The sequence below is a fragment of the Lithobates pipiens genome, unplaced genomic scaffold, assembly GCF_037356315.1.
Source record: "Lithobates pipiens isolate NorthernLeopardFrog02 unplaced genomic scaffold, aLitPip1_a1.2 Scaffold_27, whole genome shotgun sequence".
Taxonomy (NCBI): Eukaryota; Metazoa; Chordata; class Amphibia; order Anura; family Ranidae; genus Lithobates; species Lithobates pipiens.
This window is the reverse complement of record NW_027507788.1, coordinates 161389651-161533829: the sequence shown is the minus strand read 5'-3', so window position 1 is coordinate 161533829 and position 144179 is coordinate 161389651. Positions and strand designations below refer to the sequence as shown.

At 43.1% G+C, this 144179-nt stretch overlaps 2 protein-coding genes across 3 annotated transcripts in view; both read right to left on the bottom strand.

Annotated features, from left to right (window-relative positions):
* Nucleotides 1-17400, bottom strand: part of LOC143934313 (surfactant protein C-like) — a 33399-nt gene extending 15999 nt beyond the window's left edge. Inside the window, exon 1 of the mRNA XM_077457788.1 lies at nt 17312-17400. Within this exon, the coding sequence (XP_077313914.1) occupies nt 17312-17323 (12 nt within the window). The 5' untranslated portion in view covers nt 17324-17400. The remainder of the gene's footprint in view (nt 1-17311) is intronic.
* A 13088-nt stretch (nt 17401-30488) lies between these two features.
* Nucleotides 30489-114571, bottom strand: SLC37A2 (solute carrier family 37 member 2). Of its 2 annotated transcripts, XM_077457786.1 has the most exons (19): nt 114342-114571; nt 78043-78124; nt 67920-68010; nt 62694-62772; nt 59376-59511; nt 57165-57241; nt 54691-54857; nt 54303-54346; nt 53824-53985; nt 48910-49000; nt 47901-47963; nt 45348-45433; nt 41340-41388; nt 40623-40696; nt 38155-38233; nt 36740-36837; nt 34939-35003; nt 32853-32910; nt 30489-30911 (listed from the first exon to the last, which is right to left on the bottom strand). In XM_077457786.1, the coding sequence occupies exons 1-18, from the start codon at nt 114398-114400 to the stop codon at nt 32862-32864; spliced, it is 1551 nt and encodes a 516-aa protein (XP_077313912.1). In that variant the 5' UTR covers nt 114401-114571; the 3' UTR covers nt 30489-30911; nt 32853-32861. The 2 variants fall into 2 exon arrangements, with proteins under 2 accessions (XP_077313912.1, XP_077313913.1); XM_077457787.1 differs by lacking the exon at nt 32853-32910.
* Between the last annotated feature and the right edge of the window lie 29608 nt (nt 114572-144179).

Genomic DNA, 144179 nt, shown 5'->3' with positions numbered 1-144179 from the left:
GTATGCAATCAGGCAGGTCCTTGCACTACATGGTTTGGTAAATCTAAAGGAAATCAGACCACAAATGTTGTATAGTGTATATGGGGTCTTAAGGCCCGTACACACAATACAAAAATTGGATGGAAAATTTTGTACGACGAGCTGTCTGCTGATTTTCGGATCGTTAGAACGGCGCTTTCCACAACCGATTTTGTCTTTTCATCAGACAAAAGCTGGATGTGCAGACTATAAATTTTTTGTCTGATGTGAACTCAACGTCCGATTTTCATTTTTATTAGTATGGTTTTCGTACGAAAAAAAAAAAGGAAGAGCGAGACAAGGCATGCTCAGAAACAAAAGAATTCATACAAATCTATTCAACACATTACGTCACTTCTGACATTGTATTCTGTCGTACAAAAATGTTCGTATTGTGAGTAAACTCTTCACTTTCGACATGAGAATAGCATGCCACAAAAAATGGACGTTTGGTCGTTCGAAAATCTAAGCGTGTATATGAGGCTTTAGCACCCATACACACTAGACAACTTTTGTTGTCATATTTCCTTTCCTAGATTTAGCAAAACCATGTAGTGCAAGGGCCTGCCTGATTGCATACACATTGAAGCTCTTATGCCGCATACACACGATCGGACTTTCCACCAACAAAACCTTGGATTTTTGTCTGAAAGTTGTTGGTTCAAACTTGTCTTGCATACACACAATCACACAAATGTTGGCCAACAATTATGAACGTGGGAATGTGGTGGCGTACGACAAGCCCAGAAAGAGGAAGTTTAATAGCCAGTGCAGCTCCTTTTGTTTTATTCTGAGCATGCATGGACTCTTTGAGAAGCGATATCATATATTTGTTTGGAGGAAAGTCCGACAGCAAATGTTCGATAGAGCATACACACGGTCGGACTTTTCGACAACGAGCTCACATCCAACAATTCCCAATTGGAAAATCCGACAGTGTGTATGCGGCATTAAGGTTTGACCTCATATTATAGAGTTTTGGAAAATCTAAAGGAAAAAAATCTACAGAAAATTGTATAGTGTGTATCCAGCTTTACTCTACCTCTACTGCTAACACTAACCATAAACAACCCAGGGAACCCTTTACATTCAAAAAGTTAATTTTGGTGCCTAAATCTACCGTTGTAATTTAGCTGTTATATAGCTATTATTTAGTTACCTTACTTAAATTCCAAAGTATATTTTAATATCTCAACCTTTCGCCTTGTAGTAATTATCCACAAGGCGCAGTCCATGTGGCAAGAAAAAAGCATTTACAAAAAAAGCAGAGAGGATTCTCCAAGAAGGCCACTACTGCAGGACACTTATGGTTAATTTCAATAAATTTCATTTGTACAAAAAAACACACCATGATATTAGCAAAAAAAAATCAAAGTATATACCCTTTAGAACAATTATTAAAAAGAAAACGTTTTCATTAAAAGAGGAATCGCAGCTGCGCATACAACCATTCAACCAGTCACACTGACATGCTAACAGCTCCATGGATTGGGGATTAATTTAAGTATTGGTTACTAAGAACTTCACAGGATACTCGCATGTTCCCAGTATAGTCCCATTTGGCTATTAGCCCAAAGTATTTATCAGGTGGTTGGTTTAGGTATTGATGCAACTGAGCAGGCAGCATTCAGAGACTCCCTATAGTCCTGTACTGGGTATTTCAGTCCAAAAATTGATTGAAAATCCTTATAATTAGGGGCTTGGCTCACATCTACCTATATGAGGCCTTAGTAATCAACTTATACAAAAAATATAATAATAGTAATAATAAACCCAAATATCAATATGTCACACAATACAATATCCAATAATCCTAAAAATTGCATTCCAAAGAATATAAAATGATCGTGCTTCCTCCGCTAGAAACAAATCCATAATTTGCACACAATATATTGCATAAACTAAAACTAGAAAAATGTGTATCTATAAAAAGTCCCAGAAAAGATAAATTACCACCTGAAAGGGAATGATCCAAAACACCTTCAAATAATAAATAAAACAAAACAAAACCTGAGTCACAGTAATACTCTCCAGAGCATATAGCCCCGCTCCCATGAGCTTGTGGATTCCCGTGGTTCAGAGGCTCTGTTTTTCTCCCAGCTGGTGATTTCTAAAAAGTTGCTTGCAGAAACATTTAATTGCGCAAGATTGCTTGTATAATTAATGCACCCCCAATTAATGTGGACTGTTCACTCACATTTAGCAGTGTAAAACACACTATTTGAATGATGAGAAATGCTTGCGAGCTTCCTCCTCATTACACGCCCGGTGTAGTGAAACACTGAGGATGACATCACTGGCTCCTCCCGATGCGTTGTGTCACTCGTCACGTGACTTTCTCAAGGGAAATAAAACCCTAAGTAATTCATTTTGCATAGGCTTATAATGTCCAAGAGTGAACTGCAGGGAATCACCTTGTTAAATTAGTGTTATCTGAGAAGGTCACTCATCCATATAGTGGAGAATGGGGAGGGAGGTTTAAGGCAGAATGTGAAAAAACTGAACTTGCCTGTCCACAGCTGATCAGTTAATTCTGTGCAATAAAGCAGGTAGAGACACTCTCACCATTTCTTCTGCTTCAGCTGCTTCCTCGTACCTCCACCCATCCCTTCGGTTCAAGCTACGCCCTCTGGATCACCAGAAGATTTACACCATGGATCCGTCCGTTCCCTGAATAAGGTGCCGTATCTGCCTCAAACGAACTTTCAATCGTCACTTTACCGCCGGCTCAGTATGCTGCTCATGCTGTGGGCTGCGATCCCACGACCATCACGTTGACGCGTTTCGTTAGCCAATAATAGCAAAAGCTAACTTCTTCAGGGCAAGGAGGAGTTAGGCATGCTGGCTTAAATATCCACGTAATTAACTGTTAGATCTTCTTTCAGCCACTAGATGTCATCCATACATTCTCCTCCATTCAAACTTCAGCACATAGAAACAAATCACTGAGTACTTTAGGTTAATTTTGAAGACCGGAATAGGAAATGGGATTCATTATTTATTAAAAATAAAGACAAATTGAAAATTAAAAATTGAAGGAAAATAGAACGGAAAATAAATATGAAAAATAGAAATAATAAAAATAAAAATTACAAATAAAATAAAATAAAATGAAGAAATGAAGGGAAGGAAAAAATCCCGGAAAGGAAGGAGGAGTGAACAAGTGAATATGCCCAGCCAGAAAGATGTTTTTATCCTCCCACTTATTATTTTTTCAAAAATGGTTGCAAATTGCACTCATTATTGAGCCTTGCGGAAAGAGAGAATACAAATATATCCACATCTTTTCTTTTTGCTCAGTCGCATCAATACCTAAACCAGCCACCTGATAAAAACTTTGGGCTAGCAGCCAAATGGGACTATACTGGGAACATGTGAGTGTCCTGTGAAGTTCTTAGTAACCAATACTTAAATGAATCCCTAATCCCTGGAGCTGTTAGCGTGTCAGTGTGACTGGTTGAATGGTGGTATGCGCAGCTGCGATTCCTCTTTTAATGACAACGTTGTCTTTTTAATAATTGTTCTGAAGGGTACCGTATATACTTAGATTTTTTTGCTAATATCATGGTGTGTTTTTTCTACAAATAAAATTTATTGAAATTAACCGTAAGTGTCCTGCCGTAGTGGCCTTCTCGGAGAACCCTTTACATTCAGCCAAGGTTCACATTGCTGCAGGTCAGAAATCGTGCAAGTTCAGCTGAACTCACAAGATTTCAACCAGGCAAAGCCGTTCCAACTTTGGGGGCGATTTGAGAGACATCTATGTGGGTTCCTGCACAGAGGTCTATTGAAATCGCACCCGAGGTCACCAAAAGTAGTACAGGAACTACTTTTGGGAATCAGTGCGGCTCTGCAAAGTCGGCTTCGCACTGATTCGGATGGTGCTATTGCTGGCAATGTGATTTGCATGCCAATGCAATCAAAACTCCATCAAACTCAAAAGTAAATCAAGTAAATCAACTCCAAATTATATCTCTCTATACAGTGTATATTTCTTAGTTCTGAATAGAGTAAGTGAAGATCATAAACCATGTCAGTGTTTTTTGTGATCTGTGTGATTTTCCTTTATTTCACATCCCAATTTAATTTAATGATCCCATGTGACTTATCATTGGAGGTGTCAGCCACCCGCATGTGTTTCTGGGTGCGTCCGTCTAACACCCTTTTACCATCAATATCGTTTTTGCAATTTTTGTTGCTCAATAAACTGTTACAAATCATACGCTGTAATATAATTTGTGTTATACAGGAATCCTTTTAGGACCTTTCTTTATTATCTCCTAATGTTATGTACAGGGACTTTTCTAGGAAGCAAATCCAGTTTATTTCACATGGGAGGTTGGGGCGAGGTGCTGTACAGATTATGATAATAACAGAGATTATGTAAATGAGAATATACTTTGTAGAGCTGCCAATCCAATTATCTCAACCTCGTTGTCCTCTGCTGTCCTGTGCTCATTTGCTTCTTAGATTCACTTGAAAGCAAGCTCCACTGATAGCATAGATTTCAGTTATGAGTGGTCATTGGTAAATTATGTGATGTCCTTGATTATTATGAAATCCCCCACTGGATTTTCCAGAATGTTTACTTACAGTGAGTGAACGCATAAAAAGTTGCATTCTGCATCACTTGATTTTCAGAGATTTAGGAAAAGATTAAAGGAAACCTGCACTAATGGATGTAGGCTGCCTTTGATGATCTCTTCTTCTGACTAAACTAGGCGCCTGCCGGTCATGCTGATCCGAGGCCTTAAGTACTTTAGAAGTTACTGACCCAAAACAGGTATGCACATTAGTAGATCTGACTTTGCTATGACTTTGTAATCTCTTTGTTCTGGTAAAGTGATTAAGGAAGTTTTGAACCCAGAAAATGCCAGGCAACATACTGATAAGAGAAGCATGGGGATTTGTGAAAAAAATAAAAATAAATTATACTCACCTAGGTGGATTGGTGCAATGCTGCATCTGTCCCCCTTTCGGCTCCAGACCGAGAACTGAGCAATCAAACACCGCTAATCTCTCAACACTAATGCCGCAAACATACGACTGGACTTTTCAACAGCAAAGGTCTGACGGAACAAATCCGTCAGACAATTTGATTGTCTGTTGGCTCCAACGGACCTTTGCTATCCAAAAATCTGACGGACTTTAGAAATAGAATATGTTTCAAATTTGTTCGCCGGAACTCCACCGGACCCAGTTCCTATAGAGAAATCCGCTCATGTGTATGCTAGTCCGACGGACAAAAACCGACGCTAGGGCAGCTATTGGCTACTGGCTATGAACTTCCTTATTCTAGTCTGCTCGTACGTCATCACGTTAGAATCCATCGGGCTTTGGTGTGATTGTGTGTGGCCAAGTCCATTCATTGGGAAAGTCAGTTGGAACTCCGCTGAAAGTCAGTCGGGAAGACCGTCGAACCTAGTCCGTCTAAAAGTCCGGTCGTGTGGACGTGGCATAAGTCTTCAGGATGCAGAGAACTGGTGACTGTCAATCACCAACTGTCTGCTCTACCCCTCCAGTGCTCACTGGAGTGTTGGGCTGTGAAGGGGGCGGGAGTGGCTGGCTCAGGCTCTCGGCAGATCGCTGAGATGCTGCACCAGCTGCTGGGCCATATGGTCGGGTGATGTCAGCCGACAGCAGGCTTTAGCTCGCTGTCGGTTCACAGGAGTGCAAAACAAACTGCTCTCCTGTGGTCCATAAGAGAACTACAGCCAAAAAAGCTTTAAAGCTCCTTCAATCAAATAGACTTTAAAAAAATATACCTCTCAGAAGGAAACTGCCAACTGTTACTTACATAGTTAGGTAAAGTGGAATATAGACATCAGTCCATTCAGTGTGTGTGGTGAGTGTATATATTAATCCCTACCATTTCCCATATTTCTGTATGCTCCATTTACTAAGATGCCCATCTACTGCCCTGTACACACGGTTGGACATTCTTAAGACAAAATCCGTCAGATTTTTTTCAGACGGATTTTGGCCCAAACTTGTCTTGCATACACACGGTCGCACAAAGTTGTCAGAAAATCCAATTGTTTAGAACGAGGTGACGTACAACACATATGACGGGACTATAAAGAGGCCAGTAGCCAATAGCTTTCATCTTGTAATTTATTCTGAGCATGCGTGGCACTTTGTCCGTCGGAACTGTCTACACACGATCGTAATTTAAACAAAAAGATTTTGTTGTTGTAAAATTTTGGATCCACCTCTCAAACTTTGTGTGTCGGAAATTCCGATTGAAAAGGTACAATGGAGCCCACACACGATCGGATTTTCCGACAACACGATCCGATCGCACATTTTCTGTCAAAGTCCGACCCTGTGTACAGGGCATAAGAGTTTTTTTCTTTTTTTTTTAATTGTCAACACTTCCCGCTGACACCACCAATTGTGGACATCCTTAATGTTCAATAGTAAAAAACTTCCTACGCAGTTTGCAATTAAACCTCTTCTTGTCCAAGTTCATCGACTGACGATGTGTCTTCTTTATTAACTTGACACTGAATAGTTTTTTTCCCCTATGCTAGGATCACCATTTAGATTTATGTATATTGCAATCATATCTCCTCTTAAACATCTCTTCTCCAGGGAGAATAGGTTTAATGTATGTAGTCATTCCTCATAACTGAGGTCCTCCAGTCCCTTTTTCAGTTTTGTTCTGAACTGAATGGCATACTCAAGATTACTGCTGAACCAAAGAGTTGAAAAGTGGTAGAATTATATTTTTATCTCTTGAGTAGATCCCCTTTTGATGCATGCTAATAGTCTACTCGCTTTGTTTGCTGCTGCTTGGCATTGCGTGATTTTGCCGAGCCTGTGCTTTACTAGATCATTTTCCATAATGGATTCCCCCAGGGGTTCTGCCCCTATAGTGTAAATTGCATTCATATTTTTAGTCCCCAAGTGCATTACTTTACATTTATCAATATTAAAACTCATTTGCCATGCAGTTGCCCACCCCTCTATTTAATCAAGGTTTTCCTGCAAGGTTATTGCCCTGCTTGGCTTTGTATCATCAGAAAATACTGACATTGAACTATTTATTCCAACTTCATGTATGTACAAGTTGTACAAGGTGTACAACAGAATTGGTCCCAGAACAGAGCCTTAAGTTACCCCACTTACCACTCCAGACCATTCAGAACATACGCTATTTATCACAACCCTCTAGACATATTCCTGTATCCAGGTACATACACTATTGTTAATGCCAACAGAACTCAAATTGTAAATCAAGCTTTTATGGGGCACTGTATCAAATGCTTTGGCAGAGTCCAGATACAGCATGTCCATGGGCATTGCACTATCCAGATTACAGCTTACTTCCTTATAGAATGTTAAAAGGTTGGTCTGGCAAGAATGATCCTTCATAAATCCATACTGGTTACTACTAATGATACTATGTTCATCAGCAAATTATTGCATATAGTCCCTTATCATCCCCTTCAATAGTTTACATACTATTTATGTTAGACTGACAGGTCTGTAGTTTCCAGATATATGTCTGCGGGCCTTTCTTTTTTTTTTTATCGGAAGAGGGCCTTTTTTGAATATTGGTACCACATTAGCTTTTTGCCATTCAGCTAGTACCATTTGGTCAGTAACTATCCTTAAAGATCAGGAATAACGGTCTAGCAAAAACCTGGCTATGTTTTTTGAGTACTCTGGGGTGTAAGGCATCTGGTCCTGGTGATTTTTCTCATTATGTTTTTCCACTCTTTATATAACCTCTGAGGGTTAGTCTGATCATACATTATACAATTTTCCTTTAGATTTATTTACCACATGAGGTCAAACGTAAACACTTTTAATTTGTATGCAATCAGGCAGGCCCCTGCACTACATAGTTGAAGGTAAGTCTAAAGGAAATTGAATATGAAAATTGTATAATTTATGGCCAGCCTTACAGAAGCTCCTTCCAACTATCCTGGACCTTTTCTTGTGCCTAAAAGACCCTCTAATTAGCTGGGAACATAATGTTAGGGATGGGGTTGAGGAGCAATAATGCTATTAGAAAACTCTACCTCTATCTCTAATGCTAACACTAACTAGTTGAATCCCTAAAGCTACCTCTATTCCTAAAGTTAACAAACACTAACTCTAACCCATAAATAACACTAACCCTAAGAGAAAAACAGAAATGGAAGTTGCACACACCTAGTGCATTACCAAAGATAATTTAATAATGAAAATGTTTTATATAAAAGTGGGTACTCACAAAATGCAACAAAAATAATGCATGGACATTCACAGAACACTGGGTACAGCTAACACGTTTCGGGAGCGCACCCCCTTCCTCAGAGCTAGGCCAAGCATTGTTTTTATGGCCTTTTGTCAGTTGCATTTTGTGAGTACCCACTTTTGTATAAAACATTATATAAACATAGTATAAACATTATATAAAATATTTTTATTATTAAAATTATTTTTGGTAATGCACTAGGTGGGTACGCCTTCCATTTCTGTTTTTCTTGTAGTTCCTTTGGGACTGAGGAAGGCAGCATCCACCCATGTTTTGGATACCATATATACCTTTCACACCACCATTTTATTTGACATCTGTTAGATCTGTTGGAAGACCTATTAGTACTGGAAGTAACTGTGTTTTTTGTAACACTAACCCATCCCTAACTATAACCCATAGCTACCACTAACTCTAAACTTACTCATTAACCCTAACCCTAAAGCTAACTCCAACCATAGCACTAACTCTAAATCTATGCCTAATACTCATTTTAAAGCTGAACTCCAGAAATTCAGCCACTTTGTAATATGCACAAGCATACTAGAGGTTAAGTCCAAGAAGGTGCATGCAACCTCCTGGACATATCTTTCATTTACATCAAACTCTCCTACGAAAATAAATAGGACTGTGCCGCAACCACAAGCCACACACTTGGCTCGCAGTTTTGGTGCAGTCCCATACAATTGGCAGCTGGTAATAAAAAAACACAATTAGGAGGGATCAGATGTGCCTACTGAACGCATTCATATAGTGTTTTTTAGCAAACCAATTTTATGAGATATATCTTTAGTGATTCACATGCAATGTCTACCCTAATGATCCATGGTGAATATTCTGAAAAGAGATCCACTGCAAATTGCTTTCCAGGATGGGGGGCAGTAAACACTGTTGCTAGTGTGAAAGGTGCCTTACATACATTATGTGCATTGTAAAATATCCAATACAAGCCTTATTAATGAATGTTTTGAGATTTATCTTTAGCCATTTAAGTGTTAACTATTAGGGTAGACGTTGCACATATATTTATCTAAAGATAAATCTCATAAAACGGTTTGCTAAGATAAATTATATGATGCCTATATTAGGTGTTTTCTAAGAAGATGATTCTCACCATTTGAACTGCATGCTTGAAAAAGTGAACATTGTTCCAAGAAATACGTTGGATGAAAGTCTGCATATGCTAATTATTTGCGATGTATAATGTATAACAATAAAGCTGCAATGGATTTCCTCATAGTTTTAAGAAAGTGAAATTGTGACTGTCAAATAACCTTCTTTTATCTGGAATAATCAAAAATGTAAATGCTTACAGTAAATTTCTCCTCTCTTCTTTTTCTATTCACCCAGATTCTCAATATGTCTAGGGGGATATAGGTATGCAAAAATGAATTATCCCATCTGATCTGCCACTATTCTTTACTATTTTTTTCCTAAATTTAATAATTCTTATTCTTTATTATGTGCTGTTTGGACATGTTCTGTTTCCTGTTTGTAGTCCCCTGTTTACACCTGAGTAATTTTAAGCACAAATCAAAGCATCACTAGAAGCACTTTAACACTCAACACTAGAATTTCCGTTCTATTCAATGGTGCCTGTTCACACCTGAGTGTAGGGTTGCTTGAAGCTTGTTGTTTGTTGCTCATAAAAAGACATTACTATTAGGCCTGATTCACACCTATGCAGGTTGCAGTTTGCATATTGCAGGTGAATTTTGCGCTTTTCAATACATACTTTTCATCCATTGAAGTCTATGGAACCAAAAAAACTGAAAAAAGTGCCTGGCCTTTTCCATAAAATGCACTGATGTGAACTACATACAAAGGAAACCACATTAAAATGGACTATAGTCTGTTTCTGCAAAACTGAAAACACGCTAAAAAATGCATAGGTGTGAACTAGGCCTTAGGGCAGAGTTGTGTGTTTTGGCCCCAGTAGACATTAATGGGGCGCCTAAAAAAAAATGCCTAAAAACTAGCACATCATGCATTTTTTGCACATTTTCTTGCCTAGTAGCTAAATTTTCATTGACTAAAAATAAGGTTGTGAACACACCATGCATGAGGACCTAAAGAGGATCTGTTAGTACAACACACACCTGGGTACAGTGCTAAATGCTATCACTCCCTGGGCCCCCCCAGAGTCCTCTGCATGGTAACATGCACTCCAGGAACTAGCACTGCTCACAGGAGTCAGGTGCCCCCTACCCACCTCTGACCACCGTCCCTTGATTTCACCCCCTACCCACCTACCAGTACTGCCCCGTTTAGAGCATACAGAACCAAGTATCATTTTCTGGTGCTAAATCATTTGTATGGGACATGTTGATAAAAAGAAAAGCAGTAAAATAGATCCCCTGCAGCCAGCAACAATAGAATCCCAGCAATAGGTCCCCACACAACAATAGACTCCCCCAGCAACAATGGACTCCACCCCAACAACAACATATTCCCAGTGAAGCAACAGTGAACTACCCACAACAAAATAGCACACCCAGTAATAAAATATCCACCTAAGCAACATTAGACCCCCCCACACCCGCAGCAACAACAGATCTCCCTGCAGCCAGCATCAATAGATCCTCCAGCAGCCAGTAAAAGAAGAACCCCCCAGCAACAATAGATTCCACATCAGCAACAATAGACCCTCACACAAAATGAGATCCCCACCAGTGACAAAAGATCCCCCAGCAGCCAACATCAATAGACCCTCCAGCACACCCCACACTATTACATACATTCAGTGCTGGAGGTGCCGGAACTGCGTTCCCCCCGCGTTCTCGCTGAAAAAAAGCCCTGCTTGTAGCTATATATTGCAGTTTCTGGTACAGTGGGGACAGAATGTATTCAGACCCCCTTAAATTTTTTACTCTTTGTTATATAGCAGCCATTTGCTAAAATCATTTAGGTTAATTTTTTTTCCTCATTAACCACTTAAGGACCGCCACATGCCAATGTACGTCAACAGAATGGCATGTACAGGCCCAAGCACGTACATGTACGTGCTTGCCGTCCAGCGGGTGGGGGGTCCGATCGGACCCCCTCCCGCTGGATGTGGCGGTCCGTTTCACTTCAGGAGCGATACGGGATGAGGGGATGGCCGTTGGTTTCTGGCCATCCCCTCTCGACCGCTCCTGGCGAATGAGAAGCTTCCCCCGCTGTGTATAGTAAACACAGGCAGGGAGGAAGTGATGTCATTCTCCTCGGGCGGTCTTTTTGACTGGACTGCGAGGAGAAGAGAGAAAGTAAGTGTGCACCAACACTACACTGACATGTAGGCACACATAGACACACAAACCCCCCCCCCCCATCGCCCCCCCGACCCCCCCCCCTCCCAGTCACAGTGTCACTGATTGCAGTGATCATTTATTTTCTGATCACTGCATTTAGTGTCAGTTGTAAAAGTAAAAACTGTCAGGGCAGTTAGTGTTAGGTCCAGGGTAGCCCCCTACCACCCCCCAATAAAGGTTTAACCCCCTGATTGCCCTAGAGTTAACCCTTTCACCCCCTTTTGCCAGTGTCACTACGCAATCGTTTTTCTGATCGCTGCATTAGTGTCACTGGTACCGCTAAGTAGCTAGTTATTTTTTTAGGTTCACCGCCAGGTTTTTATAGCGCTAGGTACCCCGATATACTACCCAATAATGGTTTTAACCTCCTGATTGCCCCTAGTTAACCCTTTGACCCCCTTTTGCCAGTGTCACTAAGCGATAATTTTTCTGATCGCTGCATTAGTGTCACTGGTGCTGCTAAGTAGCTAGTTATTTTTTTAGGTTCACCGCCAGTTTTTTATAGTGCTAGGTACCCCGATATACTACCCAATAATGGTTTTAACCCCCTGATTGCCCCTAGTTAACCCTTTCATCCCCTTTTGCCAGTGTCACTAAGCGATCATTTTTCTGATCGCTGCATTAGTGTCACTAGTGCCGCTACGTAGCTAGTTATTTTTTTAGGTTCACCGCCAGGTTTTTATAGCGCTAGGTACCCCCATATACTACCCAATAATGGTTTTAACTCCCCAATTGCCCCTAGTTAACCCTTTCACCAGCGATCACAGTATAAGTGCCACTGGTGACGCTGGTTAGCCAGTTAGTTATTTAGGTTCCCCGTCAGGTTTTTATATAGCGCCAGGGACCCCCATATACTACCTAATAAAGATTTTAACCCCCTGATTGCCCCTAGTTAACCCTTTCACCAGAGATCACCGTATAAGTGTTACAGGTGACTCTGGTTAGTTAGTTTGCTTTTTATAGCATCAGGGCACCCACCATTTATTACCCAATAAAGGTTTAACCCCCTGATCACCCGGCGGGTGATATCAATTAGGTTTTAGGGTCAGGGTCTGCGTCGCCCCAGGCAGCGCTAGGTTAGTGCCAGTACCGCTAACACCCATGCGCAAAGCATACACCTCCCGTAGTGGTATAGAATCTGAACAGATCAATGTCTGATCTGATCAGATCTATACTAGCGTCCCCAGCAGTTTAGGGTTCCAAAAAAACGCATTGTTAGCGGGATCAGCCCAGATACCTGCTGGCACCTGCATTTTGCCCCTCCGCCCAGCCTACCCAAGTGCGGTATCGATCGATCACTGTCACTTACTAAACACATAACTGCAGCGTTCGCAGAGTCAGGCCTGATCCCTGCGATCGCTAACAGTTTTTTTTTGTAGCGTTTTATATTTAAATCCTGAAGGCGGTGCTTGGTTTTCGGGGTCCCGTACGTGGCTAGACTCCCAAAAAGTCCCCCACATGTAGTATCTCCGTACTCGGGAGAAGCAGCAGAATTTATTTTGGGGTGTAATTTCACTTATGCCCATAGCATGTGTGAGCAATATATCATATAGTGACAACTTTTTGCAAAAAAAAAAAAATTTTTTTAATATTCCTGCAACTTGTGGCAAAATATAAAATATTTCATGGACTCAACATGCCTCTCAGTAAATAGCTTGGTGTGTCTACTTTCCAAAATGGGGTCATTTGGGGGGGGTTTGTGCTATTTTGGCATTTTATGGCCTTCGAAAGTGTGATAGGTAGTGAGGAGTGAAATCAAAAATTTGCACCCTTAGGCCGCGTACACACGAGAGGATTGTCCGTCCAACTAAGTCCGTCAGACAATCCGACAGACAGTCCGTCCTACTTTTGAATGAACGGACTTGACCACACATGATGAACAGACAGTCCGCTGAAAGCTTGCGCGATGACGTGTACAGCACGTACGACGGGACTAGAAATACGACGTCCAATACACTGCAATGCAACCTTCGGCCGTGTAAATCCTTTCTGAGCATGCGCCATACTTAGTCCGTCCAACTTGCCTACTCACGAGCGGACTGTCCGCTGAAACCAAAGTTGGACGGACAATATTACGGAAATTCCGAAAGACTTAGTCCGCCAGACTGACCGCTGAAAAAGTCCGCTGAAGCCCACACACGAGCGGACTGTCCGCTGAAAGTCCGTCAGACAGTCCGCCCGTGTGTACGCGGCCTTAGAAATCCTGAAGGCAGTGATTGGTTTTCGGGGTGCCGTACGCGGCTAGACTCCCAAAAAGTCCCACATATGTGGTATCCCCGTACTCAGGAAAAGCAGCAGAATATATTTTGGGGTGCAATTCCACATATAACTATGGCATGTGTGAGCAATATATCATTTAGTGACAACTTTTTGTAAACTTTTTTTTTTTGTGTGTCATTATTCAATCACTTGGGACAAAAATAAAAAATTCAATGGGCTCAACATGCCCCTCAGCAATTTCCTTGGGGTGTCTACTTTCCAAAATGGGGTCATTTGGGGGGGGGGGGGTTGTACTGCCCTGCCATTTTAGCACCTCAAGAAATTAGATAGGCAGTCATAAATTAAAAGCTGTGTAAATTCCAGAAAATGTACTCTAGTTTGTAGACGCTATAACTTTTGCGCAAACCAATAAATATACGCTTGACATTTTTTTTACTAAGGACATGTGGCTGATAAAATTTTGCCCTAAATGTATGACTAAAATTGAGTTTATTCGATTTTTCTTATAACAAAAAGTAGAAAATATATTTTTTTCTCAAAATTTTCGGTCTTTTTCCATTTATATCGCAAAAAGTAAAAATCGCAGAGGCAATCAAATACCATAAAAAGAAAGCTCTATTTGTGGGAAGAAAAGGACACAAATTTCGTTGGAATACAACATTGCATGACCACACAATTACCAGTTAAAACAGTGCAGTGCGAAATTGTAAAAAAAAAAATGGTCCGGGGCTGAAGTGGTTAATGTACACACAGCACCCCATATTGGCAGAAAAACACAGAATTGTGGACATTTTTGCAGATTTATTAAAAAAGAAAAACTGAAATATCACATGGTCCTAAGTACTCATACCCTTTGCTGTGACACTCATATATTTAACTCAGGTGCTGTCCATTTTTGCTGATCATCCTTGAGATGGTTCTATGCCTTCATTTTAGTCCAGCTGTGTTTGATTATACTGATTGGACTTGATTAGGAAAGCCACACACCTGTCTATATAAGACCTTACAGCTCACAGTGCATGTCAGAGCAAATGAGAATTAGGAGGTCAAAGGAACTGCCTGAAGTGCTCAGAGACAGAATTGTGGCAAGGCACAGATCTGCCCAAGGTTACAAAATAATTTCTGCTGCACTAAAAGCAGACCTCCACCCTGAAGTGGAAGTTCCGCTCATCTGATCCCCCCCCCCCCCTCCTGTGCCACAATTGGCACCTTTCAGGGGGGAGGGGGGTGCAGATACCTGGATAATCCAGGTATCTGCACCCACTTCCGGGACAAGCTAGCCGCAGCTAGCCGCAGATGCCCCCCCCCTCCCGTTGTGTTCTGGGAAACACACAGTTCCCAGGACACAGCGGGGACCAGTGGAGACGCGCAGCGCGAATCGTGCATGCGCAGTAGGGAACCGGGCAGTGAAGCCACAATGCTTCACTTCCCGATTCCCTGACAGAGGATGGCGGTGGGGGCAGCAGAGAGACGAGCGATTGCTCGTCATCTGCCGTCGACATCACTAGACCCTGGGACAGGTAAGTGTCAATTTATTAAAAGTCAGCAGCTGCAATATTTGTACCTGCTGGCTTTTAATATTTTTTTTAAAAGTGCAGCTCCTCTTTAAGGTTCCTAAGAGCACAGTGGCCTCAATAATCCTTAAACGGAAGATGTTTGGGACAACCAGAACCTTTCCTAGAGCTGGCCGTCTGGCCAAACTGAGCTATCGGGGGAGAAGAGCCTTGGTGAGAGAGGTAAAGAAGAACCCAAAGATCACTGTGGCTGAGCTCCAGAGATGCAGTTGGGAGATGTGAGAAAGTTGTAGAGAGTAAACCATCACTGCTGCCCTCCACCAGTCGGGGCTTTATGGCAGAGTGGCCCGATGGAAGCCTCTCCTCAGTGCAAGACACATGAAAGCCTGCATGGAGTTTTCTAAAAAAACACCTGAAGGACTCCAAGATGGTGAAAAATAAGATTCTTTGGTCTGATGAGACCAAGATAGAACTTTTTGGCCTTAATTGTAAACGGTATGTGTGGAGAAAACCAGGCACTGCTCATTACCTGTCCAATATAGTTCCGACAGTGAAGCATGGTGGTGGCAGCATCATGCTGTGGGGGTGTTTTTCAGCTGCAGGGATGGGACAACTGGTTGCAATCAAGGGAAAGATGAATGCGGCCAAGTACAGGGAAGTCCTGGACAAAAACCTTCTCCAGAGTGCTCAGGACCTCAGACTGGGTCGAAGGTTTACCTTCCAACAAGACAATGACCCTAAGCACACAGCTAAAATAACGAAGGAGTGGCTTCATAACAACTCCGTGACTGTTCTTGAATGGCCCAGCCAGAACCCTGACTTAAACCCAATTGAGCATCTCTGGAGTGACTTAAAAATGGCTGTCCACCAAGGTTTACCATCCAACCTGACAGAACTGGAGAGGATCTGCAAGGTGGAATGGCAGAGGATCCCCAAATCCAGGTGTGAAAAACTTGTTGCATCTTTCCCAGAAAGACTCGTGGCTGTATTAGATCAAAAGGGTGCTTCTACTGAATACTTAGGACCATGCGATATTTCAGTTTTTCTTTTTTAATAAATCTACAAAAATGCAATAATTCTGTGTTTTTCTGTCAATATGGGGTGCTGTGTGTACATTAATGAGGAAAAAAAGATGAATTTAAATGATTTTAGCAAATGGCTGCAATATAACAAAAAGTGAAAAATGTAAGGGGGTCTGAATACTTTCCGTCCCCACTGTATATTTAAATTTACAACTACACATAATAGTACCTGGCACAGTCCTGTTGGTATACATATATGCAACAGTCAATGGTATAGTTCTGCCTAAATATGCATAGAACAGTTACAGGTATAGTCCTGCCTGTAAATTAACAGAACAGTCCTTGTTATAGCAACATCGGAATTTGTATGGAAAAAAATGCTGATTATAGTCCAACCTTTGGGGTCCTTGCAGGAGAAAAAAAATGCCAATACCGATGGCAAAAAAAGAGGCAAAAAAATGTTCATAGTGGTTTGTATTGCACAAGAGTTTAGGAGAATTTATAGGCATTTGCTTTTATAAGTGTTTTTTCCATAAAATTCCCCTTTGCTCATTTTTCATTATCAATGTGCACTTGAAAATACCGTGTTTATTAGCATTTTTTTCCTGCCTGAAAACTTCTCTCCTCATGAAATACACCTCTAAACGCCGTAATGTGCATGGACACATCGGATAACATTGAGCAGTTTCTATGGGCAGCACAAAAAAAAATGCAAAACTCCTGTAAAAGCAGCGTTTTTAAGCCCAGTGCGCTTGGACCCTTATGTGTACACAACAGTCCCTGGTACAGTCCAGCCTCTCTGTGTATGAAAAAATTATTGATGTATTTAGAACAGTCCCTGAATTAGTCTAGCATATACAGAGATAAAGATATATATATATAAAACACAGTCCAGCTTTTGGTGTCTGATATAGATTACCTGTTCCTGCAAAGAACAGTTCTTAGCACAATCAGAGCTATATTCATGTAACACTCAATCAGTACCTAGCGTAGTCCTACCTTGATCTCCATGTGTCGGTTTGTTGTAGGTCTGTGTGGCTCTGTCTCTCTCTTGTATGGTTTTACGCGTTGGTGTGCTCCTGACACACTCTGGGTGGAGAAGTGCTACACCTATGTGATGGAAGCTATAAATATTATGCCAGGTGACATCGCCCACCTGAACAGGCCCAAGCCTGCCAAAGATAATTATGGATGTTATTAGGACTGTAATGACAAAGGTTCATCACACCATTGCAAGCGGGATTGCCACGTGTGCCTCATATCTGTCCATCAGTGTAGACCCAGTCTGGAGAATTTGAAGTCTGATCATGTATGATTCTCTTGCATATCTGTATGTAGATCTGTCAAATCTGCCGAGAACCGCACAATTCATAAAGCAAGACAATGAGTGTTTCTTGAATTGTGTTGTTCGTTGGCTTAGGAATTCTCATGTCAATCCATCCATCTATACGTCCATCTAACCATCTATACATCCACCCACCCATCCATCCTTACGTCCATCCCTGCATACATCCATATATCCAACCTTCCATCAATCCATATGTCCATACACACAAAACTATAAGATTTTAGCCCAAAATATGTAGCTACCACTGGAACCAATGGTACTTCTGTCTGACAAAAAACTTGTATGCGTTACCTGAGCTCAGGGCACACCAAAGCTGGTTAATCCATAAAATACTTACCTGTAAAAATATACTAAAATCTCAAGGTATTGACCAAATTATGCAGGCAGCACAGTGGCTAAGTAGTTAGCACTACAGGCAGTACTCCTGTAAGGGGCCCGAGCGTCCCAAAGGGCCCGCCTGACTGAGCCCCCCTTCCCCCCTCCGGCGACCGCTATAGAAAAGAAGAAGGGAGCATACACAAGTCTGATGAGCTGCTCTTTCTTTCACTAGCGCACACACGCGCACACACACATCCCCGCGGCGGGCGCTATAAAAGAGAAGAGAGGGAGCTTACATGTCTGAGCCACCACGCCACCTTCCACTAGCAGGCCCCTCCCCCCTGCAGGTGATTGAGGCCAGAATTTGCTCCACAGCACTCTTTCCCTGCTGAGGCCGAGCCTGCTGGCTGTTGCTGCTAGGTTAGCTCTGATTGGCCGGGACTCTGGCAGGGGGTGTAGTTTGTCAGTGGTGAACAACGCAGCCCTGTTAGGTGCATGCAGATAGGAAGATAGAGAGTTGCGCGGGAGGGTAAATCACAAAAAGTTGATGTGCTGCTGTACTCCCTGTGCTGTATATTTGAACTTTATGTTTAATTTTCTTCGCCTTAGATGGGAATGGGATACCTGAGCCTGACAAGCTGGCATGATTAAGTCAGCAGATGATCCAGAGCCTAGCCTCGGGAGGGGCACTGCCAGAAAATACGTTTTTTGCAGGCAATTTATCGGGGAAATGGCTGGTGTTGGCGCTTCAATCATCCCTGCACCATGGTTGTTACGGTGTCAGGATGATTGAAGATAATTATTTCTATTAATAGATTGTAATATAAAATTAAATGGTTCAACTCACCATAATGCAGAATCAGTGGGAGCCCTGAGCATGTCACTTGCCACCGTCGCCTGCCACAAATTGCGGATTGTCACTTGCCTGCCAACAGATGCAGATTGTCACCTGCCACGTGTTGCGGATTGTCACTTGCCATGTCACCTGCCACCAGATGTGGATTGTCACTTGCCACGTCACCTGCCACACCTTTGCGGATTATCACTTCCCACATCACCTGCCACACATTGCGGATTGTTTCGGGAGCACTGATTTTAATGACAATTAAAGTGAAAAAAAAGTGAAATATTCCTTTAAATATCGTGCCTGGGGGATGTCTCTAGTATGCCTGTAAAGTGCCACATGTTTCCCATGTTTAGAACAGTCCCTGCATAAAATGACATCTAATGGAAAAAAAGTCATTTAAAACTGCTTGCGGTTTTAATGTAATATCTGGTTACGGCAATATGTATGAAAATCATTGAGAAAAATGGCATGGGTAGCCCCCCCTGACCATTACCAGCCCCTTTGGGTCTTGTACGGATATTAAGGGGAACCCCATACCCATATTAAAAAAAGGAATGGCGTGGTGCCTCCAGGCCCTATATACTCAGAACAGCAGTATACAGGCGGTACAAACAAGACAGGGACTGTGTAGGTTTGTTGTGTTAAGTAGAATCTGTTTGTAATTTTGAACTGGTACATTTTTAAAGTGTAGCTCCAGTCAAAAAATCAATTTTTAAGCTTTTTGGAAAACAGGGAAGGGTTATCACCCCTGTATAATTTGTTTTGCCACCTGTCTTTTTTCATCTCACTTCCTGTTGTCTCCTTCCTCTGCAAGTAGGAGACGTTTGTAAGTTGGATGTTTGAAAGTAGGGGTCTGCCCTATATGCCCTGCAGAAAATGGCAGAACAAGCTGTTGGTGTTGCCACAACATTGTAAGCCTTCAAAGTGACTCTTGGTGGGCGCTGGAGCGCCCTGCTGTGAACGATTATATCAAGAATTGTAATTACATGCCATTGTTGAACAGTGGTAGAAAAATTGGGCCTTTGGTGGTTGTGGTGCTGGTGCCACAACACTATAAGTCCTCACAGTTACTCTCGGTGGGCACAGGAATGGGCCCTGCTGTGAAATATTATATCAAGAATTGTAATTACATGCCCCTGTTAAACAGGGGCTGAAAAATTGGGCCTTAGGCACTGTGCTGGTGCCATGACACTGTAACTTCTCCCATATACTCTAGTTGTAATGCAGGAAAGAGCCCTGCTGCAAAGCATTGCATCAAAAATTGTAATTAAACGCCCCTGTTAAACAGGGGCAGAAAAATTGGTCTGGTGGCATCACCCAGAACCAAAAATGATCTTCCAAGATATCAGTGGAGGAGGAAGAGGATAGACAATCAACATAACAGGACAGTCACTCAGCATCAGCATAGGCAGTCTTGAAGGGATGTGATATTTCAAAAAAAAAATTATTCGGTTACATCAGTTTCGGGTGCTTGGTAGCTGTGGGTGATCCAAGACTGATTCATCTTTATGAAGGTCAGTCGATCAACCGAGTCGGTGGACAGGCGCACCCTGTGATCGGTAACAATGCCTCCAGCAGTACTGAAGGTGCGTTCCGAAAGAATGCTGGATGCAGGACAGGCCAGTAGCTCAATTGCATACTGTGCAAGCTCTGGCCAGTGATCCATCCTCAAGACCCAGTAAGCCAGAGGATTTTCGGTGGGAAAGGTGTTAAAGTCTGACCTTGTCCCTAGGTATTCCTGCACCATGTAAATCAGACGCTGGCGATGGTTGCTGGAACCGATCATACCTTGGGGCTGCGGACTAAAAAATTGTCTCAACGCATCGGTCAGACGGCCACCTTCTCCACCGCTCCTTCTGACCGATGCCTCATCAACACTTTGTCCAGGACCAGGAGTTTGTAACCTCCCAGTCTCTGGGAACGCGTTGCACAGACCTTTCTGCAAGGCCTCCCGGAGATGTCTCATCCTCTGCTCCCTCTGCGACGGCAAGATAAGGTGGGCAACCTTACCCTTGTACCGTGGATCAAGGAGAGTGGCCAGCCAGTAATGGTCCCTCTCCTCGATCCGAAGAAGACGAGGATCCTTCCGCAGGCTTTGCAGGATCAGGGAGGCCATGCAGCATAGGTTAGCCGAGGCATTCGCTCCGAAGTCCTCTGGGTCACTAAGGACAACATGATCCGTAGCTACCTCCTCCCAGCCACATACAAGTCCACGGGTTTCTTGGGACTGTAAATCATCCCTACAAGACTGCTGCTGCTGAGTGCCAGCCTCCACCTCCATGCTGACACAATCATCCTCCTCCTCCTCCTCGTCCTCTTCCTGTGTGATGGGTGGGACAGCAGGAACACTGTCTGGATAAAGGGGGCCTTGAGAGGCAAGGAAGTCCTCCTCTTCCTGCTTCTGTTCTGCCTCAAGTGCCCTGTCCATTATTCCACGCAGCGTGGACAAGAGGTACAGTGTCACTGATGCATGCACTGTCACTGCTCACCATCCTTGTGGCCTCCTCAAACGGTGACAGAACAGTGCATGCATCCCTGATCATGCCCCACTGGCGTGGTGAGAAAAAAACAAGCTCCCCTGACCCTGTCCTGGTGCCGTAGTCGCACAGGTACTCATTGATGGCCCTCTGCTGCGTGTGAAGCCGCTGCAGCATAGCCAACGTTGAGTTCCACCTGGTGGGCATGCCACATATAAGGCGGTTCTTGGGCAGGTTCAACTCCTTTTGGAGCTCAGCCAGCCGAGCATTAAATGATCGGGGGAAATGCACACAGACTTTCCTGGCCTGCTTCAGGACATCCTGTAAGCCCAGGTACCTGCCCAAGAACCGCTGCACCACCAGGTTAAGGACGTGAGCCACACAGGGCACATGGGTCAGTTGTCCCTGTCGGAGGGCGGAGATGAGGTTGGTGCCATTGTCGCAAAACCACCAATCCTGGCTTAAGCTGGCGTGGCGTCAACCACCTCTCAGTCTGCCCCTGCAGAGCTGACAAAATGTCTGCCCCAGTGTGGCTCCTGTCTCCCTCCCCAAACAAACCAGCGCAAGCACAGCATGGCATTGTTTTGCCTGCATACTTGCGTAGTCCCTTGAACGCCTACGGAGCACCGCTGGTTCCGAGGACAGAGCACCGGAAGAGGCCATGGAGGAAGAAGAAGAGGAGGAGGAGGTGGAGGAGAGAGGTGTGTCACAACCAGTAGTAGCATTTTGGAGGCGTGGTGGCGGAACAACCTCCAACACTACTGCACCTTGTCCTGCATCCTTCCCAGCTGCCAGAAGAGTGACCCAATGGCAGTGAAAGACCGGTAACGTCCCTGTCCATGCCTGCTGGGCCATGAGTCAGCGGTAATATGCACCTTACCGCTGACCGCCCTGTCCAGCGAGGCAAGGACATTGCCTTTCACATGCCGGTAGAGAGCCGGAATCGCCTTCTGTGAGAAAAAGTGGCGTTTGGGGACCTGCCACTGAGGAACCACACATTGTACAAACTCATGGAAGGGGGCCGAGTCTACCAACTGAAAAGGCAGCAGTTGAAGTGCTAGCAATTTAGCCAAGCTAGCATTCAACCGCTGGGCATGTGGATGGCTGGGAGTGAACTTCTTTCAACGGTCCAGCAGCTGGGGCAGGGAAATTTGCCTGCTATAATCGGACGTGGGTGTACTGCTAGCAGAGTGCCTGCAAGCGCTTGGCTGTGACACACCTAATTCTACACCTTCATTCCTCTCGGCGCAGGTTTCAGAGAGGACTGAAAGTCTAGTGGGGTTGGAGATCCCAGCTGATGAGTAGCAAGGAGAGGTCCGCTTTGTTCTTTGGTGTGGGTCTTTGGGGTACGCTTGCCAACGAGCTGCATGGCAGGTCAACATATGTCTGGTCAAGCATGTGTTGCCCATGCGGCTGATGTTTTGGCCACGCGAGATACGCTTGAGACATATGTTGCAAATAGCAGCGGCGCACGCTACCCGGTCAGGGTAGCGTGCTAGGATAAGGGTCTGATATGGACCTGGGGGGGACCCCCATGCCGTTTTTTCCCCTTTGAGTCCATACCAGGTGACGGAGCCAGCAACGCTTTCTTCGATAGTCCCGGCCACCTGGAGCCATGCTCAAAATGAACAGACTTTTCTCCGTGCGCGGGAAAGTCCGTTCATTTCAAAAGTATGGCGGACTAGCACACATACGGCCGTATCGCAGTCCGGCGGAAAATTTTTGGTGCAAAACTACTAAATCCGCCAGACTTTTGGGTAAAAAAAGTCAGCCGGAGCCCACACACCGGACTTTTCCACCGGATTGTTTAATCGTGTGGAAGCATTAGATGTATTAGAAGCTCTCCAATCTTGGAAAAACTTTACGCTGAAGATCAGATATGTGGTGAGGGTGAAGGTTTCAGTCAAAGTTGAAATACCATTAAACCCTTTGTACACACACCTTTTTGTCCAAAATCTGTTATTTTATTCCCACCATGTAAAAAGTGAATACATTAAAACATTTTATTCCATAGTGTATGCGGATTTTACAAAATTATGTTAGAATCCCCAGACTGTGGACTATAGTAACCTCACAAGTCTTCAAAAAGAAGCATTAAAGGAATCTTAAAAAAAAAAAAAAATATATATATATATATATATATATATATATATATATATATATTATAATTAAATCAGCAGATAAAGGGGGGGGGGAGTTGTGATTCAAAATAGAGAATATTATTTGAGAGAGGCATTTAGACTACTATCCAAATCAGATATTCAGATACATATCAGAAGCTCCTTGGAGATCCTTTAGCTAATTTTAGATCTGAGCTTCATAAAATGATAAGGGTAGCATATGCCAATGGGACTAGTAACGAAACAGAGAAAATGTTCCTTGCGAAAGAAATCTATAAAACACCAGATTTCTATCACATTACAAATGGTCCACCTGGTAGATCAATCATAGCAGGGATGGATGGTCTTACTAGACAGACTTCCCAATATGCGGGCCATTTTGTCCAGCCTGTGGTGACTTACCGCCCTGCCTATATTAGGGTTTTACTCTCACATATTGGAACATCTTCAAAAATATAGGTAGTAACCAGGGTATCTTTGGCTATCATTGGATGTGTGTTCATTATACATGTAAATTTGTCATGGAGGTGGGATTGGAGGCCCTCGATCATTTTCTTTTCGCTACCTACTATATGCACCCACACCAGTTTCAGTTTATTAGTGCATGTACAAAATTTGCATAAGAGCATAATCATTTCAGTTTCTTGATTCGTATGATCTCCAAAATTCTGGCACAGCAGGGGGGTGAGGGGGGCAATGGGAGCTATTTGGAAAGATAATGCCTTTGGTAGACCTATTATGTACTATGGACAGTACATAGATTACATTATTTAGGACAGTCCCCAAGAAGATATTTACAGTACTGTGAAAAAGCATTCACACCAATTTAAATTTTCCACATTTTCTCATGTTACAACCAAAAACATAAATATATTTTATTGGGATTTTATGTGATAGAACAACACAATGTGGCACTTAATTGTGAAGTGGTAGAAACATGATAAAAGGTTTTTAAATTTTTTTTTACAAATAAATATCTGAAAAGTGGTGTGCATTTGTATTCAGCCTGCCTGAGTCAATACTTTGTAGAACCACTGTGAGCTGCAATTACAGCTACAAGTCTTTTTGGGTATATCTCTACCAGCTTTGCACATCTAGAGTGATATTTTTGCCCATTCTTCTTCTGCAAAATAACTCAAGCTCTGTCAGACTGCACGGAGAGCGTCTGTGAACAGCAATTTTCAAGCCTTGCCACAGATTCTCAATTGGATTTAGATCTGGACTTTGACTGGACCATTCTAACACACAAATATGCTTTGATCTAAACCATTCCATTATAGCTCTGGCTGTATGTTTAGGGTTTTTGTCCCGCTGGGGGGTGAACCTCCACCCTCAAGTCTTTTGCAGTCTCTAACAGGTTTTCTTCTAAGATTGCCCTGTATTTGTCACCATCCATCTTGCCATCAACTCTGACCAGCTTCCCTGTCCCTGCTGAAGAAAAGCATCCCCACAACATGATGCTGCCACCACCATGTTTCACAGTGGGGATGGTGTGTTTAGGTTGATGTGCCGTGTTAGTTTCCTGCCGCACATAGCGTTCTGCTTTTAAGCCAAAAAGTTTTATTTTGGTGTCATCTGACTAGAGCACATTCTTCCACATGTTTGCGGTGTCCCCCACATGGCTTCCTGTGAATGGGACTTCTTATGGCTTTCTTCTTGCCCCTCTTCCATATAGGCCAGTGTTGTGGAGTGCACAACTAATAGTTGTCCTGTGGACAGATTCTTCCACCTGAACTGTGGATCTCTGCAGCTCCTCCAGTTACCAAGGGCCTCTTGGCTGCTTCTTTGATTAATGCTCTCCTTGCCTGGCCTGTCAGTTGGTCTTGGTAGTTTTGCGATTGTGCCATACTCTTTCCATTTTCAGATGATGGATTAAACAGTGCTCCGTGAGATGTTCAAAGCTTGTGATATATATTTTTTATAACCCAACCCTGCTTTAAACTTCTCCACAACTTTATCTCTGACATGTCTGGTGTGTTCCTTGGCATTCGTGATGCTGCTTGTTCACTAAGGTCCTCTAACAAATCTCTGAGGGCTTCACAGAAGTCAGTATTTATACTGGGATTAAATTATACACAGGTGGACTCTATTTACAAATTAGGTGACTTCTGAAAGCAATTTTTTTGATATTTATTTGGAAAACCATTTATCATTTTCCTTCCACTTCACAATTATGTGCCACTTTGTGTTGGTCTATCACATAAAATCCCAATAAAATAAATTTACGGTTTTGTTTGTAACATGACAAAATGTGGAAAATGTCAAGGGGTATGAATACTTCTTCAAGGCATTGTACCGGTAAATTACTGTAACTGTAATCAATATAATAGCAAGTTTACACATTTTGTAGAACGAAAGAGTATTTTTTTTCTGAATCTGGTTTTATCATGGGACGAGGAAAAGACTATTTTTTCTGAAATACATTTCAAGGACACTGCAGGTATTTCATACCTTCACCATAATTGTTGTCACCTAGCAAGCTGGAAAAATAATATACCTTATAGCCAATTGAATAGATTAAGAAGAATTTGCATGAAGACATCTGATGATTTAGAACAGGGCCAAATATTGTGCAGAAAATTTTGGGAGAAAGGGTATACTAAAGAGTACATTCAGGATGCTTTGTGCAAATTTTAAAGAGAAGAAGAGAAGGGGAATAACTGTAGGAATGTATCTAGAAAATATATCACTGATACATTAATCAGCATTGAGCAATTAACCACTTAAGGACCGCCTCACGCCGATATACGTCGGCAGAATGGCACGTACAGGTACGTTGCCCTTTAAGTGCCCAGCCGTGGGTCGCACTCGCGACCCAGTCCTGAGCACTGTGACCGGGGCCGCGGGACCCGCAGACCTGATTGCCGTCAGTGTCCCACGATCAGGTCACAGAGCTGAAGAACGGGGAAGAGGTAAGTGTAAACAAACCTCTCCTCGTGCTTCCTAGTGAGCCTGTCACTGATTGTCTGTTCCCAGTCATAGGGAAAGACGATCAGTGACGTCACACGCCAAGCCACGACCCCTACACTAAAAAACAAACACACAAACACATACACTGTAGATGCTATAACTTTTGCCCAAACCAAACGCTTATTACGATTTTTTTTTAACAAAAATATGTAGAAGAATAAGTATCGGCCTAAACTGAGGAAAAAAAAATTTTTTTATACATTTTTTTGGGGGATATTTATTATAGCGAAAAGTAAAAAATATTGCATATTTTTCAAAATTGTCACTCTATTTTTGTTTATAGCGCAAAAAATAAAAAACGAAGAAAGCTCTATTTGTGGGAAAAAAAGGACACCAATTTTGTTTGGGAACCACGTTGCATGACCGTGCAATTGTCAGTTAAAGCGATGCAGTTGTGAATCGCAAAAAGGGGCCTGGTCCTTTAGCTGCATATTGGTCCGGGGCTTAAGTGGTTAAAAACACTGGACTATATTATTAAAGGATTCAACATGAAAGGGTTTGTTAACCACCAAAGCAGCTGTCCGCTCTGCTATCCTCTCTCTCCCCCTCACCCCCTCCTCTTTGCCTGTCCGCCCCCTCTCTGTGTCTGTCTCCACCCTGCCTGCTGCTATTAAAAAAAAAAAAAAAAAAAAAACAACACTATGTAAGTCATTTCTAAAAATGAGCATTGTAAATATATATTTTGAGCCATCTTCAGGCCGGTCACGATTCACAGCCGGTTTATAGGCCAGAGACAGGGATTCTGTGGGAGGCCACATGATCTCCCTGACTGATGTCAGAGGGAGATCTTGGCCCCTCCTGCAGAAGCCATGTATTGGAGCTGTAAAACGGCCACGAGTCATGTGACCAGCCTGAAGATAGCTCTAAATAGGTATTTACAATGCTCGTTTTTAGAAATGACTTGCATAGTGCGGTATGCCAGGCTCTAATAGAGGGGCTGGCATGGATTTGAAATTTAGACTTAAACACTAAGTAACTTTCTTCTAGAGAAACTAAATACACCATTTAGACAAGCTTCAAATGTAAAGACGCATAGCGCCTAGTAAAATCAAGACTATTCTGCCTAAGATGTGATATGCCTTCCTTTTTAGACATTTGTGGCTCTCTTCAATGTAAGAAGAGGAAGTGCAAAGTTTGTCAGATCATCAGACATGGCAAAAAAACTTGTACTCTCGGGAATGGTAAGGTAAACAATATAAACCAATTTATTACCTGCAGCACACAATTTGTGGTGTGTGGTTCGAAGTGCTCTTGTGGCCTACTTTATATAGACCAGCCCATTCACACAATGCACATGTGGTTCAATAAACACTGTAAAGTCATTGAGCTTGGTTGCGTTAAACATTGTCTCCCACAACATTTTAGTACTTACAGTGAAGGAAAAAAGTATTTAATCCCCTGCTGCGTTTGTACCTTTGCCACTGACAAAGAAATGATCAGTCTATAATTTTAATGGTAGGTTTATTAACAGTGAAAGACAGAATAGCAACAAAAGAAAATCCAGAAAAACACATTTCAAAAAAGGTATAAATTGATTTGCATTTTAATGAGTGAAATAAGTATTTGAGAACTGGGTGAAAGTGTTGTGGTCAGAGACAAAATCAAGCTCTTTGGCATCAACTCAACTTGCCGTGTTTTGAGATGGAGGAATGCTGCCTATGACCTCAAAAACACCATCCACCATCAAACATGGAGGTGGAAACAATATGCTTTGGGGGTGTTTTTCTGCTAAGAGTACAGGACAACTTCACTGCATCAAAGGGACGATGGGGCCATGTACCGTCAAATCTTGGGTGGGAACCTCCCTCCCTCAGCCAGGGCATTGAAAATGGGTCGGGGATGGATATTCCAGCATGACAATGATCCAAAAGACATGGCCAAAGCAACAAGGAGTGGCTTAAGAAGAAGCACATTAAAGTCCTGGAGTGGTCTAGCCAGTCTCCAGACCTTAATCCCATAGATATGTGGAGAGAGGTGAAGGTTCGAGTTACCAAATACCAGCCTCAAAACCTTAATGTCTTACAAAGGATCTGCAGCGTGGAGTGGGCAAAATCCCTCCTGAGATGTGTGCAAACCTGGTGGCCAACTACAAGAAACGTCTGACCTTTGTGATTGCCAACAAGGGTTTTGCCACCAAGCACCAAGTCATGTTTTGTGAAGGGTCACATACTTATAAACTGATTTCCATTTTAATGAGCAAAAGTAAATAACTTTTTTGAAATGCGTTTTCCTGGATTTTTTTTGTTAGTTATTCTGTCTCTCACTGTTAAAATAAACCTACCATTAAAATTATAGACTGATCCTTTGTCAGTGGGCAAATGTACAAAATCAACAGAGGATTAAATACTTTCTTCCCTTACTGTGCCATGGCAAAGGCACATCTACATGGGATTTTTTTTTAGAATTGAGTTCATCTCCATGCAGTTACCTGAGGCTGAAATGTGCTCTCGGCTTTGCCAGAGAGAAACCTTTTGGACGTTTACATTGGAATCAATGCCACTTAGTGGTCTAAATGAGGAGTTGGAGATCAATACTATTATTTGACCTATCCTTTCTCTCCCAGTATCCATTTTCACCCAGATATATATTTCTTGTGGGGTTTAGCATCATGTATTTTAGACATGGTCAACATGATGGTCCTGTTGGGAAGGGTACATTTTTCCTCAGCATTTTTTCACTTTAGATGCATTTTTTTCACATATGCATTGTTTGCACACATACATTTAAGTTGTATTTTTTTCTTATAGGCATTTAGAATGCAGTGGACAGTTGTGTTTATAGGTCTTATCATGCATTTTCTTTTTACTCCCGCTTGATTATTATTTTTTTGAATATTTTTATACATGAATTATGACTTCTGAAACATGGATTTTAAATTATTATTTTTGTTACCACCTTTACAGTGCCTTGAAAAAATATTCATACTCCTTGACATTTTCCACATTTTGTCATGTAAAATGGAATGTTTTTGCCTAAAAGCAGAAAACACTGCACATCACCCTGAACACACACTCCCCTCCGTGAAACATGGTGGTGGTAGCATCTTGTTGTTGGGATGCTTTTCTTCAGCAGGGACATTGAAGCTGGTCAGAGTTGATGGGAAGGTGGATGGAGCCAAATATCTAAATCTTCCAGCAAGACAATGACCCTAAACATTCAGCCAGAACTACAGTGGAATGGTTTAGATCAAAGCAAAATTGCTGTTCAGACGCTCTCCATCCAATCTGACAGAATGTGAGCTATTTAGCAAAGAATTGGCAAAAATTTCACTCTCTAAATGTGCAAAGCTGGTAGACATCCCCAAAAATACTTGCAGCTATAATTGCTGTGAAAGGTGGTTCTACAAAGTACTGACTCAGGGAGCATTTATCATTTTCCTACCACTTCACAAGTATGTGCCACTTTGTGTTGGTCTATGACATAAAATCCCAATAAAATCCATTTATGTTTTTGATTGTAACATGACAAAATGTCTAAAATGTCAAGGGTATGAATACTTTTTCAACTGTATATATGTATTTTATACAGAGCTATAGATTTTAGTATTGCCTCTTAAAGAGACCACAGCAAGTTATGAGAGAATGGCAGGTTGTGAGAGGTTATAAGCCAGGACAAGTTGCAAGAGATGATCAGAGGCCACTAAGGATAAACTCAATGTTTGGTCCAAACGCATTCAGACTGAACTGTCTGTTCGGCATTTGTTCAAACAATTAATGTTTAGCCCATTTTGTGGGAACTAAAACATTATATAGTAGTATTATTTTTACTGCTGCTATATATGACAGCTTCCTATCGGTCATTTATTGTTATGTCACCTTGCCCCATTCATTTGCTAGAAATCTTGCAGCCATGTAAACAAAGAGGCTGGGAAATCCCCTCTGCCAGAATACAAATATACAGCAGGAAAGATCCTTGCATCAACATCGTGTTGATGTGGGTATCTGTCAGTTGATTTTTTTTGTTCGACCTGCTTGTTGAACAAAGAAAAGAAAAATAATTGTATAATGTATAGCCTGGTTTAGTCTAACACAAATATTGTACCAGCCCGAGTATCCACTTCTGCTTCTTCAGACAGTAACAGTTTGCACGCAGAAAGTATGGAGGAGATTTTTTTTATTTTTTATGTACATCCCATTAAATATCACCACCTTGACAATTATACAGTCGATTTTTTTTATCCTGCAAATGATCCTTGGTCTATATACAAGCTATGAATAAGTCCCTATAAACATCAGACAACATAAAAAGTTCGGAATTTTAACAGGAACAAATGCAGCATAATAGAAACCAAATCCCATTTTACACAGAGATAGGAATGATATGACAGGTCTTTGGATTATTTAACCCTTTCTCCTCTTCTGATCTTTAGCAGAGACAGGTCAAAATCCTTTAAAGAAAAATCAATTAAAAACTTCCCACATTCAATAATATTTAATAGCAGCAACTAGCTGGACCGGCCAGCCATAAAACGAATGAAAACGTCGAACAGCCACAGAGGATTCATCACATATCTCGATACCTATAAACAGATAATAAGATTTTCAATGAAAGCAAAAAGTTCGAACTTCAAATTAAATATAATATATATATATATATATATATATATATTATATAAAAATTATGATCTCATGCAAAGCTTTACATTGATTTAGAAACATAAATAAATATAAATAAAAAAACACAAATCATTGACTGAAAATAATGAATACCCATCACCAAGTCGTAAGCACAGAATCTTTAAACACTGGTCATTGATTGGAAAAATTTGTGACATTTTTTTTGCATGCATTAAGGAACTGATTCAATATTGGGTATAAACTGTGTAAAGCCAACATTTTAAATTTTTGTCTAAAATCAGCTAAATGCATTCAATTTGAATGAAAATAAAAAAAAGGTGAAAAAAGTCCTACAGTTGGTTCTCTTTAGAAAGCAGTCCCAATATGGGTAGAAAAGCCTCTCTCCTGTCAGCATCCTGTAAAGAAAGAGCCTTGCTCTTTGGGTGGAAGAAGTGGCCTCTGCAGTGGCCCCACACCCCTGATAAATCAGAGGTCTTCAAGTCAGTAGGGAGGATAAGCTTTTATGATTGGAGAACTGCTTCCACACAGGGAACAAGAGTTAGTCTCTGCAGCATGTTGGCAGGGGACATGCTTTTCTACTCAAGCCGTGGCTGCTTTTTAAAAAAAAACTAAAAATTGTTAGGCTTGGAGCACCTGTAAGCCATTTAGCTGACATTGAAATCTCTAATTTTGACCCCAGGCACTTCTGGGTGGTAGAACACCACTGTCTTCATGGTGACCTGATCTGACCCATTGCGGACTACAACTAGAAGTAGTAACACAGACCCCAACCCCCATTGAACCCTTTTTCCTCCACCACAACAGTCAGCATGAAAAAGGTGTGTGCGCTGATACAAGTAAAAAGGACTGAGCAGCACGGCTTGCATGACGCTCTAATGAAAAACATTTTTTTTAAAAACCTATAAAAAAAAAAAAACACACACACTACTAAAAATTTTGTTAACCAAAAGTATGATCGAATCTAACCTAAATGCAAGAAATTATTCATGCTTTTAATAATGTGCAGCTGTGTGTGGTTGTCGTTATATGATTATGCAACCTAATTATCAAAACCTAAAACCCAAATCTGAAAAATCCCCACCCCTGATGGCCTCGGAATCATTAGTAGCTAATTAAGAGTGAAATTCAAAGATTATTATAGGCGATATGAGTCTTAACAGATGCAATACTTAGGTTTTGTTAAATCGGTTAGTTGTTAAACTGAATTAGATCAGTTAATATATTCATGCCCCTATTCTAACCATGTCCAAGACAATGAGGCTTACTTATAATATAAATGGAAGGACTGGAGGAAATATGTACAGAAACCAGGTAATTTGGCTTTAGTTGTCCTAGGAAGGTGAACAGAAATTTATATATATTTGAGAGATATTTGGTGACTGCTAGATTGGCAGACACTCCAGCGAACCCCAGCGTCACTGTATTAAAACGAATTACTGCAGAAACTACATTATTATGTATTCAGCTTCTTTAGCTCAACTCTGCTGCCTCCTCCTGGTAGAATAAAAGAACACAGAGGTACGTTCTCTGGAGCTATCTACAGCATACAGGAGGGAATAGTTCACATGGATAGAATAGAACCTGGCTACAATAGGGGCATCATTTGTTTTCCCAGGGTGGTTAGTCATAGTTGTGTTACATGTATAAGGTTGTTAAAGGGTTAAAACTTGTGTTTTTGTTCACAAAAGAATGGTGATTATTACTTTGAACACATTTTTTAGCTTTGCATTTTAAACTTTAAACTTTAGAACTGCAGTATGGTGTAATGATGTGACATTCATGTGGAGGGGAGAAAGTTTTGCATCTGAGTTCAGACTCGGCAGGAAATTGCAACAACATTGCGGATTGCAGCACAAAGGGCCCTGGACACAGCTCATACTTACGATGTACATTTAACTACTCATATGATCCGGAATATTGTTCTTTAATGTCAGACTATCACTATAAAAACACAGTAACAACTTGTTTGATAATATTTTAGGATTATGACCAATAAAAGGATAATTCAGATTTAAAGCTGAACTCCAGGCAAACAGCTAAATACACAGATTTGGTGTATTTGCACCAATAGTAGTTTATTACCGGTGAGCACGGAGTATAAATACTTTCGGTCAAGTACTTGCTGATACTAAGTACAGATCCCTTTGCAATGCGATTTCAGCCCAAACAAAATGAATGGGCTCAATTTGCACTGCAAAGAATCGCATGCGATTTTAACAGGAATGCGGTGGGATTCCTGCCTGAGTCGCATGCGCTTTCCCGCACTGCTCCTGTGTGAACCAAGGCTGAAGACTGACAAGCCTGGGTTCATCATGAGCAGTGTGTTCCTGTTCAAAATCACATGCAATTCTTTCCAGTGTAATTTAAGCCCATTCTTTCCAGTGCAATTTAAGCCCATTCTTTTTGTATGACCTCAAAAATGCACTGCAAAAGGTATTGGTTTCAGGTATCATAGCATTTGCATGAGTATGAGTACTCTTGCAAATGCCTATTAGTTGGCTCAACCCTAATATATGTGCATATATAGACAGTTGATGATTTGTATTTGTATCCATCTAGTGGACTAGAGACCTGATCGCTTACAGTCTTGTGCCTCCCCAGCCTGTGTGACTGGACATTCTGTCATTCTGCTCGCTCCTCCTATCAGCATGTTTTGTGTATTGCAGTACGCCAGATTGGCTCCTTGTGCTGCCTCTCCTTGCCTCTTTCTGAGTTCTATTGTACAGAAACTGCAAGAGGTTGACAATTCAAATGTGGGTACTTAGCTGCACAAGTCTGCCTGAAGTTCAGCTTCCAGAACACAAAATGTTTTAAAATGAATAGGACTTACGACCAAACATTGATAACACCTAAAATTATTAGCAAAGGTATACACGCACATACTGTAAGTTACACAGGATATGTGTAGCCATTTGCAATTTATGCATCCTCCCGAACTGACCAAATACAATATTTGTTTCTCAGAACTGTATATGGGCCTCCATACTACCTTGTACCCAATATCACAATACAGACATAAAAAACAAAGAACCTTAAAGGGTCACCCTTCCTAAAAGACTCAGTGTCTGGTTGATGTTAGAGCGTTAAACCAGCTAACAATTTTTGATTTTAAAGAGGAGGTCCAGGCCAATTTAATAAAAAAATAAAAGTCAGCAGCTACAAATACTATAGCTGCTAACTTTTAATATTAGGACACTTGCCTGTCCTGGAATCCAGTGACATTGGCACCCCAGCCGATTTTTCCATCGGCTCTTGGGCGCTGCCAATGCCTGTGAGGGAAACCGGCAGTGAAGCTTTGAGGCTTTACAGCCAGTTCCCTACTGCGCACGCTTCCCTTTGTAAATGTACCAGTGGCTGGGGACGGAAGAGCCCAAACTTCTGGGTGGTCTCGCTTCGCCGAGATCACCCGGAAGTGGAAGCTGGTACCTGTCAAAACCAGATACCCGTTTCCCACCCCTAAAAGATGGCAAATGTGGCACTGGGGGGCTCGGTGGAGGCAGATAAGCGGAGCTTTTCCTTTTGGGTGGAGCTCCATTTTAAATACTATACACTCACTCTTCCTGCTGGATATAAAATTGGTCGTATGCTATGGATTAAGCTACAAAAACAAGGACACCAGAGTAAATGGGAATGGAGCCAGATGAGAGTTAGCACTACTGGAGACATTAGATATCAGCTGATCCCACCTAACCTAACCTATGATTGGACCAACATCTAGGAAAGCAAACCTATAGGTCTCTACTAGGTTTGTAGCTTTGTATACATTTTAAATGGACTACACATGAACAGTTGTTCTAGACCAATTATTTTTCTTTCCATTATCCTTGGATGGACTCCTGTGCTTGTCCTGTGCTCTATGCACAGCAGCTTTTTGTTAAATCCCAGGCCGAAGGATATAAACATTTCTGCTGGAAGTTAGAAAGGACATGACTGGAAAGCATAAAATGCAAATAAAAAATGTCATCTTACCCCCTGGCTTTGCTGAAACATTGGCAGAGCTGTTTAACCTCTTTGTACACCAGACGGGCCAGAAACTTGAGGATACAAGAAGTTGGTATTTGTTAACATTTATTAACACTATTTGTTGCCAAGTAATAATGACAAAACTGATTGACATTTCAATGCGGCAAAGGCAGAGTTGTCAGCTCAGTACAGGAGGTTAGGAGCTGACTGGATTTGTGGCAGATCTACAGGTAATCTTCTTTACTTGCATCATTTGTAATTTGACATACCACGGGGAAATGTGGCCTATTAGAGAGAAGAATTGACTATGTTGTTTTTTTCTTTTGCCCAGACATACTGTAGGCTTCGATTACAAATTTTGTAGTCTCTTTGCATTAGATCTTCTTTACTGTCGGGACTGAGGGCAGGGAATGTACATATAATTCATTGGTAGATATAATATGCAGATTGACTCTAGATCGCTAAGAAAATCAATCATTACAACAGTTTCTGAAGATGGTTTGGAATCTCTAGTATCATACAAGATATTTCCAAAATCCTACCCTCATTTTTATATAGATTCAACAAACCAGATTTTACCCAAATATGTGCTGAAAAGTGATGAATTGTGTATTTTCTCCTATTCCAATGCATGCACCACCATGTGGCCTTAAAAATCCACCATATCTAAATGGCCAGTAATGGTCTAGCAAGCATATATGTGAATCCACCAAGCAATGGAAAAGATCAGAGACTTCCAAAGACACTGAGACCTCAGCTATGCTTCTCTCTCGATGGGTTTGACACAACACATTTTGGAATCCAGCATCCTCAGTAAGCTCGGGAGCTTCCTAAAGGACGCTGGATTGTGAAAACACGTTGAGGGGAGACTACTGCCTTCACATATGGTTCCGGTGACATTACTTCCAGTGTTAGATTTCTGGTCCTTGGAACACACCGGCTCCATGGCTAGGAGCGGCAGTGCACCCCCCTTCTGTGGTAAAGGCTGTTTATATTGGTGCCTCTATGGCACATTAACATGTGAGTGCATCAATTTTAAATGTAATATATGTGATGTTGAATAACTTTCATGCAATATGAGACCCTTTCTCCTTGTCCATAAAGGAGAAACATAGCTGAGGTCGTCATTGGAAGTAGTTGAATTTTTTCCCTGCCCTGGTGGATTCACATATACGCTTGGTAGGCCATTACTGGCCATTTAGGTGTGGTGAGTTTGCATTTTTACCCCACGTGGTTGCGTAAATATTGGAATAGAAGATGCACAATTCATCACTATTTAGCACAGCGTTGGGATGTTATAACTTTATTTTCATTTATGGATGCTATATGGACTTTAATTTTGATCATTTGATTGATTTATATTATACATATTTGGTTATTTATGCTTATTGCGGATGTTTACCATATATTTACCACTTTACTTTTCACAATTATTGCATTTTCAAGTGTTATTTTACACTTAAAGGGGCAGCCACACGGCTTTAGCTATTTTTTAAGTGATTAGGAGTAGGTGCTCCTTCTTCCCTCTAATGTACTCAAATATGTACCACAGACACCATCTACCACTTAACATATATTTTTTTATTGTATACAAGCCATATAACATTTACATTTTACCATGGTTATTATATGGTTTGTGTACACTAAAAAAAGGATCTGTTAAGTGGGAGATGGCTTATTTGTGGTATATATTGGGTAGGGCCTAGTTTGTTGAATATAAGGCGGGGGTAGAATTTTGGGAACATGCAGTGAAATGCTGATCCCACCTACATTGACAGCTATACCCGAAGAAAGCAACAATTCTCACCAAACAAGCCAGGAGATCGGCAGCAATCAGCATGTAGAAGACATAGTTCCAACCTTTGGAAGAAAGTACAGAGGCCAACGTGGGTCCCAGAGCAGCACCTGAATGACAAGCAAAAATAATCAAACTCATATATACTGAACAGGGAAACAATTAGGGAACTTTCACACCGGGGCATTGGCGGTAAAGTGCTGCTATTTTTAGAGGCTCTTTTCACCAATATAATAATTCACAGAACATTTTAAAATCTATTCATTTGCATGAATCTGGTTCACATATGTGCGTTGCATTGTCCAAAAAATGTGTGCGTTTTCTAGGCATTGTGGTGCGAATCGCAGGCACATAATCTTCTTCTCTGGGAACGCATTTGATTCGCAGATGCATTCAGTTATGAACACAAATTCTCTCCCCCTCCTCACTAAACCACCCCCCCCCTCCCAGGTCAGCTGATCCGCAGCTACAACCAATGAACAGCTGCCTTTTCTCTTCGCAGAGAAACCAGAACATGAATTCACACCCCGGACTAGTGTGGACCCAGCCTAAAGGGAATTCCAATTTCTTCTGTATAAAGTCTCAAAATATCCCTAAATGCAAAGGGGGAGGGCACATCTGAGCCCCAATGTATGAGATCTACACTAGCTCCTAAACGTTCAGTCACATACTCATTGCTCCAGTGTCCACATCCCCTAACCTTACAATTAACATGTCCTCTGCATTATCCCTTGTATCCAAATCCCTTAGAACCCTCCTATGCAACCACAACACAGACTCGTTAACCTCCTCAACTCTTAATTCATCCTACCTTTCATAGAATGTTCTCCTCCATTGCTCAAGGTGATGGGGAGGGACAGGTCAGATGAAAAAAATTCAAGAGGCTCTACGTAGAAGCAGCTTGTTGGCAGGCCACAAATGTGCGCCACCTATTGCATTACGGTGTGCCCCCAAAGCTCAAAACACCTTTCTCTGCAGCCTCAGCTGCACAGGACAGTGAATGAACGGGATAGTGCTCTGTGCTGAGTGGCTTCCTGTTCATTCACAAAACAAAGCATAGTAAACAGTTTAATATGCTTTAATTCTAAATGTACAAAGTGAGTGAGTGTGTTCATTTAGAAAAGTTAGGGGTCAGTAAATTACATATTTACTAGCCCCTTCCTCAACTATCAATTCTGAAACATCCCCCGCAGCAGCCAGAGGAGAGAACAGGAGTGGAGGGAAGCCAGCAGCACTACAAGGGAAGCACAACACGGGGGGGGTTGCCCAAACAATAGGTGAAGAGGCACTGCCCGTAGTGTGCCCTTTCCTAACTGCCCAAAGAGTCCAGCATTGTAAAAATCTCCCTTTTACATTTCTGTTAAGCCTGCACAAGAAGCTTTAGTCTTTAGTCTTCCTATAAAGATGAATGTGACCATCCCACTAACCTATAGATCCAGAACCATCAATGATAGCGGTGACCGTGGACAGGGCCTTAGCATTTCCATGTAGAGACTCATGTGTTCCCTGCAATATAAAAGAGGTAAATAAAGCCTTTAAAGCAGAATTTCATTTTTGAGTTGAATTAATTTTTGCTTTAGACAGAATCCTGGCCTCTATTCTTTGCATTTCAGCTCCATGTTCAGCATCTTTGCAGAACTTTGTGTACTCTCCTTCGCCAATAGTTTTGTGGGATTTTCTGGCTGCATGATATTGCGGCTCAGCACTTTCTGTTGGGTCCAGCTGTCCTTTTAAGGCCTCCTGTAGTTGTCAGTACTACAGGGGTGACATGCAGGCACCACAGCCAGCAGTCTTTAATATGGATCCAAACTACACAGTGGCTAAGCCCGTAGCAGCTGTAACCACACAGACTTCAAATCCATGTAGTCCCGGTGTCACAGCAGCTCCATAACATGGCCACAGCTATGCCACAGAAAGGAGAAGAATGGTACAGTGCTACAGTGGTCCCTTCACCATTACATTACATTCCTAAAAAAAAAAAAAAATAATAATAAAAAAATAATAATAATAATAATAATAATATTTTGCTAGAAATTTAAGTTGAGTGTATATTGTCTAGGAGACGAAGAGGGGACTGAAGAAAATTACTACTTTAACACCTGGAGTTCTGCTTTAATCAGATTATGAACACGCAAAACTGCTCAACATTTATTGTTATACTTAGCATTACATTTTCATAAATTCTTCTCCTAAACAAGAAACAGTATTTCCATTAAAAAGATTTACATAAAATAGTACAATACATGTGGCAATAATGATAAAGTGACAATGGCATTTAAACCACATTCAGATATCTACAGCTTCACGGTGCTCTGCAGGCCCAGTTCCCAGACACAGTTCCTAGCCACCAGTCCCTACTTTTGATAGATATTGTCACAGGTACGGAACCCACCAAGTTGCTTTCCACCCTATACAATGCTTTGTGCACCCCCACAGCTACCCACATGGCTAATACAGCTAAATCTCAGTGGGAGCCGGATGCTGGGACTCTGGATGAGGTACTAGAAGGCAACAAACTATCTGATAAAGTGTACCTTACTACACTCCAGGTCTTTAGATATTGCCCAGACCATAGCCCATTATGTCCCTGATGCTACAGGCACCCTTTTCCATCTGTTGTGGACCTGCCCCGCAATACAGGCCTATTTGACGCAAATCATTATGTTTCTGCATGACCAGATGGGTTCTCCACTTCAATAAGACCCCCAACATCATGTTTCCTTGGCCTTCTTCCAGTAACGGACGCAGAAAAGAACTTTAATGCTTTCCTACATGAAACGCTTTTCAATGGCTGTAAGCTTGTAGCATGTCACTGGATGCAGGCTGTTCCCCTACTTTTCAAGCCTGGTTGACAGGTCAACTCTACACACAAAATGTTTTATCTTCATAGAGGTTGCCCCTTGAAATATAATAAAATAGGGGATAGGTGGCTCCAGCCGCCAGACACCTGTGCTGTTTGAAACTGCCCTAGGGGGCTTTGTTATTTTTTTTTTTTTTTCAATGTTTAGCAGATTCCCATTTATGAACATACCCTTACCATATTCTGTTCGCAGGGGCATCAGATCCCAAACGGAAACGCTGTTATACGTAGGCCTCCTGTGGTCTTTTATGCTCATCTGACCACGATTTGATATTGCCCTTTTCCCCTCCTCTCCCTGCCCTCAACTCCTTGGCTCTTCTACCTTCACTCTCTTCCTGACATTTTTGAGCTTGCTGATATAAACAATATATACACATTTTAAAGAATAACACCAGCCAAGTACAGTATATAAAAAACACAGTTTGGGTATTCATCCAAAGGCTCTGAAAAAGATATTGGATTAACTGGTGTAGATGCTTAAGTGTATCTTTTCTTAATTTCACATACCAGATTGAAATTAGGCTTGTAGTGGGTGAGGCTTCTCAGTAAATTGATGTGTGGAAGTGCCAATGAGGGTGAAATAAAAGGCAGAGGGATCCTGGGGGCCTCTATTGGTGTCGGAGATTCCCCAGCATTCCAAAGAAGTTGTGCTTTAAATCAAGTCCCTATTCACATCTAGCAAAAAATATTGCTGCGGATAATGTTTTTGTTTTGCTTTTTTGTTTTTGTGGGAACTTCCCTCCTGTGTACACTTTTTCTGCAATCAGCACTAGGAAATAAATGACTGCTCTTCCTGCAGACACATTTAACACCAGGAGCAAAAGAGGAAATCTTGAGAAGTGGATTGTGTTATTGCTGCCAACATTTAACACCAAGAGCAATAGCAGGAGTTTCAGTAAAAAGGATGGGGAACCATGGCATTGGCATGCTGTTATTAACAAAACGCAAACTCAAAAGATTGGGGACAACCGTACAAATGTCTCCATTATAAACCCTCTTTAGACAACTGGTTAGTGAATCAGTGGGACGTCTTACCAGATCAGCAGATACGGCGGTTGTGATGAGAGAATATGGCCCGTTCACCAACATCCCGCAGATAATCAACATGGCTGCAGAGAGGAGATACAACCAATGTAACAAGCAACATATAGGAGATATGACCAATGACAGAACAAGGAAGAGCTAAAACCAGTGAAACAATGTAACAAAGAACATAGAGGAGATACGACCCAGCATATGAAGTAAAAAGGAACAGAGAAAAGATGAGAACAAATGATACAATGTAACAAGGAACAGAGGAGAACTGCGACCAATGATACATAGTAACAAAGTAACAAAAGAGGAGATATGACCAATCATATAATGCAACAAGGAACAGAAAGGAGATATGACCAATGACATAACAAAGTAGACATACAGAGAAACTATGTAACTAGTGCGCTTTTTGCTTTTGTTTTTATCCTACCTGAAACACACCGATACTGACATTAACTGGCACTGATACTAATTTTAAAAAATGCTTTTTTTTTTTTTTTTTTTTTTTAAATCATACCCAAAATATACTGACCCTGACCCCAACACTAACCTAGAACAAACCTTGACCCTCTATCCTAGCACCCTATGGTGGCTGCCAAAGAGGTTTTATGCTGGCGCTGGTAACAAGGAACAAAGAGAAGATATGACCAATGATACAATGTACCAAGGAACAGAGAAGAGGACATTGTAGGACCAAAAAAGGAGATGGCGACTCACCGATTGTGGTGGAAAGGTCAGTCTGGCCAAAATGATTATAAATAAACAGCTGGAAGAGCAGAAGAGGAGAGCGGGATTAACAGACAATATGCTGAACATCCTAAATCCAAGATTTATTCAAAGCTCAATTATCTTTGTAAATGGAAGGAATTGGTTATTTTGATACACAAATCACTTAAGATTACTGGTTCTGAATTTTTCAGGTCTTTGCCACTTTGGTGGTAGATCTAAAGAAGAGATTGTACATGTACATGTTATTACTATCTGACTGTACCTTTGGTATGTTAAATATATGATTAAAAGTGTTTTATTATATCTGTTCAATGAGTGCAAAAAAAATTACCTGATGATCCTGCCAGAAATACAGACAGTTGATAATTTCCTGTACACTACCTGTACTAGCTGTGCTGCACACCAGTTACATTTTCACAGCTCTCTGGAGGACTACAGAACACCTCTCCCCTATGCTATTGAAATGAGAAGAGAAGGAGGTTTTCTGTAATCTTGTTCTAAGGTTTCAATGCTGCTTCTCCATAGATAGGATACAGTGAGCAGACATTGGGGGTTATTTACGAAAGGCAAATCCACTTTGCACTACAAGTGCAAAATACAAGTGCAAAGTGCACTTTAAATTGCACTTGGCAGTGCAGTTGCTGTATATTCCGAGGGGGACATGCAAGGAAAATAAAAAACAGCATTTTAGTTTGCACATGATTGGATAATAAAATCAGCAGAGCTTGCCCTCATTTCAGAGCTAGCCCTCAGGTTTACAGCGACTGCACTTCGCACTTGTAGTGCAAAGTGGTCTTGCCTTTCATAAATAACCCCCATTGTCACCCTAGGACAGGTTGTGTGTTACTGTCAGGATGATTAGGTAAAAATAAAAAGGGGGGGAAACTGCATTAAATTATGATTTTTTCAACAGCTTACCTGTAAAATACTTTTCTTGGAGTACATCAAGGGACAAAGAGCAATCATTACTATATGGGTTAGAACGCCACCTACTGGTGAATGTACACTGGTAAAGCAAACAAAAAGTCCTCCTCTATGTAACCCCTCCTGCACAGGAAGTAAGTATCTCAGTTTTGTAGCAAGCAATACACTTCCCAGACAAGAGGAGAGGGATCTTTGTGTCCTGTGATGTACTCATATAGAATATATAGAAAAAAAATCCTAATTTCTTTATTGTACATAACAGGACACAGAGCAGTCTTATTAATATATGGGACGTCCCCAAGCCCCTAAGGGGAGGGAGACACCATTGCAGAAACTGCCACTATTACTGTTTGTAGTACACTGAGACCAAAGGCAGTCTCCATGTTCTTGACATCCACCTGGTAAAACACTGTGGCTGTATAAAATTAAAGACCAAATAGCGGTCTTGCACACCTGGACCACTGACACCTGATGGCCCAAGATACTCCCATGCCAACAACTCAAGTAGACCCTGAGCGTCTGAACTACCTAGAGTAGGTAGCAAACTTTCTCCTGCCGACTGTGGATTAGAAGAAAAATAAAAAATACACTGTCCTGATTCAAGTGAAACCTAGAAACCACTCTAGGCAATAGCGATAGATTAGGGCGCAACATCACGCAAGAAACAATGGCCTCTGGAAAAATGGATAAGGATGAACTCGAACCCTTAAATGGTACTAAAGGCCAATCTCCTTTCCCCTACTGATTGGAGAAAGAAAATAAAATGTCCCACTCATATTCCTGTGGGTGCCACTTCCTGGCTTCCCCCAGGAATAAAAAATATATATTTCCAAGTCCTGTATCGAAGTTCTCTGAAACCTGCTTCCAGGGTTCAACAGTGCTGAGATACAGAACTCAAGACCATTAGGTCATGCTGGACTGGGAGTGTTCAAGGAGCAAACCCTGCAAACCTCTGCGAGGGCTTCGATTTCAAATAAGTAATTCATAATGAGCTAGTATGATTTGCATACTAGCTCATTATGCCTTTGTCTTGTAGATTTTTTTTTTGGGGGGGGGGGGGTATTTTTTTAAAAGGGTTTACAAACATTTTAATGTAAATAAACATAAGTATGCAGTACAAATGAAAACATGCCAGCTTTTTTTTTTTAAAGCAATGTGCATCTATGGAAGCATGTAAGCATGTGCTTATGTAACTATGCATTTAGGCAAAATATTAAAGCGTGCATCCCTGTAAACACGCATTCATGCAATACATGCCCATGGAAATGCATTTACGCAATAAGCAAGCCTGCGTTTATGAAACATGTTTATGCAACACATATCTATGCAGACATGTATAAAACATGCATCTTTATGCAACCATGTATCTTTATACAAACATGTCTAAACATGTATCTTTATGCAACCATGAACAAACAAGCATCTTTGTGCAACCATGCGTCTTTGTGCAACCATGTATAACCATGTATATTTATGTTAATATGTAAAAAATATGCATTTGGCAACTGTGCGTTTCAGCAACCGTGCTTTTTAGCTAGTTTGCAAGCATGCACCTGCTTAACTGCAGTTGGCTCCATACTAATCCTGCAGGATTTAGCCAAGCACATATGCATCCATCAAACGCACACCATACTGGAGATAGAACTCCTTAAAATGCACCCATGCTCGTGTTTTTCCAAACAAGTTTTTTAAAAACATGCATTTAAGCAACAAGTTTGCAAGCATGTATACTACACTGCACCTGCCTACGGAGCAGTCAACACTTTAAAGTGAACTGCAAACCATCCAGGGGTGTACTGACTTAAAATTGTACAGTCCTCCCTGGATAAGCAGTAAATATGCAGCATATAATCATGACTTGTCTGCCACACAGTTCTCCCATAGCAAGTACTCACACTTTGTTAGTATCCATGGGCTGCTGCTATGTCTCCAGAGGACCTGCTGAACCTGTTGCCACATGCATCATGGCAGCCCTTCCACTTCCTGCCTATATAAAAATAGGCCATACTGAGAGAGTCTGCACCATATAGTGGCTGGAGGAGAAATAGCAGCCCACATGACTAAGAAGTACATAACACACTGCCCCCAGTGGCCACAGGGAGAACAGACAGTCAGATCTCTCTCTTTTTTTTTTTTTAAAAGAGAAACTGCAAAAAATGCAGACTTACCATTCCTGCTGCAGGACTCTAAACATAACAGGAGTCCAAGCTTCACCCATCATGGCGATTTTTGTCATAAAAGACCTTCAGAGACTAGGTCCCCCTTAATGTGAGGTCCACTCCCCTGGACCCATATAGCACCCTGCAGGAAAGCACCTTGGTCAGAACAGACACTGCACAGGGTCGCATTACGCAGGGTCCAGCGATATAAGGCTCCAATGAGGCTCGGGTACCATCCATTTTGGCCGATAGGTTTTTTGAATGGATCCGATTGAAGTCCATGATTCCTAATAGAACCATCCAGACCGCCAACTATGCTCCAAGAGCACATGTCACACCAGTGACCATCCGCCTAACAGACACTTCTTGTGTAGGAGGGGTTATATAGAGGAGAGCTTCTTGTTTGATTGATTTAACAGTGTCCATTCACCAGTAGGTGGCGTAAAAACCCATATAGTAATGACTGCTCTGTGTCCCGGGATGTACAATAAAGAAAATACATTTAATACTTAGGAACACATGAAACAGATTTAATTTTGAATCATGGAGGCTTTGCATCACATGTGGGCATTACTGTGTACAGCTTCTTCCACCAATTGTGATCTGCCTGATTATCATGGAAAAGCTAAGAGACCCAACAATGATACCAGTGGGTCTAAAATATGGTATGTAATAAAACAAAAATATTTATTTTGTAATTACAAAAAATATATATATTTCCAGTGTGAACACAGAAATTTGTATTATTCTGTTATGGTTTAACAAATTGAACACCGTACCACAATCCATATTCAATAGAGACAGAAAAACAAAAAGAGGAAATGATATAATAGAGGATGTCCTCCACATGGAGGAGTGAGCAAAGACACAGCCCCACAAATGACTGCGATCATCGTCAAGTCACAGCACTCACCATTGGGGCGGTTAATATCAGCATGACAGCGCAGGTGATGGCTCGTCCCCCAGTGTAATCAGATATTGCTCCTGCAACAATCCCACCTAGAACACAATTCATACATTGATTAAAACATGACAATCTGGTGGTCTGGTATTTCAACAGTCAAGAAAACTCAACAAAACTGACATGATATCTGATCAATAAAAAATGGTCAGCCATTCTTCAACAACTTAAAAATGGTTTGGATTCCATGGCATTACTTTCCTGGAGACTTCAATGGTTCTCTATGGATCCTGTAATACCCATCGAGACACAGGGATGCAGTAGTTAAAGTGGAACTTCACTCTCTCGGTCAACATTGTAATCCTCATGCTGCTAGCATCAGTGAATAGATATGATATACTTTCCTATTTACTCATTTTAAACTTTTGTTTCTACATTTCTTTAGTTACTTCCTGGTTTTCATGCCAGGGGAAATGATTTCATACACCCCTCATTTCATGTTTGCATGCCTAAGCGAAGGGCAGATGTATTCCAGGAAGTAGATACTAAAGTAATCATCTGCCCTTACTTATGATGGCCACTTCCAGAAATGCTAGGTTAGGTTGAGGTTATAGAGCTGCACGATTCTGGCTAAAATGAGAATCACGATTTCTTTTGCTTAGAAGATAGATCACGATTCTCTCATGATTGTTGCAGCGTAACATCTTTCACATTAAAACAAAAAATAACAAAAAAATGGGCTAACTTTACTGTTTTTTTTAAATATTCATTGAGGTGCATTTTTCCCCCCAAAAAACTGCATTTGAAAGATCGCTGGGCAAATACAGAGTGACAAAATATTGCAGCAATTGACATTTTATTCCCTAGGGCAGTGATGGCGAACCTTGGCACCCCAGATGTTTTGGAACTACATTTCCCATGCTCATCCACTCTGCAGTGTAGTGGAGCATCATGGGAAATGTAGTTCCAAAACATCTGGGGTGCCAAGGTTCGCCATCACTGCCCTAGGGTCTTTGCTAAAATATATATAATGTTTGGGGGTTCAAAGTAATTTTCTAGCAAAAAATATTGATTTTAACTTAACAAGTCTGCCTGTATTTTTATTTATTTATTTTTTACACACAGAAGTTTCCCTTTGATCTAAAAAAGGAAGGTTAGTTACAATGTTTCATTTAAAAAAAACTTGGCAGACTGCCCAGATGTTTTCTTTTGACAGCTGAGTGAGCATGCAAGTCTCTCCACTTGTTATATGAATGAATAGAGATCATCAGAGGGGTTGAATCAAGATCACGATTTGTTAACGATTGATTGTGCAGCTCTATTAGGTGGTTATCAAAGTGATTTCTCAGCAAAATAAAAGCATGGAGGCATGGATGGGTGGGTGAGTTTGCTTTGAATATTAAAAATTCATTAAACTGTATTTTTGATTTGTGGTGCTCAGATCCAGTGTAGTTCTGCTTTAACATGGTGGTGCCTGTGTTGGTCCAGATCCATTCCCCCAAAAACCCCTTTCCTACCCAATCGCTCCCTCCTATTGTACCATCTTTTCTTCATCTCCCGCCTTCTTCTAGTGTATCTGATATTCTGTGTTTATAACACCTCCTGATAAAAACAGGGATGTAAACTTCAAGGCTCAATTCATAGCTGCACGTTCTGGGAATGCGCATAGAAACTCCGGTTTCTACTCACGTTCCCACAACACGCAAAAACAACGCTTCATGCTTGTGGTGCCATAAATTGATAACAGCACCCCAAAAGCGGCTAGGAAATGCGTGTTTTGTCATGCAGTAAAAAAAAAAAAAAAAACACTAAAAACTTGAACACAGCAAAATGCGCCATGACTTTGTCACGCATAAGGTTGCCCGTTAGCACAACAGGCAGGGCCTAACAAATAATTTCTCTGATTTATTTTACCTACAAACATTTTCTCTTCTCTTGCCTGAACAATCCATAGACTCAATTGAGGTTTTGAGATTTCGTATCAAAAAACCCATAGGGGTTGGCCTCATACTCCACATTTCAGCATATTTTTGAGGGTTTTTTCAGTCACTACCATTATATTAATGTTTGTTATGCATTAAATAGATCATGTTAAATCACTTAAAAAAAAAAAAAAATACAACCTGGGCTGACATTGGGCATACATTGATGACATCTTTTCTCTTATCTGCTGTTTTTTTTCTTTAAAGTGCATCCTTGAAATTTTTACGTTAAGTTCTAAAAAAAAATACCTGTTGATCCTGGCAGAAATCCAACTGTTAACTTCCTGTGTTCTCCAATTGTGGTGCAATTCTATCTCTTATATTTTTCTATGCTATTGCTAAAAGACTACAGAACTACTCCCCTCTATGTTATGGAAAAAAGGAGGAAAATAATGGTTGTTAAGATAAAAAAAAAAAAAGGAATGTAGCAACCTCATCTAAGAACAGGCAATCTGCAATATATTACCTTTTTTTGTAGCTGGGTTTAGATATGCATTAATGATTTGAGGGTAGAGCAGTGATTTGGAATTTCTTTTCTTTTATTTTTTTTATCAACTGAAACAAAGGATCTGAAAGACCTTACCTATAATTCCGCCAGCATCAAACAGAGTGGACATGTCTCCAGCTTTTTTGGGATCAAAGTGAGCTAGAAAGTAAACAAAAACGTTAATATATATAAACCATGTTTTTATTTTAGTGACTTTGACATTTATGTGCATGCACTGTCATATATACAGATTTGTGCGCTCTCCCTCTAGTGGCCGCTTGTATGCCAGAAAATGCATTCAGGACCCTTGCTGGATAAGGAGGGCAAAAGCCGTTCCAAGGCAAACAACCAAGAGGTTACATAATTGTTTCTAAACCATCTACGTGGATTTTTACAGTTTGTAGATTATTATTTATGGCACAAAGTGAGAGCTAAAAAGGTCAGAAGCAATACGTATTATAAGGCTACCTATGGATGGAAAGAAGACTCAATTGAGAAGAGAAGAGGACGGGAACCCTTAAACCTGACAAATATATTACTGTCTCCCTGTATTGATGAATTATTTGAAATCTAGAAATAACTAGGGAATCCAGCCGTGAGAGTCTGACACTTCCCCCATTTCTTGTAGGAAGTGCAGAGACACAAACTACTGTGAACGTCTGTCCTCACCATTGGAGTCCTGTAGAAACTCAGGGACTCTGTCATGAGAAAAGTATTGGGGCTAACACTGCTGGCAACCTTTAAAAAAAAAATAAAAAAAGCTAGTTTCCTGGCTTGCGTCTGACTTTAGTACATTGAATCACAGACTTAAAACAAGCATGCTTTAAATAGGAGTCAGAAAAGTGTCTGAATTCATCATCTCTAATACGATTTCCAAAATACTGAAGTCACGATATCAGCATGACAGTACAGTAAGTAGCATATTCATTATTTACATGGCATCCACCATAATTGCTTCTGTTGGGTGATCCAATGCATTAATCCTAAAGAAGTGAAGGAGTCTTATTAAAAGTCTTAGGGAGGAAAAAGATTCCATTTGTTATTTCTAAACCCTCTGCATCCCTGAAAGGCCCAGGCCCTCTAATTATACTGCATAGGATCTTACCAACATTCGATATATAGAGTGGGAGCCAGTAGAGAAAGGTGTAACTGACGAGCTTTGCGAACAGCAGACACAGCGAGAATTCCAAAACACCCTGAAAAGAAGAAAGTTGCCTCTGATCAGAGTCAGACAAACAATGTAGAGTGGATGGTTTGGGGCTCATCCACACACACTCCCCTTGTTGTTTGATTCCATCAAAGTTTTAGTATCAAAATGTTAGCATTTTAGCATGGTTCTTTAGTCATGTAACTGGGGAGATAGAAAATTAGTAACCTTAGTTCAGTATTCCTACTTTTAAAGCGGGAGTCCACCGTTTTTTTTTTTTATAAAAGCCAGCAGCTACAAATACTGCAGCTGCTGACTTTTAAAATAATGACACTTACCCGCCCAGCGCACCCGCGATGTCGGCACCCGAAGCCGATCTCTCGATTGTCTCTCGGGTGCTGCCGCCGCCATCTTGGGTATGGGAATCATACCTTGTGGCTTCATTTTCCGGTTTCCTACTGCGCATGCGCGAGTCGCGCAGCGCATAAAGGATGGTCCCCTCTGTCTCTGGGATCTGTGTGTTTCCCAGCAGACAGCGGGGGACTTTCGGAAAGGGGCGTAGATTCTGCGGAAAGGGGCGTACTTTCTGCAGATATCTATGCCGGAAGTGGGTGCAGATACCTGTACTGTACAGGTATCTGCACCCCCCTCCCCCCTGAAAGGTGCCAATTGTGGCGCCGAGGGGGGGGAGGGTTCCAATGAGCAGAAGCTCCACTTTAGGGTGGACCTCCGCTTTAAGCATGGGAGGGGATGCAGGGTGCAGAATAAGTAAAAGCTGTACACATTCATAAAATAAGTATGTTCATGGGAAAAGGCCTTAAGATTTAGGAGAATCGCCTACCCCGGAATCCGAATCCTTACCTGCCTATCAGACCTCTATATGAAAAATTTTCACACCGCCCTCACCAAGGCCCAAAAGCATTTAAATGACTGGATGTGCCTGAATGGTTTCGTGGTTCGGCCATTCAGCCCTGATCAGGGCCGCTGATAGAAATCATGGGGCCCCGTACAGCCTACCTGACGGGGCCCCCTTCAGCTCCACCCTGTTTTCTCCCCTGGTCCCTCCTCCAGCCCCACCCCTCCCCAGATGGTCAGAGACTGCAGATATAGTACAGGAGATGGTCAGAGACTGCAGACATTCCACAGGAGATGGTCAGAGACTTTAGACATGGTACAGGAGATGATCAGAGACTGCAGACATACTACAGGAGATGATCAGAGACTGCAGACATTCCACAGGAGATGATCAGAGACTGCAGACATACCACAGGAGATGGTCAGAGACTGCAGACATACCACAGGAGATGGTCAGAGACTGCAGACATAGTACAGGAGATGATCAGAGACTGTAGACATAGTAGAGGAGATGGTCAGAGACTGGATACATAGTACAGGAGATGATCAGAGACTGCAGACATAGTACAGGAGAGGGTCAGAGACTGCAGACATAGTACAGGAGATGGTCAGAGACTGCATACATACTATAGGAGATGATCAGAGACTGCAGACATAGTACAGGAGATGATCGGAGACTGCAGACATAGTACAGGAGATGATCAGAGACTGCAGACATGGTACAGGAGATGATCAGAGACTGCAGACATGGTACAGGAGATGATCAGAGACTGCAGACATGGTACAGGAGATGATCAGAGACTGCAGACATGGTACAGGAGATGATCAGAGACTGCAGACATAGTACAGGAGAGGGTCAGAGACTGCAGACATAGTACAGGAGATGATCAGAGACTGCAGACATAGTACAGGAGATGATCAGAGACTGCAGACATGGTACAGAAGATGATCAGAGACTGCAGACATGGTACAGGAGATGATCAGAGACTGCAGACATAGTACAGGAGATGATCAGAGACTGCAGACATAGTACAGGAGATGATCAGAGACTGCAGACATAGTACAGGAGACAGTTAGGGATTGCAGACATAGTACAGGAGATGATCAGAGACTGCATACATAATACAGGAGATGATCAGAGACTGCAGACATGGTACAGGAGATGATCAGAGACTGCAGACATAGTACAGGAGACAGTTAGGGATTGCAGACATAGTACAGGAGATGATCAGAGACTGCATACATAATACAGGAGATGATCAGAGACTGCATACATAATACAGGAGATGATCAGAGACTGCAGACATGGTACAGGAGATGATCAGAGACTGCAGACATGGTACAGGAGATGATCAGAGACTGCAGACATGGTACAGGAGATGATCAGAGACTGCAGACATAGTACAGGAGATGGTTAGGGATCGCAGACATGATTGATTCAGGAGATGGTCAGAGACTCCGTTTATGGCTGAACCCAGTGTACAAGTATATAGTATCACAGGGCTGATCCACTCTATTTAAACCACCTCTGCAAGATCAAGTCAGTGATTTTCCTTTGAAAGTACAACCAAGTGACAGAAGACAGCTTCACATACAATTTCCAAAATACTAATTTTCTTACAAACAGTGAACTGGTCAGGATTACTGAGGACAGTAACCAGTTAATGGGTCTGTGAAGCTTCTAGCCTGATTTAGAAGTAAATCCTTCTCCAAAAAAGAATTAAAATATCAAACAATCTGTGCAGCACACAGAGCTCTGGCTAAATAGTTGATTATAAGCTGAAATGGTTAAAAGCTGCTACAGAGTCTTCCAGGAATCTTATCAGTGTGATCAGACAATGTGCAGGTCAGGTTAGGCAGATAAAAAAAAAAAGTAACCAGCAAGACAAGAGGGAGGGGAGGCTGAACGATAACCTGTACACTGGCTAATCCCACGGAAGACACTGCAGCCAGCCAGTTACGTGTAACTGTGCTCCAGACGATCCTGTTTCCTGCAGAACTTGTATTGCTGTAGTCATACCTCCTTGTGTCTCCCTCCTGGCTCTCCCCCATTCAGCCCCACTCCAGCATTGTTTACAGTTAAAGGTGAGCAGGCTGAAGAAGGGGAGGGCTACACTTTTTTTTTTTTAATTAGTTACTATGCATTCTTTCATCCCTGTTTATATTGCCTGGGCCCCCCCTGGTGGCCAGGCCCGGTACAACAGGGCCAGTCTTACTGGCTTATCAGCGGCCCTGGCCCTGATCAAAATGATCATCCTACCACGTATACTCTACTTAATTCAATCTGTCCCAATCTATCAGAAAGCATGCTCTGCTTTCATATGGAAGAATCCTCCACCGTGAATTAAATATTCTCACTTTACAATGCATAAAACCAAAGGGGGCATTGGGCTACCAGACCTACATAGGTACTACACAGCGTGTCACCTTACCAGATTTGCAGTCTGGAACATACATACTCTAAAAAAAGAAATGGGTTCGCCTAGAAAACTCTTTTACGCTACACCCCTACACCTACTTCCTTGACTACCTCACAAACATTGGCCACCGACCCTCTCTTCCCATCCGCTCATTTACCCCTCCCTCCTAGCATTTAAAAAAAAAAAACTTTGCAATCTGGGACATTTGCAACGATACTGGGCCCCTTAACCATATTGAGGGGGAACCCTGCCTTTCCCCTGGGCGAATCACAGCACTTTTACTAGCCCTCCAGTTTTTGTCTGGTGGGACCCTTCTCTTGCTGGAGAAAATAAACTCCATCACTAGGACTGCCTCATTTCCCTTTTGGACATATAAGTAAATCCACAATTTCCTCATGACGCACACCCACCAAGACAACTGGATGAGACAACTCACACCATTCGAATCCCTCTGCCATCGCAAAACTCCTCAGGGGAATCTTATATCCCTCTTACACACCCTACTCTCGGAAGAGATTACCCACGTCCTACACCCTTCACAAGCCTCCTGGAACAGGGACTTACAAACACCCCTAACCAATGAGGAATGCAACACAGTATACGCATACAGCCACAAATGCTCACTAAATGTTGCCATCCAAGAGAATTGCTATGAAGTGATAACTATATGGTATTATAGGACCCCATCTCGCTTCACAAATTCTCCCCATCCCTAACATTTGCTGGAGATGCGAAAAGGAGGGCACTATGCTCCACATTTGGTGGGATTGCGAAAAGTTACAACCGTTCTGGAAAGAAGTTCATAGCCTCATAACTCAGGTCACTACTTTCACTCTAGATTATATTCCCGTCCAGTTTCTCTTACACCACACATCATTAACAAAAAGGAATTGCTACAAGTCATTGGCCATGCACATGGTTAATGTGGCTAAACTCTGTATACCCAAACATTGGCAATCTAAAAACACGCCGACGATCTGGGAGTGGGTTGCGAGAACTTAAAAAAAATAAAAGATATGGAAGAACTGATACATATCTTTCAAGAACGAATGCACAAAATTCCCCCTCACCTGGGCATGTTGGACCCATTTTACATCCACCGACCGTTACCGCCAGTACACTCCATAGAGTGGTCCCGAACAAACTGCCCTGTCCCCTTACTGGATCATAGGTTGCGGGGGGGCCGGAGAGCAGATCCACGCATGGTCAACACGCACACTTCTTCATATCTCTTACCAACTCCCCCACTCCATCCCTCCCTTCTCTTACAGCACCCCTTCCCCTCCTGTCTCCCCAATATAGTTTTTTCTTTCTCTCTCTCTGTCACTAACTACACCACACCAGGATGAAAATTGAAAAAATAACCTCCACCTTAAGATGCTATGTTTTGCCTGTTTTGTTCATGGCTTACTTATTCTAGGTTGTTCTTACATGTTGTATCCAATTACTGTAAACTATGTGTAAAACCACCAATTGTACCGTTTTCTTTGTTGATCCTCTTTACACTAAATAAAATAATTTGTTTATGAAAAAAACAAAACAAACAAAAACCTTGAATTCATTCTATCTAAAGATTTCTTTGGAAATATCCACTTACTGGGATCTTAAGCGCCCCCAAAAAGCTAATGGCCTGTGGGTGTTCAACAGGCTCTTGAGGAATCACAGACTCCTCGAGGTCAGCTCCGGACTGTCGCTTAAATATGTTCTCTGTGCTGCCGTTCATGGCCTGAATGTTCTCCAACTCATCTTTCACTTCTTCCTGAAATTATAACACAAAAAGGCATAGGGTCAGTTTCCGACACAATACAGCTGTGCATGGCATTGATTTTCTAAAGAAAATTAAACAAATACTGATTGGTAATTGATAATGTCTTGAATATATATATATATAAAGATGGTTTAGTTATTCTTTAAGGATAAGGACATTTAGCAAGTCCAGGAAAAAAAAATAAAAAAAAAAACAATCCTGCCATAAATATAGTTTGCAAGTTGTTATTGCATTGTCCTAATACCTGTCTAGGGCAGCTTCTGTACAAAGATTCTCAGAGTTTTTTTTAGAATAATAAAATGACTCACATTGTTCTGTTGATCCGGAGGGGTACATCCTACATCTTCGGGATCTGCAGGGAAAGCATAAATAAGACCATATGGATGAGATAAATTCAAGAGACAGTCTCAACCTGCCATGATTTATGATGGATTTTCATCAGAGGTCTGTTTAGACCCCCCCCCCCCCCCCCATCTTTCACCATTGTCACATTGAAAAGGGAAAATAAAAAAAATGTAAAACTACTGACATAATTGTCACACTTGCGACTGGGTCCTGGTGTTCTGTCACCAGCCTTGGAGGGAAGGGCCCCGGTCGGGGGTAAGAGGGGCCCATGGCATCTTGCACCAGGGACCTGAAGGTTCTAGATACGCCTCTGGCACAAAACGTGCCAGAACAAATATACCAGGGACTTACACTCAACGAGGAAGAAGAAGCATATGATTCCCATGGCACCGATTATAATTCCAGGTACGATGAAGGACAAGCCCCAGGCAGAGGAGACAAAAACCCCAGCGATTAGAGAGCCCAATATGTTGCCGACAGCTGTGTGAGAGTTCCAGATTCCCATGATGAACCCTCGCCTGTGAAAATAATACAAAGTAAAATATGCCAATAAGATTGTATCAATAGGAGGAGTTTACAATGTGTTGCTATTTTTCCCACATAGATAAAAACTGAGAAACAACGAAGTAACTTTAATTATAGCATGGATAAATCACATATGGAATGGGAATACAGACATGGATTTGATGTATATTTTTTAAGGCATCATCAGATTTTTCTGTCTGTTCTCAAAACGATGGCTCGCTGACACACAGAGGGTGGGAGGGGGGGCCCCAAAAACACAATGACACTTGGGGGTCCCAATGACATAAGAGTCTGTTGTACCAATTAGCCCTCAAAATTTCCACTCGTCTGCTTGCATTAGGTGAGTGGAAATAAGCTGAGGGCAGAGTGTGGCGCTGTATTGGAGGAGGGGATGGCACCGCCGGCAGGCGGGGTTGAATGGTAGACGATTCTCCTTCCAGCCTCTGTCCAGTCATTCTCTTTGCCGACTCCCACTGTGTGCCAGGCACTGCTAAGAACTAGATCAGGTGGGGGCAGGGCAAAGAGGGGGATTGGGTGGGGACTGCCAAAGTATACTTTTCCTATTACCGCCTAGCAACCAATCACCAGCTTCTTTATAAGAAAAGTTAAATTTGGTAGCTCCCACTCCCCTGTCCAGTGCTGAGCTCCATTGTAATGCCTTGTACACATGGTCGGATATTCCGACGACAAAAGCCATCGGATTTTTACGACGTATTTTGGCCCAAACTTGTCTTGCATACACACGGTCGCACAAAGTTGTCAGAAAATCCGATCGTTCAGAATGAGGTGACGTAAACCACGTACGGTGGGACTATAAAGAGGGCAGTAGCCAATAGCTTTTGTCTCGTAATTTATTCTGAGCATGTGTAGCACTTTGTCCGTCGGAATTGTCTACACACGATCAGAATTTTAAACGATCGGATTTTGCGGTCGGGAAAATTTTAAATCCAGCTCTCAAACTTTGCGTGTTGGAAATTCTGAAAAAATCAGATGGAGCCCACACAGGATCGGATTTTCCGGCAACACGATCTAATCGCACATTTTCCATTGGAAAGTCCAACCGTGTGTACAGGGCATAAGTCTCTCTGCATCCTAAAATCAGTGAAAGTGTCATCCATTGTTTTAATTTTATTATATTTAATATAGCATTAAAATATTTACTTAACAAGGCAGTAATGATGTGTACAGCGCCTTATAGTAGCCAATCGTATTTTATCCTCATTTTATTTATCACGGTTAGATCAATGAAATATGCTTTATGTTAATATTAATAAAGTTGTTGTTAATATTTATTTTTGTAACTTAATTCTGTATAAAAACCATTTAACAGTGAGATAATTTAGGGCTTGTTTAGGGGAGTTAAGGGCAGAGCGGGGCAACTGGTGGGGAGTAACAAAGGACTTGAAATTATGAGCCCTGCCCAATGACACTCACATTTGAGGGGTCTCAATAACATGCCAACCCTCAAAATTCCCAATGTTGCACCAACATTGTGGTGAGACAGTGTTTCTGGTCCCCTGGTGGTGGGGTGTGGTGGGGACTGGCAATATATTGACAGGATGACCCTCATGCAATATGAATTAGGAAACTACTGTGATCATCCGGCACCTTACCTGTCAACAATAATTGCTCCACATTACCGCTATCATTTTGATCGCGTGTGTGTATTGTATATATGAACGTCATTTTACATACCGTTCCTTGTAATTTGATTAACAACAGTCTATAGACACAGTTTGGTAATAACCCATCACATGATGTCATTGCCCCCCGCCTATGAAGTTAATCAACGGTCTTAATCGATTGTCTACTTATGTGTTTTTTATTATTACTACCACCATTTACTGATGGGTGCTACTCATTGGCCTTTGGCCACCCACTAATACCGGTGGTAGCTCTGGATCCCTTTGGGAGGTGCCTTTTTATATAATTTATTTATATATATATATATATATATATATATATATATATATATATATATATATCTATATATATATCCTGAAATCTCCTCTGTTACCATCTGGAGTCTGTGGTCACTTAGACCAATTGCTATCGTCTGGAGATTTGTATTGCAAGTTTTCTTCCATACCTTTGTGAGTAGTTTTTTATTAAACTTTTAATAAAATATATCTAAGGATATGCACAAGACTGGTGCACCCTTTTTCCTTTCTTTCCGTTTTGATTGTAGGTCCCAATGGCACAGAACACATACTAATGCTGGTTCCACTATATTGTACGAGAACACCTTTAACCTCTGAAGATACACTGAGGAAATAGGCACAGCTGTATTTTGAACTTACTTTCCTTTACCAAACCAATTCCCCATGCAGGCTACCACAGACGGCCATCCTGTAGTCTGAACCACACCATTTAATATCTACAAAAACAAACAGCATGATTAGTGAGCATCACAATTACACAGAATAAGAGAAGGTTTAGCCAACATTTTTAAATATTTTTTCATGGAAAGTCCTGTAAATTTGCGAACACCAAAAAGAACAAAGATAAATAAATAATAAATCACAGGATTGTAAGGATTTAGAGTAGATACTGTTGGCACCAATAAGGCAAGTCCAGCATTTTAGGGGTGTAGGTTTTAGAGTTATGACTTTAATGAATGAACTTTAGATTTTTTTTCTGTTTCAAGTTAAAAGTGGTTGTAAACATCAGACATGAAATATGACCAAAGCATATACTTCTATAGTGTGTACTAAAAGCACAAAGTGTCACTTCTGGATTCTGCTTCGTCCCCCGTGATATCAGCATGAATCACTTCTGACAAGTTTCCGGTGCATCTCTGCCCTCCAATCAGCTCTCAGAGCTCTCCTCACCGAGGATCTCCAGTGTAACTACAGTTCTCCGCCCCCTTTTTGCTGAACTCTCAGACAAGTTTAAAATTCAGCACTTTGGATTTATGTAGAGAAGAAAGGGCTGCAGATAGACGGGTGCAAATTATGCAGGAGATTTTGTTTAATCTCTGTGTATCACCTGAGGCCAGCCACTTCACAGGGTATATGAAAGGGTTCACAACCACTTTAATATGCAATATAATATATTGCAGATTACTAGTCCTTAGATGTGATGGCTACATTTGTTTTGTTTTTTCAGACTAGGAACTTTTTTTTATCAAGTACAGAAAACACCCATTGATCCTGCCAGAAATGCAGTGTCCTGGGTGACAACCCAGAGAAAGGCATTAAAAAATAAAAAATAAATATATAGTTTGAGCCAATTTGCTCCAGCAAGGGAAAAAATGCTTCCTGATCCCCCTAGAGGCAATCGTATATGCCTTGTTTCAACTTCACCCATAATTATTAGTATCCAGTTATATTATCTATGTTTAGTTAATAATACAGTCCTTTCTTAAATCAATCTACTGAGCTGGCTAGAACCAGTCGTTGAGGGAAGTCTATTTCACATTTTCACTGCTCTTACTGTGAAGAAGCCTTTCTGTATTTGGAGATGAAATCGGTTTTCCTCCAAATGTAAAGTGTGCCCCCTTGTCCTCGGATGACCCTAAAGCGAATAGCTCAACACCAAGTTCACCATATGGACCACTTATGTATTTCACATGTTGATCATATCCCCACTAAATCTCTTCTTGTCAAGAGAATAGATTCAGTTCAGCTAATCTATCCTCATAGCTGAGCTGCTCCATGCCTTTTTATCAGTCTGGTTGCTCTTCTCTGGATTGTCTCCAGTTCCGATATCCTTTTTGAGAACTGGTGCCCAAAACTGAACTGCATATTCCAGATGAGGTCTTACCAATGATTTGAACATGGGGCAAAATGATATCTCTCGCTCTCTGCAGTCCATACCGCTCTTAATACAAGAAAGGATTTTGCTCACTTTGGAAATAGCAGCTTGGCATTGCATGCTATTAAGCTTATTATCTACCAAAACACCCAGGTCCTTCACCATCGACTCCCCCCTAGTATGTATGATGCATGCATATTCTTAGCCCCCCCCAAGTACATAACTTTACATTTATCAACAATAAACTTCATATGACACATAGTTGCCCAATTAGACAGAGCATTGAGGTCGGCTTGTAAGTTGGAGACATCCTGTAAGGACATTATTCTACTGCATAGTTTGGTGTCATCTGCAAACACTGAAGTGGTACTTTTAATCCCAGACCGTATATCATTTCTAAATATATTAAAAAGTAATGGTCCCAACACTGAACCTTGGGGTACACCACTAATAACCTCAGACCATTTGGAGTATGAATCTCTAACCACTACTCTCTGAATTTGGTCTTTTAGCCAGTTTTCTATCCATGTACAAACTGATTTTTCCAAACCTGTAGACCAAGGGTCTCAAAGTACCAGCCCGCGGACTGGTCACAAAAGGCCCGCAGGACTGGTCCACCAGGATCAGGGCCAGACTGGCCTACCGGAATACAGGGAAAATGTTCTTAATGCCAAAACCTAGCATACTGTTATATTGGCATTCTATTTTGTGGTTATTTTACATACTGGAATTGCTCTTTGATATAATGATCTCACCTGGAAGAGGATATAGTACCAGAGGGCGTGAATATTCCAATAAAAGCCCAGCCCCAGGAAAGCAGTGAACACACCACAGATGAACATACCACCGGACAAATAATAGCGCAACGGAAGACGTTCCCCAAAGATGCCACTGTAAGCAAATAAAATAAACAACAAGTAATAAAAAGATTATTTTGTTTTACATGCTCTCTATGGTCTTCCAATATCAGAAAGCTGCTAAACAGTAGGAACAGCATATTTACTTCATTATGATCTCTCACTTACCAACAATAAATCCATTTTGGCTGCTGTGTGAAGTAACTGATGGTTTTAAAGCCTCAATTCGAGGGATAGAATGAATGGCTTGAAGACAGTAACAAGCTGGTCTACAGTGTGATGTTTATATTTGGGGTAATTAACGTGCATTTGTCAAAGCTCACCATTGATAAAATATTGCTGAAGCAGAAACTGTTTTGCTTCTGCAAAAAACGTCTTCAAAAATAAATAAAAATAGGAGATTTGATCATTGTGTGCGGTCACTTTTTTAAAGCATACTTTATTTTACCATTTCTTTTCTGTGAATAAAATAAAAATTTAAAAATAAGGAGACTAATAAGGGGTCAGTTTTGGGCACAGGGATAGATTAGTGATGAGGAGATTTGGCAGATACTACTTTATCTCAGAATAGAGTCAGATAAATGCAGAAGTAAGGTAATCCACGTTTAATGTTTGCCAAATTCATAAACATTTTTTAAGAATGATTAGGGGCAAAGCACCCATTACTTTGTACGTTTCTGAAATTCCTGATAAAATAAATGCCAAGGCTTTTAAGTTATCTACTGTAAACAACCTAGTAAAAGTTGAAATGCAATAAAAAGTTTATTGTTTACTTTGAAATTTGCTACGTTGCTGGGTCTTCCAGAGTGTCTCAAACTTCCTATACAGCATGTAGAATATTTGAATAAAGGAATATCGTCAATTGGTACAATGAGAACTTAAATGGCAGGATCAACTACTGCTACAGACTACTTATTCGTGAACACTTTTCTATTTGATGAGCAATGATTTTAAAAGGAGTGACCCATTTGGCATTCTAATTGTTTGGGAACAGGGAATTTTTTTATATTTTGCTGGTTTCTTTGTACCCAAAGAGACATGGCAAGATGGAGGAAAAATGCCAAAGCTTTTGTACACAGCAGAAGTGAGCATATCCACATTAGCAAGCAGTTTACATGAAGCTGCTGCCTTAAGTGTATAGGAGTATGGAGATGAGAAATCTTCCACAACCTACTGTAATATTGCCTCTAGCTTCCTCTTTCCATTCTGTGTCCAACTCTTCCAGACGAGGCATATCTGGATCTGACTCATTTAAAGATAAAGGAGCTAGAGAAGAGGCCTGGCATTTTGTAGCCCTGAACAGAGTTGACTGTATTAAAGTAGTTAGCTGTCTGAGAAATTGTGACATAGATGTATAAAAATCTGCCTTTGTCATCCAGGGGACTCTTTGCATGCCTGAAAATGGAACAAGAGTCAGATGCAGAGACTGGCATGCAAGGGAAGCACTATCACTCTGAGGTTGAGTGTTGTGTGGGCTTTCAGCAGAGAAAATGTTTACCTTAGTTTTCACCATGCATATGTGCTGCTGGCGGCACGCTTCTGCTGCGATTACTCACAGCAGAAGCCGATCTGCAAGTGCTGGGAAATGGATGTCCATTGGCACCTGGGGATCGTTGGGCAGACACAGAACGGAGCTACAAGCTGCTGCAAGTCACTAATCACCACCATTGCGTGTGTGTGTGTGTGTGTGTGTGTGTGTGTGTGTGTGTGTGTGTGTGTGTGTGTGTGTGTGTATATATATATATATATACCCAGGAAATATACCATAGTTTGTATATGCTATAACTTTTGCGCAAACCAATTAATAAACCCTTTTTTGGGAATTTATTTTTCTTTACCAAAAATATGTAGCAGAATACACATTGGCCTAAATGCATGAAGATTTTTTTTTTTTTTTTTTAAATGAGATTTTTTTACTTTCTGCTACAAAACCTATATATATTTTTTTATTCCTCAAAATTGTCGATCTTTTTTTGTTTATAGCGCAAGAAAAATAAATAAAAAAAACAGTGGTGATCAAATACCACCCAAAGAAAGCTCTATTTGTGGAAAGAGATTATGTAAATTTTATTAAAGTACAGCGATTTATGAGCATGCAATTGTTAGTTAAATCGAAGCAGTGCTGTATTGTAAAAAATAGCCCGATCAGGAACGGGGTAAATCTTCAGGAGGTCAATTGGGTAAGTACACATTTATAGAGCAAGTGTATCTGGAAGGAGTACATAGCAACTCAGATGTAGACTGTGCTGTAGTGAAGTCTTCATGGTGAAAGGACAGAAGTACTGTAAATGCCTGAGTACCTAATAAAGGCTCTAGGTGGATGTGGCATTAAAGTGTGCGACCAGAGGTGTGATGTAACACCAGGTCATCCACCTGAGGCTAAACTGAGTGAATGAATTTTAGAGCCAAGTTTAAAAGTTTACACTGTATACTGAATACATTACAAATATAACCCTGATTTTTTACAATAACAGTCAGAAATACAGGGTGACCTTGTCCAGGTTGATGGTCAATATATAGTTCCAGGCTTTGTCAATCACAGTGGGCATACCCCTGAAGGGGTCTTCAAGATATGAGTTTATAGAAGATTCCAAAGAAAAAAAAAAAAAAAAAACTAGATAAACTATGATTTGTTTTTGTTTTTTTTATGGGAGAAGAGGTCCATCACCTTAGGACACTAGCAAAAAAATGAAAAACTCAAGTGTTTGGAGAGGGTTATTCCTTGAGGTGCATGTCCTCAAAAGCCTGCAAGTGTCTAATCATCTGAAGGTAAAACCCTAGAACCCAAGGTGCAAACACCCCAGCTGACATAGAGCCGTCTCTAAAAGTTAGATTTTGACTCCTGGTTACAATCTACTATGGATCCAACTCTCCACTAACACATACATAACTCTTATATAAGGCAGAATATTAAGATGAGGTTCTAAAAACCCATCCAAAAAGTTCCCCATAAAGATTAGTATACTGGTAGGCAAGAATCGGCAGTAAAAACCCAAGCAAGATCTGATGACTGCCATACCATTATGGTCACTTGCTCTGTTGGGTCACATTCTTTAACTTGTGCCTGGCCTTCAGCCCTGCTGGGCTCCAAATATTAGTGTAGCATTTTTTCTAATTTAGTAGTAGTAGTGGTAGTAGTAGTAGCAGCAAGAATAGTAGTAGTAGTAGTAGTAAGTACTTGTCAAAATCTCATTAGTAATATCTTCATATACTGACCTCAGGAACATGCCAATGGCGTAAGATACTAGAAACGCTGTGTCCAGAGACCCCAGAAGTTCTTTATAATTGGGACCATCTAGAATGAAAACACCAAATGTATTCTCTTTACATACTGTATTTCTATAGCAGCAGCCAAATTAAGCTATAATGTTGCTAATTTTATGTAAAATTATGGTATAATTTGTCGCCTGGTTGTCAGGCTGTCTCTAATTGTTTTATCCATTTTTCTTTCTGTATGGCTTTGAAAAAAACAATAAAAAAACAATTAAAAAAATTATGGTATAAACTTGTTCAGGCTTCAGAATGCAAAAAACACACTTTTTTTTTCCAAAGAAGGAAGTAGTAAGAATGTAGCACTAGAATTCCATATATTTAGAACGTACCATATATAAATCAGGAATTCAAAATTTCCTCAGCTGGAAAATATTTTGTACACATCCAACATGTGTGACTTCACAGAAAAATAATTTTCCACATAGATTTAGTCACATGTCAGCTATGGGTCTAGTGTTAAGATTTTCCAAACAAAAGAGAACTCAAGGAGAAGTGCCGAACATTAAAAATAACCTTGTTATTACTCATTGATTAAAATAGCAGAGGAAATAGTTACGGTGCTGATCTTAGGATATGTAAAAAAAAAACAATTATGGAATACTACAGATTTATTCCAAAGGCATTAATGTTGCCCTTCACACCTAAACACTTACAGTTGATGTAAACCTAAATACTAAAATCTCATATATTAAAGATTTGAACCTGAATATATTTTCAAATCAATTATATATCAACAGGTCTGATCTTCTGACATACAACATCTGCCACAATACACTAGTCAAATTGTGTTTAAAATTCTCCACTTTAAGAACATTTCTTCAGTTTTTTAATCATTAGTGGGGTCAAATCAACATTTTTCAACCACAATTACAAGAAAATGTGAAGTAGCTTGTTGTAAATTCTCTTGAATGTACAAATTTCTAATAGTATATGTGGCTTTCCTTCAGTAAAATCTATTAGTACCAAAGTCAAAAGCAAACAAAAAGTTACTGAATGTATTTACAATTTTTGTATGGTTCAACAGCCACTCAAAAAAAAAAAAAAATCTACAAGCGTATGGGTAGCTTAACCAGGGCCCACAGCTTAGAGCAGGGGTAGGCAACCTCAGCACTACAAATCCCATCATGCCTCTACGAGTCATGCCTATAATTGTCAGGGTCTTGCAACGTTTCATTAGACATGTAGCTTCACCACAGCTGGAGGGCCGAGGTTGCCTATCCCTGGCCTAGGGCTATGTGCTAGTAACGTAGGGGGTGACTAAAAACTCACCTGTGATCACGCAAGCATTATGTGACCATGGCAATGGGAAGCCGCTTAAAAAAGTGATTAAATGCAGTTTACAACCTTTACACAAGCCCCTTATCTGCTAATTGTGTGTAAATTAAATGATTCAGTGTTGGGTTTCAATGACTAGGGCCAATAAATGAGCAACACAAAGGATGATGAATGGTCACTAATGTACTATTTGTGCCAGCAGGTAAATACATTCATGGCATTATAATCATATCCTTCACTTTATTATGGAAGACGGAGGGCAATAGATGTCCAGAGTCTGCCATCTCTCTTTCATATACGGCCGATTTAACTATACTCTGTGGGGTCTACATAAGCATTGCTCACCTCAGTGGCAACACATGCATAGAATAGTCAGCCTTTCTTGGAAATGCCTATTCTTTTTTTCCTCCCATCCATGTTTGTTGGCATTGGTAAAGAAAAATATTGGTTTAGATTGGCTGAATAACCTTTTGGCAGAGCAGCAATGTGAAAAACACACACACTGTTACAATTTGCTTTTAACTTTTCTTTTGGTAAAGAAATCAAAAGCAAAAGATCTACAGGTCATTAAAAAGGCTGAATGTATACTTTGTGACACAGGCACCAGGAATATTTGGCTTTAACCATATGGTTACTAACTAATATATATATATATATATATATATATATATATATATACACATATATACACACACACATATACATATTTGTTTTTAAGGTTGAACTGGATGGACTTGTGTCTTTTTTCAACCTGGCTAACTATGTAACTATGTAACTATATATACACACACACATATATATATATATACAAATATATACACACACACACACACACACACATACACAGTTGTGCTCATAAGTTTACATACCCTGGTAGAATTTAGGATTACTTGGCCATTTTTCAGAGAATATGGCCATAACACAAAAACTTTTTTCACTCATGGTTAGTGTTTGGCTGAAGCCATTTATTGTCAAACTGTGTTTACTCTTTTTAAAATCATAATGGAAACAGAAACTACCCAAATGACCCTGATCAAAAAAAAATAAGTTTACAAACCTCAGTTCTTAATACTGTGTACTGCCCCTTTAACATCAATGACAGCTTAAAGTCTTTTGTGGTATTTGTGGGTGAGGCTCGTTATTTTCTCACATGGTAAAGCTGCCCATTCCTCTTGGCAAAGAGCCTCCAGTTCCTGTAAACTATTGGGCTGTCTTGCATGAACTGCACGTTTGAGCCACTCTGGGGAGATCTCAATGATATTGAGGTCTGGAAACTGAGATGGCCACTCCAGAACCTTCACTTTATTCTTCTGTAGCCAATGACAGGTCGACTTGTGTTTTGGATCATCATCATGTTGGAATGTCCAAGTAAGTCCCATGCACAGCTTCCTAGCAGATGAATGCAAATGTTCCGCCAGTATTTTTTGATAACATACTGCATTCATCTTGCCATCAATTTCGACCAAATTTCCTGTGCCTTTGTAGCTCACACATCCCCAAAACATCAACGATCCACCTCTGAGTTTCACAGTAGGAATGGTGTACCTTTCATCAAAAGGCCTTGTTGATGCCTGTCCAAATGTAGCGTTTATAGTTGTGGCCAAAAAGCTCAATTTTGGTCTCATCACTCCAAATTACTTTGTGCCAGAAGGTTTGAGGCTTGTCTCTGTGCTGTTTGGCGTATTGAAAGTGGGATACTTTGTGACATTTGTGTAGTATACTTTTCTTCTGGCGACTCGACCATGCAGCCCATCTTTCTTCAAGTGCCTCCTTGTTGTGCATCTTGAAACAGTCACACCACATGTTTTCAGAGAGTCCTGTATTTCACCTGAAGTTATTTGTGGGTTTTTCTTTGCATCCCGAACAATTTTCCTGGCAGTTGTGGATGAAATTTTAGTTTGTCTTCCTGACCATGGTTTGGTTTCAACAGAACACCTCATTTATCCACTTCTTGATTAGAGTTTGAACACCGCTGATTAACATTAATTCCTTGGAATTCTTTTATATCCCTTAACTGTTTTATACAGTTTAACTACTCTTTCCCGCAGACAGTGGCGTCACTAGGGTTGGTGTCACCCGGTGTCACCCCCCCCTCCACCAACTATAGTCGCCCCTCAGTACTGAACCCCCCCTCCTTCAGTGAATGAATGAAATACTTGTATAGCGCACAATGCGAACTGAATCGCCCCTTCCAAGTACACCCCTTACATTTTGTAAATATTTTATTAAATCTTTTCATGTGACAACACTGAAGAAATTACACTTTGCTACAATGTAATGTAGTGAGTGTACAGCTTGTAAAATAGTGTAAATTTGCTATTCCCGCAAAATCACTCACACTATTAACATCTAAACCGTTGGCAACAAAAGTGAGTACACCCCCTAAGTGAAAATTTCCAAATTGGGCCCAACGAGCCAATTCCCTCCACAGTGTCATGTGACTTGTTAGTGTTAGTTAGTGTCTCAAGTGTGAATGGGGACTAGGTGTGTTAAATTTGGTGTTATCGCTCTCACTCTCTCATACTGGTCACTGGAAGTTCAACATGGCACCACAGGACATGGTTCCAGTAATCCAGGTCCTTAGTCTGCTTGTCTTCAATTTTGCAGGCTTTCTTGTGCATTATCTTTAGAAGAGGCTTCCTTCTGGGACGACAGCCATGCAGACCAATTTGATGCAGTGTTTGGCATATGAGCTGAGCACCAACAGGCTGGCCCCCCACCCCTTCAACCTCTGCAGCAGTGCTGGCAGCACTCATACATCCATTTCCCAAAGACAACCTCTGGATAGGAAGTTCAGCACATGCACTCAAATTCTTTGGTCGACCATGGAGAGACCTGTTCTGAGTGGAACCTATCCTGTTAAACTGCCGTAAGGTCTTAGCCACTGTGCAGCAGCTCAGTTTCAGTGTCTTGGCAATTTTCTTATAGCCTAGGCCATCTTTATGTAGAAAAACATATTTTTTTTCAGATCCTCTGAGTTCTTTGCCATGAGGTGCCATGTTGAACTTCCAGTGACCAGTATGAGAGTGAGAGCACCAAATTTAACACACCTGCTCCCCATTCACACCTAAGATCTTGTAACACTAATGAGTCACATGACACTGGGGAGGAAAAATGGCTAATCGGGCCCAATTCTGACATTTTCAACTAGAGGTGTACTACTCACACTTTGTTGCCAGTGGTTTAGACATTAATGGCTGTTTGTTGAGTTATTTTGAGGGGACAGCCAAGTTACTGTTATACAAGCTGTACACTCACTACTTTACATTGTAGTAAAGTAATTTCCTCAGTGTCATTACATGAAAAGACAGAATAATATGTTAACAAAAATGTGAAGGGTGTACTCACTTTTGTGAATATATGAATATATATATATATTTATTTTAGGTTATTTGCAATATATCAGAGGTTTGTATTTTTTGATCCTTGGTGTATTTTAGGTTGTTTGCTCCTTAGCCCTGATGAAGTAGGAGTGTTAAGACCCTGAAAAGGTGTTGGCTTTTTCACTCCTTGCCATGATCAGTAAATGCATCCAAGTTCTATGGCACGCTCATCCTTTTTAGTTAACATCTGAGCTCCATAGGGACCATTTGGGAAACATATCTGCCTCTAAAAGTTAGGCCACCCCATTTTGTTATCCACCTAGCCTTGGGTCAAGAGCTCCAATAACACATATTCAGGGGAATTCAGTAAAGCCTCAACAGCAGTTTTCTGGTGAGAGTTTCCTTTAAAACTACCATGTGCCTAATTCGGGCAAGCCATTGCGCGAAATTCGGTAACATTATTGGCACAGGTGACAAATTCTGGTACTTCCAACTACTGTCAGTTTAAGAATCTAGAACAGTTTTATTAGCAATGATGTCATCAGTATGAGGTTAGTCTATTCCCACTTACCGAACGGGGCCCAGTTACACCATGTGGTGTCATTTTCGGAGAGGTTAGCTGGAGGGTTGGGAAATTCAGAGCAATTTTGATGCAGCTGACCCTGTAAGCACAAAACAAGACGTGTTATTAATGTACAACAGCTGTGTAAAGAGCCAGGATAATGTGCACTGACCTATAGGAAACAATTAGAAGTTAGTTCTTTGTAACTGGTTCAGTTAAGAAATACATTTTTATTGGTTGATGTGGGTTAGTGCATATCATTTGTACTCTGTGCTTACATATGTTATGCATATGTCCCAAGTGTCATTTTCTCACTACAGACATACAAGTGACTTGTAGCTAGTGATGAAAATGTTCACAGCACCCTGCATCAGTACTCCTCTCTGCACAGGGCACAGCGGAGGATCAGGCATTTCACACACCAGAGAGTTTCTTATGCAGAACGCAAGGAGCACAATTGGGGGGGTGGGGGGCAGGGACAGAGTGCTGGCCCCCCATTACAGGAAGTGCCTGAACAAGGACCTGTATGGCAGGCTCACCAGGGGATTTTACTGAAGGCTGCAGATTTAAAGTGGAACTAAATTTCCACTGTGTTAAAACTGATCAGACAAGCATTTCATTGCAAAAGAGGCATTGCATGTATAACACACCTACCCTACAGCAATCCCCAGACTGTAAACTAAGCCGTGCATGAGCTTCTCAGCCAACAGCAGCCAGGCCAATTCTCTGTGCCAGGGTGAATACATCCTGTGCCAGGCCAATGAAGATGGATGAAACCCAGCACCTAGGAGAAGGGAGCCTGGGAAGGCGAGTGCTCCTCCCTTTAGATCTGCTTTAAGAATATTGATAAAATTACTTTTGAAACAACATCACTTAGCAGCTCTGATGAAAAGTCCAGTATATTGGCTGAAGTAATGTTTTGGGTGTAGATGGCTCCTCTGTAATACCATTCTCACCATTGTTATAGGCAACCCCGGAGGGAGCAGCTGACAAACATATGATATGGATGATGGTTTCAATGAAAGGCGCTCAGTATAAAAGGGAACGCTCTGAACTCATGAGGGGGGACACCCCCCCCCTTCTGATTTTTGAAGTCAAGAAAAAAAAAAAGTATAAATTATATATACACTATTTTTAATATATCTTTTCATGTCACAACACTGAAGAAATGACACTTTGCTACAATGTGAAGTGTTGAGTGTACAGCTTGTATAACAGTGTAAATTTGCTGTCCCCTCAAAATAACTCACAGCCATTAATGTCTAAACTGCTGGCAAAAAAAAAGCGTGTACACCCCTAAGTCAAAATGTCCAAATTGAGCCAAATTAGCCATTTTCATCTCCGGTGTCATGTGACCCGTTTGTGTTACAATGTTTTGGGTGCGAATGGGGAGCAGGTGTGTTAAATTTAGTGTTGTCCTTCTCATTCTCTCATACTGGTCACTGGAAGTTCAACGTGGCACCTCATGGCAAAGAACTCGGAGGATCTGAAAAAAATAATTGTTGCGCTACATAAAGATGGCCTAGGATATAAGAAGATTGCCAAGACCCTGAAACTGAGCTGCAGCATGGTGGCCAAGACCATACAATGGTTTAACAGGACAGGTTCCATTCAGAACAGGCCTCGCCATGGTCGACCAAAGAAGTTGAGTGCACGTGAACAGCATCATATGAAGAGGTTGTCTTTGGGAAATAGATGTATGAGTGCTGCCAGCATTGCTGCAGGGGTTGAAGGGGTGTCAACATGTCAGTGCTCAGACCAATTTGATGCAGTGTGCAGTGTATGATCTGCATTGCTGTCGTCCCAGAAGGAAGCTTCTTTTAAAGATGATGCACAAGAAAGCCTGCAAACAGTTTGCTGAAGACAAGTAGACTAAGGTCATGGATTACTGGAACCATGTCCTGTGGTCTGATGAGACCAAGATAAAAGTATTTGGTTCAGATGGTGTCAAGCATGTGTGGCGGCAACCAGGTGAGGAGTACAAAGACAAGTGTGTCTTGCCTACAGCCAAGCATGGTGGTGGGAGTGTCATGGTCTGGGGCTGCATGAGTGCTGCCGGCTCTGGGGAGCTACAGTTCATCGAGGGAACCACGAATGACAACATGTACTGTGACATACTCAAGCAGAGCATGACCCCCTTCCTTCGGGGACTGGGTTGTAGGGCAATATTCCAAGATGATAATGACCCCAAACACACCTCGAAGGCGACCACTGCCTTGCTAAAGAAGTTGAGGGTAAAGATGATGGACTCGCCAAGCATGTCTCCAGACCTAAACCCTATTGAGCATCTGTGGGGCATCCTCAAAACGAAAGGTGGATGAGCGCAAGGTCTCTAATATCCACTTCTCTAACATGTCGTCATGGAGGAGTGGAAGAGGACTCCAGTGACAACCTGTGAAACTCTGGTGAACTCCATGCCCAAGAGGGTTAAGGCAGTGCTGGAAAATGATGGCCACACAAAATATTGACACTCTGGGCCCAATTTGGACATTTTCACTTAGGGGTGTACTCACTTTTGTTGACAGCGATTTAGACATTAATGGCTGTGTGTTGAGTTATTTTGAGGGGACAGCAAATTTACACTGTTATACAAGCTGTACACTCACTACTTTACATTGTAGCAAAGTGTCATTTCTTCAGTGTTGTCACATGGAAAAAAATACAATAAAATATTTACAAAAATGTGAGGAGTGTACTTATGTGAGATACTGTACATACACAGTGTTCTCTTATTCAATGTATTTTAACAGTTTTCATGAGGACACAAGCAGAACTCTCTGACCCTGTCAACCTAAATTAAATATACATAACTTTCCCATATTCCACATAATTACTTTTTAAACCACCAGTATAAAGAAAAAGTTTTACCATGTATTATTGACAATGTTTATTACCTTTAAGGAATGCTGCTATCTTATCAGACTATAGTTCACTAATTAGAAAAGAAACACTTTGACAGCAGTTGAACTTGAAAACTAAAAATGAACTATCCTAATCAATGGCGGCACGTCCATAGGGCTGCCCCCCCCTCCAGGCAGTCACAAAAAGGGTTCTTAAGTGCACAATGGAAATGCCACATCTATGTGCAATTAATGAGATTGCAGACACAGCGCTTCATTTGCGGGCTTCCGCCCGGCACTCATAGTATGTATTCTTATGGCCGGGTGGTTTGATTGACATCTGAGTTAGATGTCACTTCCTGTTTTCTCTCTCCCTTTGCACCAGAGAGAAAACCGGAAGTATGAGGAGCGGACTCCTCCATCGCTGCTGCTTGTGGAAGGAGACACCGCAGGAGAGGACAACATAGCAAGGTAAGTAACGCTGTGCTCTAGCGGAGAATGGGGGCAATTGATGCAACACAGGCTGCATTTGGTGGGACACAAATGTTCGATGTGAGATTGTTGTCGGAAAGTCCGACTGTGTGCATGCTCCATTAAACATTTGCTGTCGGAATTCTCAAAATTCGTGTGTACACAAGTCCATCACACAAAAATCCAAGCATGCTCTGAATCAAGCAGAAGGAGCCGCACTGGCTATTGAACTTCCTTTTTCTCTCAGCTCGTCGTACATGTTGTACGTCACCACGTTCTCACGTTCGGAATTTTGGGCCAACATTTGTGTGACTGTGTGTATGCAAGACAAGTTTGAGCAGACATCCTTCTGTTTTGTTGTCGGAAAATCTGATTGTGTGTACAGGACATTAGAATATTCCTCAATATTAGTACGTAGTACATGTTTTCAATATGAAGTATTTTTATAAAGATTATGCTTTTACATTTTATTTCCTAGTTTCCAGCCAATACTATTTCCCATACAATAAATTAAAAAAAATCTTATACTTTCTAAACCTTGACTCCACCTACCAGTCACTATTACCCTGGTCCTGTCATAGGTCAATATAGTCAGTCCAGATATTTCATTAGTTCTAATTCTGTAGTCTTCCCACAAAGTTTGCTAAACCCAAAACCATTTCACTTTTTGTCCATCCCTGCACATACAGCTATTGGCTGACGGCTGTTTATCACGTGATCGGCTGTGATCCTTTCACAGCCGATCACTAAATGTCAACAAACTGATCGTGTGTGAGGAGGAGATTGCGGTAACATCTCGTTACAATATTTCAAATATTATATTCAATATTGTCCAATTATTACTATACTTCCATATCAGTGTTCTCTTATTCAATGTATTTTAACAGTTTTAATGAGGACACATATTTCAGTCCTGATATTTCATTAGTTCTAATTCTGTAGTCTTCCCACAAAGTTTGCTAAAGCCAAAACCATTTCACTTTTTGTCCATCCCTGCACATACTATACAATAACAGTCAGCATGGGTCTCGGTCTGTCACTGCTATACTGTCTAAGTCAGTAGCCCAATTTTAATTACTATGGTTTATTTTTTACCTCTTCTATGTCTTAAAATATGAATTATAAAAATATCATAATAAATCTGTACACACACATCTTGCGTTTTTTTTTATAAGTGTAGCACTAACCCCCGAAGGAGCTGCTGGTTTGATTGGGCTTACCTTCTTCACCTCGATTTGTGTCTAGGGGGTTCCCGTGTTAGATGGCCCAGAAACTTTAGAGACTGACAACAGATCCGCTTAAAGGGATTTTTATTTGCAAAAAACATAGTTAAAGAACAGTCTCTTAGTATAGAATCAGAGGGTTAGGAGGAAAGTCCAGGTACTCTTAGTGTCAAAGTCAATGATAAAGGACTTGCTTACTTCGACTAAATCCAGAGAATTGCCATTCACAGCTGGGTGTTCACTCAAGCTGGATAGTCCCTCTCTCACAAGGCCTAGCAGCTCACAGGTGCTTAAATCAGGAAAAAGTCTCTGCCACAGACTTTGTTGCAGAACATGCAGGAAACTAGGACTTGTAGAACATTTGTGTGGTACCAGTATCTTTCAGCTGGTTCGGCGATACCCATGAGATTGGATTCACTTAGGTCCCTCAGCCTCACCAGGCTGTTGCCAAGAAGCCAACCCATATGTGGACTTCTTCTGAAGAGTCCTCCCCTGGATAGCTACGAAGTTGCTGGGCCTCTCCACAACCGGAGACAGCACCGGACCACCTCGGAATCCTCTCTTTAGTTTTCTTGCCTCGGGCCAGCCAGCCCCGAAACAAAGTCGGGTGGATCCGCAACCCAGGCCATAGCCTTCCAGGTCCCGGGAACACTGCTTGTCACCGACGCTGGTAAACAGCCATTGGCCAGCGGCTGTTTACCACGTGATGGGCTGTGATCCTTTCACAGCCGATCACTAAATGTAAAAAAAAATGATCGTGTGTGAGGAGGAGATTGCGGTAACATCTTGTTACAATATTTCAATTATTATATTCAATATTGTCTATTTATTACTATATACATCCATATCAGTGTTCTCCTATTCAATGTATTTTAACAGTTTTAATGAGGACACAAGCAGACCTTTTTGACCCTGACAAACTAAATTAATATACATAATTTTCCCATATTCCACATAATTACTTTTTAAACCACCAGTATAAGACGTTTTATCACTTATTCTTGACAATGTTTATTACCTTTAAGGAACGTCATCTTATCAGACTATAGTTCAGCTGCTGTCAAAGTGTTTTGTTTCTAATTAGTGAACTTAACTAAAAATGAACTATCCTAATACACTTTCACCCAGTAAACTTGGGACTGTTTTATAAAAAATATGAGACGTTAGAGGGTAATTCACGACTGACATAGTATTGATGTTACATGCCCTTATATTATGCAAACATCGTGAGTGTTTTTCGTGAGATAATTTTAAATTAATAAATAATTGTTGTACTGGATTACGCTATGTGGATTTTTCTTTATTGCTTGCAATGAACAATATACAGATGAAGTGTCCAGTGAACAGCGATTTTCCCTTTGATTGATAAGCGTGTTAATCAGCAGGGTCTGGTGAGTGGATTACCTACAGGGCTGGGGCACAAAATGGTGTGGTGATGGAGACTTGGGATTGCTGCTAATATTTTCTTCCACAATCGTCAAGTTTATACTCACCTGCTTTTTCTTAATGGACTTTCACTGAGTGGATCACCATTTGATAATATGTTTAAGTGGACTCTTAAGCAATTTCATTGATATTTTTAAATATTTCATATTTTTGCACTAGCGCTGCTAATGTTTTAGAAATTTTTCTTAGACATATATTTGATGCATCTCATTTTATTGTGCAGCTGCTAGCTATTGTTTTATCAATATTTTCTGTGTCCTCAGGTGAGGAGTACAAAGACAAGTGTGTCTTGCCTACATTCAAGCATGGTGGTGGGAGTGTCATGGTCTGGGGCTGCATGAGTGCTGCCAACACTGGGGAGCTACAGTTCATTGAGGGAACCATGAATGCCAACATGTACTGTGACATACTGAAGCAGAGCATGATCCCCTCCCTTCGGAGACTGGGCCACAGGTAAGTATTCCAACATGATAATGACCCCAAACACACCTTCAAGACAACCACTGCCTTGCTAAAGAAGCTGAGGGTAAAGGTGATAGACTGATCAAGTATGTCTCCAGACCTAAACCCCATTGAGCATCTGTGGGGCATCCTCAAATAGAATGTGGGGGAGCACAAGGTCTCTAACATCCACCAGCTCTGTGATGTCGTCATGGAGGAGTGAAAGAGGACTCCAGTGGTAGCCTCCAGTGGTAGCCTGTAAAGCTCTGGTGCCCAAAAGGGTTAAGGCAGTCATGACGGCCTCGAATTTGCGGTGGTATATCTGAATGATGCCTAAGGCCAGGGCTGGACTTACCATTGGGCTTGACTGGGCTCAAGCCCATGGGCCCTGTCACGTACCTTACAGCGGAGTCAGACTGTTGAGGGTGGCCTCTTGCACGGTTCCGGTCTCCACACCCCTGGAGGTGGTAACAGGGAGCGTGAAGACAGCGAAAGGGTGCAGGTGCCTGCAGGTAGAAGTTGAAGGCCTGGAGACGCTGGGTCCTCACGGAGGAAGAGGTGTAGGTCGATCACGGAGGAAGACAGCGGAAGCCCAGCAGGTATAAAGGAAACACTGCACGTCTGGAACAAGCAAGGTCAGCAACTGGCTGGCAACACGGTACAGGAACGAAAGGCAGGTGCGTAGTCAAGGACGAGCAAGGGTCTGGTAACGTGCTAGCAATGAGGTACAAAATCAGGAAGCAAGCCAAAGTCGTAAGTCCAAGCCGAGGTCAATGATAGTCCAGGAGATAGTAACAAGGAGTATCCAAAGGAATGGGTATCAGGAACAAGGTCACAGGAACAACGATCAGGTGTCTCAGGAATAGCTGAAGACAATTCAGCACTGGTATCAGGCCAGGATCCCGTTTATATAGGGAGAGATGTGCCAGGATTGGTGGAAGTGGCCGTACGTGCATGAGTACGTACATACGTTCAGTTTGCGCGGGTGCGTCTGCGTGTTCGGATTGGCGTACGTCCACGTGTTCGGATTAGCGTGCGTCCGTTCCTTCTGGAACTCGTACGCCTCTGACGGGGACACCACGCATGGTGCCTAGAATGAAGGTGAACCGCTGCTACACGGAGACAGGCATTCACAGGGTGAGTTCCCTGACAGGCCCCGCCCAATAGGGGGCCCCGCCGAGATACATAGCCGAGTGTACCTGGTTCGGCTCCACTCACAGTAACGCCCAGTCCCACCCTATGATGGCCATAACACAGGGACTGGGCGTAACTGAGCCAAGCTGAGTACACTTGGCTACTCTTGGCTCTGCTCAGGAGTGTGAGAGGACGCGAGAGCCGCCGGGAGGACCCGAGAGCTGCCAAGAGCTGCCGAGATACACGGGACTCTATCTCGGCAGCGCCATTTTTAAATTTCAAGACTGCAATGACAAGGCTGCAAATTACACTGGGGCAAGGCTGCAAATGACAAGGCTACACTGATAAGGCTGCAAATGACACAGGACAAGGCTGCAATGACACAGGACAAGGCTGCAATGACACAGGACAAGGCTGCAATGACACAGGACAAGGCTGCAATGACACAGGACAAGGCTGCAATGACACAGGACAAGGCTGCAATGACACAGGACAAGGCTGCAATGACACAGGACAAGGCTGCAATGACACAGGACAAGGCTGCAATGACACAGGACAAGGCTGCAATGACACAGGACAAGGCTGCAATGACACAGGACAAGGCTGCAGATGGACACTGATAAGGCTGCATTGATGGGCATTTAAATACAATTTTTTTCCTTAAACTTCCCTCCTAAAAGTTTTTTTCTTTAAAATTCCCTCTTAAACTTGCATGTTATACGCCGATGAGCGTTATACGCTGATAAATACGGTAACATATAGAAGGTAGGGCCCGAAAGTGACTCAAGCCCAGGGGCCCCCACCACCCTAAGTCCTGCCCTGCCTAAGGCTACAGGCATCATTCAGATATCAGCATTATTCCCTACACCATAAGAATGATCATAGCGACTGTTCCACCACTTGATCATTCTTACGGGCGGCGAAAAGGGACACCCCCCCCCTCCGATGCTTCTACTGCGTCGCTGCGGTGAGTTGGAGACAGGATCCACTGACCCCGAATGTCCACCATAGAGATTTCCGGTGGACCAGATAGTCGCCAGAGTCTCTATGATTGTCGGAGGCCAGGCAAGATGTTATGATGTCACGCCCGGCATCTGCATTCAAAAAAACGGCGCCGCCTCGGCTGGAAAGCCAAGATAGTTTTATTTTTATTTTAGGCTTCCCAGCCTAGAGGTGAGATGACCCCATATCTCACTGTAAAGAGGTCCTGTCAGGTCATATTCCTATTACAAGGGATGTTTACATTCCTTGTAACAGGAATAAAAAGTGATCCATTTTATTTATTTTTTTGATTAAAAAAAAATTGTGTCAAAATAAAAATTAAGTAAAATGAACAATAAAAAATGTTATTTTTTTGTTTTGTTTTTTTAAAGTGCCCCTGTCCCCGTGTGCTCGCACGCAGAAGCGAAAGCATACGCAAGTCCCGCCTGAAAGGTTATGTTAAGCATCCATCTTGTTTCTGTCAGCCATCTTAATATTCACAAACTTCCATTTTACAATATGTACAGTTTGAACACCCCTTTAACTTCTCAGATAACTGTCTCAACATGAGATTCTTCTAACTCATTTGTTCTCACACACTTATCTATAACTTTCACACATTTTCTCAGCATTGCTTTAGCTACAAAAGAAATCGTCTTGATGTCTACTGCGCATGTCTTATTCTGTGTGACGTGAAATTTACTATATCAATCGCTTTGTAATAACCCAATACAATTAGTTCTCGAAGGACGCCATGGTGTGTGTGTGGTTTTATTTGTCCTTTGAGAATTGATTCCAGAGCGCTCTGAATTTATACAATACATTGGATCTAAGGTCTGAGAGGTTGAAGGGACCACCCTAGACACAGGATTAACCCTTTCACCGCCCACATATGAAAACAGTGTTCAAACCACACATGTGAGGTGTTGCTGCGAATGTTAGAGCGAGAGCAATAATTCTAACCCTAGACCTCTTCTGTAACTCAAAACATGTAACCAGTAAAAAAAAAAAAAAAAAAATTGTTAAAGCGTTAGCTACGGGGATTTTTAAAGTACGAAGTTTGACACCATTCCACTAGCGTGCGCAATTTTGAAGCATGACATGTTAGGTATCAATTTACTCAGCGTAACTTCATCTTTCACATCATGTAAAAAAAATTGGGCTAACTTTACTGTTTTTTTTTTTTTTTTTAAAAAGGAAACTGTTTTGTTTTTTTAAACGAGTTTGAAAAATTACTGCGCAAATACCATGTAAGATAAAAAGTTGCAGACCTGCTAGGTAAGGCCCACATGTATTGTTGACCATCCACAATTAAAAACTGAAATTCAATGAGTGAAAGGGGTGGGCCATGGATACTCAGGCTGGGGAGGAAAGAGCTAGAAGATGCTGGACATCCTCCAGCCAGGCTCCATCTGACTTGCTGCAGGATCCTATGCACATTGTGAGAAGCTCACAGTGTGCAGTGAAATCAGTGTAAGTCATTTCGGTACAGGAGAGAAGCCAGTACAACTGTGCAAGACTAAAGGGAAGATTGGAGGTCAGATTAACATACAGGTACTCTTCAAATTACATGCTACATAGAAAATCACTACTCACCTTTACCACACTGAGGGGCTTCCTTGACAAGTGATAACTGGTGTAAAACACAAAAGTCAAAACGATAATGTACCCCCGATACCTACAGGAAAGAGAAGGGAGATAAAAACAAACATTCAGAGTTCCCCTTCAGATTGTGATGGTCAAATTTTTTATGTTTTTTTTAACATTTCCAGCCGCAGACATCTTGAGTAAGGGCAGATGATTCATGTTGCATATACTTCCTAGAATCCATCTGTCCTTAGCCCAGGAATGCATGCAAGGGGGTGTTGCTTAGCTGGGAAAGCCCCCCCTCCAGATAAAATACTCCTGGAATGTATGACATCACTGTGGCCTAGGGCAAAAACCAGGAAGAAACTGAAAAAATGTAAAAGGTTAATACAATATACCTTCCTATCTATTTACTAAAGCTAGCAGCATAAGGATTAAAAGCAGGCCCTAATCTAAGGGGGTGCTGGGGGGGGGGGGACTGCACCCCCCCAGATTTGTTGTGCCCCCAAGTTTTCAGAGTGCATCCAATGATGCAAAGGGGGCATCCTCCAGGTGGGGTGGTTGATGCAAGTGGGCACCCTCCGGGGGGGCGGCACTTGATGCAAGGTGACACCCTCCGGGGGGGGGCAGTTGATGCAAAGGGGCACCCTCCGGGGGGGGGGCAGTTGATGCAAAGGGGGGGGGCAGGGTGGAGAAATTCCTATATACAGTGAAATAGAGAATAAATGCAGCCACCCTTCAACAAGATCAAAGCAAGTTTAAAAAAAAAAAAAGGCGACTTTGGCGATTTGGAGGAGGCTGAGAGCAACAGAAGAGTTTGGAGTAAAGATTACATATTGGAATATAAAACTATTTTCCAAACCTGAGTTTAGTGTCACTTTAAGGATGGTATGTGTTTAATTACACACTGAAATCTGTGCAATTATAAGTCATGGGCTGCCATTAAGAGCCGCAGAACTGTGCAAATGCCAAACCCAGCCTTATGTCCTTCCATTTTCCCATAAAGAATGCACAGAGCAGAGTAAACACATTGGTTATACGGAATATGAAATATCGGAACTCCCTGCAGTGCCGGTCTGGCTGCACAGTAACATTTGATACAATTTAGAATGGACTTTCATAGTGATAGCAGCAACTGCCGACCAAACGAGACCACCACTAGAAATCCAATCCTGCTGGGTTGAACAAAAAAAAAAAAAAAATAGTATTGTGTATGAGGCTCTAAAGTTGGCTCTAGCCTGCTGGAGGAGCAACAGAGCCACCCTTGGACAGCAGCATTGTTAGTCTGTGGGGAGGGTAGTTTTAAATGCACTAGCAGATTTTGATGGATTTGACCAAAGCTGGCCATACAAGGCTTGAAAATTCAGCAGGGACTGAATTTTGATCCATGTATGGACAGGCTGTCGGATTTTGCCACTCAATAAGCACCCCCAACTATAGCTGATCAAGGTGTTCTGATGGCGGGGGAGTCTCCCCTCTGTCAGAACATAAAAACACTGCAGGAGGATTCCCCCATCCACAACAAATGTGTGGATGGGGGAATAGTGTTTTTTTTTTCATTCAACCTACCGGTTGAACGAAAAAAGAATCTATGGCATGGGTGCTCAACCTGTGGCCCTCCAGCTGTTGCGGCCCTACAAGTCCCTTAAGGCACTGTAATCCACTGACAGTTACAAGCATGACTCCGAAAGGCATAGGCATGATGGGACTTGTAGTTTCGCAACTGCTGGAAGGCCACAGGCTGGAGCACCCATGATCTATGGACCACCTTACAACTGATAGCTGATCAATAGGATCGTATGAAGCCAACTCTTGTGTCCTAGTGCTTCTGTTATCCCGACCAAGCTTGAAGCTCATAAGTCTACTTCCTGCAAGATTTATCATCCAACATGGGAGGCCTTGTTTGGTATTCTAGAACTTCACAGAGGTTCTCTGGCTCCCAGATACACCATTTCTAAATGGAATCAACAGGTTGCTGTGCATGCTCATCGGCTGTGTGATGAATTCCACCTTTTCATATTAAATCCCCATCTACTAGAGCAGTATGTCTTATAGCCTCTAGGGGGCTGCCCATCAGTTTTTATGTACCGAGTGCCCATTTCTTCTGCAGCTGATAGTATAACTTTACATTGCTTAAAAAATAACTATAGGCAAAACTTTCCCCCCATTCTGGATAGCATACAGGGTGTGGGGGTTTGTCATCTGGGTCCCTTTACAGAGATTTCCCTGACTTCCTGTCCCAAAGCCAAACAGGAATTGAGAGGAAATCTCTGCAAATTTAAAAAGCAATTCCTTGGGGACCCCCAGGCCCCCATTGGAAGATTTCTCTATTACTTTACTGGGGATTACCCAAAATTTGAGAATTTTTACTTTCACCAACAATGGTAAACTGGACAAATAGAGAGGGTGAATCTCCTTAACGGGCACAGACAGCAAAACAAACCGGCAGGTGTTTTAATCCTTCTCCACTCTGTCCAAAAAAAAAAAAAAAAAAAAAAGTTGTGCCGTTAGTTATACTTTATAAACATCAAGATGTGTTCTACAAAGGATTCTAATGCCGCATACACACGATCGGAATTTTGGTTGGAAAAAGCTCTGATGGTTTTCCCGACGGAATTTCACTCAAGCTGTCCTGCATACCAAATTCTAACCATCAAGAACGCGGTGACGTACAACGGAACCAGAAAAAGTAAGTTCAATAGCTAGTAGCCAATAGCTTCCATCTCGCAGTTGAATCTGAGAATGAGTTTTTGCATGCCGGAATTGCATACACACTAACGCATTTTCGAATAGGAAATTTTTACGACCGCAAAAATTGAGAACATGCTCTCAATCTTTTGCTGGCAAACCAAAAGCTCTCAATGGTCTTTTGCTGGCCGAATTTCCGATCGTGTGTACGTGGCATAAGAAAAGGATTTTAGAGCGAGCACAAAATATCCTATTCTTATCCTCAGCAGACAATGCATGGTTGTATCTCACCATTTAATCCCACATAGCTAAGCAATATTATCCCATAGAGCTGCCAATGTAAATTGAAGAAATAACATTTCTATATACAAAGTGTATACATTGGCAGCTCCATGGGATAATTGCCTTTCTATGTGGGATTAAACAATGAAATACAGCCATGCATCATCTGCTCAAAATAACAGATTTACCGTTGTGGATTATTCATTATTTGCATACACGGTTGACGTAAGTATACGGACGTTGCATTCTGGATATATTAACACAGGTACGGAAGGAAATGACCTTTGCAAATTATTGTTTGATATTATAGGAGACATTTATCTAGAAGGATAGATAGCATGACATTTCCTATTTGAAATGTTATTATCCTTAAAGTGGTTGCAAACCTAGTTACACCACTTGTACCTACAGGTAAGCCTATAATAAGGCTTACCTGTAGGTACCGTAAATATCTCCTAAACTTGCACCTTTTGAGAGATATTCACTGTATAAGCATGTGTCAATGTCATGGGTGCGGGCGTGACATAATCGCAGCTTCGGCCAATCACAGCACTGGAGCCCACGAACCCGGAAATAACTCCAGGAGACATGTCGCCAGTCACAGCGGTGTGCGGGGACCACTGCAATAGCATTGATCCAAGGTAAGTATTTCATAATGAGCTAGTATGCAATGTATACCAGCTCATTATGCCTTTATCTTGCAGATTTAATTTTTTTTTAGTTTACAACCACTTTAATGGCATTCTGGAAAAGTTTATAAATGTTTTTAAAGTTTATTTGCAATGTGTAACGCTGTGTGAATATTATTAAAAGGCACAGTGTAGTAATGCGATTTTTAGGTTTGGCTGGATAGAAATGGTTTCTTTGGGGCACTCACTTTTTTTGAGTTTCTATTCAATGGATTTTAATTTTATTTAAATGGAATATATATATATTCCTCTATAGAAGGATACAAATCCAGTTGGTGTGCATGGAAAATCTTTGCAAACCCAATTGTTATCTTTTAAAAACTTAGCATTTAGATATTTGCTTATCCCGGACTTCAGCTTTAAGGCATTTAAAGCCATGTTTTTTAATCAGAGTATGAAATGGTTAGAACCTCTAATCTTCAAGATGAAGTCCAAACATTTTCAAAGTGATCATCAAAGTGATCATCACACCAATAAAGTGCAACATGCTCATGCCTAACAAAGGGGTCCTGTGTGGCCCCAAAACGTTGCACTTTATCGGTGTGATGTGGTTGTAAAGATTTGTTTTTTATTTTCTAAATAGGTTCCTTTAAGATAGTGCATTGTTGGTTCACTTACCCTTTCTTTCGATTTCCATTCTAAATGTTTTTTTTCTGTGTCTGCATTTCTCACTTCCGGTTTCTCCTCAGTAAACTTCACACCATCATCCGAGCGGTGGTTAGTCAGCCAGAACAGCTTACTGAGGAGGAACAGGAAGTGAGAAATTCAGACAAAGAAAAAAAAAACATTTAGAAGGGAAATCGAAGAAAAAAGGTAAGTGAACCAACAATGCACTAGCTTAAAGGAACCTATTTAGAAAATAAAAAACAAACCTTTATAACCTCTTTAAGTTAATAAAATGTTTGGACTTTATCTTAAAGATTCGTAGTATGCTGGTTATACATGCTTTGACCTATGACGCTAAGACCCATTTCACACTGGAGGAGTTTTCAGGTGCTACAGCGCTAAAAATAGCACCTGAAAAAAGCCTCAGCTGCAAACGCATTGTGAAAGCCCGTATGCTTTCATACAAGGGTTCTGTGCTGGCAGGGTGTCACAAAGGCTTCACAGCAGCTTATTTGCAGCGGTGGAGGAGCGGTGAATACACCGCTCCTCCACCACATCATGTGCTTTAAAAACAAAACAAAGACATTGAAATGCACTGGTCCGGTGCCTTGCATGTAGGATTAGGGGTCGGGCACATGGATTAGGGGGCAGCACCCCTGCACCCCTAATGTAGCAGCCGCCACTGGCCATCCCCAAACTGTTCCCATAAAGTTGGGAGCATGAAATTGTCCAAAATGTCTTGGTATGCTGACACTATAAGAGTTCCTTTCACTGGACCCAAAGGGCCAAGCCCAACCCCTGAAAAACAATCCAACAGCATAATCTCCCCTCCACCAAATGATTTGGACCAGTGCACAAAGCAAGGTCCATAGAGACATGGATGAGTGAGTTTGGGGTGGAGCAATTCCTACTGCTCTCCACCATTTAACAATAAAAAAGTATGTCTAAAGCCAAAAATGTATTATATTGCACCTTACCAATTCTTACCAATTTTGCCTGCTGGTCCTGCCAAAAACATACATCCTGTCCTAGGATGACAACACTCACTGCATCTATGGAGAAGCAGTATGAGATAGGGGGGATTCTGTAAGCCACAGAGAGAACTGTGAATAGATGTAACTAATAACAGCCAGCACAAGCGGAGAGCACAGGAAGTTATCAGCTCACAAGATTTCAGGCAGGATCAACAGTTTTTTTTCGCACTTTTTGAACAGATAGAACAAGATGGTTTAAACTATCAGGGAGGGAGCAAATAAAAGCTTCATTGTTGGGGTATACATACAAGTGAATTGTCTACCAGTAATAGTTCTGCTGCAAAAATCTCCTCTGCCTCTTTGATCCACCCTTCTCCACTACATTGTACACTCTCTCTGTCTCTGGAAATGTGAAAGTCGTTTCTATGGGTTGTTTTAAGAACATCTTTGCACAGCACTATGCAATAAGTGTGTCAGTGAGGCTGTGAGTGACAAAGAACCACATTTTTCCAAAAAGTCACTCCTGGCCAGTCACATGACAAGATGACTCAATCTTTGCACCAGATGCAGCAAATCTGTCCAAACCACAAGAAGAGTGAAGTCGTCTCTGCACATCACACTGCTCTCTGGGTCTGGTGTAATGGGGCATAGAGCGTGATAACTGAGATTTAATAATAATAAAAAAAAAATATTAAAGATTGAAGTTCTAATGTTAAGAAAAAATTTAAATCTATAGCCAACATAGTAAGGGATCGTTTATACACTTGCAGTCGAGGAAAGGGGAGGGGGGGGCACGGAGAAAAATAGGGGGTTGAGTCACCTTTTTACCATCCTCTTCCCCCAGAGTTGCAAAGGCTGTAGCATAGGGTTGTATAGGTCATGGCAAAAATGATGCTTTGTCACGTTTGACAGTTGTTACCACCACCAAAACGCAACCCATTTAAATTAATGGGGCCTTGCAGCAACAAGAGAGAGCATCATGAAGTTTGAAAACTTCAGGAAACAAAGGTTTCGGCCAGACCAGTTGAGCCTGAGAGTGATGGGGGGGGGGCTGGGCGGAGTGATTTACTAAAACTGGAGAGTGCAAAATCTAGTGTAGCTGTGCATGGTTGCCAATCAGCTTCTAACATGAGCTTGTTCAGTTAGGCTGGGTTCACACTGGTACAACATGACAGTCATACAATGGCATAAGGTTCCCCCTTGGTCTGGTATGGATTTTAGGGGGAACCCCTACACCAAAAAAAAAAAAAAAAAGTGTGCCCCCCCCCAAAACCATACCAGACCCTTATCAGAGCATGCAGCCCGGCAGGTCAGGAAAAGGGGTGGGAGAGAGTGCTCCCTCCTGGACCATACCAGGCCACATGCCCTCAACATGAGGGGGTTGATAGGAACAAGGGCCTCTGCCCGACAACCATGGTCGGTGGTTGTTGGGGTCTATGAGTGGGGGGCTTATCAGAATCCGGAAAGCCCCCTTTAACAAGGTGGCCCCCAGATCTCGGCCCCCCATGTGAATGAGTAGGGGTACATTGTACCCTTAACCATTCACCCAAAAAAACAAAACAAAAAACAAGTCCTTCACTTTAGGTTATATGATCACGTTTGGTGTGTGGGAAGGGCATCATCAAACCATGTTGAGGTTTGTAGCTAAATCATATTTGTTCCCAGGTTCATCCAAAATGTGTGATCTAATTAGTTTAAAGTCTTAAATTTCATAATCTTTATTCATTTTCAACATTCTTTTACATACTAAAAGCAAGAAAAACCTTCTCTATAGCATATGTAGCACTTATTTCACCTTTACAAATACAGTAATACTTTAGTGAGTAATAAAAACCTTTAGAAAACATTCCTATCCATGATGTGTCAATATTTCTTCAATCTAACCCCTCTTTTCACTCATTGCTCATATATTCCTCCTTCCCCTCCTACTTCCTCTCTCCCTACCCAGCTTTCACTTCTCCCATACCTCATTCTGGGTATCTCATTCTATCCAGCCAGGGTTTCCACATCTTTTTAAATTCTTTATAATTTCCTCTCCTCAAATATATCACCCTCTCCTTCCATATTGTCTCCATAATTGCTATCTGCCAGTCCGCTATTGAAGGGGCATTTTTTGCTTGCCACCTTTGAGCTAACAGTTTTCTTGCCTGAAACAGACATCTCAGTATTGCTTTACTGGTATGTCGCGATCTCCCTATTGCTTCACCCAGGCCCAGCACACATATCCTGGGATCCCCCCTGATCGTTACACCAAATGTTTCATTCAAGGTGGTAACAATCTCTGACCAGTAGCGAAACAATTTTGGGCATCGCCAGAACATGTGAGCAAGGTCTCCAGACTCTTGACATCTAGGGCACTTATCATCTGCTCTACGTCCGAAACTAAACAGTCTTTTTGGTGTATAATAGGCCCTATGCAGCAACATTAAGTGTGACATCTTCTGGGCAGGCGAAACTGAGATTGAGTAACCATCCTCCAGTATTTTCCTCCACTGTTCATCCGTAAATATTCCCAACTCCTCCTCCCATTTCCTTCTGCATTTGAACCCTTCTGGGCTTCCTATACTTCCTTCACATATAACTGGATATACATCCGCTATAAATCCTTTTGTCCTCACTGGGGCATTTAATCTGCTAAAAATAGGGGAGTTATTCCACACAGGCCCTTGCCTATTAAATTGTTTCCCTAGGGCATGTCTAATTTGAAGGTATTTATAAAATGATTGTTTTGATATATCAAACTCTGATCTTAAAGCGCTAAATGTTTTTAATATTTTCCCTGTATATAACTGGGCCAACTTATCTATCCCTTTGACTTCCCAATCTTTACATCCCCCTATTTCTTCCATTTCCTGCAGGTTCCGGTTATCCCACAATGGGGTGTACTGAGTTAAGCCTCCCAGGCCTTTAATCGCCTTAACTGCCTTCCACACCTTTACTACTAATTTTATTGTGGGTATTTTTTTTTGGGGAAATGAGTTTGCCTCCAGAGCTTCTACCATATTCTTATGGGGTGTCTCCATTAATATTAAGGCCCTATTAATTCCTCCACCCATCTCTTCACTCATGTCCAAGTGTTGTAATTGAGCAGCTAAAAAGTAGCTCCTTGGATGTGGAACTGCCATTCCTCCTTTTCTTGTAGGTGATTGCAAAGTTTGTAGAGCTATCCTGGATACTCCCCCTTTCCATATAAGTTCTCGGAATAATACCTCTATTTTCCTAAACCATATTATGTCTACCCAAATCGGGGAGTTATGTAACACATACAATAACTGAGGCATCCATACCATTTTGATCAAGTTACATCTCCCTGCATTCGATAATGGAAGTCTTTTCCAGATTTCGATTTTCTTTTTGAATTTAGCTATTAATGGTACCAAATTATCATGTATATATTTATTAGGATCTCTTTGTATGTGTATCCCCAGGTATTTCATGCGCTCCACAACTTCCAGCTGCGCACCTGTCCCTGGGCTTTGGGCCCTATTTTTATCCAATGGCATAAGAACTGATTTTTCCCAGTTTATCTCCAGGCCTGAGAACCTCCCGAAATCTATGATAAGTTTCATCCCTTGTCTGAGGGACTGCTCTGTGTCCCCCAGAAAAAGGAGAATATCGTCCGCGTATAGCGCTATCCTCTCTTCCCTCGTCCTCCTTTGAAAGCCGACCATATTCCTACTAGATCTAATTGCAATAGCTAATGGTTCTATTGCCAGGGCAAAGATCAGGGGTGACAGAGGGCACCCCTGTCTTGTCCCCCTCTCTAGGAAAATCCTATCTGAATATTCATTATTGACCCTAATTCTAGCACTAGGACCGTTGTACAGAGTTTTTACCCATGCAATAAAATTAGGGCCGAACCCAAATTCCCCCAGTACCCGCCAGATATAGGGCCATTCTAAACTATCAAAGGCTTTGATTACATCTAAAGCCATTATTGCCTCATTACCATCATTCTCTATAGGTACCTGCATATTAAGATATAATCTTCTTATGTTCGTACTTGTAGTTCTACCTGGGATAAAACCTGTTTGGTCGGGATGTATCAGCCTGGAAATAATTTTATTCAATCTAATGGCTAATACTTTGGCCAATATTTTAGTGTCCGCACAAAGAAGGGAGATAGGTCGATAGGACTGAGTTTCCAATGGGTCCTTCCCTTCCTTGTGTAAGACTATTATTGTTGCCTCCGTCATTGACGTCGGCAATCTCCCCTCCTTTTTTGCCCAATTAAATACTTTAAGGAGCTCTGGAAGCAATATTTTACTGTAATATTTATAAGTTTCCACAGGAAGACCATCTGGTCCTGGGGATTTCTTATTGGCCATTTCTGCAACTGCACACTGAATTTCCTCTATTGTTAATGGGGCTTCCATTATCTCACTCTCCTCCTTTGTTAGGGACGGCATTTTGATATCCGAAAAAAACCTATCCATATCCTCGCCAACCTCTGTCCCCCGAGAAGAATACAGTTTGGCATAGAATACCCTAAAGGTATCAGTAATCACTGAGCTCTGTGCTGATATTTCTCCATTCTCAGTCCTTATCACTGGGACAGTGGATGGCGAGGAGTTACTTCTTACAATCTGTGCCAACATCTTTCCTACTTTTTCCCCTTCCCCATATTCCACTTGTTTCTGGAACAATCTTTTATTCTCTATTTTCCTAGTAACCACTACCTTATGTTCCTGTTGTTTCTCTAACCATATTTTTTTTTTCTCTGAGGTAGGGTTTTCTATATGCTCTCTCTGCTATTACTAAATCCCTTTTGACCCTATTCTCACATTCATTAGATGTTTTCTTAATATTCGCTACCTGTTGAATGAGAATACCCCTAAGATAGGCCTTCAATGCGTCCCATATTACTCCTACTTCTGCAGACCCACTGTTAAACTCCATAAACTCTGCCACTCTACACAGCACCCTCTCGGGGTCTCCTATTAACTCAAACCACACTGGATTCATATTCCATACTCTTGGGGGTTTTATCCCCCCTAGATTTATCGATACTGTCACGAGTGAGTGATCTGACACCCCTCTAGGTTGATAAACTATTTCCCTTACTACACGGCTCGCCTCCTCATTCCCAAGGACTAAATCTATCCTTGAGAGTGAGGAGTATGAGCTAGAGAAACATGAGTATTGCAACTGGTCCGGGTTGCGCATTCTCCATATATCAGACAGGCCCCCCTCCAGCAAAAATCGAGACAGCCGGGTCTCAGCCTCTGTTTGCATATATATTCCTGGCGGAAACCTATCCTGGCTTTTATTTATAACCTCATTAAAGTCTCCCATTACTATAACAGGAATCCCCGATTTGTCCGCTATAAATTCCATCAAACAATATAAAACTTCCATTTTAAATGGAGGGGGAATGTAAACATTTGCAAAAACGTACTCCTGATTTTCAATAACACAGTGTAGAAAAATAAACCGCCCCTCTTTATCTATATTGATCTGCCGACAGGAGAACGCCACCTCTCTCCTTACCAGCACAGCCACTCCCCTCGAATAAGAGGTGTGGACTGAATGGTACTGGACTTGAAATTTCCTACTATGACTTTTTGATATGGTTTCTTTAATTAGGTGTGTCTCCTGTAGGCAGATCAATCCTACCCTACACCTTTCCAGGGCGTCAAACACTACTGCTCTTTTTACAGAAGCTCCCAGCCCTCGGACATTCCAAGAGCCAATATTCAAAACTCTAGACTGCATGACTCTAGGAAGTGTGGAAAAAGAGTAAAGAAGAGCGAAAAAGGAATAAAACCTGGAGGCACAAAATTAGCATTTAAATTCTCTAACTTCCCTGACGATGAGCAGAAATAATCCCTGCTTCTCTCCCTATAATTCATGCCGAGGAGGAGAATACAAGGGGGGGATGTAAAAAGAAAAGTGCAATCCCACTTAGTGAGTATTTTGATAAAATTATAAAATTATACAATCTTTTATACTTCGTGGTGTAATCCCTTCCCAATCTCCTCTTGTGAGCATGAGATCCAAACCTATCTATACACACCATTACCCCGTAGTTACTCATTACTTTTAAATTATCATCTATAGCTGTGCAAATATTACCCTTTTCCTTTACCTGAATTTTATATGTTCCCATTTTCCCTGTTCCCTCCCCCCAACCCTCTCCATACCTATCAAGGTTACCCCTAGGGGCCTTTTCCGTGACCTCTACACTCCCACATACACCCACATGCACCCCCCACCCCCCTCCTACTCTCATGCTTCCGTCCCCACCCACCTCCCACCCCCCCCTAATACTCAACAACCTCCCCCTTTGACCCTCCCCTTTCTCATACATAAATTCTTACTATACTGTGTGTCATTCTCTACACCCTGACTTCAGATATATCATCTTCCCTTTCTTCATTTACAGTGCGCCCGTTACACCCCCCCTTCGTTGATCTTCCCCTCTCCCGGGAGAGAGAAAAAAAAAAAAAAAAAGAGAGAGAGGGGAAAAAACAAAAAAAAAAAAAAAAAAAACACAAAGGGGGAAAAATGAATGAAAAGGGGGTCATACACATACATATATGAAAAAAAAAGCACATCACTTCTTCAATAACTGATCTCCCTTCTCCTGCATCCATGCTTCTACCCTTGCCGGAGTGTCAAAAAATAGGGTCTCTCCTAGTGCTACTACCCGTAGCTTTGACGGATAGAGCAAAGCATATGTAACGTCCAATTTTTGAAGTCTGCGCTTGACCTCTATGAACTCTGCTCTGCGCTTCTGCAGATCAGGGGAAAAGTCAGAGTAAAACGAAATTTTAGCGCCCTTATAGATGACACTCCCCATCTCCCGGGCCCTCCGGAGCAACACAACCTTATCCCGGAAATTCAAAAATTTAATTAATACAGATCTAGGCTGACCCCCCCGGTGCATGATTCTAAGCGGAACTCTGTGTGCCCTTTCTATAGAAAATTGTTGGGAGAAAGTCTCTCTGCCAAACACTTCAACCAGCCATCTTTCCAGAAATTCAGCTGTGTCAGAGCCTTCGCACTTCTCGGGGAGGCCTACCAGTCTTATATTGTCCCTGCGAAGTCTGTTTTCCAATTCATCCAATTTCCCTTCATATTTGCCCATCTGTATTTTTAAATCTTTGACCTCTTGGTTTAATGGATACACCTCATCTTCAATCTGAGAAATTCTACCTTCTGCTGCTGTTATTCTGTCAACCGTTAACTGAAGTTCCTGCCGTATAAAGGCCAGCTCTTCTTTAATACTTCTTGTTTGATCACATAGCTCTAATAAAGACTGTTTACAAACATTAACAGCCCCAAGGACCTCCTTCAGCGTCGGCTCTTCTTCACCATTTATTGCGGATATCTGCATGGGGTTTATCTCCGATCTTCCAGATGCTCCCATATTTTTATTATTTATATGTTTTACGCCTGCTTGTGTCTGCGGCCCTTGACTCTTTCTGTCTGTTGGGGGTTTCACTTGGCTCCCTTGCCCCCCCTTAGTTGGCGTGTTATCGGGGGTATGAGCATGGGCATATTTTTCCAACTTGGCCGCTGCAGCTATCCCAGCTGTTGCTGCAGTGGCCTGGGGGTCTTTTTCTTTGTCCTTAGCTGATCTCAGTGATTGTGCCCCCACATTTTCCTGCCTGACATGCTCCTCCCCTCTCCTCCGTGCAGACATCGCTCAGATCCGCAGGTGTCCCGCAAAAAAAAAAAAAAAAAAAAAAATTGAAATGGGGGGTAATTTTCCCTGGGCCAGGGCAAAAAAAAAAAAAAAAAAAAAAAAATGTTTCTCTTTCTTTTTTCCCCCAGTCAGTTTGAGCTACTCCACAGTTGCTCCAGGACTTGAAAGTGAACCAGTCCCTTATTTATAAAAGGCAGGCGGCAGCTAGGTTTCCAATATATATAAATATTACTCTCTTATTGTAACACTTTTCCAAGGGTGATACAGCATTCCCAGCAACTCAGCTCTTACTTCTCCTTTAGTTCAGCTCAGAAAAGGGGCAATGGTGGGGGGAACTGACATAAAGAAAAATGTCTCTCCACAGTCCATGCATAATACTATAACTATGCCTTTAAATATCTTCGCTGTACCTGCCACTGGCTGTGATCCTTCTCCAGACTCAATGCTGTGGCTCCACTCCCGAACGGGTCTCGCGGGACTTCACCTCCAGGAGCTGGGAGTCCTCTCCTCTGTACTCCGTCCTCCACACACCGCCACCGGAGCACTCGAGAGACCCCACCGCTCCGCCGCAAACCTCCTCTCACCGAGCACCACGCTCCACTGGGCTCCACAGACCCTCCAGGTACACCAAGCCCGTCTATGCTTCTCCACTGGGGAAATCGAGTAGGAGTGTCACGGGCGCCGCTGATACAAGTTTACATCAGCGTGCAGAGAGCACACATCTCTCTCACTCCTCACACCACACTACCGCAGCCATCACCATCCGGTCACGCCCCCCTGAATTAGTTTAAAGTCTTAATTTGTGTTCTGTGAATTTCCAAAATCCATAGGACCAGCTCACATTATTTATTTCCAAAAATGTCCTCCTCTAAAAGGGAGCTCAGTCCTTTGAAGCTTTATATAAAGATCTAGTCAGTAAATTAGCATGTATAATTTGAAGCTGTGCAGCCCTACCCTTCCTTCAGATTTAAGAAGTTAAGATGGAGCGTTTTATTCTTGGTCTACTGTTGTGTCAGATGAACTTGGTCATATGGCCTTGAAGATGCTTTAAAAATGAACGTGGTAGCAGAATATCAGTCAATTTGATACCCATGCAAAAGACTAGGCAGGATACTGAAATTAATCATAGCTATTCAACCAAACCAGACAAAATTGTCAGATCCCACTTTTAAAGGTCTTGTTTGGGACACGTTGACCTGGAAGAGGTCAGGTAATCAGAAGGGCATGTGGATACACAGGTATTTAATAGACTTCTGTTTCTCAGCGAAAAGGCAAAGGTCTTGAGATGGACTGGGAAATGAGATGGGACCAAAAATGGGTCATTGATTTGGAACAATTCGTTTTAGGGTTCAAAAAAGCTTTGAGAAGTTGTTAAACTGTAGACTGTTGTTGGGAAATAGTAATTAGTAGGCCATCAATAAATGCTGAATCACGGTGTTCTTTTATACCCGACACCTGAAAAGCGTGGCAAAGAATGAGTTGCTCTGATAAAGAGCTTGATTGATAACAAGGGACAGGGGACACCCCAGTTGTGTCCCATTACTAATAAGCAGGGGTTAGGACTGGAGGCCATTGAGTTTGAGCTTAGTATTAGGGTTTGATTACATGCTGGAAATCCAAATGGTCACGTGAGGAAGAAAATCTATTTTATTCAAACATGACAAATAAAAAGCCCCAGACAACTCTACTGAAGGCCTTCTCCACATTTGTGATAAGGAGAAGGCCCTCAATGCCCTAACTACCAATAGCAATTAGCCAAATAAATTAATTCTGGCCAATTAATTTTTCCTCGGACAAACCCAGTAAGGGGCAGCTTACAAACATCCCCCACTCCCCCCCAAGCCAACACTACATGTCATGCATTCTCTTACATCTATGGCAACTATACAGGATGACCTTTGCACATATGTTAAGCCAATGTTTACCAATAGGAATTTACCAAGATAAAAACTGGCTAAATTGGACCTCTCAAGAAAATATTTTCTGATAAACTCCATGAACTTTAGGTGTGGTTTTCTCATTAACTATCCCCAAATATTGACATCAAATAGCCTTTGAACAAATTCTTGTTATAGAAATGGCCAGCCAACACTTCTGCTTGAAAATCCTTTAACCACTTCAGCCCCTGGAAGATTTGGCTGCTCAATGACCAGGCCATTTTTTTGCGATACGGCACTGTCGCTCTAACCACTTAAGCCCTGGACCATTTGGCTGGCCAAAGACCAGAGTACTTTTTGCGATTCGGCACTGTGTCGCTTTAACCACTTGCCACCCGCCATATAGCAGAATGACGGCAGCAAAGTGGTTTCAATATCCTGACCGGACGTCATCAGGATATTAAGCCGCTGCCCGCCCCTGGGGGGGCGCATCGTGGCGATCGTTGTTTGCGGTGTGTCAGTCTGACACACTGCAACTACAATCTCGGTAAAGAGTCTCTGACGGAGACTCTTTACCATGTGATCAGCAGTGTCCAATCACGGCTGATCACAGTGTAAATAGGAAGAGCCATTGATTGGCTTTTCCTCACTCGTGTCTGTCAGCACCAGGTATGCCCCCCTAGACCACCAGGGATGCCAGCCAGTGACCACAATGGATGCCAGTGTCCACAATGGGCATCACTGGCATGAATTATTGTTTGGCACTATTTGCCTATTTGTACCACCTATCAGTGCCTGTGTCGCATATCAGTGCCACCTATCAGTGCCCGTCACTGCAGCCCTATCAGTGCCCATCAGTGAAGGAGAAAACTTACTTATTTACAAAGTTTTATAACTGAAAACAAAAAAAAAATTTTTTTCAACATTTTTGGTCTTTTTTTTATTTGTTTAGCAGAAAATAAAAATCCCATAGCCGATCAAATACCACCAAAAGAAAGCTCTCTTTGTGGGAACAAAATGATAAAAATGTAGTTTGGGTACAGTTTAAAGCGGTTTGGTACAGAAAATTGCAAGTTCATCTTATTCAAATGGCTTTGGAACATAGATGCAGTTATGACCATTGAAATAAAATAATATGCAGTATTTACCTTTTTATTTTTACTGTTTATGCCGACTTCCGGGCTCTCCTCCCGTGGGAGTAGGCGTGTTTATCGGCTTCGCAATGGTCCCTGGGAACTTTTTTTAGCCATTTCCCAGGAATCCGTGGGGGACACAGTCAAGCCGAAATTGCCATTTTGAAAGTGGGCAGGCAGCTCTATCAGCCATTACCACTATAGCACATGAGGCAAAAGGAAGGAAAACAAAGAGGACACTCAATGAGCATGTGCGAGATGGAGCGGTGGATGCTGGGAGCTCAGTGTCATCGCATCCAGGAAGTAAATGCCTGTGGGCTTCAAACGCCCACAGTGAAAATGGAAACCGCCGGACTGCTTTTTTTAAAGTTTTCCTTAGCAATGAAATCGTCACGCCGGGGGTTAAAAAGACGCTGATCGTGGTTGCAAAGACACCGTAAGAATCGCCCAACAGTGACACAGGTAAAAAAAAAAAAAACCGCCAGTGGAATCCCGCTTTAACATGACCGCGCAATTGTCATTCAAAGTGCGACAGCACTGCACTGAAAGCTCAAAATTTGTCTGGGCAGGAAGGTGTATAAGTGCCCGGTATTGAAGTGGTTAACTGACAATTGCGCGGTCGTGCGACGTGGCTCTCAAACAAAAAATGTAAGTATTTTTTTTCCCCCCACAAATAGAGCTTTCTTTTGGTGGTATTTGATCACCTCTGCGGTATTTATTTTTTGCGCTATAAACAAAAAAAAGAGCGACAATCTTGAAAAAAAATAAAAAAGTGCATTATTTTTTACTATAATAAATATCCCCCCCCCCCCCCCAAAAAAAATAAAATAAATCGCAATAAGCGTTTGTTGACTGGTTTGCACAAAAGTTATAGCTTTTACAAAATAGGGTATAGTTTTATGGCATTTTTATTCATTTTTTTTTTTTAGTAGCAATGGCTGCGATCAGTGATTTTTATAACGACTGACATTATGGCGGACACATTGGACACTTTTGGCACGATTTTGTGACCACATTTATACAGCGATCAGTGCAATTAAAATTGAATCGATTACTGTGTAAATGTGACTGGCAGTAAAGGGGTTAACCACTAGGTGGCGCTGTAGGGGTTAAGTGTGTCCTAGGGAGTGATTCTAACTGTGGGGAGGGTCTGTGTGTGACACGACACTGATCACCGCTCCTGATTACAGGGAGCGGTGATCAGTGACAGTGCCACTAGGGAGAATTAGGAAATGCTTGTTTACATTAGCATTTCCCCGTTCTCCCTGTCCGTGAGACGATTGCGGGTACCGAATCCACGGGACCCGCAAAAACACTAACAGAGCTCCCGCAAGCCGCTTCTTAACCACTTCCCAACCAGCGCGCGCTGATGTACATCGGCATAATGGCACGGACAGACAAATGAGCGTACAGGTATGTCCCTTTAAAATTTGCTGCCGTGCCATCGCGACTCGATCACCGTGGTGATACCCACGATTGTCTAACGGGGGAGATGCTAATGTAAACAAGCATCTCCCCATTCTCCCTAGTGAGAGTGTCACTGATCTCTGCTCCCAGAGATCAGTGATGTGTCACACGTAGCCACGCCCCCCCACAGTTAGAAACATGCCCCAGGACATACTTAACCCCTATACGGCCCCCTAGTGGTTAACCCCTTCACTGCCATTTACACAGGAATCAGTGCATTTGTATAGCACCGATTGCTGTATAAAATGACAATGGTCCCAAAAATGTCCGATGTGTCTGCCATAATGTCGCAGTCACAATAAAATAATAAAAAGAGATTAATAAAAATGCCATAAAACTATCCCCTATTTTGTAAACGCTATAACTTTTGTGCACACCAAACACTTATTACAATTTATTTTATTACCAAAAATATGTAGAAGAATATGTATTGGCCTAAACTGAGGGAAAAAACATTTTTTTTATATATTTTTGGGGATATTTATTATAGCAAAATGTTAAAAAAAAAAAAATGCGTTTTTTCTTCAAAATTGTCACTTTTTTTATGGCGGAAAAAAATAAAAACTGCAGGGGGGATCAAATACCACCAAAAGAAATCTCTATTTGTGGGGGGAAAAAAAAAGGATGGCAATTTTGCCGAATCGCAAAAAGTGCTCTGGTCTTAAGCCAACAAAATGATCCGGGGCTTAAGTGGGTAAAGGGCAACGTACAGGTACGCGATTCTGCGTGAGGCGGTCGGGAAGTGGTTAACTGACAATTGCGCGGTCGTGCAACGCTGTACCCAAACACAATTGATGTCCTTTTTTTTGCGCTATAAACAAAATATATATATATATATATATATTTTTTTTTTACTAGTAATGGCTGTGGATCAGCGATTTTTTATCGGAACTGCAATATTGCGGCAGACACATCAGACACTTTTGACACATTTTTGGACCAGTGACAATTATACAGCAATCATTGCTATGAACATGCAATGATTACTGTATAAACGTCATTGGCAGGGGGCGTGGCCAGGCAGCGGATGTAGCCGGATGCACAAGCGGATGACACTGTGCTGTTGGAGGATTCTAATGGCGCCACACTACCATGGGACACAGTAAGTACTCCAAAAAATGCTTCTGCTAGGCCTCTATCCCAGCTGAGCCCTGACAGTGAGGGGGAGCCTATGTTAAGGGACATTTTCACAGCAGTGAACTCCTGCAATGTTTCAATAGCAGTCCTTACTACTGAGATAAAAGGGCTTAAGGCAGAGATTACTTTTCTGCGCCATGACACAAAAACTCAGGGAAAGGACCTCTGCACTGGAGGGGAGAGTGAGCTCCTTAGAGGATGACATGGCACCCATGCAGAATGACCTTACTTACAATAACCACCTGCTCTCACCCGTTTAGATGACATGGAGAATAGAATGAGGAGGAATAAGGCCATAGAAATACCAGCGCGCATGGAGGGAAAGAACCCAGTGGAGTTTATTGAAAGATGGCTGACCAACGCCTTTGGTAGAGAAGTGATTTCTCCCATGTTTTTGGTGGAACGCGCACACCGGGTTCCGGCTAGACCACCACAACCAGGAGCCCCTCCAAGGCCCTTCCTATTCCAGCTCCTTAATTACAAGGATAGAGATGTGATTCTCCATAATGCCAGAATAAAGCCAGCTGCCCTGAAGTTGGAAAATACCAAGATTTCTCTTTTCCCGGATTTCTCCGCTGACCTACAGAAAAAAACGTGCTAAATTTACAGATGTCAAACGACAGCTCCGAGAGCTTGATCTTAAGTATGCCATGTTATATCCATCGCGGCTATGAGTCGAGGCTCTAGGATCTGTTCAATTCTTTGATACCCCATCTCTGGCCATACAATGGCTGGATCGAGAGGAGCGATCTATCCATGCAGCTCACAACACCTCCGTGAGGAACTTACCCTGACCACTGCAACACATCACACATCCCCCCCCCCCCACTACCATCATGACAAGGCGGAGGTAACTGACTATGGTTATGTTTTTGGAACCATGTGCACACATGCGGCTGTAGTTTTTGCTGCTGAGAAGTTTAGGACACTGCAGTGCACTTCCACTGTTGCCCCCGGGATGGATAGGACTAGGTCCCCATCAGAGTTCTGGAAAGTCTCTGAGGCCCTGTTGGCCTATTGTTTCTATTTTAGTTTTTTTCCTCTCTTTCTACTACCAATTTTAATACTATGGCCTCTTTACCGTGCCACTTGGCAGCTGTGGGATCCAGCCTCCACAACACCATTACTTTAAGAGTACTATTGCCTTCACCAACGGTGACCTTACAACCTCCCTTAATATGCGTTTTACTAAGCTGGCATAACCCTCAATGTATGGGTTATCTAAAAAATGTGGTTACCTGTACATGCTTTGCTTCTAACAAAAATCTCTGTAGTTAATATTGTACTGCTCCAATGTCTATAGTAACAAGAATACTGACCTGGAATGTCCGGGGCTTAAATAATCCGATCAATCGCTTGGCAGTGCTGTGGACGATCAAGCGATTGAAGGCGGACGTGATATGCCTACAGGAGACTCACCTCCCCCTGACATCTACCCCCACTAATAGCACAAAAACAGTTCTGTCATCAGTACCACACCACTTTTTCAGTGTACTCGAGGGGAGTGAGCATCCTGATTAAAAGGAGGTACACAATTTTCCCCGTTGGACATTAAGATTGACCCCGAGGGTTGCTATGTATTTTTATTATGCTCCCTTTATGGGACTAAATACATTATTGCAGGGTTGTACATTCCTCCTCCGTTTGGCTAATCTCCTTAAATTACTTGCGGACTACATGTCCCACTTCCCGGGAGTACCTTTATTAGCAGTAGGGGATTTCAATAATTATATTGACCTAGAGGGACAAAATGGGTGCCAGTAGAGGGGATGGGTCACAGAATAAGCAACGGAACACACCGTTTGTACGCCTTCTCCAGGAGATGGGTCTCACGGGCGTGTGGAGGATGCATAACCCTGATGCTAAAGTGTATTCCTGTCAGTCGGACTCAATAGGGGGTTTATCACGAATTGATCTGGGTCTGGGAAATGAATGTATGTTACCCCTGATTGACTCCTCAGAATATCATGCCAGACAGATTTCTGATCATTCACCGTTGTCTGTGGATATTTTCTTGAGGGCGGTCAGGAGAGGGGGCCCTTGGAAATTAAATCCATTCTGGTTATCTCTTATGCCGAACCCAGACCCGATACAGTCTCTCTTGGTTTCCTTTTTTCAACAAAACATAGGTTCAACAGACTTGACCACTGTATGGGAAGCAGTCAAGGCTTATCTTCGTGGGCAATTCATAAGGGAAATATCCTATATTAAATCAAAAACTAAAGAATAGGAAAACTTAGTACTAGCAGAAGCGCGAAAAGCAGAAGCACTTTATGTAGCTGACCCAAATGATAATACCAAAAGAATGTGTCTTCTCAATCCTTGCTCAAAAGCCTAACCCTACAACTCGCAAAAAATAAACGGTTCTTCTTACAGCAGGCTCACTTTGAGGAAGGAGAAAATACAGGCCACGTTAGCTTTACTAGCCAAATCACAACAACCAGCATCACATATAGTGGCAGTGAAGGACAAACAGGGGACACTTTGCTACTCCACAGAAGCTACTATGGAGATATTTAAGACATTTTTCCAGGATGTCTATACATCCAAAGTACACCCCTCTACAGAGGAAATTCATTCATTCCTAGATAGGCACCCCATACCCTGTCTGTCTAAGACAGAAGAAGACCAGTTGAATATTCCACTGACGGAAGAGGAACTATTCGAGGCCCTAGCTCACACACAGAATGGGAAGGCACCAGGAGCTGATGGTTTGCCATCAGAGGTCTACAAACGCTCTGATCCCAATCCTTCTTCAGGTCTACAATAGAGCATTTGAAACTGGGAAACTTCCCGCCTCTATGAGTGAGGCGCTGGTGGTGGTCCTGCTGAAACCTGGTAAGGATGCCCTGTGCCCAGATTCCTACCTGCCTATTTCATTGCTCACATTTGATGTTAAGCTGCTGGCCAGAGTTCTGGCTAACAGATTGGCCAAATGAATTCAAACGGTGATACACAGAGACCAATCTGGATTTATTCCAACCAGATCGACTGCCCAAAACTTACGCAGACTATTCCTCAACTTACAAATCCCTGTAGATAACCCAGGCAATAGGGCCATTCTTTCGTTAGACACGGCAAAAGCGTTTGACAGTGTAGGATGGCCTTATCTCTGGGAAACACTGTTGAGATTCAGGGTGGGCCCCTCTTTTTAAAAATGGGTTCAATTACTTTATCAAGCTCCAACAGCGAGCATGAGAATCAATGGCGACGTATCGGACCCCTTCAATCTCTTTAGAGGTACTCGACAAGGGTGACCTTTGTCGCCCCTGTTATTTGCTCTTGCGCTCGAGCCCTTGGCCATTCATGTCAGAGCTTCACGAGACATCATTGGTTTTCGCCGAGGCCTCAGACAAGATGGAATTTCTCTGTATGCGGATGATACGCTAATTTATCTTGGAGACACCGACCACTCCCTGAAAAATGTGATGCATCTAATAGATTTCGGTGAGCTGTCGGGGTTTAGTATTAATTGGATTAAATCTGTGATTCTTCCCTTAGACCCCCTGCCGAAACCACTACCTGAGCGTGCCAAGGACATACTCACGGTGGAAGAATTCTGTTATCTAGGCATACAGGTGATGGCAGACCCCAACCAGTACCTTACTTTAAATCTGGCACCCTTACTTCGTCAATTTAGAGGGAAATGTGCTGCGTGGGTGAAGTTACCTTTATCTGTAACCGGGAGGGCGAACTTGATTAAAATGATGTAGGCCCCACAACTCCTGTACATATTTTATAACACCCCCATATGGATACCACACAAATGGTTCACACAAACAGATGCCCAATTTAGAGACCGAAAATGGGGAAATAAGTCGGCAAGGATTAGCTTATATTCATTACAATTAGCAAAAGACGAAAGTGGCTTGGCAGTCCCCCATGCTAGATATTACTTCGTAGTCTCCCAACTCCAACACTTGGGTGGCTGGGGGGAACTGAACGTTGAGGCTCCTATTAGGTCCCTGCTAGTCCCACAGGACCAGGGCTGCTGATAGGGGGGGACCACCAGCCCTCCTGTACTGGGCCCTGCCCTGCAGGGGGGCCCGGAGGCAGAGAGGGGACTCCCAAATTATGGGGCCTATACTAATCCTGAGCTAGGGTCCCATGTAGTGTGCGTGGGAGGAAGCAGAAAGCAAATTATTTAAACACTTTTGGGAGTAATCTGCAGCCGTATGTCCAGACTATTACATACAGTACATCACACAATTCCCAGTCTCTTCTATATCAATACGCCTGTCGGGACTTGTGTAATGTAATTTTCTGGACATACGGCTGCAGATTACTCCCGAAAGTGTTTAAATACTTCGCTTTCTGATTCCGGCTGTCCAACTTCGTGCCCGGGAGGAAGGAGCAGAGGTTTTAGAGGAGCTCCGCTTCTGGCCGGTCCCCACGCTCCCAGATCCAGAGGATCCAAGCCCCCCACCCCAGGAGAAGCACTGCATGAGGACCCCAGATAAAAGAAGCCAGCAGGACCAGGTGCTTGTGAAGTAGGGGAATGTTAGGTGGAGGTAGAGACTGGGCCCGGTCTCTGAGCATAAATGTGGCCATACTGCATACTGCTCTCCCACATATCTAAAATATTTTGGGTATTCACCACGCCCAGAGTGAAAGTCTTTTCCCTGCTGTACTTTCTATTGCGTTAATATACAGTATTAATGCTGCCACAGTAACCACATGGCTGGAGTGACACATCTCAGGGGCATAATTGCTGCGTATTAGTGAATGCTTGTGTTGGCCACTGAAGAGTCATCCAGTGGATCACTTTTCAGTGGGTTTTTGCTAGGTGGTGGGGAAGCAATAATTTGCCTCCTGATTTAATCTATTAAAACCTGTACCTGGCTGCAACTACATTCATTGAACACAGTTGCAAGTGGTCCCCTTTAATGGTATGGGTCATTTTGGGCTATCAAATGCCACACGGGAGATAACATTTGTATACCCCTATTATAGGGTTGCCACTTTTTCTTCATTCATTTTTTGGATTCTGTAAAGGATTGCAAAAGACCTAGGACACCTTTGGGCGCTCCAAGGAGAATAGTAATGTGGCTTGCATAGTGCCTGCTCACCCTCACTGTTCTGAGCTACATTACTGCCTTAATATTGTGTCCAGGTTTCAAGTGGACACATGATTCAAAACCTGAACTGTCCGGGTGAATCCTGGACAGGTGGCAACCCTACCCTATTTGCTACCTTTGCCTGTTACCCCCTCCTGACCCCTGCACTCTGTATGCTACATACTCCAGATCCTCTGTATTCTATGTATTACCCACTCCTGAACTAATCAATACCCACTCCTGACCCCTTTATTCTGTACAGGCATACCCCACTTTTAAGTACACAATGGGGTTTATTTACTAAAGCTGAAAATTGAAAAATCAGGCTCACTTCTGCATAGAAACCAATGAGCTTCTAACCTCAGCTTGTTCAATTAAGCTTTGGTAATAAAACCTGGAAGCTCATTGGTTTCTATGCAGAAGTGAGCCTGATTTTGCACTTTTCAGCTTTAGTAAATAAACCCCACTGTGTACTTAAAAGTGGGGTATGCCTGTATGTTACATATTCCAAACCCCCTGCATTATACGCATTACCTACTCCTGACCCCTGAACTAATCAATACCTACTCCTGACCCCTTTATTCTGTATGTTACATGTTCTAAACACCTGCATTCTATGCATTACCCACTTCTGATTCTTGCATATGTATATTAAACCTTGCATTTCTCCATTGTACACAGTTCGCGGGTTAGAGGAAGGGGTGTTCAGGCTCCACCCCTGTTATGTGGGGGGCCCCTGCCAGGTAGGCTGTACGGGGCCCCATGATTTTTAACAGCGGCCCTGCACAGGACTCCACGCTTACAGCACTGTCACACTTGCAAGCAGGTCTTACCCATATATTACAATCTCTCCCTACAATAGTGCTCTTAAACACTTTATGGAAATATATCAAATCTCTTATGGATATAAAAAGGATCTGCTTCTTTCACTCCCATATGGAAGAAATATTATAAGGAATTATATAAACTCACAAATTCTCGTCAGTGGGAGGTGGTGGGAGTGCATTACATCTCCCAGTTGTTTAGGGGTACGGTACTTAAATCCTTTACAGAACTACAGGAGGAGTTTCCAATTCCCAGAACACAGTTTTATCAATACCTGCAGCTTCGGCATGCAGTGCAAAGTGAGCTCAGACTATCCTCTCTTGCGATAGTGACACTCCCCTTGATGAATGATGTGTTGCTGTCGGTAGACAGGAAGGGCATGATCTCGAGAACATACGTTAGATTACTCAACACACGATGCCTCCAAACTGCCCTGCAGACGTGGTGGGAGAAGGATCTGGGCCCCATTGACGGTGAAATGTGGGAGCTTTGCCTGACATCGGTCCCACTGGTCTCAGTCTCTACTTCACACAGGCTGTCACACTTATTCTTATTACACAGAGTGTACAGAACTCCATCCAAACTGCATAAATGGGGAATTCGGAGCTCCCCGCTATGCCCAAAATGCAACAGGGATGAAGGAGATCTATTACACATGATGTGGAAATGACAAAAATTGTTCAGATATTGGCAATACGTTCTAACAACTATATCCCAGGTATTTCAAATTCCAATTCCGCAGGACCCAGCTGTATGTCTACTTGGCGCATTAAAGATACACTCTCTCTCGCCGAGTTGCCATACCGCAGTATTACGTTTACTATATCCATCATGCAAGGCAATTGCGAGATTCTGGATAACTCCGAAAATCCCAAAGGGGAAAGGATGAGTGAAATTAGTAAATAACATGCTAATAAGGGAAAAACCTACCTGCCAACATAGAAACGCTCTTAAAAAAAGTCTATGCAGTGTGGCAGCCCTGGTTAGACACTTCTGGTTTAGCCAAAACCCAGCTAAGGGTAGGCTACTGCAGATGTGACATACCACAGAGATGGAAATAATTGTATTGCTTGCTCATATAGAAAATAGATATAATAACACTTAGAGGACCATGGTGTACAAACACAAATGTATGAAGAGTACAGAGAGGGTATGTGCTCTTTTATTATTTTATTTGTTTTGTTTGGTTTGAGCGTTGTACAAACCTTGAGGATAAACAAGATCTTTTTGTATAACTATAAGTTCAAAAGAAGGATTCCCCTGTAAGGACATATTGGCCCTAATAGGGGCAAGTTAAATCTGCTAACCCATTGTATCCGGTACATCAGGCAACATTATTATACTCAAGTTTACTCTATGCATACAGAAGTAACTCCTGCAGATCTGTTAATATGTTCCACATTATATGACATGTATAATAACTCCTGTTCTATGTACTTGTTACAATATGGATATGTCTGTGTATGTAGTGTTATTTGGTTTTTTAATAAACTTTTTTTCTGATAAAAAAAAAAAATGTCATTGGCAGTTAAGGGGGTAACACTAGGGGGTGATCAATGGTGTTAACTGTGTTCTAACTGTGGGGGGAGGAGACTGACGAGAGCACGTGAGAGAGCAGGATTGAGCTGTTAAGTTGTATGAACACACAATCTGTTTCCTCTCCCCTGAGAGAACCTGGTGGGATCTGTGCATTTACACACGGATACCAGTTATCGCTGTCACGAGCGATCGCGGGTGCCCAGCGGGCAGCGTGCCTGCCGGGCACTCGCATCGGCTCCGGTAGCGAGCCGCAGGCACGCGTGCATTCCTCCGGCGGCGAGTGCGCACCCCCTACTAGTCAAAAGGCAAAGCGACCTAAGGCAATGTCGTTTCACCTAGGGGAGCCAACCCGCGGCAGCATAACTGCGACGGCTGGTCGGGAAGGGGGTTAAAGAAGACTGTGACCAATGCCGAATGGCCAGGATTGGAGGGGTGCCGAGAGGAAATTAGGTAAAACTTTTGTCATTGGGTAACGTTTAACCATATTATGGAGCGAAAATATTAAAGAGATCTCTTCAATTTCTAGAAGCTGGCGAGATATTCATTACAGATCATAACTTGAATAAAAATGTCACCATTGTCTAGTGATAGTATTTCTATGCCAGGAATTAGGATAAAACAGTAACGTGTAATTACAAAGCCTATTCAATCGCTTTGAGAGTGAAATTCAAGATCATTGTATTCTATTGTCAAAAGATTAACACTTCATTATTGTGTGTCAGTGCATGACTTGTATCCCCAGCTCAATGCTTTAGGGTGCATTCACACTCAGGCACATTTAATTAAATATGCCTCGACTTTACCAACTTTAATGCACCTACTGCTTCAACATGCTTTTTTTTTACGTGTTTTGATGCTTTTCTGATGCTTTTTGAAGTTTTAATGAAGCTTGGCAAATGCCCTGCAAGTGTTGATTTTCTATTTGTTTTAAAGGGGTCCAGTATAACCCTGGCTCAGTAGTACTCCCAGATCATTAGCCCTATTAAGCAGATCAGATTATTAGTACCCTCGTTCAGCAGAGCCCCTGCTCAGTAATACTCCCAGGTCTGCTGATCCCCCACTCAGTAGTAACTCCCAGGTCTGCTGATCCTCTGGTTTGCTATTCCTCTACTTTTTGGCCTCCTCACCTCCAGCTATATTGCTCCCATGCTGCTCACCTAATGCGACATCTGCTAGTTTCTCCTGCTCTGGTCCCCCAACTATGCCAATTTTCTACCGCTCAGGCCCGGCCGGTCTCTCTCTCTAGTCCATGCTCACCATCCACTATAGCGTTCCCCTGTTGCAGAACACGTATGTTGTCTGCTATTTGCTCCACTCCAGTCTGGACCCCGCTCACCTTCCTGCTGCTCCACAACCGATGTAATGTCTGCACCAGACACTTCCAGAATATATACACATGAACCGGAATGGACTACTCATGATGTCTTTCCAGTTCACTTGTTCATTTCTCAGTGCATCCTGGGATATCTCATACCTGCAATACCTCTAAAACACAGGGGCTTTGATTGGCATTGTGAATGCTTTAAAAAAAAAAAAAAAAATACTTATTCAATGACACATTTTGAAGCAACATGAAACCAAAAAAAAAAAAAAAGTTAAAAGAAGTTCCACGGTCACAAATAGAGAAGGCAGGCTTTTATTGCAGTAGAGATAGGCAATGTCTCTTCTGCAATAAAATGCTTGCTTGCTACCCTCGCCGGCACTGTAAACTGAGCAGTGCATGCGCAACTCAGCTTACAGCACCAGGTCAGTCTCCATGTGGCAGAATGACAGCCTAATCCTGTGCCGGCCAATGGAGGCAGCCAAAGACCAGCACACAGGAGAAGATTCCAGCGTGGGACCATTGGAAAGGTAAGTATGAGATCTTAGGGCAGTGATGGAGAATTTTGGCACCCCAGATATTTTGGAACTACATTTCCAATGATGCTCACCTACACTGCCAAGTGCATGAGCATCATGAGAAATCTAGTTCCAAAACATCTGGGGTGCCAAAGTTCGCCATCACTGCCTTAGGGTATACATTTACTTTAAAAAGACCTGCAGGCAATGTATAATAACAATCCGAAGGTTGGAACAGAGATGTGCTTATTTGGTGAAAATGAATCTTCTGTTTTATCACCCAAAAAACACACATTGCTGACCTAAGCGGTGGATTGTTTGAAAAAGGAGAAATAGCTGTTTGGAAAAGGAATACATGCTTGCATCTTGCAGTTTCTAGATGTTGTAACAGTGACATGATAGAGAGTTTAAAGGGATAGGTTCCTTCCTGAGGATAACACAATGAAAAATCTGGCCTGAATAAAATCTGGGTGGAACTTCTGCTCTTTGTATGCCTTCACCCCTCCGTTGCCTTGTTTGACACCTTTAAAAGGGGGGGTGGACAGCATACCTGTTATTCACAAGTATCCTGTTCCCACTTCCAGGAGCCTCAGCCATGCGTATTGACGTCACGGCTCGGCTCCCTCCTCCTTCCCCAGCCACCGGGCCAGTAGTAGAGAGGAGCAGAGCCTTGCGCATGCATAGTAGGGCTCCCAGTGTGAAGCCTTAAGGCTTCACTGTCGAGTTCCCCTACTCGCAATGGAGGTGGCAGCACCTGACAGCTGATGGAAACATCAGCTGCAGTGCCGACATTGCTGGACTCCAAGACAGGTAAGTGTCCAATTATTAAAAGTCAGCAGCTGCATTATGTGCAGCTGCTGGGTTTTCATTTTTTTGCAGCGGTGGGCAGACCTCCACTTTAGCATCAGTCGTTGTAAAGGAGTGTGAAATGTTACAGAGTAGTCAGCTGCCTTCTTGTCAGAGCCCAGGGCATGTTCAGGCTGCTGGCAAAAAAATAAAAAAATTCTTACATGGCCCGGCTTCAGCTGCTATAAACAAAACCACACAAACACCTCAACCTAACCTGAAAGCCCCAAGAAGGCTGTACTTAGCCATATATGTATGAGCCGGACTATCAGAAGCCATACTGAACAAATGGATCTCTGTGCAGGGGTGCAGCAGACTTCCCTGTCGACAGAATACACAAATTAGCACTGCCGGCTATAGCCTGAGGAGCTAATTGCGTGGAGAAAACCAGATGGGTGGTTGTACAGAAGCTGATTGGTCTGGGTGAATTTTGATCCACGTATGGCTAGCTGTAGGAGGTGCAATCGGACCCCCCCCTCACTGAACTGGATCTCTTAGTAAGGTTGCAACTAGATTCCTATCCCTCCCATTAAAAAATAAAATAAAATTGGATCTTCTAGTAATGCCAGCCAGCCATAGATGGTCCCAATTATTTTTCTGATAGCCACAGGTTTAAGGAAAGATATTTCCCTCATCATCACAAACAGCGCTGAAGCGGGAATCCCTCCTGCCAGCTGAGCTTCAAACTACTAATAGGCAGGCTGAATGTACCCAGTTGATCGATCAACTTGGGTACAACCAGCCTGCCAGTTTTACTTCCAATCATTACACTGGGGGAGATAATCACTGTCATCTACCAGGCGGGACGGCTTCCCTAGCCCTCCCCTGCCGGGAGAAGACATTGATTATCGCTAGTGCCTAAAGCAGCCGACTGCCATAATTGGAAGTGAATCTGGCAGAATGGTTGTACCCGATCGATCAACTGGGTATATCCATGGTTTTGAATCTCAGCGGGGTCCTGCTGAACTGGCCAAGATTTGAACCGTGTATGGTTGGCCTAAGGTTTCATGCACACTGCTGCTGGTTAACGGATGTTTAGGAGCAGTTGGGCATTTTTTTAAGCTGCTCCTGAACTCCCCCTCTGTTTATCTTATCAGTACATGTACACAGGGTTGTTTACAGTCGTTTCTAGGCAGTTGAGTTTAGAGGCACTTATTTGGAGAAAAAAAAATAATAATTCAGGACGGATGTTCAGAGGCATTTGAAAAGCCAAACGCCTGTAACAGCTTGTATATGCGTATAAACTAGACAACCCGCGTCTAGCCACGTTTTGTTTACAAGTGTTTCGTTTTTGACTATTTGGGGGGGAAAAAAACAAAAAACAAAACAAAAAAAACAAAACAAAAAACACACGATTCTAAACTCAAACCTGGCAAAACTAAAGTTTTTAAACATCGGTTATTATTTGTCAAGTTAAATAGTTCAAGAGAGGTTGTAAAACGTCCCATGTACATTAAAGCGGGAGTCCACCGGGACTCCGCGTTTTTTTTTTTTTTTTTTTAAAAGCCAGCAGCTACAAATACTGCAGCTGCTGACTTTTAAATAGTGACACTTACCTGTCCAGCGCGCCCGCGATGTCGGCACCCGAAGCCGATCGCTCGCTCGGCTGCCGGGTCCCGCCGCCATCTTGGGTATGGGAATCAGGAAATGGAGCCTTTCGGCTTCATTTCCCGGTTCCCTACTGCGCATGCGCGAGCCGCGCGGCGCAATCCGGACGGTCCCCGCTGCCTCTGGGAGCTGTGTGTTTCCCAGCAGGCAGCGGGGCACTTGCTGAAGGGGGCGGGCGCTTGCGGAACGGGGGCGTAACGTACGCCCCGTTCCGCAGAGAGCTAGCCCGGAAGTGGGTGCAGTTACCTGGATTATCCAGGTAACTGCACCCCCCTCCCCCCTGAAAGGTGCCGATTGTGGCGCCGGAGGGGGGGGGATTCCGATGAGCCATTTTAGGGTGGACCTCCGCTTTAAGCCAGAGGGTGCAACTGGATTCCTTTTCCCCTCATTAAACAATTAGACCTTTTAGAAAGGGTGCACGATTGGCACTACATAAATCCTGTATTATAATAATATTATTATGTTTTGATTGAGTGCAAAACGATAGGACTGAAACTGCCCAGACTGAACCCAGGATCCAAAGCTTTCAATAAAATAGTTTAATAAACTATAAGAACTTTTACATTTATTGAACAGTTTAAAACTCACAATAGACCCAGGTTTGTTGGTCATTCAAAATGTGTTGATTGTATAACTTCTGGCAATTATGCAAGATCGTATGTGATATACCCGGTGGATGAAAAGTGCTTAAAATGTGCCAGCTTTAGGGTAGGTTCCGGATATTAGAATATTTCTATGGACATGCCGCCCTCTAATCTTTAGATAAATTCAACTGGCCATTTTAAATATTTTCAGCTGACCATCTCTCCCTCCCCCTAAAATAAGCCGGAGGTGGCAACATTCCCTGCTCTTCCCCCTTCATCCACATAAGCTACAGGAAAGAACATCTTTCAGCACTCGGAATATCCTTGTAGGTCTTCTGATGTTCCCGTCATTGGATCCTCTGTAAACATTTCAAGGAATGTTCTTTCAGGCATAATGCACACGGACATTCATCAACTTACAAGTTCTCAAGTGTAAAATCCCTGGCACTTTGTAGTGTCCATGGAGCCCCACGCGCCCCTTACAGCCTCCAGTACAAATTAATAGCAGTACGCAGCCATACTCTGTAGATACCAAATGCTTCTATATCACTATTTTGTTTGGGGAAATGTGCCATATGTGCGGCTAGACACTGATGCAGAAGCATTCAGCATTTAAGAGTACAGTCGAGAGCAGACAATCCCTCGTAATGGCTTCTGTACGCAGGACTTGTGGCTCCCCGGGTATGGAAAAGCACCAGAGCTTTTATGCTGGAGGAGTTCCAAACTCATAAATGTCCATGTGCATGTGGCATTAACCATTTCAATACCGGGCACTTATTAATTTGTAGCTTTCAGCGCTGTCACACTTTGAATGACAATTGCGCGGTCATGCTACACTGTACCCAAACTATTTGTTTATCATTTTGTTCCCACAAATAGAGCTTTCTTTTGGTATTTGATCACTGCTGGGTTTTTTCATTTTTTTTGCGCAAAAAAATAAATATTTGTTTCTGTTATAAAATTTTGTAAATAAGTAGTTTTTCTCCTTCACTGACAGGCACTAATAAGGCAGCACTGATGAGGTGGCACCAATGGGCACTGATGGGCATCACTGATGAGGAGACATCTGGTAGTGGACACTGACTGGTACTCTTTGTGGGCACTGATTGGCATATTTTGGGCACTGTGATATCCCTGGTGGCCATACCTGGTCATCCATGTGTGGTGGGACAATCAGTACAGACCCCCCCTCCCCATCAAAAGAGACGCCGATTGGCTCTCCTCTACTTATGTCTGCCAGACGCAAGTGAGGAAAAGCCGATAAACGTCTCTTCCTGGTTACTGGACACGATTGGACACGTGGTAAAGAGCCTCTGTCAAAGGCTCTTTACAGAGGTCGGTGTAGCGGTGTGTCAGACTTCACCAATCGCTGCACGCCCTCATAGGTGCGCGCCAGCAGTTATCCTGGTGGACGTCATATGATGCTCAGTCAGCATAACTGTCATTTTGCTATAGGCCGGGCAGAATGTGGTTAAAGATACAAGCAGGAGAAGGAGGTGCAATTATGAAACTGCGTCCCAAATTTATAATAGCTGACCCTGATGAAGTGGTTTATGCCACAAAACGTGTATTGAGTTGGACCACCCTTGCAGGCATAACAACTTCAACTCTTCTAGAAAGGGTGTCCACAAGGTTTAGGCGTCAAAAAAGGTGACCTGCGAACACCATGCTTGGAGCTCGCAGTTCACCCAGGTGTGTTAGAACAGCAAATTAATATTCACTGTCCTAACACTGAACCACCAATCAGGTGCTCAGGTCTGTTACCAATCACCTGAATGGCTGAAACGACAGGCACCGTGATTGGACACCTGACGGGAAGAGACACATGAAGACACTGCTTACCACCGTCACCGAGACATGGTAAGTGCCGGGCAGATGGCGAGCGGGGGGTCACAGTGGTGGCATTCCATGGGCACGGTGGCAGCACTTGATGGGTAAGATCAGTGGCTATGTTTGAGTGCACAGTGGCTGCCTTTGGTTATTTTTATTTTGTCTGCCCCCAAAAGTTTTGAGCTCCAGCCGCCACCAATGCTGTATATTCATCTAATTTCATGATTAATACTTAAAATAGTTTTGTTGTAAGGAGCAGGAAGGGGAGGGGGGGGTGTTGGTGTTAAAAGTTATATGTTTCAGCTGTCAATCAAATGCATTAAGTGCACCACATCATGTATTCTTTCATATAACCTTACTACAATCTATCATGCTAATGTACCATAAACTGTATGGGACTAAGCTTAGGTAATGGTATGCCATCTGCTAGAATTGTGGACACAATTCTTAGTTTTGGAAACGCTCGGTCAATTTTCTAATGGTTAGTGGGGCCAGATCAACATTCGTTTTTTGACCCGTGACAAGAAAATTTGAAGGAGCAGGATGGAAAATGCTAACTGTGAATGTTTTTTTTCCTTAAAAAAAAAAAAGGGGGGGGGGAATATGGCAATGAAACCCCTTTTAATATATATAGGATTTCATTGAAAATTAGTTGACTCTGGAAAACAAGAAGGAATGTTCCTGTGCAGTTCTACTAGCATATGCTGTAAAAGTGATATTAGACCCAAACAAAAAAAAATCTAATATATTGCAGCTCACCAATTCTTATGGCCAGTACACACGATCTGAAAATCAGACAAAAAATACTGCTTTTGACACGATCGTACGATAATAGGATTGTTAGCAAGTTTTCGTTTAGTCAGCACAGTAGTCATCCGAAAATACAATACAAATACATTAGATTACTTCCGATTTTTTTTCTGTCGGACGAGAATTTTCGTGACTATAGTAACCTATTAAATTTCTACTTGCGACTATTACGCTAAAAAGGTTATATGATCTGTTGTACGATCGGAATCACGTGTATATATTGGATGTGATGGCTGCATTGGTTTACTTTTTCCTTTGTTTTCACCTGCTGATCCTGACAGTAAATCTGCTATTTTTCAACTTCCTTTTACAGACCAAGCTGTCCAGTAAAACTAGCAATTACAGGAGATAAACCATTTAACATTGACGGGGATGCTTACAATGGTCAGCTAAAATTCTTTTATGTAAAACCTTTGTCCCAAAAGAGGAAAAAAAAAATATTGTAACAGCTTAAAAAAAAGTGTTATCTGAAGTTCAGGCTTTTAATAGAGTTCGAATTTGTTAATCGAGTCCTTCTAAATCTGCTGGTAAATCTTAGCCCCCGTACACACAGTCGGAGATTCCGGCAACCAAATTAATTCCGGAAGAGGTCCGGAAGTGATGTTGCATACACACGGTTGGACTCCGTTGTCGGAAAATCCGATTGTACATAACGTGATGACGTTATTTCGTTACGACGGGACTACGTTCAGGCTAGTAGCCAATAGCTTTGGTCTAGGAATTTGATCTGAGCATGCGTGGCACTTTGTCCGTCGGAGTAGGCTACACATGATCGGAGTATGTCCGATAGGAGCATTTTGTCGGAAAATTTTACCGGCAAGTTGGAACAGTCCGATGCAGACCACACACAGTCGGAATATCCGACAAAACGGTCTGATAGGAAACATTCCGTCTGAATCTCCGACCGTGTGTACAAGGGCTAACACTTCCCTCGCCTTAGATTGACCACGCTGCTGTCCAAAGGAGTCTCTGTTGTTCCTCCGTCCAGGACAGGGACACCCTAAAGCTGGATGGTTACTAATATAAATTTGTCTGCAATATTTTATTTTAAAAACATTTGTTCCATTTTCTAATCATTAGTGGGGTCAACTCTACGTTCGTTTTCAAATCTAGTGATGAGAAAATACAAAGGAGCAGAATGGAATTTTTTTAATGAATGTGGTTTTCATTGAGGAAATTACGTTCTTCCCAAAATTAATGGTTACAAGCAAATTCAATTTTAATGTACTAGGGAATGATATTCATCAAGTCCTTGAATGACCTAGGAATTTTCATATGAACGTCTACTTATATATGGCAAGCTTAAGGCTCAGATCACACTAGTGCAACTTGTCATGCAACTCACGACACAAAAAGTCGCATGACAACCGAAAACCCATTTACTTCAATGGCACCTATTCCAATCTATGCAACTAAAGTCGGAACGTCTTTAAAAATGTTCCTGCACAACTTTGACGCGCCTTGAGTGCCATGGAATGTAAGAAGCTGCATTTAAGTGCCCCTGCCCTCTAGACCAGGGATATGCAATTAGCGGACCTCCAGCTGTTGAAAAACTATAAGTCCCATCATGCCTCTGGGTGTCATGTTTGTGGCTGTCAAAGAGTCTTGCTATGCCTCATGGGTCTTGTAGTTCTGCAACAGCTGGAGGTCCGCTAATTGCATATCCCTGCTCTAGACTAAGCTTCAACAAGCAGGACCTTCTGATTCCTCCTGTATTGAATTGGATTGTAACTGTACTGTCTGCCCTCATGTTGTAAAGTGCTGCATAAACTGCCTGCGCTATATAAATCCTGTATAATAATTGAAGTTGCACTAGTGTGAACCGAGTTTAATGCTCCGTACACACGAGCGGAATTTCCATCGGAAAAATCTTGGATGGTTTTTCCGACGGAATTCCGCTCAAGCTTAGCTTGCATACACATGGTCACACAAAAGTTCTCTGAACTGTCGACTGTCAAGAACGTGTTGACGTACAACACTACGACGAGCTGAGAAAATGAAGTTCAATGCTTCCGAGCATGTGTCGAATTGTTTCTGAGTATGCGTAGGAATTTTGCGTGTTGGAATTGGTACAGACGATCAGAATAGACGATCTGAACTTTTTCAGACTGAAAAATTGAGAACATGCTCTCAATCTTTTGCTGGCTCAAATTCCGCCAGCAAAAGTCAGATGGAGCATACACACGGTCGCATTTTCGGACCAAAAGCACTCATTGGTCTTTTGCTGGCCGAATTTCCGATCGTGTGTACGTGGCATAAGACAAGAAGTGTGTTACTGGCCGTATCACTAGGTGAAAATAAAGGGGAAAAAAAGCCTAATAAAGAGAACAAATGCAGCCATCACTTCTAAGAATTGGTACACAGAAATAGATGACATTTTTTGTTTTAAGATTTAGGGGGGGGGGGGGGGGGTGTAAATATAACTACTAATGCAGCTTCAAATCACTTTATGCTTTTAATTCATAAAGCAGATCAAAGCATTGCTATCCAAAATAGCTGATTTTATTTATCGTATTACATCGAGAGAAGGCGGAATGCCGGTTGCTCAGATGCAGACCCTGAACTTTGCACTGCGCTGATAAATGAGAACAATAGATTTCATTACACTAATAGTAAAAATCTAACAAGGGAACGCTCCTACTCAGGCTGCTACCAGTACAAATTTGGGCATGGTCACTTCTCCAATATAACGGATTAAATACAAAGGAATTTGGCAATGCAGCAGCATCCGCATAAGTGATTTTTATTGTTGCAGTTTTCTACAACTGGTACATGAGATTTTAAATAATTCTCTACAGAACTATATAAAAGCATGCTTCCTATCTGATTGTATCCCCCATCTCCCTTCCCCCACTGCCCCTCTTACCAGCTGTCTCTGGACACAGCATGGAACAGCCTGATGGCTGGTGCCAGGGAGGATCTCATGGTGAGGATTTGGGAGGGATGGAGCAGGTCCTGGTGGGGTGGCTGCTGTGCTGGGGCTCCTGGCTGCAGGATCACATGGCTCTGCTGGGGTCCTGCATTATATACTGTAGCATCACACCCTCCCAGCGCAGCATCAAAGAGCTGTACAGGCAATGAATGAGAATAAAGAAACACCATGTGACCACAGGGGACATGTGATCACCATGGGCAGGACACAAAAAAAGGGACCACCCACATTAACCCTTGCAACATCTGGCTGGGTGCTGAGCAAAGTTTGGTGTGGGTATTTCTCAGTCACTAAGTGATGAGTGTGCAGCACAAGTGTTATGACAACAGGAGACTGCAAGTCATATATACATGGGTGCCTGCTGGCCATTGTGCGCAGATTATTTCATTTGTTTTTCTTTTAAGATGTTTTATTTATATTGCAATCAAAAATCAAAAAACAATAAAAATGATATACTGAGTCAGCATGATTGAGTTATTATTATTATACAGGATTTACAGTTTGCGCAGCGCTTTATGACATGAGGGCAGACCGTACACTTACAATACAAATCAGAGGGTCCTGCTCATTAGAGTTTACAATCTAGAACAGTTGTATGTATTCTCTGCATACAAGGACACATGCCCACGATAATGACTCATGCACACGGGTAAGCCTGGGTTCACATTGCATGCGATTAAAATGGCACCGCCCGAGTTCCTTTACTACTTTTGGCGACTTTGAGGCGATCTGAATAGACATCCACGCAGGAATCTACACAGATGTCTGTCATATCGCCCCCTCGAAGTCGGACTGCATTGCCCGTTGCATTCAGTCGAATTCGCACGATTTCTAACCCGCAAGGCTGCTTTCATGTGAGGAGCTTTTCAAGCACTTTTGTGTCAAAAAGCAGCTGAAAGGTCCCTTGCACACGGGGTGGATCTGTTTAGCGAACTACGCTAGCTCAGCGGGAGATCGCTATGTTGATCTCCACTGAGCCGGCGGATGACAGGTCCATCTCTGCTCACTGATTCCTATGGGGAGATCAGGCGAAAACGGACAGCATGTCCGTTTTCATCAGATCTCATCCGATCCAATCCGCTAAGACAGATGACGAACGTATTGCCATACATCCGTCTTGAGCAGATCGGATGGCAGGACGGGTGTCAGCGGACACATCTCTGCGGACATCCGTCTGCCCATACGAGTCAATGGTTGGCCCGCTTGGTTCTGACTGAAAAACAGACAGGCGGATCCGAGCGGGCTTGTCATGTGAAAGGGGTCTAAAGCTCAAGAAAAATGCTTTCCTTTCAAATCAATGAATGTGTTCACACTGAGCCAGTGCACTTCTGTTGCGGTGAAAAAAAAATCCTCCTTGCAGCATTTTTGGAGCAGGTTTGAGGAATTAATAGAAAAAAAAACACACCAAAAACACACCTTCCCATTAAAAGCAATGGAAAACGAGACAAAAACGCACCCACAATGCGTTTTTGGTGTGGTTCTTGACATGTACTATAAAAAAAAACTGCACCACAAAATATATATAAAATATATATATAAAAATATACGTTTTTGCAGCAGATCTGTGTGACAGTAGCCTAAACGCTCAGTACAGTTTACAATTTTTAGCCTGTCATAGATTTTAACAGGCTGCTGGAAGCGGGACCGGACGCTGCACCTGTGCCTCGAAAATGACAGCATTTGATGCACATGGGCTAAACACCCCATGCACATGTAGCTTAAGGGCTCTTTCACACCGCCCTGTAGCAAAATTGCGGTAAAAACGCATGTGCGTTTTTACCACAATTTTGCTGAGTTTCAGATGAGTTGTCTGTACATTTCTGGTCCGTTTTTGGGTTGACTGCACCTGTGAAAAATAGACATGTTTCAAAAACGCAAAAAAAAAAAATGCAAATTGCGGTGTGTTTTTACTACAATGTTACCACGATTTCCATTCATTTTAATGGCAAGCTGTGTTTTTGGTGGAGTTTTCAAAACTGCACCAAAGATGCAGCATGCAGGACTTTTCAAAACACACTGCACCTGTAAACGCAGTGGTGTGAAGAGTCACATAGGATTCAAAGTGTGAAAACGCAGGAAAATGTATTAGTGTAAAAGGGCCCATAGTAAACCTCTGATAACTGGTAGTTATCACATAGGTTGAGATACAAGACTTCGCCAGTGGCGGCCCGTCCATATAGGGTGCCATCCCCCTAACACATGCGCCCAGCCCCTAATCTACATGCAGGGTGCTGGATACATGGATTCCAATGGGCTTTTTATTTTTTTAGAAGGACATGATTAGAGCCTGAGGCTCCAATTGGCTTTAAAAAAGGTTCAGCTGTGCCCCTGAGCTCACCCACTTATGTGACAATAGCGAATATTCGCCATTGTCTTCCTGACTCTCCCCCCAGCCAATAAGGAAGCGGATCCTGAGACTTGATTGGCCGAGAGGAGAAGCGCTCGTATTGGAGAAGAGGTAGAAGAGAAGGAGACGCAGGGGAAGCCGTGAAGCCAAGGAGGAGGAGATGCCGGGTTAAGCCACCGCCCAGAGAAAGCATTGCCTGTGACCTAAATGGGGTAGGAGCAGGGCTGGTGGGTGACCAACTGACGGAGGGGGGGGGGGGTGCAGGTGATCCCTATGACCTACCGGGAGGGGGTGGGTGGCGATATTGATTGTTTGCCGTCCCCTAAAAACATACCACCAGCCACCACTGGACTTCACATATAGCAAACATAAGGATGTGCACAACAGAAAAATGTGTTTAGTTTTGGATTAATTTGTTAAAGAAATATAAATAAAATAAAAAATGTAATTAAGGCTTTCACCTTGTACAGTATAGGATTTCATGTAATCTGTGCCCAGTCTTGCCACGAATAGTTAATCCAGCTCTGGTCAGTCCTCTTATCTTTTTTCAGTGAGATAATGTCATGGTTATGCAGTAATCTTTCTCTGTCAGCTTACCTCTCCTCATGTGTTCAGACTAAGAAGCCAGCCACTCTCACCTGGCTGTTTTTATAACCTCTCCTCTAAGCATGGCTCCACCCCAGGCCCTATCAGGGAACCCTATATTAACCTGTGCACTGCAAGCAAGCGGTGCTGATCAACCATTGTGTGTTTGGCTTCCTGTTTGCTCTTTGTCTCTATTACCAACCTTGGCGTGTTCTTGACTATTCCTCTCTACTCTTGACCCTGACCTGTTGGCATGTCTCTGACTATCCCTGTTGGCCTCCTGTGTAGCTCTGGCTCCCAGTGGCGTAACTAGAACCTTCAGGGCCCCGATGCAGGAAACCATGGTGCCCCCCCCCCCAACCTCCGGACAGGGCTCTTTTCTCCGAGCCCGATGGTGGAACACCAGGGCCCAGTCCCAAGTGGGTGGCTGCATATAAAGGAAACGATTTAAAAAACATCAATTACAGCCACTGTGCCCATCAAACGCCACCACTGTACCATCAAATGCCACCGCTGTGCCCATCAAATGCTGCCAGTGTACCCATCAAATGCTGCTACTGTGCCCATCAAATGCCACCGCTGTGCCCATCAAATGCTGCCACTGTCAATCCCCACCACCCGCTCACTGTCTGCCTGCCACTTACCCTGTCTTGGTGGGGCAGCGGGTAATGGCCAGGAGTAGGGTCCTCCATGCAGCTACTGCCATCCTCATCTCCCGTCCTCTCCTCCTGATGGGCGTCCAATAGCTGCACCTATCGTTTCAGCCAATCTGGTGATGGGTAAAAGACCCTCACACCTGATTGGTGGAGAGGTGGTTCAGTGTTAGGAAAGTGAATATTAATTCACTTTTCTAACACACCTGGGTAGACTGTGAGCGTCAAGCATGGAGCTCACAGTTCACCTATTTTGAAGCCTATTAGAGCCCATGGCTCTAATCAGGTGCTGCAAAAACACCCCCCGCCGCTGTAATTCAGGCACCCAGCACCCCAGAAGGGACCAGACACCTAAATATGGGGGTGGCAGCGGTGGCCATGGATAGATTCCTGCTATGCTATGCATGAATCTATCCATTGGTCATAGAGGGGGTGGAACCTGTGCACCCTTTTGGATGCACCGACACTAATAAACACATGCACACACACATGCATACATACACATACATATATGAACACACGTACACATACATACAAGCATGCTCACACGCACACATACAAGCATGCTCACACACACAAGCATGCTCACACACACACACATACATTAATGCTCACACACACACACACACACACACATACAAGCATGCTCACACACACAAGCATGCTCACACACACACACATACATTAATGCTCACACACACACACACACACACATGCATGCTCACACACATACAAGCATGCTCACACACACACATATACATTAATGCTCACACACACACATACATGCATGCTCACACACACGCACACACATACATGCATGCTCACGCACACACATACAGGCATGCTCACACACACATACATGCATGCTCACACACACGCACACATGCATGCTCACACACACATGCATGCTCACACACACACACACACACACACACACATGCTCACACACACACATACAAGCATGCTCACACACACACATACAAGCATGCTCACACACACACACACACATACAAGCATGCTCACACACACACGCACACACAAGCATGCTCACACACACACAAGCATGCTCACACGCATACACAAGCATGCTCACACGCACATACAAGCATGCTCACACACACGCACAAACAAGCATGCTCACACACACAAGCATGCTCACACACACACACAAGCATGCTCACACACACATACAAGCATGCTCACACACATGCACATACAAGCATGCTCACACACATGCACATACAAGCATGCTCACACACCTGCACATACAAGCATGCTCACACACACACACATACAAGCATGTTCACTCATACAAGCATGCTCACACACACACACACACATACAAACACAAATACAGTAGATAGTCTTATTAAAAAAAAAACAGCAGACATTTACCTTTTGCTCTTCCTGCCGGGTACTGCACTCTAGGGGGAGAGAAAGATCACACACTGTGCTTTCACTAAGCCTCATGTGAGGAGCTCCCGCACAGTGCCGATTTCAGTTCGGCTGATGATCGGGGAGCTCCTCTCAGCCTCCCCTCCTATCGAAGAGTACAGGGGGCCCTCGGGCCCCCTGCAGCAAGGGGCCCGGTCGCCATGGCGATCTTGGCGACCCCTATAATTCCGCCACTGCTGGCTCCTGATGAGCATGTGCTATATGTTTTTCAAAGTTAATACTCCTGAAACCACAGTTGGGTTTTGGGGATAATTTTACTAAATTTATGGTCTCAGTACCAGTCTGGCTGGGTTGTACTGGGTTCTCCTTGACCGCAGGTGTCGCTATAACCGCCGGCAAGTTTGAGAACGCAGTCTAGCTGGGTGTATTGCATTCCACATTTCTTTCGGAACCAGCCCAGTGCAGTTCTCCTGCTGTGCATTCTGAGAGGTGGAATTTAAGGTACTGAGATCACGTGGATTGGGTGTTCTGTTCGGGAGATCATTTTCGGTCTGTTTGGTTCTGGTCCTCCTTGCCTGGGGTGTGGAACCATGCATTTCAAAGTCTCGGGGCTGGCTAGCCCGAGGCGACGCAACTGCAGGGACAGGCCTGAATGGATATCGGGTTCTATTGATTCAAAGGTGGTCCGGTGCCATCTCATCTAAGGGAGAGGCCCAGCAACTGGAGAAGCATGCAGGGAAGGACTCTTCAGGAGAAGGCCGTGGCGCAAGGCTGGCTTCTCTGAAGGAGCCCGGAGGCTCAGTTGAAGAACACTTTATGGATCTACACTCATACGGTATCGCAGGACTGGCTGAGAGATACTGGTACCGTATGATAGCTCTTTAAGTTTGTCTATGTCCCTCAGTTACATTCAAGTCTGTGGCAGAAACTTTTCTCAAGTATTCTACACCCAAGTCTGTGGCAGAGACTTTACTTAACACCCCACCAGCTGCTAGGCCTAGTGAGAGGAGGTCTATCCGGGGGTTGTGAAATCCAGCTGTGAAACGGTTACTCTCTAGATTTCTTCTATAAGAGACTTGTCATTTTTGCAGTGCAGAGTACCTGAACTTAATCCTAACCCTCTACCTGAAATTGAGAGACTCTGTTTATACTTCAAATAAATAACTCAAAAGAAGATTCAGTGTCAGTTTCCAAATTTCTTTGGGCCATCTACCATGGGAAACCCTAGACGGAGAAGCAGTCAAAAAGGTGACGGTAAACCCAATAAAACCAGCAGCTCCTTCGGGGGTCAGTTCTACACCTGTGACCCTGAACCTTTGGCGTGTACTCTGTTTTTCCTATCTGCTAGTTGCCCTGTCCTCTGCCTTATCTCTTACTAGAGGTTGACCGATATGGGGTTTTCTCTGGCCGATGCCGATGCCGATATTTAGAAATCGCGGTGGCCGATGGCCGATATATAATGCCGATTTTTTTGGGCCGATTTGTTAGGCCGATTTTTATTTATTTTTTTCCCTTCATCTCATAAAATCTAAGTTGGACACCTTTCACACTGGGACGTTTTTCAGGCGATTTTGGGCTAAAAATAGTGCCTGTAAATTGCCTTCAAAACGGCTCCCCTGCAGTCTGTGTGAAAGCCCGAGTGCTTTCACACTGAGGAGATGCGCTGGCAGGACATAAAAAAAAAAAATCCTGCAAGCAGCATCTTTGGAGCACTGTAAACTGCTCCTCCACCACTCTTGCCCATTGAAATGAATGGGCACCACTTCTGAAGCGCATGCAATGTGATTTTGCAGCAGCGCTTCACTGCCGAATAGCGGGGCTAAAATGACGGTAAATCGCTGCTAAAACTAGCAGTGTTTTACCATCAACGCCTGCCCGCTCCAGTGTGAAAGCAGCCTTAATAAGTGATGCAGAAAATTTCTTACACATTTATTAAACAAAACAAACCTCCAATCAGTTCACTTGTATGTATAATTTAGATTAAAAAAACAAAAAAAAAAACTATATATTAAACACACAAAAACAGGTACTCAAAACTTTTGGAGGAAAAAAAAAAAAGGGCTAACTTTACTGTTTTATTTTTATTTTTTATTAATCTGTGTATTTTTTCCAAAATAATTGCGTTTGAAAGACCTCTGCGCAAATACCGCGTCACATAAAATATTGCAACAACCGCTATTTTATTTCCTAGGGTCTCTGCTAAAAAAATATATATAATTTTTGGGGGTTCTGAGTGATTTTCTAACAGAAAATACAGGATTTTTACTTGTAAGCAACAAGTGTCAGAAAAGATTTAGTCTTTAAATGGTTAAACTTCTACACAGGGAGTTCAGTCTATTGAAGAAGAAACATTGTATCTCATTGATCTTTTCTTGGCAACCTGCCCAGAGAGGAGGAAAGTCCTTCACTGATGTCTTCAGGCAACTTACATTGACTTCTATTGCAGAAGTTTTTTGCAAGTCCCTCTGAACATGTCATCGGCTTTTTTATCAGCAGGATCGGCCGATGCCGATTAATTAAAAAATGCCGATATATCGGTCGACCTCTATCTCTTACTATCCTTGTTGTTCCAACCTGCTGCTTCCTTCTCCTGTAGTCTACCGTGAACGTGAGCTGTGAGACCCTGGGGGCCACGACCTGGAGCCATACTGCAACGCAGTCCATCCTCACCACTAGAGGTGCTGGTGAACACCTGCTGGCTCTTAGGCCGCGTACACAAGGGCGGACTGTTCGCCCAACTTAGTTCGTCAAACAATCCGACAGACAGTCCGTTCAAAATTAGCATGAACGGACTTGACCACACACGATGAACGAACAGTCCGCTGAAAACGCGCGTGATGACGTGTACAGCACGTACGACGGGACTAGAAAAACGACGTCCTATACACTGCAATGCAACCTTCGGCCGTGTAAACCCTTTCTGAGCATGCGCGATACTTAGTCGGTCCAACTTGCCTACACACGAGCGGACTGTGCGCTGAAACCAAGTTTGGACGGACAAAACCAAGTTTGAACGGACTGTCTTACGAAAATTCCGTAAGACTTTGTTCGTCAAACTGTCCGCTGAAACAGTCCGCTGAAGCCCACACACGAGCGGACTGTCCGCTGAAACACTGTTCAGCGGACTAAGTTGGGCGAACAGTCCGCCCGTGTGTACGCGGCCTTAGACTTCATGCCCTGGGGAATCTATGCTCTAGCTCCCACTGGGATCTGTGTTGGTGATCCAGTAGACCTGCTTCCTGAACCTCCCTGAGTACTATCTGCAGCAGTCAATCCTAGGGTCCACTACCTTAGCAGTGCACTTCCGACTCCTACGGAGTGCATCTGTCACCTGGTCTCAAGTGACCTGACAGTTTGACCAGCGATGGACCCCGCTGATGTGCCGCTAGCCGTAGATGATCCGTTGCAGGGCCTAGTTCGCAGACTTGAGACCCAGGAATCGCATCAGACCCAGGTGATTCCTTCAGGATTGGTCTCCTGTTTTGAACAGGTTCAGGCCTCATTAGGACCCCCGGTTCAACAACCTCAACCGCTATCTGATGCTGCACCTATCACACGAATTGCAGCCACACATTCATTACAACTGCCAGCTCCGGCCCGTTTATCTGGGGATTCACGTCAAGCCTTACACTTTACTACCATTCTACCATGGACCAATTTATATTCTTTACAGTTTTAATCATGTTTATAATCTTTCAGTATATGAATTATGTTTATATAATTTCCTTTATTTTTTGATATAGTTAGTATTGTTTTTAACTTGCCTATGTGTATAATACGTATCCATTGTCTGTTCTACAACTGTCTCAATGGCTGTGGACTACTATGTAACTTATGTTGTAAATGATCAAATGCTTTTGGAGGTTATATACCCATTAAGTTGTATGTTAGATTATACAACATGAATAAACAGTATTTCCCAGTCACTTGACTTCTTTTTTTGCTGCTGTGTGCTTCATACAAAGTCCCACCATTTGCTCTCAATCAGGGGTAGACTGACCCATCAGTCACTCGAAAAACGGACCGAAGGCCTGTGCTGCTAGGGGGCCCGGGAGAGCCTCTGCACCTGCAATTCATAATCAGTCTAACAGGATTCAGCAGAACAGGGCTGTGATGATCTCTCACAGCACGCTGCTCCTCCTTCCCTCCCTCCCGTCCACCCCAGATGCTTGTACATGACATCACCTGGGAGTCGACGGATGAGAGGACAGGAGAGGAGAGGAGGAGCTGGCAAGGAGCTGTAGTATCACAGCCGCGTCCTGCTGAATCCCTGTTAGACTGCATTATGTATTCAGGCATTGGCTGAGGCGCTGTTTTTAACCCCCCCCCCCAGTGTCCCCCTGTGCCTTACACCCCCCAGTGCCTCCCCTGTGCCTTACACCCCCCCAGTGTCCCCCCTGTGCCTTACACCCCCCAGTGTCCCCCCTGTGCCTTACAGCCCCCCAGTGTGCCCCTGTGCCTTACACCTCCCCCAGTGTCCCCCTGTGCCTTACACCCCCCAGTGTCCCCCTGTGCCTTACACCCCCCCGTGTCCCCCAGTGCCTTACACCCCGCCAGTGTCCCCCTGTGCCTTACATCCCCCCCAGTGTCCCCCTGTGCCTTACACCTCCCCCAGTGTCCCCCTGTGCCTTACACCCCCCAGTGTCCCCCTGTGCCTTACACCCCCCCGTGTCCCCCAGTGCCTTACACCCCGCCAGTGTCCCCCTGTGCCTTACATCCCCCCCAGTGTCCCCCTGTGCCTTACAACCCCCCAGGATCCCCCTGTACCTTACACCCCCCCGTGTCCCCCTGTGCCTTACACCCCCCCAGTGTTCCCATGTACTTACACCCCCCAGTGTCCCCCTGTGCCTTACACCCCCCGCAGTGACACCCTGTGCCTTACACCCCCCAGTGTCCCCCTGTGCCTTACACCCCCCCGTGTCCCCCTGTGCCTTACACCCCCCAGTGTCCCCCTGTACCTTACACCCCCCCGTGTCCCCCTGTGCCTTACACCCCCCCGTGTCCCCCTGTGCCTTACACCCCCCCCCCAGTGTCCCCCTGTGCCTTACACTCCCCAGTGTCCCATGTACTTACACCCCCCAGTGTCCCCCTGTGCCTTACACCCCCCCAGTGTCCCCCTGTGCCTTACACCCCCCAGTGTCCCCCTGTACCTTACACCCCCCGTGTCCCCCTGTCCCTTACACCCCCCCAGTGTCCCCCTGTGCCTTACACCCCCCAGTGTCCCATGTACTTACACCCCCAGTGTCCCCCTGTGCCTTACACCCCCCCCAGTGTCCCCCTGTGCCTTACATCCCCCCAGTGTCCCCCTGTGCCTCACACCCCCCCGCAGTGACACCCTGTGCCTTACACCCCCCAGTGTCCCCCTGTGCCTTACACCCCCCCATGTCCCCCTGTGCCTTACACCCCCCGTGTCTCCCAGTGCCTTACAACACCCTTGTGTCCCCCTGTGCCTTAAACCCCCCCCCCCCACAGTGTCTCCATGTGCCTTACACCCCACCCCCAGTGTCCCCCTGTGCCTTACACCCCCCAGTGCCTTACACCCCGCCAGTGTCCCCCTGTGCCTTACACCCCCCCAGTGTCCCCCTGTGCCTTACACCCCCCAGTGTCCCCCTGTGCCTTACACCCCCCCCAGTGCCCCCCTGTGCCTTACACCCTCCCCCAGTGTCCCCCACTGCCTTACACCCTCCCCCAGTGTCCCCCTGTGCCTTACACCCCCCCACAGTGTCTCCCTGTGCCTTACACCCCCCCCACAGTGTCTTCTTGTGCCTCACACCCCCCCCCCCAGTGTGTCCCTCTGTGCCTTACACCCCACCAGTGTCCCCCTGTGCCTTACTACACCCCCCAGTGTCCCCATGTGCCTTACTACACCCCCCAGTGTCCCCCTGTGCCTTAAACCCCCCTGTGTCCCCCTGTGCCTTACACCCCCCACAGTGTACCTCTGTTTACTCGTCCACCCACTGTGTCCCCCTGTGCCTTAAACCCCCCCCCCCCCCACTGTGTCCCCCATCCACCCACTGTGTCCCCCTGTGTTCACATAGCCACCGTGTCCCCTTGTGTCTTACACCCCCCATGGCCTGTGATGTTCCCTCCTGTGCCTTACACCCCCTCAGTGTCCCCCTGTGCCTTACACCCATCCAGGGTCCCCCTGTGCCTTCCACCTACCCACCTTGCCCCCTTGTGTCTTACACCCCCCCACTGTGTCCCCCTGTGCCTTACACCCTTCACGGTGTCCCCCTGTGCCTCCCCCCCCCCCCACAGCTGCCCTGAGGGACACTGTGGTGTGTCTGGAGGATCCCAGTTCTCTGCTTTGTGCCCTGTGTTTTGGTTTGTGCCCTGCTATTTGTCAACTGTGTGCCTCGTGGCCTGTGATGTTTCCTGCTGTGTACCCCAAGATGTGCCATACTGTGTGCCCCATGTCCTGTGATGTGTCCTTTGCCCTACTATGTGCCCCATGCCCTGCTGTGTACCACCTGATGTGCTCTACTGTGTGCCCCATGCCCTGTGATGTGCTGTGTACTCCCTGATGTACCCTACTGTGTGCCCCATGCAATGTGATGTGCCCTGCTGCGTACTGCCTAATGTGCTCTGTGACCCATGATGTTCCCTACTGTGTGCCCTGTGATGTGACCTACTGTGTGCCCCATACTCTGTGATGTGCTCTGTGCCCTGCTGCGTACTCCCTAATGTGCCCTACTGTGTGCCCCATGCTCTGTGATGTGCCCTGCTGCATACCGCCTAATGTGCGCTGTGACCCATGATGTTCCCTACTGTGTGCCCCATACCCTGTGATGTGCTCTGTGTCCTGCTGTGTACTCCCTGATGTGCCCTGTCCTTTGCCGTACTGTACACTGTTTCCAATGATGTGCCCTACTGTGTGCCCTGTGCTCTGCTGTGTGCCCTACTTTGTGCCACATTTCCTGTGATGCATTCCCTGCTGTGTACCTCCTGATGTACCCTGTGATGTGCCTCGTTGTGTACCCCATGATGTGCCTACTGTTTGCCCCATGCCCTGCTGTGTACACCCTGATGTTCCCTGTGCCCCCTGTGATGCACCATGCTGTGCTTAATAATGTACCCTTCTGTATGCAGCATAATAAACCCCGCTGTGTGCCCTGTGATGTGCCCCATGCTCTGCTGTGTACCACCTGATGTGCCCTGCTGTGTGTCCTGTGATGTGCCCCATGCCCTGTGATGTTCTCAGTACCCTGCTGTATGTCCTGTGATGTGCCCCATGCCCTGTGATGTTCTCAGTGCCCTGCTGTGTAGCCCCTGATGTGCCCTATGCCCAATGATGTGACTTCCTGTGTGCCCCATGCCCTGTGTTCCCTGCTGTGTACACCTTGATGTGCTTTGCTGTGCGCCCCATGCCGTGTTGTGTCTGTACCCTGCTGTATGCCTTACAGTGTGCCCCATGATTTATGTAGTTGGGGCTTTTTGTAGACGTGGTTAGCGTGTGGGTGAGGACACAGGGGGCCCCATGATCTTCTATTGCCCGGGGGCCCTATGAGTTGTCAGTCCGCCCCTGCTCTCAATTTAAATTAATTTGTTCTTTCGTTAGATTTTATTTTGGATTCATTGAAATTGATGACTATTGTGATTCAGAGATTTGGATACCTCCGAATTTCCAAATAAAAAAACATTTGTCACAATTTCAATTTGGAACAAAACAAATCACACGTGTCTAGTCACCATACATGCTACAGTCTGACCATTCAATCTCTGTATTGTAGATCTACCGAAAAATGTGTAAGTATTCATACACTACTCTGTCAGGCAGGTCTTTGCATTACATAGTTGTTGATTGATCTAAAGGAGATTGTACAATGTGGGCAGCTTTACTATAGGTTATTACAAGTTTGGAATGCAGCCTAAACCTGGTTTGGAACTGCTGCTAACCAGGGCCCCCAGATTTTGTCATGACAGGGGAGATGTAAGTTTCTTTGTACTGTATTCAGGCAGTGTGTGGGTGGTACTTGAGGCACCCTAATGGTAACACTCAGACACTGCACTCGCTAATACTAGGCAGGAGGTTGCAGTCATGTGAAATCAACATTGAGGCATTGCTCTAGTCTTATAGCTCTTTTACAGGCGGTGGCCCGGTCTTCTGTCGCCGCCGCCGCCGCCTTCCGTTCTTCTTCTTCTTCTCCAGGAGATGTTGACTCGACGCTCTCTCCGGCCACAATGCCAGGGACGCACTGCGCGGCCACTTATATAGGGACAAGGGGCGGTGTCACATGGCTTTATGTCACATGGGTTGGTCACATGGGTTAATGTCACATGGGGACTGTGACATCGTAAGGGGGCGGGGTCACCATGTGACACCAACCCATGTGACATAAAGCCATGTGACACCGCCCCTTGTCCCTATATAAGTGGCCGCGCAGTGCGTCCCTGGCATTGTGGCCGGAGAGAGCGTCGAGTCAACATCTCCTGGAGAAGAAAGAGAAGAAGAAGAAGAACGGAAGACGGCGGCGACAGAAGACCGGCAGAAGAACCGAAGAGGGGGACAAGACCCCCGAAGTCGGGAGAAGAGGCCTGCGACGAGGAAGAAAGCCGGACTCCTCCGCTAGCAAAAGAGCTACAAGAAGATAGCGGAGGAGTCCGGCGAGAAGACCCCCGAAGACAGAAGACCCCCGGAGCTGTGCAATAAAGTATTTTATCTCGTGTGTTGTGTTTTTTTTGTACTTTTTTTTACAGGTGAATGGGTAGGGGTACATTGTACCCCATATTCATTCACATAGGGTGGGGGGCCAGTATCCAGGGGCCCCCTTATTAAAGGGGGCTCCCGGATTCCAATAAGCCCCCCGCCCGCAGACCCCGACAACCAGCGGCCAGGGTTGTCGGGAAGAGGCCCTTGTCCTCATCAACATGGGGACAAGGTGCTTTGGGGTGGGGGGGCCGCACGGCCCCCCCTTCCCCAAGGCACCCCCCCATGTTGAGGGCACGCGGCCTGGTACGGCTCAGGAGGGGGGGCGCTCGCTCGCCCCCCTTTCCCTGGCCGGCCGGGTAGCGTGCTCGGACAAGGGTCTGCTGTGGACTTGGGGGGGACCCCCACGCCGATTTTTTTCGGCGTTGGGGTTCCCCTTTAAGTCCATACCAGGCGGCGGGGCCAGCGACGTCTCCTTCGCGGGCCCCGCCTACCTGGAGATGCGCTCGAAATGAGCGGACTTTCCTCCGCCTGTGTGGACGAGTCCGTTCATTTCAAAAGTAGGGCGGATAGTACGGCGGACTTAGTACGCCGTATTAGTCCGCTCAAAAAGTGCCGTGTGTGGGCAAGTAGCCCGTTCGGAAAGTCGGACGGACAGTCTGGCGGAAAGTACGCCAGACTAAGTACGTCATACAGTTTGACCGTGTGTACGCGGCATTAGAGTCCACAAATTGGCCATACAGGTAGTAAGTCCATTACATGGCATCTATAAGTCCATGAGGGTCTCTGAACCTATAGACCTATTGGGAACCCCGGCAGAGCCCCTCCCCAAAGGGAAGAGCAACAGGCTACATTTTGGCAGTGTTCCCAGGCAGCTTCTTCAGGCATTTCAGTGAGCCCTTTTTATATGGTACGAGCTATAGGGGCAGTAACCTTGCTGAAAATGGCCAACTTAGTTACCCCCAGCTCCCAGGTTAACTCAAGGACAAGTGCTACACTAAGACACTAACATTTTCCAACTGACTGTCCCAACTACCTTGAGGACATGAGCACACAGCAAGAAAAACACATTAACCCTCTTGTAAGCACCTGTCTACAATGGTGTGTCATTAATGGTGGTGACAAAGTCTTTAAATAAGATTACCAGATATGAATATTTTTACATAATTACATTGGTCCAGCTTGGACCAGTGTAACTATGTATTTACTACACCTGTCAGATCCCCATGGAAGCTGGAAATCACTGTATAGACACCGCTACTCTAGTGATTTCTACTTGAATCTGAGTCTTATGCTGAGTGGCTGCCCTGCTACATTGTGAACACAGGAGGTCAGCTGCTTGGCACAGGCACCATTCAGAGAATGTGCTGCACTTTCTCAATGAATACAGAGGATGCTCTAATTGGACTAGATGAAGAGCATAACATTACTGCTCCACCTCTCCACCTCGTCCAGTCAGACTATGCTTTGCATTTATTCAGGAGATGCAAAATGTTCTCCGAAAGAGTACCCATGCAGAACAGCCAACGCTCTGTGTCCAGAATACAGCAAACTCAGTATGGGACTCGGAAACTAGTGGAGATCAGTGGAGCAGCATACCTCCCAACTTTTTGAGATGGTAATGATGGACACCTACTAGCAAAAGCATGTAGGCATAGAACACACCCCCTGCTACGCTCCCTTAACAGAGAATTAACCTAACAAAAAAGATTAGTTAAACCCACAAGGGCTTTTTTTTTACCACTACTATTCCTTTATATTGGCTTTTTAAATTTACAAATGCAGCTATTTAGATTTTGGATGAAAGGTTTAGCACATGCATGGTGTGGATGTTGTATTAGTTGGACCTGTATTAGTTTTTTTTAATTGTATTCAAAGTTTCAAAGTCAGAATTCTGAGTTTATAAATATAGTAGTCTCTATTAAGAAGATTTTAGGACCAATGAGCAATAATGTAATAACACCCACTGACCATCATTCTGCAGACATACATGTCTTCTGCTCTATATATGGATATGTAAATCTATCTTAGTTACAGCACACAGTATAGGGAAGCAGGCAGTGCTGGGTTCTCTGGTTCCTCTACTGTATTAATAGTTCCTCGGTTTGCTGTCTTATCCTTCCTCTCTGTCATCTGCTCCAACAAGAACAGCCATGCTGAAAATGTGTGTATTGTGTGTGAGTGGGGGAGACACAGCTTCCATAGATGACAGAAAACAATGGCCAGCACAGCTCTGCACCCCAACTTGTAGGAAACATTGCACTATTGTCCCTACATGAGGGAATTGTAAATGGCTAGAAGGCAGCAGGACAATGTGTTTTATGGTCATAACAGATTGATCATGGCAATTACTTGTCTGAACTAACAGTTGTTTCACAAACAACCTCATATTAAACAAAAGAGCCAACTAAAGTAAGTAATGAGAGTTAGTATAGGGGTTAGAGCAGCAGGCTTATATTGGGTTCTAATCCAAGAGAATGTATATTTTTAGATAAAAAAAGAAAAGAAAATGGTGTCCCCGGAACGGGGCTTTTTGCCAGCAAAGTTTAACCTGTGTAGTATAAATAACATTGACATGTAGAAAAGTAAACTAATATTGTAAATATTTATTAATAATAAAAAGAGGATAAAATGGGTCACGCAGTAGTCAAGGACTGAGCTCCACTAAATAGGTAAAAATGTATAGTATTACATGTATGAACAGAAATACACATATACATAGAATTGTGATGCTTGAAACATAGTATCAGTACAGTAAGAGATATATGCGTGTAGATAGTAAAAACCCTTTACGCGTTTCAACCCTCCCAGGGGTCTTCTTCAGAAGGTTACTATCTATTTATGAAAGAATAGAAAAAAGACAAGCATAAATATATATCACAATACATGATGCACTGTGTTGTACTAAAAATAATCTGTTGTAGACAGAGTATATATCAAAACATTGTAAGATTACACAGTTAACAATCAAGCGATACATATTGTAACAATAAATACCTATATTGATCACAAAGGAAATCCTCTTTCAAAGGACCGGACAGGGTTCCGTACATTCTCCCATAGTCTTCATAGATGTGCCGACCTTATGCAGATGGAAAAAGTGGCTGGCTCTGCCCGGACAAAGGGGGAAAGAGCAAGGAAAATGGATCCAAAGGGGTAAAAAAGCTTACAAGGGATCACACCACTGTTACCACCTCCAAAACATAATAATGGAGGAAGGTATGGGTATGGGTAAGCGGGATTAGGAGAGAGGGCAACCTACAGGAAAAGAAAGAATATAAGACATGGGTATATATATATATATATATATATATGTATATATGAAGAGGGGCCCTATTTAGAAAGCTATCACCTCTGTATAGAGAGATAGGACATGCCCGCATGCAGTGTCAATAGTATACACATGTCTAGGATACGCATATGTCAAGTGAATCCTGCCATTTCAGAGTGGAATATTTCACTCGGTTAGGGTGTAAGCAAATGCCCAAAGAAAAACCCCAAAGAGAAGACCAACGCCAAACCAAGACACCATGTACAGCGAAAGTGGGAAAGGGGGGAAGAGTGGAAAATTGAAGAGGGAAAAGAAGCAGAGACGGAAAGGGAGGTGAAGTGGCTGCGAACACGTGCCAAACAAAACTACAAGAATGAACAAACAGTGAACGTAACTGAAGAAAAAGGTGAATGGGGAAAGAAAGTGAAGTGGTGTAGCAGCTTCAGAATATCACAACGTGACCACAGTAGTGCAAAAAGTAAAATAATGTATATATACCTATAGCCAATTTCCAATGGGTCCACATTGGACAATAGAGCCAAAAAGAAAACACTCAAATAATGAGTGGTAAAGTGACTTAGAAGTGGTGACCTTTATAATACAGCCCTTCACATTAATATGTTTCCATAGGGCCAGAGTGTTTTGGCATATAAAATCCTTCGAGAGATACATTGATAATAATATTAACCCCTTAGGACTTCGGGTCCAAATCTTTCCAAATATGGAACATATCGGTAATGAATGTAGGATTGAATGGGAAGAGAATCTAAAAACATGCTCCCAACAAATGATGACCATCTTAATAAGGGAATATAATAGACAAATGGTAACCCTTGATGGGGAGATCAATAATTTGGAAATTGCTCTAAAACCCTTTTCGCATAGTGCACGGTTCTTGGATCTGCGCACCAAATTGAATGAAGGCCTACAGACCTTCAATCGTGATATTTTACGTAAAAAGGAAACCAAATTCTGGAGGGATAAGTCGATCTTCTCTGAAGGTCGGGCCTATAAATGGAATATGAACTTATCCACCCCAAGAGGGAGTTCAATTAAACATACCCACAATAAGGCAATGGGTGCACCACAATCTAACAATGCACCCAGTGGCCATCTGAAATCCACTGCACCAAATAAGGGACGAAGGAAAGCCAAAAGAAACTATAATAAGGATTCACCTGACAAAGAGAAAAAGAAACGTAACACCGGGGGGGAGACCCAGTTAGAATCTAACGTCAAACAGGTCCCGATACCGATTTCCACTGGAACTAGGCTTGCCAATGAATCCCCTGTTGGGCACGATAATAGACCAGTCACCTGTGATGTGACTAACATATTATGCCCGAAGGGAGATTTGAATGCTATTGAACCTACATCTGAGACAAAATCTAATACTTTAAATGCCATACGTCTGGACATAAAAATTGGGCGTTCTCCTACTAATTCAATTTTCACTACTCTGTATCGTAAGGATACCGCCGGGAACACTATACTCCACGCAGACAGCTTCCATCCAATAAATCTTAAGAAGTCCATACCTTATGGCCAGTACCTGCGGTTGCGCAGGAACTGTTCGGATGATGCCCTTTTTAGGGCTGAAGCTGCCCAACTACAGACAAGACTTTTAGCCCGCGGCTATAGTCGGGTATGTCTGCGCAAAGCGTATAATCGAGCACTGGCCCAATCCCGTAACAATCTTTTACACCCTGGGGCAGCGAAGAACGACCCTGTTAGGCATTTTGCCAGGATCGTTCTTCGTTATTCCAGGCAACATGCCTTGATTCGTCATATTATCCAAAAACATTGGTCTATTCTGAAAGATGACCATAAAATTGGCAAACTAGTGTCGAAACAGCCTCTAATTACCCACAAACGCGCTACTTCGTTTCGCGACAAACTAGTGCAAAGTGAATATAGAGATGAAGCAAGACGAGCAGCGCATTGCTCAGTTTTGGGATCCTTTCCCTGTGGGCACTGCTCTACCTGCAAGTACATTAAACGGGATAAAATCTTTCAACTCCCAAATGGTCGAACATTTCGTCCATCCCACTTCGCCAATTGTCAAACACGTGGGGTTGTGTACCTCATGGAGTGCGAATGTGGGTCGTACTATGTAGGCAAAACCAAGTTGGAACTACATAAAAGGATGGCCAAACACATTTACCACATGGAGATTGGTAACTTTTATGTACCCCTTGGACGACATGTAGTAACTACACATGACTATAAGATGCCCGCTATTTCCTTTGTAGCTTTAGATCGTATAACACATCCCTGTTCGAGGGGGAGATTGGAATAAGACCCTTCTCCAACTCGAACAGGGATGGATCTTTAAGCTCAATGCTACCGTTTCCCCAGGCCTGAATGAAGCCATATCGTTTGCTCCATTTCTAAAGGGTTTCACCTCTGGCAAAACACAGTGACACACTGCGGATTAGCCATGTGTTTTCCATGTCGTCCCTGCAATATACTTTTGTGTCTTTGGTTTTGACTTCCTTGCAGACCTATTCACCTCTTGTTTTTCGTATGTGGGTCTTGTGGGGCACATATGTTTGGCCGGTTGCACTGCATGTATGCATGGCATGCTATACATGCCGCATGCTCATGCACCCCATCTCTCTTTGGAATGGGTGCATTCCACCTGCTCCCGCTCACCTTTTTGGTGTTGATGGGCTGTATGTGCATGTGTATGATGCATTGGTACAGTATACAACTCCGTGCCCCATGATCACTAGTCTGTCACATTTTTATACACTAACCAGTAGATCTCTCCTTCTGTGTGCCCAGTTTACCTGTAGATTACATGCTTATTATGAAATGTTTTTCATTTATGTTTATTTATTGTTATTCTTTACTTGTGACATGTTGCTATCAAAAAATATACTGTTTTTGGATTTACTATCCCTTATGCTGTACTACGGAGGGTCCGGTTATGTTTTCCCATTTTTCTCCACTAGATGGTGCCATGTGAGGTCATCTCCCATCCTTATCTATGTCGATTGGATGGACCAATGGGGTAGGGCTTCACGACCAGAAGAGGGGAGTGGCAGTGGCGCGCGCTTGCCTCTCCCCATTAAGTCCCGGGGTACGAACGGGTGAGCGCTGCCCGTCCACCCGGGACAATAATTTCTGGTCGGCGGCATTCCGAACGGTATCGGACTGGTGGCCTCACTGCGCACGCGCGTTCCGCGCGTACGACGCGACGCACCCACGTCACGCCGGTGCGACGCTATCGTGTACTCTCCCGCCTTATCAGGAGAGTCATTTCCGGAACGCCGAGGGGACCACATCCGGTCGTTTTCTAGGCGACCAAAAGTGGTTATGGGTTAACAGGTGGAGACTTCTGATTGATCCATCAACCCAACCTGGGCTACTTATATTCCACCCCCTCACACTGCACATCACTTCCTCATCCACAGGAGCACACGCACACTGCTTTCACGCAACTGGGTAAGTCCTTGGGTTCTTTTATCCTATGCTGTTCCACTCATTTTATTGCACTATATATAGTTCTGTCGGCAGGAGTATAAGACTATCTCTTGTCTATTTGCAGACTTAAGACCACTCTGGCCCTATGGAAACATATTAATGTGAAGGGCTGTATTATAAAGGTCACCACTTCTAAGTCACTTTACCACTCATTATTTGAGTGTTTTCTTTTTGGCTCTATTGTCCAATGTGGACCCATTGGAAATTGGCTATAGGTATATATACATTATTTTACTTTTTGCACTACTGTGGTCACGTTGTGATATTCTGAAGCTGCTACACCACTTCACTTTCTTTCCCCATTCACCTTTTTCTTCAGTTACGTTCACTGTTTGTTCATTCTTGTAGTTTTGTTTGGCACGTGTTCGCAGCCACTTCACCTCCCTTTCCGTCTCTGCTTCTTTTCCCTCTTCAATTTTCCACTCTTCCCCCCTTTCCCACTTTCGCTGTACATGGTGTCTTGGTTTGGCGTTGGTCTTCTCTTTGGGGTTTTTCTTTGGGCATTTGCTTACACCCTAACCGAGTGAAATATTCCACTCTGAAATGGCAGGATTCACTTGACATATGCGTATCCTAGACATGTGTATACTATTGACACTGCATGCGGGCATGTCCTATCTCTCTATACAGAGGTGATAGCTTTCTAAATAGGGCCCCTCTTCATATATACATATATATATATATATATATATATATATACCCATGTCTTATATTCTTTCTTTTCCTGTAGGTTGCCCTCTCTCCTAATCCCGCTTACCCATACCCATACCTTCCTCCATTATTATGTTTTGGAGGTGGTAACAGTGGTGTGATCCCTTGTAAGCTTTTTTACCCCTTTGGATCCATTTTCCTTGCTCTTTCCCCCTTTGTCCGGGCAGAGCCAGCCACTTTTTCCATCTGCATAAGGTCGGCACATCTATGAAGACTATGGGAGAATGTACGGAACCCTGTCCGGTCCTTTGAAAGAGGATTTCCTTTGTGATCAATATAGGTATTTATTGTTACAATATGTATCGCTTGATTGTTAACTGTGTAATCTTACAATGTTTTGATATATACTCTGTCTACAACAGATTATTTTTAGTACAACACAGTGCATCATGTATTGTGATATATATTTATGCTTGTCTTTTTTCTATTTTTTTCTATTCTTTCATAAATAGATAGTAACCTTCTGAAGAAGACCCCTGGGAGGGTTGAAACGCGTAAAGGGTTTTTACTATCTACACGCATATATCTCTTACTGTACTGATACTATGTTTCAAGCATCACAATTCTATGTATATGTGTATTTCTGTTCATACATGTAATACTATACATTTTTACCTATTTAGTGGAGCTCAGTCCTTGACTACTGCGTGACCCATTTTATCCTCTTTTTATTATTAATAAATATTTACAATATTAGTTTACTTTTCTACATGTCAATGTTATTTATACTACACAGGTTAAACTTTGCTGGCAAAAAGCCCCGTTCCGGGGACACCATTTTCTTTTCTTTTTTTGTTTATAACATACCAGGGGTGATCAGCGCCCTCTGACCCCAATTTTGGGGGTGTTACCGTTCTCTCTGTCTAGTTTTTTAAACCCGGGTGGTTAAACACCCTTCCCCATTCGGTAACGCAAGAGGTTTTGGGACTTGAGCTCTACTTGGCATATTTGTATTTTGTATAATTCCTTATCGTTGTTTTTCGCTTGTTGATAATATGAATAGCTTCCAGGGTGATGATTGGAACCATCTAATGTCCAGCTATGAGACTGAATTTGAAAACGGTGATCGAGTGGAAACTGAGATCTCCACTCTTTTTGTTAAATTCACCAAAGTGCTAGAGAAGAAGTCGGCACTGTTTTGGCATATAAAATCCTTCGAGAGATACATTGATAATAATATTAACCCCTTAGGACTTCGGGTCCAAATCTTTCCAAATATGGAACATATCGGTAATGAATGTAGGATTGAATGGGAAGAGAATCTAAAAACATGCTCCCAACAAATGATGACCATCTTAATAAGGGAATATAATAGACAAATGGTAACCCTTGATGGGGAGATCAATAATTTGGAAATTGCTCTAAAACCCTTTTCGCATAGTGCACGGTTCTTGGATCTGCGCACCAAATTGAATGAAGGCCTACAGACCTTCAATCGTGATATTTTACGTAAAAAGGAAACCAAATTCTGGAGGGATAAGTCGATCTTCTCTGAAGGTCGGGCCTATAAATGGAATATGAACTTATCCACCCCAAGAGGGAGTTCAATTAAACATACCCACAATAAGGCAATGGGTGCACCACAATCTAACAATGCACCCAGTGGCCATCTGAAATCCACTGCACCAAATAAGGGACGAAGGAAAGCCAAAAGAAACTATAATAAGGATTCACCTGACAAAGAGAAAAAGAAACGTAACACCGGGGGGGAGACCCAGTTAGAATCTAACGTCAAACAGGTCCCGATACCGATTTCCACTGGAACTAGGCTTGCCAATGAATCCCCTGTTGGGCACGATAATAGACCAGTCACCTGTGATGTGACTAACATATTATGCCCGAAGGGAGATTTGAATGCTATTGAACCTACATCTGAGACAAAATCTAATACTTTAAATGCCATACGTCTGGACATAAAAATTGGGCGTTCTCCTACTAATTCAATTTTCACTACTCTGTATCGTAAGGATACCGCCGGGAACACTATACTCCACGCAGACAGCTTCCATCCAATAAATCTTAAGAAGTCCATACCTTATGGCCAGTACCTGCGGTTGCGCAGGAACTGTTCGGATGATGCCCTTTTTAGGGCTGAAGCTGCCCAACTACAGACAAGACTTTTAGCCCGCGGCTATAGTCGGGTATGTCTGCGCAAAGCGTATAATCGAGCACTGGCCCAATCCCGTAACAATCTTTTACACCCTGGGGCAGCGAAGAACGACCCTGTTAGGCATTTTGCCAGGATCGTTCTTCGTTATTCCAGGCAACATGCCTTGATTCGTCGTATTATCCAAAAACATTGGTCTATTCTGAAAGATGACCATAAAATTGGCAAACTAGTGTCGAAACAGCCTCTAATTACCCACAAACGCGCTACTTCGTTTCGCGACAAACTAGTGCAAAGTGAATATAGAGATGAAGCAAGACGAGCAGCGCATTGCTCAGTTTTGGGATCCTTTCCCTGTGGGCACTGCTCTACCTGCAAGTACATTAAACGGGATAAAATCTTTCAACTCCCAAATGGTCGAACATTTCGTCCATCCCACTTCGCCAATTGTCAAACACGTGGGGTTGTGTACCTCATGGAGTGCGAATGTGGGTCGTACTATGTAGGCAAAACCAAGTTGGAACTACATAAAAGGATGGCCAAACACATTTACCACATGGAGATTGGTAACTTTTATGTACCCCTTGGACGACATGTAGTAACTACACATGACTATAAGATGCCCGCTATTTCCTTTGTAGCTTTAGATCGTATACACATCCCTGTTCGAGGGGGAGATTGGAATAAGACCCTTCTCCAACTCGAACAGGGATGGATCTTTAAGCTCAATGCTACCGTTTCCCCAGGCCTGAATGAAGCCATATCGTTTGCTCCATTTCTAAAGGGTTTCACCTCTGGCAAAACACAGTGACACACTGCGGATTAGCCATGTGTTTTCCATGTCGTCCCTGCAATATACTTTTGTGTCTTTGGTTTTGACTTCCTTGCAGACCTATTCACCTCTTGTTTTTCGTATGTGGGTCTTGTGGGGCACATATGTTTGGCCGGTTGCACTGCATGTATGCATGGCATGCTATACATGCCGCATGCTCATGCACCCCATCTCTCTTTGGAATGGGTGCATTCCACCTGCTCCCGCTCACCTTTTTGGTGTTGATGGGCTGTATGTGCATGTGTATGATGCATTGGTACAGTATACAACTCCGTGCCCCATGATCACTAGTCTGTCACATTTTTATACACTAACCAGTAGATCTCTCCTTCTGTGTGCCCAGTTTACCTGTAGATTACATGCTTATTATGAAATGTTTTTCATTTATGTTTATTTATTGTTATTCTTTACTTGTGACATGTTGCTATCAAAAAATATACTGTTTTTGGATTTACTATCCCTTATGCTGTACTACGGAGGGTCCGGTTATGTTTTCCCATTTTTCTCCACTAGATGGTGCCATGTGAGGTCATCTCCCATCCTTATCTATGTCGATTGGATGGACCAATGGGGTAGGGCTTCACGACCAGAAGAGGGGAGTGGCAGTGGCGCGCGCTTGCCTCTCCCCATTAAGTCCCGGGGTACGAACGGGTGAGCGCTGCCCGTCCACCCGGGACAATAATTTCTGGTCGGCGGCATTCCGAACGGTATCGGACTGGTGGCCTCACTGCGCACGCGCGTTCCGCGCGTACGACGCGACGCACCCACGTCACGCCGGTGCGACGCTATCGTGTACTCTCCCGCCTTATCAGGAGAGTCATTTCCGGAACGCCGAGGGGACCACATCCGGTCGTTTTCTAGGCGACCAAAAGTGGTTATGGGTTAACAGGTGGAGACTTCTGATTGATCCATCAACCCAACCTGGGCTACTTATATTCCACCCCCTCACACTGCACATCACTTCCTCATCCACAGGAGCACACGCACACTGCTTTCACGCAACTGGGTAAGTCCTTGGGTTCTTTTATCCTATGCTGTTCCACTCATTTTATTGCACTATATATAGTTCTGTCGGCAGGAGTATAAGACTATCTCTTGTCTATTTGCAGACTTAAGACCACTCTGGCCCTATGGAAACATATTAATGTGAAGGGCTGTATTATAAAGGTCACCACTTCTAAGTCACTTTACCACTCATTATTTGAGTGTTTTCTTTTTGGCTCTATTGTCCAATGTGGACCCATTGGAAATTGGCTATAGGTATATATACATTATTTTACTTTTTGCACTACTGTGGTCACGTTGTGATATTCTGAAGCTGCTACACCACTTCACTTTCTTTCCCCATTCACCTTTTTCTTCAGTTACGTTCACTGTTTGTTCATTCTTGTAGTTTTGTTTGGCACGTGTTCGCAGCCACTTCACCTCCCTTTCCGTCTCTGCTTCTTTTCCCTCTTCAATTTTCCACTCTTCCCCCCTTTCCCACTTTCGCTGTACATGGTGTCTTGGTTTGGCGTTGGTCTTCTCTTTGGGGTTTTTCTTTGGGCATTTGCTTACACCCTAACCGAGTGAAATATTCCACTCTGAAATGGCAGGATTCACTTGACATATGCGTATCCTAGACATGTGTATACTATTGACACTGCATGCGGGCATGTCCTATCTCTCTATACAGAGGTGATAGCTTTCTAAATAGGGCCCCTCTTCATATATACATATATATATATATATATATATATATATATACCCATGTCTTATATTCTTTCTTTTCCTGTAGGTTGCCCTCTCTCCTAATCCCGCTTACCCATACCCATACCTTCCTCCATTATTATGTTTTGGAGGTGGTAACAGTGGTGTGATCCCTTGTAAGCTTTTTTACCCCTTTGGATCCATTTTCCTTGCTCTTTCCCCCTTTGTCCGGGCAGAGCCAGCCACTTTTTCCATCTGCATAAGGTCGGCACATCTATGAAGACTATGGGAGAATGTACGGAACCCTGTCCGGTCCTTTGAAAGAGGATTTCCTTTGTGATCAATATAGGTATTTATTGTTACAATATGTATCGCTTGATTGTTAACTGTGTAATCTTACAATGTTTTGATATATACTCTGTCTACAACAGATTATTTTTAGTACAACACAGTGCATCATGTATTGTGATATATATTTATGCTTGTCTTTTTTCTATTCTTTCATAAATAGATAGTAACCTTCTGAAGAAGACCCCTGGGAGGGTTGAAACGCGTAAAGGGTTTTTACTATCTACACGCATATATCTCTTACTGTACTGATACTATGTTTCAAGCATCACAATTCTATGTATATGTGTATTTCTGTTCATACATGTAATACTATACATTTTTACCTATTTAGTGGAGCTCAGTCCTTGACTACTGCGTGACCCATTTTATCCTCTTTTTATTATTAATAAATATTTACAATATTAGTTTACTTTTCTACATGTCAATGTTATTTATACTACACAGGTTAAACTTTGCTGGCAAAAAGCCCCGTTCCGGGGACACCATTTTCTTTTCTTTTTTTGTTTATAACATACCAGGGGTGATCAGCGCCCTCTGACCCCAATTTTGGGGGTGTTACCGTTCTCTCTGTCTAGTTTTTTAAACCCGGGTGGTTAAACACCCTTCCCCATTCGGTAACGCAAGAGGTTTTGGGACTTGAGCTCTACTTGGCATATTTGTATTTTGTATAATTCCTTATCGTTGTTTTTCGCTTGTTGATAATATGAATAGCTTCCAGGGTGATGATTGGAACCATCTAATGTCCAGCTATGAGACTGAATTTGAAAACGGTGATCGAGTGGAAACTGAGATCTCCACTCTTTTTGTTAAATTCACCAAAGTGCTAGAGAAGAAGTCGGCACTGTTTTGGCATATAAAATCCTTCGAGAGATACATTGATAATAATATTAACCCCTTAGGACTTCGGGTCCAAATCTTTCCAAATATGGAACATATCGGTAATGAATGTAGGATTGAATGGGAAGAGAATCTAAAAACATGCTCCCAACAAATGATGACCATCTTAATAAGGGAATATAATAGACAAATGGTAACCCTTGATGGGGAGATCAATAATTTGGAAATTGCTCTAAAACCCTTTTCGCATAGTGCACGGTTCTTGGATCTGCGCACCAAATTGAATGAAGGCCTACAGACCTTCAATCGTGATATTTTACGTAAAAAGGAAACCAAATTCTGGAGGGATAAGTCGATCTTCTCTGAAGGTCGGGCCTATAAATGGAATATGAACTTATCCACCCCAAGAGGGAGTTCAATTAAACATACCCACAATAAGGCAATGGGTGCACCACAATCTAACAATGCACCCAGTGGCCATCTGAAATCCACTGCACCAAATAAGGGACGAAGGAAAGCCAAAAGAAACTATAATAAGGATTCACCTGACAAAGAGAAAAAGAAACGTAACACCGGGGGGGAGACCCAGTTAGAATCTAACGTCAAACAGGTCCCGATTAGTGATGGCCGAACGGTTCGCCCGGCGGTCGTTTCGCGGCGAATTTCCGACTTTCGCCGTCCGCGGGTTCGAACGCCTTTTTCCGTCGTTCGCCCCGGCGGACTTACGTGTTTAATGTATACAAGAACTTTAACCTTTCGTGACACGTTTATCATGTGTTACAGGACAACCAATTGAGACATGACAGCTCATGGACACTTGGACATTCCCCCTAACCTATAAATACACCCGATCCGGTGGCCATTTTACATTCTTTCTTCTGTCACTGTAGGGAAAGGATCCTGTGTGGAGTAGGGACAGAGAAAACGCTAGCTATTTGGTACACAAAAGTTCTTTTCAGGACTGGTATAGGTGTTAGGTCAGCAGCCTGAGTTTCTTTTGTCAGTTTAGATAAAGGGACAGAGCGCTGTATGCTGCTATTTTAGGGACAGCTCAGCCAGATTAGTCTTTCTTCATCATCATCATCATCATCATCATTAGCTGTTACTATCAGGTCCACAAAAGAGCTGTTCCAGCTAATCGTTCCAGCCTACTCTTTTTTGCCAATTTGTATAGGGACAGGCAGGAAGCAGTGTGTCAGGCAGTGAGGATAATTTTAAAGACTTGCTGTTACTATTAGTTCCACAAAGGTTCTTTTCAGGACTGGTATCAGTGGTACGGTAATAGGCTTGTACACGTATAATATTCTTTCTTCCAAATATAGAAAGAATATTATACTTGACTGCTGCCCTTCTGCTGCAGTCTGCTAATCATTCACAACTCACTTGTTCCACAAAGCTCTTTATCAGGACTGGTAACTTGGTCTGTCTAGGGTGCTACGGTACATAGGCTTGGGTGCGGTACAGTCTGCTGTTCTGTAAGGACCGCTATCGGTCCACAATACATAGGGTTGCCGTGCACTACTGCTGACCGCTGCCCTATACTGCAGCAGTCCTTCATTGGTATAGGGACTGACGTACAGTCTGCTAATCACTAACACACAACCTGCTTGGTCCACAAAAGTTCTTATAAGGACTGGTAACTTGGTATAGGGTGCTACGGTACATAGGCCTGAGTGCGTTACAGTCTGCTGTTCTGTAAGGACCGCTATCGGTCCACAATACATAGGGTTGCCGTGCACTACTGCTGACCGCTGCCCTATACTGCAGCAGTCCTTCAGCGGTATAGGGACTGACGCACAGTCTGCTAAACACTAACACACAACCTGCTTGGTCCACAAAAGTTTTTATAAGGACTGGTAACTTGGTATAGGGTGCTACGGTACATAGGCCTGAGTGCAGTACAGTCTGCTGTTCTGTAAGGACCGCTATCGGTCCACAATACATAGGGTTGCCGTGCACTACTGCTGACCGCTGCCCTATACTGCAGCAGTCCTTCATTGGTATAGGGACTGACGTACAGTCTGCTAATCACTAACACACAACCTGCTTGGTCCACAAAAGTTCTTATAAGGACTGGTAACTTGGTATAGGGTGCTACGGTACATAGGCCTGAGTGCGTTACAGTCTGCTGTTCTGTAAGGACCGCTATCGGTCCACAATACATAGGGTTGACGTGCACCACTGCTGACCGCTGCCCTATACTGCAGCAGTCCTTCAGCGGTATAGGGACTGACGTACAGTCTGCTAAACACTAATACACAACCTGCTTGGTCCACAAAAGTTCTTATAAGGACTGGTAACTTGGTATAGGGTGCTACGGTACATAGGCTTGAGTGCGGTACAGTCTGCTGTTCTGTAAGGACCGCTATCGGTCCACAATAGATAGGGTTGACGTGCACCACTGCTGACCGCTGCCCTATACTGCAGCAGTCCTTCAGCGGTATAGGGACTGACGCACAGTCTGCTAAACACTAACACACAACCTGCTTGGTCCACAAAAGTTTTTATAAGGACTGGTAACTTGGTATAGGGTGCTACGGTACATAGGCCTGAGTGCGTTACAGTCTGCTGTTCTGTAAGGACCGCTATCGGTCCACAATACATAGGGTTGCCGTGCACTACTGCTGACCGCTGCCCTATACTGCAGCAGTCCTTCATTGGTATAGGGACTGACGTACAGTCTGCTAATCACTAACACACAACCTGCTTGGTCCACAAAAGTTCTTATAAGGACTGGTAACTTGGTATAGGGTGCTACGGTACATAGGCCTGAGTGCGTTACAGTCTGCTGTTCTGTAAGGACCGCTATCGGTCCACAATACATAGGGTTGACGTGCACCACTGCTGACCGCTGCCCT

Excerpts from the sequence above, each read along its gene's own strand:
- SLC37A2 (XM_077457786.1), bottom strand. The coding sequence starts at position 114,400 with ATGAGATCCTCCCTGGCACCAGCCATCAGGCTGTTCCATGCTGTGTCC. Across the intron at positions 57,242-59,375 it reads GGTACTATATCCTCTTCCAG|ATATTAAATGGTGTGGTTCA; the intron begins GTGAGATCATTA and ends TTGTTTTTGTAG. Across the intron at positions 38,234-40,622 it reads CCGCCGTATCTGCTGATCTG|GGAACACATGAGTCTCTACA; the intron begins GTAAGACGTCCC and ends TTTATATTGCAG.